General features: G+C 36.0%; 2 protein-coding genes, 1 long non-coding RNA gene and 3 other non-coding genes across 6 annotated transcripts in view; 3 read left to right on the forward strand and 3 right to left on the reverse strand.

Moving 5' to 3' along the window:
* Positions 1–30,890: 30,890 nt before the first annotated feature.
* LOC123659666 (kelch-like protein 3) lies at positions 30,891–67,582 on the reverse strand. The gene is made up of 10 exons (XM_045594863.1): positions 67,407–67,582; positions 39,729–39,885; positions 39,483–39,645; positions 37,665–37,798; positions 34,791–34,950; positions 34,203–34,353; positions 33,891–33,968; positions 33,529–33,646; positions 33,087–33,256; positions 30,891–31,788 (listed from the first exon to the last, which is right to left on the reverse strand). The coding sequence occupies exons 1-10, from the start codon at positions 67,580–67,582 to the stop codon at positions 31,614–31,616; spliced, it is 1,482 nt and encodes a 493-aa protein (XP_045450819.1). The 3' UTR covers positions 30,891–31,613.
* LOC123659667 (probable small nuclear ribonucleoprotein E) lies at positions 38,141–38,692 on the reverse strand. Its single transcript, XM_045594864.1, has one exon. It carries the CDS (start codon positions 38,551–38,553, stop codon positions 38,266–38,268), a length of 288 nt encoding a protein of 95 aa, XP_045450820.1. The 5' UTR covers positions 38,554–38,692; the 3' UTR covers positions 38,141–38,265.
* Positions 39,356–39,427, reverse strand: Trnag-ucc. The gene has a single exon. It is a non-coding gene; the product is annotated as a tRNA-Gly (tRNA).
* A 661-nt stretch (positions 67,583–68,243) lies between the features above and the next one.
* Trnan-guu lies at positions 68,244–68,317 on the forward strand. The gene has a single exon. It is a non-coding gene; the product is annotated as a tRNA-Asn (tRNA).
* A 10,673-nt stretch (positions 68,318–78,990) lies between these two features.
* Positions 78,991–79,062, forward strand: Trnag-ucc. Its single transcript has one exon. It is a non-coding gene; the product is annotated as a tRNA-Gly (tRNA).
* A 61,231-nt stretch (positions 79,063–140,293) lies between these two features.
* The window catches only part of LOC123659784, a 14,387-nt gene continuing 10,501 nt past the window's right edge, over positions 140,294–144,179 (forward strand). The window contains exons 1-2 of the long non-coding RNA XR_006744087.1: positions 140,294–140,315; positions 142,063–142,068. This is a non-coding gene — a long non-coding RNA (uncharacterized LOC123659784). The remainder of the gene's footprint in view (positions 140,316–142,062; positions 142,069–144,179) is intronic.

Here is a 144,179-nt window from a genome sequence, read left to right on the forward strand (position 1 = left end):
CGTCAGTCGTGTGCGCTATAACTATTGTGTAATCGACGCTTATATTAACTATAGTAGCTAGTTCTTATCAAACATTGCGAGCTTGTTATAGTAATTCAGCGTATCTTAATCTTAACTTATTATAACTACGTAGGTGATATGTGCGTTGGTGATAAACAGATTCGAAACATTTTGCACCATCCACGTGTGAGCAGACCTCCGCCTAAGTGGGGCGAGATTGGGTCGCGTTAGCGAACATTTTGCACCAGTATATAGATGTCTACTACGCGCAATGTCTTAATAAGTTTTTGTAATCAATATTAACATTTAAAGTGAAGCATTTGTAGTGTGGTGTGTTCATCATCATCATCACTTCAGCCTATTGCAGTTCACTGCTGGACATGGCTTTCACAAGTTCGCGCCAAAAATGGCGTGAACTTGTTGTTGTCTATAGTCATCACGCTGGGCAGGCGGGCTCGTGACCGCAAGGCTGGCTTTGTCGAACCGAAGACGCTGCTGCCCGTCTCGGGCTTGTGTATTTCAAAGCCAGCAGTTAGATGGTTATCCCGCCATGGGTCGGCTTTTTAAGTTCTAAGGTGGTAGTGGAACTGTGTTATCTCTTAGTCGCCTCTTACGACAATACGTAAATAATTTGACTGCATAAATGTATTTTCTCGCAAATAAAAAAAATCAATTTCCATTACATCGACAAGTAATACAGCGTAGCTACACGAAAACATTGTCACGTTATCAAAGAGAGCTTTAGATTTGTATAAATATAAACGAGACTTAAAAATTAGATGGCCAAAGAATTTTACTTCTGACATGTGTACTTTGTACGCACGCACTTTTTTTATTCGAAAAAGTTGTTTTGCCTAACACTATGATCTCCTCAGCCTTCAAATTTACAAATAAATTGTTTTACTTTACGTCCTGAAGGATTTTCATTTATCCGTCATTGTTTTCTAATGTTTACGCGAATTTCACTTACTATATTGAAACACCTATACAATATAATTTTACTAGTGTAGATTTGAATCCCCGACTTTCATATATCTATAATAACAAATCTTACTGCTTAAGCGCAACCGACAGATTTAAGTGCTGTTCAAGACCCGGTGGAGAGACCCTCTAGAACTTACCTAGACTAAAAACAAGTATCTGTCAAAATAAGTATCCGCCTATAAAGGAATTGAACCCATGACTGTTGACTTGACGTTAATGTAACTATTTACAACCCCACACCAGAACGGTCGGTATAATGTCACTTATGTAAGTTCAAATAAATGTAACTTTTGAGTGAAGCTTTTATTCTAACTCCCAAAAATTATTCGTTCATCTATCGCATGTCGCATGTCGCATGTCGCAAGTGTTCCACGATATTTGTATGTTTTGGATCTGTGTATTAATGTAAATGTTTGTATTCACTAAAGTTTCATTTCACTCACTATAACTGAGGTAGGGCACAGCAGGAATTTCCTGCTCAAAATATGGAGCAGCCGGACTGGGGTAGTACCTCGACCTTACAGAAGGTTACAGCAAAATAATACTGTTTTCAAGCAGTATTGTGTTCCTGTTGGTGAGTAAGGTGACTAGAGCTCCTGGGGGGATTGGGGATTGGGTCGGCAACGCGCTTGCGATGCTTCTGGTGTTGCAGGTGTCTATAAGCTACGGTAATCGCTTACCATCAGGTGAGCAGTACGCTTGTTTGCCGACCTAGTAACACAAAAAAAAAAACTTGCATCATGGTCTCATAAAACCACACAATTTTTTATACAACAGATCTTAAGAGTTAGCATTTTAATTAAATATATTAAAGTTTGTTTGACTACGCGGAGATGACTAGATTTTTAAATATTTATCTGATATAGTCATAACGCAAGTAATACTAAATTATCATTCCAGGAACGACCAGACGTCATACTTACACATCACGCTTGAATAAACGAGGTACAAATGTTGAAAAGCCACTTTCATAGCAAGTGGCGTGGAAATGAAATTGTTACAGCAAACTCGATGGGGAAGTACGCCTGAGTCACTAGTGCAGCCTAGAGCTCTACAACCGGCAATCTGAGCTCTTCTGCTTGCACATAGAGCGCACGCTGCCAGCCGCTCCCGCCCTCATGCGTCAATGCCCCGCGGAATTACCGAACCTACGGTTTCACTTACTGTGAAAATAATGAGATAATATGTTTGAGTATCTTTTCGGAAAATTAATCCGTAGTCACCCGATTTTCAACCGACTCCCAAAAAGGAGAAGGTTCTCGATTCGACTGTATTTTTTTATGTACGTTACATCAGAGTTTTCGACTTTGTGGACCGATTGCAATGATTTTTGTTTTAATAGAAAGGTGGTGTTTCTCATTCGGTCCCATTTGAATTGAATTGAGATCAAGCAACTGCTTTTCGAGTTATATCTAATAATGTGGATTTACTTGATTTTTTTTGTCGATCTACGTTGTATTGTACCGCATAACTTTTCACTGGGTGTACCAATTATTGTTTACGTTTACGTTTCTGAATATTCAGTGGTTCGAGTTGCTTAGTTCTAAAATAGGGTTATTACGTAAATAATTTCTGAAACAAAAATCCATGTCTTTGAACCTTACCTTATATTAACGACATTATATTTAAACAATCTATCTAACTATATCGCTTATATTGTAGCTTTGCTTAAAATCATTCAATAATGATGGTCAAATATGTATCCGATATACAGACAGACAAAAAATCTCATTATAATAAGGAATGTAATCTTCCAGTTTAGTTAATATTTAGACTGTTAAATCGCGAGATGATATTGTTGACAGACGCAATTATCAACTGCAAAAACGAGAAATGTGCTGAGCAAACATGTTAAAAAGCATTTGACTGCTGCACATCATTACATTTTCTTCTAGAGATTTACAAACAAACAATTCTAAACAGAATTTTACGTTGGGTTTTCCGAAAAAATAAAAAACCAACGAATCATGCATCGACAATTACAATTAAAAACCAGTGAAATGGATCGAATCGCTTGAGATCTGTCATGTTAGCGGCAAGTACTAGTCTAAGATCCGAACTAGATGATTTTCACCCATCTGCTAATGGATAGAAATTATTTTGTATCTACTTTAGTATGTTTAAGTTAAATCGCGAAAGGTTTGGCTGGAAAATTCCCAACATTATTTCAATAAATTATTTATTATTAACATGTACATTACTGATATAGTAAAATGTTTTAACCACTTAAAGCCCTACTGATTTGCAGACGACCTTAGGGCGTCTTCAAATTAGAGGCGATTTTTTTTTTTTTTATGTCACTAGGTCGGCAAACAAGCGTACGGCTCACCTGATGGTAAGCGGTTACCGTAGCTTATAGACGCCTGCAACACCAGAAGCATCGCAAGCGCGTTGCCGACCCAATCCCCGATCCCCCCAGGTGCTCTGGTCACCTTACTCACCAACAGGAACACAATACTGTTTGAAAACAATATTATTTTGCTGTGATCTTCTGTAAGGTCGAGGTACTACCCCAGTCGGGCTGCTCCATATTTTGAGCAGGAAATTCCTGCTGTGCCCTACCTCAGTTAAAGCTAGTTGCTAGAGCTATTGGGTCACTCAATGACTCTTCTGCTGCAGGGTGATCTGGACCGAGTTGCCAGCTGGTGTGAAATAAATGGTATGAAACTAAATACAGAAAAGTGCTTACATATAAAATTCACTCGCAAGCATAACGTTCTTTCGACACAATAGAACTTTGTCACGAGAATCTGTCAGAAGTTGCTCAAGTTAAGGATCTGGGAATTGTTTTGGACCAAAAATTTATATTTGACATGCACATTGAAAACGTGATGATGAAAGCTACTATAATACTGGTTTTTGTCATAAGAAATTGCAGGACTTTTAAACATACACAAGTTTTTCATTGCCTAAACGTTTGTGTTTCTGTTGTGTCCGTAAATACCTAGACCTAAACGCGAGGTTTCGTCGTGGGGTTTTTTCTATAATATTTTTTTTTATATATTAAGTTACAAGAAATTTACTGGGTAAAAGAAAAAAAAAATGTTTTTCAGTTTGAATAAAAATTCAGTCGTTTTTTTTAATGAGATTTTACAGTTTGTAGTGTTTATATTTTCATGACATACTTCACTAGTATTTAATAATGTTTTTAATCTTATGATTTCTATACAACTTGTTGAAGTTAAAAAAATATATTAGTTTCTTGTTCTACTGTTATTTATGAATATATTCATAACATCGATACAATAACAATTCGCTAAAAGATAAAACTAATCTCTTCGTTAAAATTTTTAATAGAAGTCGTTAACGCAACGTTTAACAAGCCATTACAAAATATATGTGAAAATTTTGCGTTACGTTACGATCAATGAATAATAGCTTACAATATCTGACATTTCACACCCTCGCACTCGTAAGGATGACACCGACATGTCGCTCGGCCGGGATCTTAATATTCCGAAGCTGATATACCACCCAGCCTCGGTCTGAGAAACGCGACAGCGATCGCTCCTATCCCATGAGTCAATCCGGATCTCAGCACTCTTCATTGCTGATTCCCGCGGCGTATCTGGTGCGAGACCCCCCACCCGGTGACCGGCTAGCCTGACGCATGCACTTCGAAGGAATCCAGCGCTCGACGTAAAGGAGCCGACGTCGCTGCATCACTACGGATAAGGGCGTCCTACAGCCAGATTAATATCATATCATTTGTTTAAATCGAATTTTACGCCACTTTGTTTTTCTTGAGTTAATGGTTTCTACGAAGAAAACTAACCAAGACTTTATAATATCTGTTTAAAATTATTTTAAATATTCGAATTACATTTTAACCATATTGTCAAACGTTCCGGTACTCGTATTGCTGGTTATTTTGCATTGATTATTTTTATAAAAAACAATCTTCATTTTATTTAAATATACTCTTGATTAAGTTAAATAATTATTGGAGTATTGACGTGAACTGGCTGCTAATTTGAATAAGCTTTATTATAAAGGTTTACTTACACGCTTCAGCCTGTAATATCCCACTGCTGGGCATAGGACTCTATCCCAATATAGGAGAAGGGTCAGAGCTTAATCCACCACGCTGCTCCAATGCGAGTTGTCGTAAGAGTTAAAGGTTTGCTTACTGAAAGACAAATCGACGATAGTGTGATAAGTTCTTTCAGAAAGTAATAGTTTCATGTCCTATGTCTGAAGTCTGCAGTCGGACTTATATATCGCGAATGTGCATACAGTGTGGATGGGAGCGCGCGCGGTCCGCTTGCGAACCGGAACCCTCTGAATAGTATTGCGGTGCATCACTACGATATCGATTAACTCGATTGGCAGATGAACTTTAATGCCTGGAGCGCTTGCTCAATGAAAAACTTGCTTTGAATATATAATTAAGTGGGTGAAAAATAATGATCTTAAACTTTTCAGACTATACATAATTTGTGGCCTCAAGCGTTTTGCCTTTCCGAGATTTTTTGACATGTAAATTAGATAAAATAGGTTTTCGAACAAATTCCCCAAGTTTTTTATTCAGTTCACTTTTCAATTCAGATATTTATTAAATGCCTTTTTCACTTCTCATAATCTATACATTAAATAAATATTAAATCGTAAATAATGTCAATAGGCTAGTCGCATTAGGTTTTAGGTTATAGAATAAAGGCGTTGGCGTTGAAGTACAAGCGTAAAGACAAAACATGATGTATGACAGATTTTCGTAAATTAACCTTAATAAAAAATAATTGTCAGGTATTAAATAACATACACTGAAAAAGAAAAGTAAATACATAAAAAAATATTTAAAAATAAGACGAATCTTTTTATTTTATTTGAAGTAATATTTAATAAACTTCTGTTGAATACTGACGTTGTCCTGCCCGGAAAACAGCTACAAAATTTAATAGCTTACATACCGATAGCAGCGCCACCTACCGGGTCCAATTGAGATAAAAACTACCATATCTTCTAATTCAGATAAAATTACAGATGCTTAAAAAATTTGATAAAAATTGGCTCATATTGTTTTCTAATGTTTACGCGAATTTTACTCATTTAATGAAACAACTTTTTTCGGATTTTATCGCGGTTTATTATTAACTTTTGATTCCCGACGTTTCGGATACTTTACAGCAACCATGGTCACGGGAGGACTGAGGTGTCAGACGTCCCAACGTTACAAAGTTATTCGAAACTACCCGACATACATCAATATCTTATTTAGTCCTATCTACGCAGAATGTGCTAATTGAGTCTTTAATCTGTGGTGAATTATGCTTGGTTTTTGATTTAATTATATTAATAATGGGGTCCCAAGCAGGTGGTAATTGCCAGCCATCTTCTCTATTGAAATTTGGATGTTTTTTAATTTCAATAGCCTCACGGATCATCCTTGGTTGGAATCGGTGTTCTTTTGCGAGGATCTGTGGTTTATCGAATCTAATATAATGGCTAGCTGTGTCTAGACTGTGTTCACAGATTGCGGACTTAGTATAGCGACGATGTTTTAAGTCAGCTATATGTTCCTTAACGCGAGTTTTGATCGATCGTTTTGTTTGTCCTATATAAGAGAGACCACAGTCACAATCAAGCTTGTATACTCCTGCATCTTGTAAGGGTATATGACACTTGACAGATGGTAAAAATTGACTTATCGTTTTTGGCGGCTTGAAAAAAGTTTTTATAGAAGCTCGCTGTAAGATGAAGCCAATCTTGTCAGTGACCCTTTTCATAAAAGGTAGCACAGCAGGTACTCGTTCGACGGTGGCTGGTTTCACACGTTCACTGCGATGAGGACGCGGTACCCGAAGCTTGTTGTCTCGCAGTACTTGCTTGACATGTTGAAGTTCGGTCTCCAGGTGTCGCTCATCGCAGATCCCTCGTGCTCTCTGAAACAAAGATTTACCCACGGTAGCTAACTGTGTTGGATGATGGTGTGATTCACCGTTTAAGTACCTATCCGTATGGGTATGCTTTCTATACACTGTATGGCTTAAGGTATTGTTGGGATTACGGATGACTAATACATCTAAGAAAGCTAAAGATTTATTTGCCTCTAACTTCATTGTGAATTGAATTTTGGAATTTATGGAGTTAAGATGGTGTAAGAATATGGATACTTTATCAGATGGTAATATTGTGAAAGTATCATCTACATACCGTTTGTAGAACCTGGGTGTTATGGGCGAGGTACGCAGAGCAGTCTCCTCGAAGTCCTCCATAAATATGTCGCCAACAACGGGGGATACTGGTGAACCCATCGCTACGCCATCTACTTGCTTGTAGAACTGATTATTCCACAACATGTAGCCAGATGTAAGGCAATGCTTGAGAAGGTCAGCATATTCTATCGGCATGTCATTTTCCTTCAGCTTTCTTGACACAATACTAATGCAATCTTCAACCGGTAAGCATGTAAAGAGTGATTGCACATCAAAACTAACCATAGTTTCATTGTCACTGAGATGTAGATGTTTGATCTCATTAACAAAGTGGTACGAATCCCGTGTATGTGCTCTGGTTTGTCCACGCAGTGGCGAAAGTACATGGGCAACATGTTTAGCCAGTCTGTAGGTTGGTGAGTCGATCTGGCTTACAATTGGACGGAGTGGAGCATTAGCCTTGTGTATTTTTGGCAAACCATACAAAGGTTCACCCAGGTTCTACAAACGGTATGTAGATGATACTTTCACAATATTACCATCTGATAAAGTATCCATATTCTTACACCATCTTAACTCCATAAATTCCAAAATTCAATTCACAATGGAGTTGGAGGCAAATAAATCTTTAGCTTTCTTAGATGTATTAGTCATCCGTAATCCCAACAATACCTTAAGCCATACAGTGTATAGAAAGCATACCCATACGGATAGGTACTTAAACGGTGAATCACACCATCATCCAACACAGTTAGCTACCGTGGGTAAATCTTTGTTTCAGAGAGCACGAGGGATCTGCGATGAGCGACACCTGGAGACCGAACTTCAACATGTCAAGCAAGTACTGCGAGACAACAAGCTTCGGGTACCGCGTCCTCATCGCAGTGAACGTGTGAAACCAGCCACCGTCGAACGAGTACCTGCTGTGCTACCTTTTATGAAAAGGGTCACTGACAAGATTGGCTTCATCTTACAGCGAGCTTCTATAAAAACTTTTTTCAAGCCGCCAAAAACGATAAGTCAATTTTTACCATCTGTCAAGTGTCATATACCCTTACAAGATGCAGGAGTATACAAGCTTGATTGTGACTGTGGTCTCTCTTATATAGGACAAACAAAACGATCGATCAAAACTCGCGTTAAGGAACATATAGCTGACTTAAAACATCGTCGCTATACTAAGTCCGCAATCTGTGAACACAGTCTAGACACAGCTAGCCATTATATTAGATTCGATAAACCACAGATCCTCGCAAAAGAACACCGATTCCAACCAAGGATGATCCGTGAGGCTATTGAAATTAAAAAACATCCAAATTTCAATAGAGAAGATGGCTGGCAATTACCACCTGCTTGGGACCCCATTATTAATATAATTAAATCAAAAACCAAGCATAATTCACCACAGATTAAAGACTCAATTAGCACATTCTGCGTAGATAGGACTAAATAATATATTGATGTATGTCGGGTAGTTTCGAATAACTTTGTAACGTTGGGACGTCTGACACCTCAGTCCTCCCGTGACCATGGTTGCTGTAAAGTATCCGAAACGTCGGGAATCAAAAGTTAATAATAAACCGCGATAAAATCCGAAAAAAGTTGTTTCATTAAAAATTGGCTCAATAGTTTCGGAGTTACATACAGATAGCAGCGCCACCTACCGGATCCAATTGAAATAAAAACTTCTTCCAAGTTGGACCAAATTACCGATACTTACAAAATTTGATAAAAATTGGTTCTGTAGTTTCGGAGCTACATACATTAAAAATTTTCATTGTTAGCGCCCACTCCCGTAATCCTTATTGGGCATAAGTTATCCTTAAATCCGCTCATCAATCATTTTTACATCACATATAGGAGATTCGTACCAAATTTGGAGTCGATAGTTTAAAAACAGGAATTTTCCATTGTTAACGCCCCCGCAACAATATAATAAGTAATGTGAAATAGCTAGGTAATACCATTTTTACTGTATGTAAATTAAATTAAAATGCGGTCTACGAATAAGATCAATTTAATCATTAATAACTTACGTAAAATGCGCCCTAATATATTATTTAACATGAACTTTATTGCTATTCAACCATTATTAACTCTACATTTTAGTTAGAAATCGTTTGTATGGGTAAAAGAAAAGGGTTGTGTTTAGGGTTTTCACGGAAATTATTCGAATTTTTCTCGCCGTAAAAACCATCCTTGGACTTCAACGAACATTTGAAAGAAAGGATTAGTAAAATTGGTCCAGGCTTTGTTGAGATATACGCTTACTAACACATTTTACGATTCATTTTTATATATAAAGATTTAACGTAAGCCTTTGCAGACGAAGTGGAAGCACATTCCGATACTGCGCTGTACTTTCAATTGGCTAATAGACATACTTCAAACTTTCAAAATTAAATTTTATCCACAGGCTTCCATAAAGAAAACTTAAAACTATAAATATATAAAAGGGCAGCATCGAATATATATGTATCATTGAAGTAAATAAACACACAAGCGTTTCATGCATGTTCATGCGGGTATGCACAACTCGCTATGTGAATGAAACTCGATGTTATTAGGACGGCACGATTCGGGAAATACTTACAATAGCTACAACAACTTTATTTAATATTTATCAATATACTGTACGAGTTAGAAACTTTAATTTTTGCTTATATAAACGTACTTTGTATCACATCATCGATATTATTATCTTCATGACTTTTTAGTAGAAATGTCGGGAATCGAACCCGCAACCCGCGGCACAGAGAGCAGGGCCACTACAAATTGCGTCAACGGGCTAGTCGATAATTTCTAACTATATTTTTTATTGTCTGACTTTTCTTATTGTTTTCGATATTAGGATGAAATCCGTTTTGATGAAACATTTAATGTAACAAAAATAACGTAATATATATTGTTTGAATTTTTTTTTAAATTTCAATCATGTTAGTTTCATGCAAATTATTCGAATCAAACAGTAATTGTTGTCAAATAAGTTTTCTTCAAAATTCAACAAAGAACAAGAAAATTTAACAAGTAACAAGTAACAGATATATTTCTGTATATTGAAGATATTTCAAACATTTTTTTAAAGGGACATAATTGATATTAAAACTATAATCTAATTTGTTTGTCTATGATCACACATTACACTGTACCTATAAAATAGACCTAATGAAATTTTTACATGATTTTGGTTCAAAATAAGCGCTAGAAAAATTGGATATTCTGTGTTCTCGAAATTCAGAGAGGTTCCCTTGAGAAGGGATTTAAAAATCGAAATGAGAAATCACGAGTGCTAGAGTACTGTAAACACAGAGAATGACATATGTACGCCAGACAACTACACGAATCGAAATTTATTTGTCGTAACCACAAAGACAGACACAAACGTCGCCGTACAAATAAAAAATACAAACCGATTTTCCATAAAACGTAAAACTAACAAGAGTATAATGGAGATTATCGCTTTATACAATGAAAAGTTGAAGTGTTAAACGTATTTCCCTCCTATTTCACGGTCGGGCGCAGGCATCGACCATTGTTCCCGCGGCGCTACCGCGGCCGCCATCATTAGCCGCACAATGAGATCGACTTTAATTGAAAACTTTACACGGGTTATTCCTAAGACACCTAGCCTGATCGACTAAAGTAACGGCGCTGATGCGGCGACGGGACACCTGGGAAAACCGTTCATGCTACCTCACGTTTGACAGATTTCGAAGTAATTATCGCCTATTTCGCTGCTACTTATCGCGTTTACATGACAAACAATTGTCACCCACTTTTATACTTAACACAAAATCATTTACGTCCGCGGTCCAGGTACGAACGTAAGAGGATGACCGCTTGCGTATGAAAACCGTATCTCCTTAAACATACTTATTTTTTTCATAACACAAATATCGAAGCATGTCATACGTTCTATTTAACTTACAAATAGTCAAGAACGTCTTTTAACGTTAATTTGCTGATTAAATCCAATATATAGACAAGCGCATACATGAGTCAGCTTATTTGAAATTACAGTACATAACGGCTTAGAATTCACATTCTCGATTACTTGTAACGATGGTATTCCGTCGCATCGTATGGGGTCATCTAGAAACGTTTAATTGGCGGAAATAAAATTTAAACATACAAATTTACAAACTGAAAAGCACCGATACATAAAAAAAAATACATAGAATAAAAATCGTCAACGATCAATCGTTTACATTCGATGCATCGTTCAAAGACATCGAGTGTTTTTTATTTTTAACCGAGGTAGTTAGAGAGGAAGTTCTTAAATCTACTTTACTTTTATATGTTTTACATCATAACTTTACTGGGTGTGTCGATTTTAATCTTTTATTTAATCTACATGTCCTGTAGTTCTATTCCTTCCGAGGCCTTTGTAAGTTATCCCTAATATTAATTCGTATTTAATTGATAAAATTTTCGTCTAACTACGTTGTATTACTTGTCGCTGTAAATAAAAATAAAAATAAAAATAAAAATAAAAAATAAAATAGTTTTTATTTTGCTCAAATTATGTAGTTTACATTATCTAGAAGCCCTACGAACCGTGCTAGCTTTAAAAAAACTGTGTTACAGGCCACAGTGTCTTCCCCAAAAATTAGTTTATTGTTACATAATCAGACTTTGCGTTCAGATAGCGAAAACGTAAGTGAAACTGTAGACAAAGATGAAAATAACACAATAATAAAACAAAAACTATAAATACAAAATTTAAAAACAAAACAGGTTGACAATTATTAAAGTATGGAAAAATGGAAGTCGTTTTTTTGTTTGTAAACAAACACAATTTCATCAAAATATATCGTCCATCCCTACTGAGCGCTGTGCTCGAGGAATGCAACCGCATCGCCGCATTATACGAGCGCGGCGTTCGTGGGAACTGTGGGTGATTCACGGACATCTATTGATTTGCGATTAAATGGCTATATTTGAATATATTATATGACGTAATGATAATACCAGACAGTAAGGGACATTGATTTTTTCCTAACATAGCGAAAGTAGAACAATGAATTTTAAGCGTATGTAAATATGTAAGGATTGCGACAATAGTTTATCCTAAACTTTCAGTAAATGAAACGTGGGCGCAGTGATCAAACCAAAAGGATATTATACTTTCGACTTCAGGTGCTAATTTAGGTCATACGGATCTTGGCCATCGTTTGGACGTTTGTTAATAATGCTGTGTGAGTTTTTAGACTCAAAATGAAGGGTTCATAACGCGTCAGCCTGTATAATATCCCGCTGCTGTGCATAGGCCTCTTTTCCCGCGTAGGAGAAGGATCAGAGATTCCATACTATGAGTTACGATCGCTATCAGGTGTACATGATAACAACGGGACCGACGGGGCACGGTGGGGAGACCCACAAGGACTGACAAGCAGAGTGGAAATAAATATTTGTATAAACACAAATATCCACTCCGAGCGGGAATCGAACCCGAGACCGTCGGTGTTTAGGCGCCGTTAACACGCCACCGCACCATTACACCAAAGCGGTCGTCAGATTTCAGTCTACTGGTGACATATTAAAATTCAACCAAATGCCAAATATGTTAATTTAACTATTTAGTTTTTTTTTATAATATGACAGTTTACCGATTTTTATAATTCTTGTTTTTTAATCGAAAGCAAGCGCTTGGCACGTGGTCTTATTTTAATTTTATAAAGATCTGACGAGTAATTTTTGAGTTATTTCGAACATTATATATTTACTTGACTATTTCTTCAGCAGTAGAGTGGTGGATTAAGCTTTGATCCATTTTCTACATCGGGAAAAAGGCCTATGCCCAGCAGTGGGATATTACAGGCTGAAGCTAGACTGGAATCTATTTAAAGAAGTGTTTTTATTTATGATGATACATCATCATTATGAGGCGTCAGCGATATGTCTTCCCAGAATACAACGAGTGAAGATGACATCAATTATTTCCATATAATAGTGACTTGTAAAATATAAGTCCTAAGTTAGAATTTACACTAATAAAAAAATAAGCACTGCAATAAATAAATCGATATTTTATATTAAATACTAGCTGACTCGGCAAACGTTGTCTTGCCGCTAAACGCTATTTAAAAATAGGAGTTGATCGTAGAGGGTTGAAAATTTAGGGTTGTATCTATTTTTTTAATGTTGTATCAAAAATAATAAAAAATAAATAATTTATCTAAAAATTAAAAAAAATTACGGGTGGACTACCCTTAACATTTAGGGGGATAAAAAATAGATGTTGTTCGATTTTCAAATCTACCCAATATACACACAAAATTTCATGAGAATCGGTCAAGCCGTTTCGGAGGAGTTTAACTACAAACACCGCGACACGAGAATTTTATTTATTAGATTTTCGACTAGCTGTTCCCGCGACTTCGTCCGCGTGGAATTAAAAAAAAAAAGTATTGTTCAGTTCGCAGAGTTATAAAATAAATAAATTTTTAAAATAAAAGTAGCCAAAGTTACTCCTTATTACATCAGCTATTTGCCAGTTAAAGTCCCGTCGAAATCAGCCCAGCCGTTTCAGAGATTAGTCGGAACAAACAGATAGACAGGCAGACAGACAAAAATAAAAAATATTATTTTGGTATACGTACTGTGTATACACCTGTATATACAGTATGCATTTAGTAAAAAGCACTTATTTTAATATTACAAACAGACACCCCAATTTTATTTATATTGTATAGACTAGCGGACCTAGTGAACTTCGTACCGCCATATTTTTTCCATGAATATATCGAGGTTTTTTTTTTAATTTTCTCTTATAAAAAAATTGTCGTGGTAATAAAAAAAAACAATTTTACAACCGTCTAGTGATTGTCTCCTACTTGCAATGGAATGTTTATAAGTAAGAAATAAGGATTAAATGATATTTCACATTTACATTTAAATTAGTTAATTTAAATAAAAAAAATGAATCAAGTCAAGGTCAAGACTCAATAAGACTGGCCCAATTAGACTTAAAACTTTAGAAAAAAAAAGTTGGCATAGCCGTATTTTTTTTTTACTTTTCTTACAGTATTTGTTATAAACGGATATGTTAAGATTTGTTCTGAGGATTTGAAAATTTCAGAAAACTACGATTAAATAAATAAATAAATAAAGCATGTTTTTTTTGTGCGTCTAACAAAGCGTGAAGTGTGTGTTGTGTGTGTAGTGTGTAATTAACAGTTAGCGTTCGACGAATAACAACGAACAAACGAACGAGCGTTAGTCAACAGCGACGTTATTTAATTAATTATCTGCTACAATTACTCAACGCACTGATCATGTATCTTGATTGCTTGAGTCGTAATTACAACACGGTGTGAACAAACTTATATATAAATCATCATTATGTATTAGATGACCCGGCAGATGTTGTCTTGTACTTTGAACTTGTGAATACGAAAAGTCAAGGTCACTTTTTAAGTTTTATTATTTTGTGGAAAGTCAACACATGTGGAAGATATTCACGCCAGGCACGATAGTGCGAAATAACAAATAAATTTGAGTATTTAATAAAAAACATCGCTACACGTGTTGTCAAGCGTCACACTCTGGGCTGGAGCGGTTCGGCTGACACACAAAATTGAAAATTTTCAGAATATGTAAGGATTGTTGTAATTCCACACGTTTGGCAGTTTGCAATGTCGGGATAGCTAAATAAATGCAGCCAATTCAACTCTATAGTAGAATGAAATTCTGTATCTGGTGTCGAGAAACATAATAGCACAAATACAAACGCCCTGAAAACACCAAAAACATTTGTCATGAGCGGGGATCAAACCTGTGCCTGCTAGCAAATCAGGTAGCTGTTGCTAATGCGTAACACATAACTCTTCCACACATACTCGTAAAAAGCATAAATATACTGTATGTGTAATAAAAGTTGCAATAGGTTGTTTTCTATTCCTGGGACTTGCTATGACGTAAAAAAAGCGTCTCCCATTTTTTCGCTCGCTGGGTCCGACATTGCATAATAGAATGATTCAGTAATTACGGAGGACGTCAGATAAAAACTCGCGTCCCGGCTCCAGACTCCCGGAGAACGTGACTCACGCGAAATCCCGGAATCGAGTGCCATAGGAGCGATGCCTGACGCCAACTCATAGTCGATTAATTACCGTCTGCTGCTTCCAATTACATCTGAGTCGCTTCAAGATGTGGGTTTTTAATTTAGGACGTATACAACTTATCGTGAAACGTTCCTGACGCTGGTGCACTGTATCAACACATCTGACTCTCAAAACTGTTTTTTATGATTGTTGATTACAATTATTTGCGTCAACGAACTGATGACAGAATATGTTTATGACGTCGATACACTAAATATTAATATTGAGTTAGAAGTTGTTTTTCTATGAGAAATGGAATTTTTATTATTGACGAAAATTATAATTTAGTAACTACGTAAATATATTTGTTAGAATTGATAGATTGTTATTAATTTTAGTGTGTAGAAAGATAGACCTAGGATAAAATAAATTACACTTGTCTTCAAATTTCTTTACATTTGGAAGTTATGCTGGGGAAAATCCGAGGCGCAACCATTTAGGTAAAATTATACATAATTATACTACCAAAATCATTGTAAATAGAATTTTTAAGAGAAACAAATTGTCCATTATCGTTTTCGTAAGTATGTTGCCAACTCTACCCCACCACCACAAGAACACAACACTGCTTAAAAGCAGTATTATATTAGCAGTCGCTTCACGCTTCAGCCTGTAATCTCCCACTACTGGGCATAAGCCTCTTTCTCCATGTAGGAGAAGGATCAGAGCTTAATCCACCACGCTGCTCCAATACGGGTTGGCGGATATATTCCCTTCTATGAGTAACGATCGCTATCAGGTGTACATGATAACAACCGGGACCGACGGCTTAACGTGCTCTCCGAGGCACGGTGAGGAGCCCACTAGGACTGCACAAACACCCAGACCACGGCAAACACCTGTATGGCCAATACAAATGTTTGTCATGTGCTGGGATCGAACCCGCAACCGCCAGCGCAACAGGTACGATCCATGGCTGTGACGTCTGCGCCAACGCGGCATTTATTAGCAGTGATCTTCTGTAAGGTCAAGGTCGCCATTCAGGCTACTCAGGTTTTAGAGAACGATATTAACTTTTGTGAACTATCTCCGTTATTGTTAGTGATAATCTTACTTTGTAGATAGCATCGTTGCTAAATCGAAAGCGTCAAGAATGGTCTGTGCTGGCCAAGGTGCTTAATCCTTCTTTCGTGGGTGTTCAGGCTGAAATGTAATCTTCTCACTCAAGGTCGTGGTTCTTACCCATGTGGGCTGTTCCAGATTTTGAGCAGGATGTTTCCTGCTGTGCTCTACCCGAGTTACAGTCAGCCTTAACTATTAGGTAAACTCTCCATACATTGCAATTAAGAAATCAGACTTTTAGTTTTTATCAGACCAACATTCCGTTACCAATAGAGCTGACATATTCATTTTGTGAATATTAAACGACAATTCGTAATTTTATACTTATTATAGAAACTCCACGATTCTAAAGAATCCAGGGGTCATACGTCATTCTGTAGTGTGCAAAATATTCTCGGAGTCGGCTGTAAATCTTACTCGATTGTAAAGTAATATTGGCTATACGTATAGGAAAAGGAAGTGGGTGTCTTTAAGAGAGCATTATAAGGAAGACACTCATGTCTGTAACAGAGCAATAAAAGCCTTTTTTTTTAATTTTGTTTATATTTTCATCTTTATTCTAATATAATGCAAAATCTGATACATTAATTTGGGTGACGTTTAACTTAAAATCAGGCATACGGATGTTTAATATACTTACCATGCACAAATCATCACATAGAGATATAAATAGGTAGTTGCTACGCATTATTGGAACTCAATTTACTAACTGATAACCCCGTTTGACTATAACTTTCGAAAATAATTTTTAAGAATATTTTCTATGTTTATCTGACGCTCACACTATACATTAGTTCAGCTATGTTGTCCTTCAAAATAGTTTAACAGTATATCACAACGGCGAAAACTTTCTTGCTTGCTTAATCTCTTGCTTACTTAATCAACGAACCCTTTCTACATAAATTTAAATAATTTATAGGTCTTTGTGTCTATTGTAGGCTGTTAGGTTTGGTATTTTTTTTCTATCCTGTAGGTTTTATCTAACAAACTAAATCACGTGGTAAATTGAAAAAAAAACATAAAAAAACAATATTTAATAAATCCAATTCCAAGTTACAAATTAAATGAATTGAAGCTATACGCACGATTTAGGGTTTAAATCTATTTCCGTGGCCGTCTACGAGTATTATACCTGACTTATTTTAAAACAATGAACGAAGTTGCAAAAAAAATTGTGGTTACATTATCCTCCAAGGCAAGCACAGCTTTAAATTTTCAATGAACTACTAAAAACCCCTACGACGCCACAACACCTTCAAAGTTTCTATGCTCAAAATAAGATTTATCTATTTGTAAGAATGATAAAGGTCATTAAGTCTGAACAAACGATTTACTATGAATTTTTTGACTAACTGTAGTCGCAATTTCATTGATGACTGTGTTGTTTTTATCTGTATCAGCAGCTAACAATTAACTGTACATGTAAAGATTTATGTACTTTCGGAGTGTTAAATTATTATTTTTTAAATTAGGAATTATCGATTTTTGTTTTAATAATTCAACTAGATGTATCCCGCGCTTCGACCGCGTTAATTGGAGAAAAAAACTTACTAAAATGCTATGTAGCGTTTTAGGCATCCTCGTAAATGGTCTATCGAAAACAAAAAGATAAAAAGACGAAATATCCGGACCAGCAGCTCCTGAGATAAGTGCACTTAAACAAACTTCTCAGCAACTCTTCAGCTTTGTAATATTAGTATAGATCTATTGTGTTGTCACAGTAAACTTACGAGGGGGCGGGCATATAACAAACTAAGAAACTAAAATTATAGTAGTTTTAGTAAATTTACCTTATGATATAATTGTAGTATCAACTTTTGAATGTGATTTATTAAAATATAAATACGCACATCAAATAGTGAATGAGTCAATATCAATGATGTATGAAAAATCGATTGTAATTGATATGAGATGACCATTCTTTCTACGTTACTGCGTGCGTGTTGCGGTTTTCGGCGACCATTTACAAGCCAGACACGAACTGCGAGGGAACCTGGCTCGCTTACGAATTGACTAACTTCGCGTCATATAAATTAGTGTGGAACTATTTTTTTTTCTTCGAATGAAATATACATTACCCACGGCCCCTAAATTTCCCGAGTCTTTTTTGACAAATCATGCAATACCATGCTTATTTAACCGAGTGACTACATAACTGACATAGCACACACATAACGTTTGGATGTGGTCCGACACTTACAGTGTTTATTTGTTACTGACAGTTTAAAGTAATACCTAATATCTAGGTTGATAAGTATATTACAATGGCAGCCTCTGTGCCACAATTATTGATAAATAAATGATTCATATAATAGGTAGCTTACAATAGCCGCTTCGCGTCTCTTTGCTTCGCTTCAGCCTGTAATATCCCACTACTGGGCATAGGCCTCTTTCTTTGGATGGAGCTTAATCCACCGCGCTGCTCCAATGCGGGTTGGTGGGTATATTCCCTACTATGAGTAACGATCGCTATCGGGTGTACATGAAAATAACCGGGACCGACGGCTTAACGTGCTCTCCGAAGCATGGTGGGAAGACCCACAAGGACTGCACAAACAATCAGATTACAGCAAACATCTGTATGGCCAATACAAATGTTTGTCTTGTGCGAGATCGAATCCGCAACCGCCAGCGCAACAGCCACAAACCATTGCCGCGACGTTACGCCAACGTAGCACAATACAATAGCCAAATATTATCAAAATAATTGCTGTAAAATTGTCCACAAATCCAAGTATATTTTTTTTTGAAACAACATTTATATGATGTAGATAATTTCGTGAAATATTCGGTACGGTTAGACTTCGAAAAGCGATTAATTCTTAGCTCCCACTACGTTAAAATGCAAGACTACGCCATTATATAAGTTCTATGAATTGTATTTTGATGTACTCTTTTGTAGTTTCTATGTCATAAATATTTTGAATGGTTTTAGTCTCAAAATTATGTGCATTTGAAGAAATAAAGTAAAAAATCCTTATAGCTCTTACAGATCCTTGTTAAAAATAAGATCTGACGTGAAACATGAACTTACGAGTCTAGCTTTGAAAATCCATGAAGCTGAAAACGCATACAACCGTCTATAGTCCGTATAAGTCTACTAACTAAAATAAATAATGAGAACATCAATAGTAACTCGTTAAATATTTCAACATAACCGCTTTTATCATCCTGCCTTGAATACTAAAATTCCTCGCCGCGATATCAAGTATCTCATGGGATTGTATACAAAAACCATAAGGTGCGTCGCGTGAGACGCGTCACGTAGGGCCCTCAAGACGAGTTGCAGGGCACGTAACCGACGCGGCGCGAATGGAGGCGTGTCCGACAGACCTCTTTGTCACGGCGATGTCACGGTCCAGACCATTACAGATTGTTTGGAAAACGAGCCAAGCCCTTCTAAAATAATATCGTTTGCCCATTGTCTCCGGCGTTGAACTAGTTCTGCGGTTTACTCTGTGACATTATTTGCTGCGTTAGTAACGAATCCTACTATCATATCTGTTTGTTGTTACAGCCTGCGTAATGGTGGTCTAATTGTAAGTAAAAAGGCGTAAAAGGTCTTTGCAAGTATTTGATGATGTTATAGGTTATTAAGATTCCTTGAATCCATTTTTTACCCTCTAAGCTTTTTATGTAAATAAAATAATTTTTCATGATTATATATATGCATTCACGTATTCAGCTTGTAACATCCCACTACTGGGTATAGGTCTCTTTCTTTTGATTGGAGCTTAATCCACCATAATTATATCCATGATTATATAAGTATAACATTGCTTAAAATTACTGAAAGTGATAATATTTAAAGTATTAGTAAGGTACTGCATAAGGTTGATAAATACACAAGTATGTAACTGAGTAAAAGCTATACATACACGAAATACTATGTTATACATTTTATGAAGGGTATATCTGTGGTGTAGAACACGTTTATGGTCATTAACCGCTTAAATTCGGTTATTAATATACACCTCGTGGTTGTGAGCAGTAAAAGTATAATAGATCAAAGTTTCAAAAATGTCTCTTATAATTTTTTATACAATGATAGGCTTGCGTTTGACCACTATTTGACCTGATGGTAAGTGAAAATGCGGTCTAAGATGGAGCACGCTTACCTAGAAGTAGCCTATTCACTCGCGACTTAAAGATGCCCAGGTTATAGTTTTCGGGAAACACAGACGCTGGTAGAGAGTTCCCCTCTTTGGCCGTACGGATCAAGAATGTACTAGCGAATCACTTAGTGCGTATAGGGGGAATGTCAATATAAGGGTGGCGTAATGCAGAGCGTCTGGTTGTACGATGATGGAAGGGGGAGGGGGGAATCAGGTCATGGAGTTCCTGCGCACACTCTCCGAAGTGTATCCGATAAAAAACCGACAGGCCGGCCACCCCTCGCCGATGATGCAAGCTTTGCAGCTTTACGGCGACCAGTGCATCATCAGCGATGAGCCTCCTGGCTCGTCTCTCAATTGACTCAAGAAGCTCCAGCTGGTATTTGGCTCAGCCATCCCAAAGAGCAGTAATCCATGCATGGTCGAACTTGCGCTTGATATAAATTTAGTAGCTGTTCCGGAGTGAAGTACTGTCTCACCTTCGAGAGAACGCCCAGTCTTTTGGCAGCTTTTGAGCCTTTGCCTCTATGTATGATCCAATTACAAATTATAAATCTCAGTTGCTACTAATTACAAATTATAATTAATAATTACAAATTATAATTAGTAACAAGTGAGAGTGTGAATCATGCTCTATAATTCTATATATTCTTGTCAATTATTGTCTTCATGTGTTTTTTTATATCTGCTGTAAAACGCCATCTTGTCGTCTGCTTGAGTCTGTGGACAAGCGTCGATACATAATGTCTAAAGATGAAATGGTTACAGTCTAAAAAATCAATCCGGGAAGTGCGAGGTCTGTAAGTATAAGTATAATGTAATAACATTAATATACCTAGGAATAAATATGTCTATTTTAGTAATAAAGGAACAGTCCTTAAGTGGATGTAATTAATAAATGAATAAAAAAGTCTTTAAAATATTGTGGTTAAGTATAAGTTTTAATTAGAATTTAGAACTGGTTCAAAGACGTCATATTCTCTATGACTCAAACGACCTGATCGCGGCACGTGTAATTATATCGTTCAAAAACGACAATTAACTTCCTTTTATACATTACTGTAATTAAATATATATAATAATGAACAAATGAAAGCTCAGTCAAGCCCAGTTTCAGCTAAAAAACTTTGTTTCAGCTACCAAAAACTTTTTGCTGCACCGAAATTTCCATTTATTTTTTAGGCTGATATTCCCCCTTTTTTTTACATGGGGAAAATCCATTATGGACACCCTCCGGCGCGGGGGCGCCAGAGGGCTATGTCAGGCTCCTACTGACTAAAAAAACCACCATGTGTGAGCAGTCGTCCGCCTGGGTGGGGCGAGATGGGGTCGCGCTAGCATTCGCCACCTCGCCCCGGAAGGTTGATCTTCCCCCTGACCCTGCTTTCTGCTACTGAAAACATTTATTCCTGCATTAAAAACTATTAAGTAGTCTACTACCTAAGTATTATAACTTAGGTTTTATTTTCGGTTTAAAATTCACATGTAAAAAAAACAAAACAAAAAAACATCTTAGCTCCCGACAACACTCTTTATTAAGAATATTAAAATTACTAAATTAATTAGAAATTTAATATTATTTCGGTTTTTTTTTCTTCGTTTGCTATAATCGCTGCCTTTTTTTGTTTTAATAAGTGTCACATAATTGTTGTACAAATTATTGTAAATTATCTCTATTAAGGCTGTAGTAATTAATATACCGAGACTGACTGTGGTAAAAATATATAAACACCAAATGCTAGATAAAAGATATTAAGATACTATATTAATCTAAAATATGGGTATGAAATTAATGCAGGTACCTACTACCATCCCTTTTCAAAGGCATGGATTCACTACTTTGTTTCACTGCGAGTCGGTTGCTAAACTATAAAGAGTAATGATCATTATTAGGTTCTTAGGACCTTAAATGGGGTAAATGCCTTTATAAGCATGATGGCAAATGCGCGAGATAAAAGTTTAACTTTATTATGTAATGCTATTAATATTAAAGATTTTTGTAGTCATAAAATAAATCATTTCTTATTCTAAAAAATAAATATTAGTAACGGTAAAAAGAAGAAAAAAATGTCCTGAAGATACATCGTAACTTGTTCTAACTTATGTCAGTTCCAATTATATTTTATGATTTGAATTTATTTAAATATCAAAGAGCTAATTGTTTACAAACACTTTAGGTCAAGGAACCTATTATATTACATAGTCGCTGCGGCGGGTTAGCTCATTCGCGAGACATTCTCGTCGGCCTTATATACGTAAAGGGCGTCGCCAGCGCAGGCATGCGTCTGCCTTCCGGTGCGTCACGGCAACTTTAAGATCGTAACCTTTCAAACGACATCCATCACCACTTTACAGCTAACACACGACTTAATATCCAAAATAAATCAGCAATGTATACTGGCGCACCTATGTATGGTATGTCCGGAGCGGCTCATGTTTGGGAACGGCGTTTTGGGAACGAGTTCAAATTGCAGTGTAATTTAAGTGCATAGGTCCGTTATATAAGATGTTATCTCAAGATAAAATGTCAATACGCAATGCACATGATAGGAGATTTATGACTTCTAGGTAAAGTTTTAACGTAAAGACATGTTTGAGGCATATGGCCTGGCATACATCAAATGGTTGCATGAAAAATTCTCAGTCATTTTACAGCGTTTTTTTTTATTTCTTGGTAGTGGTGATCGAAATTTTATCTTGAGGTTTCATAATCGGAAATGTTTCGACGCAAATATGTAACTGTTGTGTCGTTGAAGTCTTCCATTCTCACGGACTTGTAGCGAGTCGCATTGTGGTTTTATTGCGTAGTAAATAATAATAATAATAATACTCTTTATCGTACACCATTAAAAGAAACAACAGAGAAAAAAACATAATATGCAAGATGTACAAAGGCGGTCTTATCGCTGAAAGAGCGGTCTCTTCCAGACAACCTTTGGGTATAGGACACGAAATAGAAACTGTAGTTAGGAAGAGAATAATGTAGTAATTAGAATAATGTATTATATATTTGTTTTTACAATATTTCTTTTCGGTCTGGTTGTCTGTCCTTGTTGGTTTCCCCGCCGTGCCTCGGAGAGCACGTTAAGCCATCGATATCGGTCGGTCGAATCGGTCCCGATTGTTATCACGTACACCTGATAGCGATCGTTGCTCATAGTAGGGAACATATCCGCCAACTCGCATTGAAACAGCGTGGTAGATTAGACCGATCCTTCGCCTGCATGAAGAAAGAGACCCATACCCTATAGTGGAATATTACATGCTGAATTATTATTTCTATTATCACTACTATCGTCCTTTCGTGCCAGTTTTTTCGGCAGAAATTACTCAATCGATGGTAGCGAAGGATTAAAAATTGAAAATCACAAGTTAAAAATAATTTTGGCTAATACACTTATTTCCGTATGTATCAAAGGAAGAAATGATTTTAACGCCGAGTTAGATAAAAGTATGTACACTTTGAACTTGGTTCAATATCAGCTAACTAAATATAATGAAAACAATGTACTGCATAGTGCTCCGTCGTGCATACGAGGTTACTGCACCGAATCAAAGTAGTTTCGATTTTTTTTTATTTAAGTGATATATCCACAGGCTTATTATGCCCGTACTTTTGTTACTCCATATATAAAGGTATATTTTTTTTAAACATGCATCGGTATAATCACCGCATTTTAGAATCCTAGAAGCCCTAATAACTAGTCTTAAAATTTGTAAAACTCGACACGAGTCCATTGATCAAGACTATTCTATATATTGCTTTTTTATATTTTTATATAGTAATTATTTTTATTATATTTACACTTATTTTCTAGCTACAATATATGTACACTTATTTGCTACTTACAATGTACACTTAACCTATGTTATTGTTAGTAGTTAGGTACTTTTTTTTGTGTGCTTAGATATCGTTTTATCCATTTAACTTTCTTTTTTTTAATTTTTATTAATATATTATATGACTAATCCTATCTTATTAAGTACTTTATAAAGCCTTATCATTACAATTACATTATCCTATTCCTATACGATTACATTTAATTTTATTATTTATATTACATACATTACACTTTGATCTATGCACAATTTATAATTACAATACAATGATGTCTTCACACCACTGCATTTTCTAACATTTTGAGCACATTCTCAATGACGGCTGCATCTCTATGGTGAACGGCCATCTTGAGACTATGCTCAAGGATTTCCTTGTCCGTAGTCCTTTCTTGTCAGTAGTTTCGAATTTTGTAAATTCTTTAATTTACTGTATTATAAAGAAATTAATAGCTAAAGCTCATATTTAGGTGCAGATAGCAGTGCACGTGATACATGATAAAGATGTCTGAACTTATAGTAAGTAATTAGAATTTTAATTTGTGTGACGACGAATCGAAGGCGCTTTTGCGGCCTATTTGCATAAAGCTATTTTGATTTTGATTCAATAAACTTATTTTATTAAATAACAGTTATATTCACGTCTTTTTATACTTGACAATTATTTTTATGTATGCCCAAGTAAAATGTTACTAATCATATAATTTTCAACCGGAAAACATCGATTTACAAAATAAATATTGAATTATTTTATTACGATTATACTTTATGCGATTGTTTTTTGTTATCAAATTAGTGACTACTAGCACAACAGCAAGTTGCCGTGACAGCTTCACCAATGAGTTTACAACTGGGAATTATTCATTACTAGCTGACCCGCAGACGTTGTCCTGTCTAAACGATGAATATTGAATTCGAATTGGTATAATTAATAAAAAATATTTTAAAAAAATGTTATAACCAATCTTATGTCAATTCTATGTCAAACGTTACATTAAAAAAGTTTTTATTCTCCACAGCGTTAAGGTCAGATTAGATTCATTTTATATGGTGGTTAATTATTTTTAAATTTTCTTATTTTTCGTTAATTTTCTTAATTTTTTCTTTCATAAGAACTTTCTCATGACAATAACAAATACAAGAAAAAATAATAAGCGCAATCGATCCAGCCGTTCACGAGTGATGGCGTGACCAAGAGAAATAGGGATTCATTTTATAAATAACTAGCAGCTGCCCGCGACGTCGTCTGCGTGAACGCTATACAGCACCAAAAATACCTACGATTATACCTTTTAAAATAACATTCATTTACCCGTTTCTTCTTTACATTTCATATCTACAGAAAAATCTCATAGATATCGCTGATTTAAAATTGTCTTGTCTAATTATATTCATTTAATTATGTTTATCGGCTTAGTTACTTATATTGCGTGATTTTTATAGTGTGAAGCTAGCTTATATAGCATAGTTATTAACATAATAACAGCAACATTCAAATATGCGTCGTTAGATTACACGTTGTTACAGAATCCCTTGAGGAATATGTAGCCTATATGTTGACCAGACTTTAATAGTATTCGTGCCATATTTGAAGTAAATCCATGCGGTACTTTTTGAGTTTATCCCGGACATACATACAGACAAACAGACAAAAATTATAAAAACTATACTTTTGGCTTCGGTGTCGATTGTAGATCACACCCCAAGTATTCTTTTAATGTACAGTTTTGACTTTCCTACCATTTTATTATATGTATAGATAATAATATATAATAAAGTTGCCAATGCAACAGCCTCACTATCTGCATAACACAACGCTCCTACGAGTACGTGTTTTTGTCGCCTGACACTCAATCCCTCTACTTCATGTGGTGTTGTACTTTTCTACGATGCTCTACGGCTGATTGTTTTTGATAAATTAACGTGAATCACTACGAAGCTTAAATACCTTTCCGTAGGCAAATGCTGTGTGGCTACGGTACTAAAGAATTTAGCCACCCCTCTCTTCCCGTGGGTGTCGTAAGAGGCGACTAAGGGATAACACAGTTCCGCTACCACCTTGGAACTTATAAAGCCGACCGATGGCGGGATAACCATCCAACTGCTGGCATTGCAATACACAGGTCGAAGACGGGCAGCAGCGTCTTCGGTGCGACAAAGCCAGCCCTGCGGTCACCAACCCGCCTGCCCAGCGTGGTGACTATGGGTAAAACACATGAGTTCACGCTATTTTTGGCGTAAACTTGTGGAGGCCTATGTCCAGCAGTGGACTGTGATAGGCTGTAATGAGGCAAATCCGTCTTGTGTCCGGTTAGCAATTGAAAAATTATAATTATAAATACTAATAACAATGTCAACATTTTTAAATCATAAGTAAGTCATAAATTAGGTATTAAAATAATCGCTCCATAATCTATACTTATTATTATAAAGAGAAAAGATGTGATTGTTGTTTGTTTCCATTGAATAGGCTTCGAAACTACTGAACCGATTTGTAAAATCTTTCACTGTACTCATACACTGTCCACGGGTGACACAGGCTATGTTATATTTTCAAAAAAATTAGAAATCATTACTAAAGTTCCAATTGTGTAACCAAATATGAAAAAAATTAGCTAAAACATTCTTTACAAAAATAATAAATCTTTGCACATAGATAGTTGCAAGTAGAATAATTGTTACATTTAGTATATCAAGCAATGTATTAAAACTTTTAATTTGAAATTTTTATGAAATACTCGAGCAAAGCCGGGGCAGGTTAATCCGGGGCGAGGGGGCGAATGCTAGCGCGACCCATCTCGCCCCACACAGGGGGACGACTGCTCACACGTGGTGGTTTTTTAGTCTGACATAACTGACCGCGTCGAAGGGTATCCATGATGGATTTGCCCCACGTAAAAAATAGGCTGTTAGTTAACAATAAAACTTTTAAGTATATCTTTTAATATATAAGCAGCCTTTTTTTTCAATTTTGGTACCATTAGGATATACGTAACGATTCCTTCCGACTTTACATAGATGGTATTAACTATTACTTCTCATTAAAATGTTATTGAAATTGTGAACTTAAGATTTGTCATAGAGGCCGCTGTACCTACACATTAATTTAACTAAACTAATAGACCGAGAGCCCAGGATGGCCAGACTTTCGTCATTTCAGCTGAAAATTTCTCAGTGCATGTTCCCAATACCGATAGAAACAATGGCCAAATATAAAGTTTAACTCATAGTTACTTTGGCAGATATCACATGCGTATAAAATTACTTCGCACTCGCAGCGACGGCCAACCTAAATGTTTGTCTAGGTCAGGATTAGAGCTATCGAAATTGACCTGCTACTGAAGAAAATCTTCTAATACGTACCCAAGTGACACGTATGAAATTCAGTTTTATACTATGACGTAAGCTTAGTTACCACTTTTTACTCCTTTGATATCTGGTACCTACCGAAGTAACCATGACTTGAACTTCATATTTGGCCATTACTTCAACCTGTGTTCGAGCATGCGCTGAGAAACTTTCAGCTTTTATAAAATGACGAAGATCTGGCCCTCTCGGGCTCTTGGGTTATAAAATACCCTGTAGGGGGTAACGTGCCATTGCTGAAGTTTTTTTTTATGTCACTAGGTCGGCAAACAAGCGTACGGCTCACCTGATGGTAGGCGATTACCGTAGCTTATAGACACCTGCAACACCAGAAGCATCGCAAGCGCGTTGCCGACCCAATCCCCAATCCCCCCAGGAGCTCTGGTCACCTTACTCACCAACAGGAACACAATACTGCTTGAAAACAGTATTATTTTGCTGTGATCTTCTGTAAGGTCGAGGTACTACCCCAGTCGGCCTGCTCCATATTTTGAGCAGGACATTCCTGCTGTGCCCTTTGTCTGTTCTCGTATGTTCGAGAAAAACAATATAAGAAGCAAACTTATTTTGCATTAAATATGACAGTGAAGATTTATTAACATCTTACACCAACATTCTTAATCCAAAATGGCGGACTTCCACAACTAGTGGCAATTTGTTTGTTTTTTAATCAGCACGCATCGCGACAATCGGAACGCTCGTATCGTTCGTGAATGCGGGCACTGTGTTTGAATTTGTTAAATAATATCACATGCAACTAGATCATAATTCATTTATTGTTGGGGAAATGAGTCGAAAAATGTTTTGGGTATTTCAAATGACCCTATTTCCCGCGGAAAAATAGCGCTATTTTTTCGTAATTCTATGCTTTGTATCCATGCTCTACATTCGTATTAATTATGTCGTCATATTGTCTATTCTATCTATATATCCCTAATATAATATTATAAAATAATGTGATTATAAGTTTGTTTGTTACAATTTCCCGCGAAAACCACTTAGCCGATCATCATGAAACTTTGTACACATATTCTGGGAGGTATTAAAAGTAACATAGGATACGTTATTAAAAAAAAAAAAACATTGCGAGCGAAGCCGCGGGTACAAGCTTGTATTATATATATATATATATATATATATATATATATATATATATATATATATACTTAGTTAAAAGTATTTTTATAATATATATACCTAGGTCGGCATACAAGCTAACGGCTCACCTGAAGCATCGCAAGCACGTTGCCGACCCTACCCCCAATCCCCCCAGGAGCGATGGTCACCTTACTCACCAACAGGGACAAAACACTGCATGAAAATAGTATTATTTAGCTGTGATAAGGTAGGAGGTACTTCCCCAGTCGGTCTGCTTCGTATTTTGAGCAGGAAATTTCCTACTGTGGCCTACCTCACTAAAAAAGTCAGTAAATGGATTTTTATAAAACCCTGTAAGGTAAGGAAAATTTTGAAAACTTATAAATACTTAAAATCTTTCAATAAATGGATACAACCACTCGCGCGCCCTCTACTCTCATTATGTTTAGCCCTGTTATTATACGGCTTGACTTATATTAAAATAAATATTAATATGAAGTTCAACAAGTGTCCTAGGTATATTAATTATATGTTTTCCAATAACCAGACTTTATAACGCAAAGTTACTTTGACCTACTAGGATCTGACATTCTGAGAATAGCGGATCCAAACAAAGTCATTAAGATATTTATATTGTTTTGTCTATATGAACAAATATACACATATAATTGGAGCTTTAAGTTAAATGAAATACTCCTGGCTGGTATGTTCCGGGAGTACCTTAGTCCTTAAGTGATTAACAATTATTTAGAGTATATTACGAATGTCCTAATTAAGAATCTAAAATTGTTTTACAATTATTGAAGTTAATCTTCAATAATAATGGTTACAGCACTGGTTTGTGGCTATTGTCTCAAAAGGACTGCACAAACACCCAAACCAACGACAAATACCTGTGGCAGCATCATTGAATTACTATCACTACCTAAGTAATAATAGTCCGATGTGGTTACATATATGGCCAATACAAATGTCTATCGTGAGCGGGGATTGTACCCACAACCGCCAGCGCAACAGCTAGTGCTGTGACCGCTGCGCCAACGCGTCGTCGTAACAAATATTCACTGTTTTTACAACTGTAAATAATAATTATTTTAACTTTTATTATCAAGAATTCTACTTTTTTATTTCAATATAATAAGGAAGTCTGTTATAAATATGCACAAACACCACATGATACCATAACAAAAGAAAAAAATTAATTTTCAGGTGCAAAAAAAAGTCAAATATGTCGCAGACAAATACAAAAATCATACATCAGCTAATACAAAAATCTTATACAATGACTACAGTCCTTTTAGCGACATCTATAAGTTGATACAGGTAAATGGTAAACTTATTTTTAAATCTGACGACTATATTTATTCTAGTATCTAACTTTATTTGTAGATGGCGCTGTTACGCATTTGTTAATAATGTTTCCTTTGCTGTTTTAAATAATGAAAATGTTGTGTACTAAATATTTTGATTGATTACAGTTTTATATTTAATAAATGTTTTATTTACTTACTAAATAAATTTTAATAATAATAAGTGTGTCTTTGCAACTCACACACGGCAAAAGTAAAACTTCTGAAAAGTAGGCTATAAGAATTTGGTCGTGAGTGGATATCGAGCCCAAGATTGTTAGATCGACTTCAGTTGCGTATTTTAAGAATCAGGGCCACGGGCCATTTGAATTTGCTGTCCCATAAATTAAGATAAAAAGTTAATAACGTTTGTGGTTTGTCCTAAGGACGTGACAATTAAAAAAAATCAATATCGATTATTTTCTTTGTAAAATAAATCGTTTTATTAGAATCGACTTTCTTTTAACAATGCATGTAATACTCTATGTAACTATGTAATAATACTCAATATAATTCGGCCGACCTATTTTTAGGCACCGTTGTAAACGGATGAGAGTTTATTAAAATTGATTATAGCTAAAAAAATAATGATTCTTGTACAAATCGATTATTTTTTTCAGTACGTATGCTCGGCTTGTACCGCCCCTTACTGTGAGCCGCCTCGAGGCCATGGCCCTTTTGGCCCTATGGTAAATACGCCCATAATCGACTTCAAGATAACGCGACAAACGCCTACGCAAATAAAGGTCTCTCTTCAATGTTGTAATTTAGGAATATCACTTATTAAACTAGGATAGGGATTAAAAAATAAAAATAAGATTTTAAGAATAATAATTATAATTTTCTTTCGTAATACTTTTATTGTACTAATAGATTTGCCTATTTGAATATACGGTACACACAAATGTCTTTAGGTTAATATTGCTATTTTAGAGTTAGAACGAGTAAACCGTATAGGTTAATGCATTTATAAGTCATTAACTCTTCTCAATTATTCATTATATTGACACAATTTAATAAACGACTTATTATATGATTAGCTATTTGCCTTTTGCTATTAAAAGAAAAAATAAGAGCTAGGAGTAAATAAATTATATAACAATACTGAAGTATATAAGAACATATTTATTTCTAAATAATAGGAGTAGCAGTCAGTAGTGGTAGTTATCTGTAGGTAGCAGATAGTTTTGATTGTATATAGGTGTTAATAGTCAGAAATTATAACAATTTGTATAGCAGATAGTATAAGGGAAGGTAGTGGCAAAGTCTAGAGGAGGAGAGGGGTCAATATGACAGTATGTAGAAGTGTTACTAGACTCAAATAATAATAGATAATATTTACCTTTGGAAAGGTTGACTATGTTTTCCTTCATTCATATAGTTTTTTGATGTAAAATATCCCTTTTTTGGTGTACAATTTTGTATTTTATTATATTTATATTTTATAGCAGAGGGTGTTAGAGAAGGGTATATATAGTGACCGAAGACGCGATGAGATCAGATAGAGGTATTAAGAAAGGGTAGTGGTTGTAACGAGTGGGGTTAGTTAGCGTGTGTAAAAAGTTCATAGTCGCGGACAGTAAAGTTGTAGTCAGGTGTAAGCGAGGCGGGCGTCGGGGAGTCCCCGTACGAGTGAAGGTTGCTGTAGCTGTCGCTGTTGGCGTGGCAGTTGCTGGACACCAGCAAGTCCGCGCCCGCACCGAAGATAGGACCACAACTGAGGACGATCAACGAGTTACTTCAGTCAGTACTTGGGGGCAGTGTTGATAGTATATACATAATACAATACGCGTTGGCGCAACGATCACAGCACTGGTTTGTGGCTGTTGCACTGGCGGTTGCGGGTTCGATCCCCGCACATGACAAACATTTGTATTGGCCATACAGATGTTTGCCGTGGTTTGGGTGTTTGTGCAGTCCTTGTGGGTCTTCCCACCGTGCCTCGGAGAGCACGTTAAGCCATCGGTCCCAGTTGTTATTAATGTATAACTGATAGCGGTCGTTACTCATAGCAGGGAATACATCCGCCAACTCATATTAGAGCAGTGTGGTGGATTAAGCTCTGATCCTTCTCCTACATGGGGAAAAAGGAGTATATCCAGCAGTGGGATATTACAGGCTGAAGCGACATAATACAGCGCGAACAGACAGGCGCGCTCGGCGGGCACGTAGCTAGTGTGACATGTGACCTAGTGTTGCCATGTGAGTACGACACGAGCCCAGCACTCACTCGGGGTGGTAGCAGAGCGCGAAGGCCTTCTTAGCCAGCGGGTAGACGGCGGGCGGGTCGGACAGCGCGAACAGACAGGCGCGCTCGGCGGGCACGTAGCTAGTGTGACATGTGACCTAGTGTTGCCATGTGAGTACGACACGAGCCCAGCACTCACTCGGGGTGGTAGCAGAGCGCGAAGGCCTTCTTAGCCAGCGGGTAGACGGCGGGCGGGTCGGACAGCGCGAACAGACAGGCGCGCTCGGCGGGCACGTAGCTAGTGTGACATGTGACCTAGTGTTGCCATGTGAGTACGACACGAGCCCAGCACTCACTCGGGGTGGTAGCAGAGCGCGAAGGCCTTCTTAGCCAGCGGGTAGACGGCGGGCGGGTCGGACAGCGCGAACAGACAGGCGCGCTCGGCGGGCACGTAGCTAGTGTGACATGTGACCTAGTGTTGCCATGTGAGTACGACACGAGCCCAGCACTCACTCGGGGTGGTAGCAGAGCGCGAAGGCCTTCTTAGCCAGCGGGTAGACGGCGGGCGGGTCGGACAGCGCGAACAGGCAGGCGCGCTCGGCGGGCACGTAGCTAGTGTGACATGTGACCTAGTGTTGCCATGTGAGTACGACACGAGCCCAGCACTCACTCGGGGTGGTAGCAGAGCGCGAAGGCCTTCTTAGCCAGCGGGTAGACGGCGGGCGGGTCGGACAGCGCGAACAGGCAGGCGCGCTCGGCGGGCACGTAGCTAGTGTGACATGTGACCTAGTGTTGCCATGTGAGTACGACACGAGCCCAGCACTCACTCGGGGTGGTAGCAGAGCGCGAAGGCCTTCTTAGCCAGCGGGTAGACGGCGGGCGGGTCGGACAGCGCGAACAGGCAGGCGCGCTCGGCGGGCACGTAGCCGCCCGCCCCCGCCGCGCCCGCCCCCCAGCCCGCGCTGCTGAACCCGCCCAGCGGGGGGCCGCGCGCCGGCTGTCGCACACAGGCAGAGGGGGTGTTACTATGACGTCATACTTGGTTATTTAAATGTTCGAATGTGTAGTTTTAATTGCAGAGGATGTTCGATAGTCAAAATATACAAATGTACACTCTTCGGCTTGTAGCCGTACACAGTATAGACTGTGACTTCAACGAAATCAATTTTGCCTTCCGTTGAAAACAACGACATAAATTAGTTGGTATAAGAATATGAGTGTTCGGTGCGTGGACGTCCACAGTGACGTCACGTGGCACAGAGGCGGCACCTGCAGCAGCAATAGCACGGGCGCAACGCCGTCGCAGTGCGAGTGGAAGGCCTGCGCGGAGAAGCCATGCGTGGATGCGCGGAACACTAGTCGCCACGACTGCTTCGGACTACCGCACCTGAGAACAACACACAATCAACCTATCAGATAGATGTGTCTGGGAACATAAGCCTGAGACATTTTTTACTGAAATCATTACAAAATTATCTGCTGCCAATGACGTTTAACTTAAGCTTTAAATATAGAATTCGATGTTGTACTGCCGCAAGTAGAGTAGATTGAATCTATCAATTTATTCATCTCTCCTTCATTAAAAATATATGCCATTTATAATATTAGTTGGATATTAAACAATACTTTACCAGCTGTTAATAAGAGACTGGAATGCACTCTTATCTTGTTGCAGGATCACAGAGCCAGCGAACATGTTCACTGCCAACCTGAAATTATAATTGATACAAAATTGATTTCGTAATGTTGGTCTGTAAATATGCCTAATGTATAACGCAACGTGTCATGTTCTGTGTAGTATTATGTGTAACGTGTGTAAGTGGGTAGTATTATATTGTGTGTTGTGATGGTGGTTAGACGTAGTGTAGTGTGGCATGGTCTGTAGTATGATGCGTGGGAGCAGTATGTAGTGTTCAGTGGTACTTAGTTTATAATATATATACCGCGGCTGTGTGCGCTTGTCGGGCTCAATACGAGGTTCGTGTCGCTCGGGTCGCGGCGCGGCGTGCAGTGCTGCTCGTCTGTAGCGCTCTAGCGAGAGTTCCATGGGAACAGCACCAGTCGGCTCCACCTCCTCCGCGAAAACCGTACTATCTGCACCACATAGTCTTATCTATTTATTTAAACTTTATTACACAACTAAAAAAAAAACAACATAACAACACACCGAGATAACAGGTTGCGCAAAAGGCGGACTTAAGGCCGTACAGCCTTATCTACCAGTCAACCTTAAGGCGTAAAATGGTAAAAATAGTAAAAGGTAAGTGTTAAGGTAGAACTATAAAACAGTACAAGCAAATTAAACATACGCATATAAATACAGAGATATACTTATATATATACTACTTATATAATATATACATACTACAAACAAATTAAAAAAAAAAATACGTCCATACAAAAGTAAACACACGAAGAAATGTCATAATAGTAACGATGTAAATCGAGTGGGCGAACATTAAGAATGAGGCCTGAAAGTGAACACAAGTCGGTCCAGTGACACAGTAGTCAGAGATCAGGGCCGCACTCACCGATGAGCAGCAGGCGCACGTGCGCCATGAGCGGCGCGAGGTGCGCGCAGACGCGCGCGCGCTCCTCCTCGGTCCAGTGCGCGGTGGGCTGCGTGACGCCGGCGCGCTGCTTGGCCCAAGCCAGTGCGCAGCGCCACACCTCTTCTTCTTCCAGGCACAACTGCCACCACCACCCATATTATACTCATAGAATTTTTACATATTTTTAGGCACCCATAAATGCTTTACAATATTACAAAACAGCCATCCATAAAATAAGCCACACAAAACTTTACCATTTCCGACTATTTTCTCCCCCCTATGTCAAGCTGTCACACTTTCAGCGATACCCCATATTATTACCTCAGTTCTGTGGCGTATTTTAAGATTCGGCGAAGAAGCGCGCCGGGCCAATATAGTTTTCCCCTCATGAATGAAAAAAGGCAAAAGCAGTATGTATTAAAACATTTCGGATAAAATCGGTTATTCAAATTTTTCGGCTGACCTCTTTTTTTAGGCCAACCATTGCGTAAAATAATCTAGCAAAGGGAAAATATCCGTAATTTATTTCGGCTGATCTTTTTTGACGTATCTTTGTTTACATTGGTGAGATTTTATTTTTAAAAATCGATTAAAACAAAAAACTATCGATTCTTGTAAAAATGGATTATCCCTAGTACGTAAGTATAGTCGGCTTACAGCGCTCCTCGGGCTCGGTTTGTGCCGCCCTGGGCCACGACCCTTTTGGCCCTAGGGTACGCAAGCCCTTGCAACAGCTTAAACCTTCTTCCTTTATGTTTTGTTTTAATTTCGAAAATATAAACTGATATATGTATATAAATACTCGTATATGTTTTTAGGAGAAAATAGGCTTCTATATATATGATGACATTCTATTTTTAATATGTATGATTTTTTTTTTGTGTTACCCACACGTTGAATTCCTAATGTGTGGGTAACACAAAAATAAAATCGTACATATTATAATAATCTTTTTGTGTTTAGTAGCAGAAGTACCTAGTCTACTGAGTATAATACAAAGTAATAATTTCATTTACTGCCAGATGGCGCTGTAACTAGATTTCGGGCTTTTATGAAAAACAAACTACTTTTCTACCATATATACGTAGGCAGTACATTAAGGCCCTATTTCACAGATTGCTTTTAATTTGCCGAAAGCAATTTGACACATGAGGGTCTTTTTCACCATCAAAATCCGTTATAAGATATTTCTATTTACATTTTTGAAAATAAAAGTTGTAGGTATTTTGGTGAAATAGGTACTGTCCTGTTTTAGCTCCTGCTGTTAGTCAGGATAAACTTACATAACTATACACAACAGGTGAAACTGGCCCTTAGAGTACAACTAAAATTTATGAATATAGTTGTTAAAATGAGTTTAACATTCTGAGTTATAATCGGAACAATAATTAAAAATAAACATAGGAACTGTTAAATAAATCATCCTTTTTACTTGTGAGAGTTTTCCTACTGGTATTCTTTTCTTTAACTATTTCTAACCAGAACTATCGATTAAATCACTTAGGACAACAGAGCAAAAATTAACAGATGATTATATTGAATAACTTTCTTATAAGTTTATGTGAGACCAGATAAAATAAATCTATTCGACTTAACTCGGAAACATGGCACACAATCGTTCAGAGAAGTATTGTACAAATCTGTATATAGAAACAATTGCACAATGCAATTGCAAACACAAATTAGGTTTATTCAAGGATTGGACTAATACAACTGAATTTTACACATTAATGAACACCAAAATTCACTTCACAAGGTAAAAAGAAGGAAAATTAAAATTAACAGAATAAATTGTTAACTTTTACTTTAAGAAAAGCGGTTGTGCCAAATCTATACTAGTGTGTATTTAGTATTGTTTAGATCTAGTAATAATTTAGTTTTATAATGTAGTTTATTTAAAAATGTTAAACTTGTTAGTTTTAGTATAGAATAATAATAGTATAGAACTGACATGTACATATATATAAAAGTCCCTAATAAAGATATTTAAAAAAGTAGTCCTCAATCAACTGAATTCTTTTTGTGTGTTTTTTTCCAAATCCGGTGATTGAAATGTGGACGAGTAGTTATTGAGTTATCCCTAATAATGCATATTTCAATTGGGTATCTTCTAACTACCTACATTATTATCACTTCAGCCTAATACAGTTCACTACTGGACATAGGATTCCACAAGTTCGCGCCAAAAACGTCGTAAACTCGTGTATTTTCCCCATAGTCACCACACTGGGCAGGCAGGTTGGTGACCGCAGGGCTGGCTTAGTCGCACCGAAGATGCTGCTGCCCATCTTCGGCCTGTGTATTTCAAAGCCATTGATGGTTATCCCGCCATCAGTTCGCTTTTTAGTTCCAAGGTGGTAGTGGAACTGTGTTATACCTTATTTGCCTCTTACGACACCCACGGGGAGAGAGGGGGTGACTATATTGTTACTGCGGTAACCACAACAGCTTACCTACATTAATGATGGTCTCATTTTATTACTAACAATGTAAATTGAAGTCACGTTTTTTGTTGAAACAAACACAACTACTTAATTGGTCTGTAAAAGTGGTTCAAAAGTATATTTCAATTAAATAAATTTCAATTGCAGAGATTGGTACTCTTGTAAATTGTCTTTAGTTTTCGGAAATTTTGCAAAATTTGAAGCAATCTTTTAATTTTTCGTTACATGAGATTCTTCGATACTGTTCTGTCATTTCAAGTAACGGCATGAATAAGAGATATAGTGATTCATCTATATAGATCTCAGTCAAAGTTAGGTAAATAATATTCACTCAAGGACCTTTACAGCGGTCTGTTGAGAAAATAATAAGCTTGGATAATTCAGTATTCATTACTGATTAGATACTAACAAAGTCTGAAGATATGAGCTTGATGAGAGCATCTTTCGGCAGATTTAGGAAAGAGTTTGTCTTCACGCAGTCCGCTGCATTGTCCCCTATAAACGCTATGCAGCGTTCCATGAAAGACGATGCACTTTTGCCTCCTGGAATGTATTCATTTTTAAAAATTAAAGAATATTAATTACATTTTTAATAAATCACATATTCTTCAAGTTTTTTCTATATTTACAATTTGACCTGTATTTGGTATATTATGAACAGATAATTTGAAATTAACATATTATAAATATCCTGAACAGATCTAGATTTGAAACAAATATTTTGTTAATTACTGATTAATAGTTATAATATTATTGTTGAAACACAAAACTGCTACAATTTTAACGGTTTTTTTACTACAATAAAGGTATATTCGTTTTAGATTTTTAATATTCAGAAATAGTTATTCAAAACGTTAACGTTATAGGTTAGAAAATAAAAGTCGATTTGTATCTTAAATTTAATGAAAAAAAGTATGTGTGGAAATCTATAAAACACTTTCACATTTCACAGACAGTAACCATCACACTTATCAGCTAGAATTGTCCATTTGCTTCTCATAACCCCTAGCTTATACTGTAGCGTTCGGATTGACATTTTGAATCAACGTTATGTTGTCGCCTTTCATCATTATACGACCGATTTGCTTCCGATTTTTCGTTTTCGTGTGCACTTCCTCAGCTTCATCCAATACAATATTCATATATTCGTCGAATCCCACGATGTGGCCTTCGATCCTCAAATTCAAGTTCTCGTATAACCAGATTTGTACGCGGCTTCTGTTTTGTAAATATCTAAATATAAGGTTGATGGGCTGTACCATCACCTTTTGCACTTTTGGTGGGCCCTTGTAAGCCATCTTTACGTGTTATAATTTGATTTGAAACAATAATTTACTAAAAGCAAAAGACCGCCAAGCCGGCGTCGTTTTTTATACGTCAATGGAGTTTATTGGAAGCCACAGACAACGATCAAAATGGCTGCTATTGTAGATTATACAAAATACCAGTGTTCCCAACTCTTGAAATAATTTTCACTAAATGTTATAACAAATATCCCTAAATTAAAAAACAAAACCCAAACCTAAAATTTAAATTATTAAAAAAATCCGATTTTTTTTTATTGGTTTTTATTTTTTAAAGGGTTTTAAAATAGAAAATAACTGATTTTGTATACTTTGCTTTAGTATTTGAACATGTTCTTTTAAAAATTAATAATTGAGGAATTATTATTTTTTATTCGTTTTTCATATTAAAATATATTACGTTCTGATGAACCAAAATTCCCAAAAAATTGCCATTAAAAATTTATCCTTCTATGACTTTTCCGCTATTTGCAAAATATTCCTAAATTTAGGGGAAAATCCCCCAAGTTGGCAGCACTGCAAAATAAGCTTGTAATTTATTGTAGGGACTGATAGGGACAAACGCGAATTTTTTATATAAAAATGTTCTTTTAATGAATATATTAATGATGGTGTTTTTATTTTTTATTAAATTTTTATATTCTTTTATTTACATAATTTTCATGTAGTTTCCATATTAATTTTTTTCGTTTTAGATACTTTGTTTTTATAAAAGATTACATTTACGAAAGTAAAAATAAAAACTATACAGCTTTATTATTATGTGCTATAAAATAAATTATAAAAACAAAAAGTGTGCGATGGCCGGGAATCGAACCCGGATCAACTGCTTGGAAGGCAACTATGCTGACCATTACACCACCATCGCCACAAGCTGTTTTGACGAAAAGAAGAATTAATAACTTAGCAACTTTATAACATACCTGGTCTATCTTGAATTTCCATAGCAGCAGCTAACAAAGTACAAGCACTCTCAACACTTAAGGTGGATGTAACGTGGTCTTCACAAGCTGCTCGGAGATCTTCCACTCCTAGATCTGCTGCTAATGTCATCATTTCAAATACACCAGAATCTTGAAGTAACAGCTAAATAAAAAATATAATATATAAAAAGATTCATTTAATAAAATTAATATATATATATAAAAAGTTATAAAAATTAAATTTACTTTTCCCGTGTACACATATTGTATGAAAAGTCGAAAGGTTTCTGGTTGCACGTGTGGCATGCGTATCGGTGTCGGTTGTGATCCGGCAGATGGCGACACAGTGCAGCCAGGGATTCGGCATATTTCACCTCGTTTCGTGTTTTGAAAGCTTTTACATCTGTTGAAAAACAAAAATATTATTTTGAGTAATTTTAATTTTACTTATGTTCATTGCTCATTCGAGAATTGTAATATTTCTTTTATGAACTACTTGTCAAAAGATGGCGACACAGTCCGCAAAATCTAACGAGATCATAATATAATAATTACTAGCATGACTTTATATACCATTTTATTATTAATTAAATAGATCCATGAAATCTTAAAATGTTTATTATTGTTAACATAACTATGTTTATTAATTCTATCTAATTCGTTACTATTGTCGTGCAAGCGTAACTTTTTTTTCAGCATTATAAAATTAGCGGTACGAAATAGTACAACAACGCTTTAAGGACAAAGTTATAACCAAGCGAAATAACAAAATTCTTTAGGACTGTGAAACTTTTTAAGTAGTTAAAGCGCACTGTCTTTGAGTATCATCTCGTAATTAAAAACCGATAATCTTTCAGAAGATGCAGTTGTAAAGTTGGAACGAAGTGTTCGAAAACTCGAACCATATAACTAACAATACGACTTCGCCTTTTGCTGAAATAATAAATTTCATTAACTCGCTGTTTAAATAAAAAAAATCACACTTGTTAATATTACTTATAAGAATTCTGTACCGGAGGTTCAAAAATACATGCAATATACCCACCACTCCTACCATAGTAGTCGGTGTTGTGACACTGCGACATCTTTACAATTTTTGAAGTAAAACTTCTTTTCACACGCTTGACTTGGGTAGTAAGCTGGCGAATGCGTGGCCAGGGCGTTACGAAAAGTGTGATCAACCGAGGCGAACGGAAGTTGAGAGGAAGATATAAGTTGGTGAAGATAGAAAGAGACAGGGTTACATTTCGTATATTACTGTAGGGGCTAAAGAAGTTTTACTTCAGTCGTGTGGTCTAAAGCACACTTATTTTTATTATTTTTGACAGATAAAAATGTATTATAAGAAATTCTTCGTGTCAATTATAGAAAAAAAAAAACTATTTTGTCATTATTCATTAACATTCAATAGGCTGTATGGATTATAGTCCTTTGCCTTTCCCTATTGGGGATAAATTTTAAAACAAGCATAACATTCAATATAAATATGATAAGCATTTAAAATCTTTTTCGATAGTACGGAACACATTTTGTGGAATTGTAAATATCTCTTGGCTGTGTTCAGTACTGCACTACTTTATGTTTTGAACCCTTTGTTGGAGTTATTTTACAATCTAACAAGAATTTCCTTTGCGCTTACGTATTATGTTACCGTCTTTGCGGTACATTTATTTATTTCTAATAAAAAGTACAAAGCACGTACCAGTAAACCGAGAATTGTATAAAATACAGTACTGTAAAGAAATTTTAAGATAACCTTTTTGTACGCAGTTCGCAATACTTTAATGATTACATGTTTTTATTTGAATTCGGTTAATTAAAATTTTGAGCTTAGTAGTGTTTGACTATTTTATTGACACTAAAGAAGCATTATATACTAGATATATATTATATATAAATGTAAAATTTACTAGATACTACTACACTAGACTACTACATATAATATTCTAAAATTTGATAGCGCACTTCAAAAAATTTCGCGGCACGGCGCGGCAGGCTGCGATGGTGGTATGCGAGACGGTGGTTGAGAGTTGAGAATCACTGAAATACATTATCGTCAAGTAGATGAACCAATTTACGAGTATGTACATTCTGTGTAATTAGCAAAATTACTAATACAAAAAAAAAGAAGTGATAGTAAAACCGCTTCTTTCCGCCTGCACTAGGGACATTACTTTTTTTTAAATTGTACACTTCAGCCTGTAATATCCCACTACTGGGCATAGGCCTCTTTCCCCATGTAGGAGAAGGATCAGAGCTTATTATAATCCACCACGCTACTCTAATGCGGGTTGGCGGATATATTCTCTACTATGAGTAACGATCGCTATCAGGTGTACATGATAACAACCGGGACCGACGGCTTATCGTGCTCTCCGAGGCACGGTGTTTACACGAGGCACGGTTTAAATTGTAATATTTTATAAAGTCGAGGATATAATAAGAAGGTAATGTCTACGGAGACATGAAGATTTAATGTTAACTAAATATTGTAACTAAGTTAACGTTGCTGGATAACAAAGACCAGGTACATTAGGGTAGAGCGGGGCTTAAAGGTCCGCGGGTATAAAGGTCCACCATAAGTATCTAAAAAACTAGTGACATATCGTTCTTTCCGACTATACAAGTTGTGAGAGGGGTGCGCGGGAGACGTAACAAGGTCAGTGTTGCCGTTTTAGCCATTTTGTGGCTAGATCTAGCAGATTTTCAACGGTTTTAGCCTAAAAACAATCCATTTTAGCCACCAAAATAAATCTAGCTACTTCTGGCTGCTTTTTAGATTGTTACTACATACATATTTTTATTACTATAAAAAGTCTACCGCCTAATACATACCACCATACGGTACCAATACTACCAAACTAAAATACATAGTTAATTTTAGGCAACACCAATAATGTCTGCATTATGGCAGGGGGTTCCCGAATGAATGTTTATCTTTAAGTTGATTTAGGTTCGATTGAATGAAAATGGACCGTATTGCTATTACTGTTGAGCCTAGTTTGTTTTGCATAAGGTCAATACTACTCATGTCAAAATGTCAAAGCGCAAGAGCAATATTGTTATTGTATAAGGGAAGACGCTCGCAAGCAGTTTCTTTTTTTTTTTAACTTTATAAGTGAATACTTGTGTGAATTATGGACATTCCTTTAAAGAAATGATATATTCAAAACTGATGTATTTCAAAACTAATTTAAGTTCCAATTAAGCATCAGCACAATTTAGCATTGTGCTCCACTGAGTCACATTATGCTCTGTAACAACTGTACTTATATACTCTTTGCTCTGTAATCGGAAAACGCACACTTTAGCCACTTCTAGCGGAATTTCGAAAGTGATTTATTTACAAAACTGGCAACTTTTTTCTTTGATGTAGCCACAAACTAGATTGTCCTAACGGCAACACTGAACAAGGTATTGCCGGCAGTCGAGCGACATCGCTAGCAGGAGATATACGACCACGTCTCGAAATTTTAACGTAAGTAAATTTTTTCATTATTATTCTTTTTAGTTTCGAGCACTGTTATTTCGTTGACCATGCTTAAACGAAGTTTATTCGTATACGTAATTTATTTGTTTATCACGATTTATTATCATTTTTTAGCTAGTTTGAACGGTAATTTTTTTTATAACCTGTTAATACACTTACACATGGTTGGGGTAAAAAGGTCCACTATGGACCTTTTAGCCCATCGTTAATATATTGGCAAAATAAGATAAAAAATATTTTTTCTTTCAGTATGCGAAACTATAAAAGAAAAACTGATCGGGGCACAAAATCTGTGGAGTTAATGCAACCTCCTGTTCTGTTGGTTTTAGACAACCATTCTTCACATTTATCTGTACCAACTTTAGATTTGGCTAAAGAAAACGGAGTGGTCATGCTCTCTTGTCCTCCACATTGTTCCCACAAGTTACAGCCACTCGACGTGTCGGTATATGGACCTTTTAAAAGATATCTTTCTTCAGCTCAAGATGTATGGATGCGAAATAATGCTGGTAAAACAATGACTATCTACAATATCCCTGGAATCGTCCGCACGTCTTTACCTTTAGCCTTAACACCGAGTAACATAATGAGTGGATTCGAAAAAACTGGTATATTCCCTTTCAACCAAGATAAATTTAACGACGATGATTTTGCATCAACTTATGTAACGGATCGCCCTAAGATATCTGAAAATTAACCACAGCCTTCAACGTCGTCTATTCCTTTACCAACAGTATTGTCTGATCTGAGAAATGAACCACAGCCTTCAACGTCATCTACTCCCTTGCCAACAGTATTGTCTGATCCACGACCTACAACGTCGTTGGACCCGCAGCCATCAACATCATATGGTGCACCGATATCAACATTAGTTGATCCATACGAAAGTTATTCGCCCGATATTGTACGACCGCTACCTAAAGCCGGACCACGAAAGTCAACTATTGTTAGAAAACGCCGCAAAACTGCTATTTTGACGGATACACCAGAAAAAGAAAGTCTACGTCAAGAACAAGAAATCTTGAATAAGAAAAAGGCTAAAGGAGTAAAGCAGAAAAGCAAACCAAATAAAGAAGTTGAGAAAGTAAAAAAAGCAATTTTACAAGAGATTGACAGTGATTCTAACTCTGATGATGAATACTTTTGTTTGATTTGCTGCGAGAAGTTCAGTGACAGTGTTGCAGGTGAAGGTTGGATTCAATGTAATCTTTGCAAACAATGGGCCCATGAAAAATGTATTTCAAATAGAAATCGCATTTACTTTGTTTGTAATAATTGTGATTCAGGAAACGATGACTCTGATTAAGATGAAATATAGATACCAAAAACGTTAATTATGTTATAGTTATTATTAGAAGAATTTTATTTTTTTTTAACTTTAAAAAAAAACATATTTTGATTTTTTTATCTTATAAGACTAAATAATAAAGTAAAATAAGTATGGCAAAATTCACAAGGATAAGTGTTATCTTTTTTTAACTATGTTGTATTGAGACTGAGTAGTGGTTAAAACTCAACGGTTAGAAATTATTCATATGTAATGTTTCAATTATTGTGATATGATAGGAAATCTAGAAGAAAATAGTTTTTGTTTGTTAAAAAATACTATTTTTGTTATAAAAGACTGCTTAAATATCATGAAACTTAATCTAAGTATGAAAAAGATTTTTTTTAGGTGAAAATAATAGTTGTTTTTTACTTTTGGTTTTTGGAATAAAAATAAACTATCGAATTTTATTGAATCAAATATTGTTATTATTTCATAAAAACTTTTAAAAATACAAACTAAATAGTGGACCTTTTTGCCTCCTGGCTGTCCCTTTTTACCCCAACTATGGGGTAAAAAGAGACAGACGACAAGATCTAGAAAAATTGGAAAATTGAGTTAAACATAGTCAGATAACTGTTTGTTTGAATAGCATTATATATTTTGATATAGCAGGCTCGGTTTTCACGGTATAATGCAAAATAGTCAAATTGGACCTTTAAGCCCCGCTCTACCCTACCTAAGTTAGTAAGCTTGTTTCTTGTCGCTGTCTTTTTTTGTTAATGATATTTTTTTTGAGGTTCGTCAAGTGTGTGGTGAAATAAATATTTTACTTTGATTTCATTTCTCTATCTTTATTTATTGATTGCAAGAATCGGATGGAAATCTACAACACTCAAAATTCCTTGCATAATGCAGTTCAAGGATATAGTTACAAGGATTAGATAACGTACAAATTAGTCAGATGTTGGTCTGTGGCACTTTGAGTGCATTTGACTAAGTATACTTGTGTGTTCACGAAGGCTTAGAGGCTGTGTTAATTCGCATTGAGAGGATTTTGAGAGTGACGAAATTTCAAGTGAAGTCTTCATTACAAAATATAGTTTTATAAATTAGGAATTTAATTCCACTGATTCACCGCAGCCTAATACAGTCCACAGCTGGACATAGGCCTCCAAAAGTTCGCGCCAAAAATAGCTTGAACTCATGTGTTTTGCCCATGGTCACCAACGTTGGGCAGGCGGGTTAGTGAACGCAGGAATTTAATGAATATTAATATAATAAGTAAGTACATTTAAGTTCTATTTTTTCTTTTTTCACACTGGTGACTTACCACCCCATTTAATAGTAAAAAATGTTTAAATAATTAATATTTGTAAACATGTAGTTTGTATTAGTGTTTTCACACGACAGCACTTGATGAAAACGTTATGATCTAGTTTTATGCGTGTATATTTAGATTATTAAATCAAAACAGCAGTTTAATTATTTTACGGATAAAAAGTAAAGTTAAAGTCATTCTCAAATTATATAAATTGATTGTTGCGATATGGAATTTTGTTGATGTAGGTACATACATGACTTAAAACTATGGTCTAAATAATTACATAGCTTGATAAAATTTTAGAATGACTGCGACTTTAGATTAACAAAATTTCTAAAGATTGCTAAGCTTGTACGTAGAATACTCTTGATACTAGTGATCTATCGCCAGACGAGCAGTAATGGAGCTAGGCGGTTTTAGATAATTAATCGAGCGCGGTGTAATCACGAGCACAGTTTGACAGCGACATTAATCATTAGAGATTTTATCCCAGCCTGTGATTAATTTTGTCACACTGTAGGAACAACGGTGGCTATTGTTTTTGTTTACAATCTTTATATACTTTTTAACGATCTAACAAATACATTAATAAATATTTATATTTGATCAGAACAAAGAAAACAAGTCATTTATTTAGAAAAAAAATATTGTCTTTGTTTCAAACAATTGAATTACCTACGATTGTTTGAAGTCATGAGGTATATACATATTATCTGTATTAAGGTCAAACTAATAAATATAATAGTTTGTGATTCTTTAAGCGTGTTGGTATTTAAGAGCCATTTCACAATTTTACGCTCTGCAAGTTTAGGTAAATTTGGTCGCATCGCGTGAGTCGTACGAGCCGCGCGATCTTTGTGCTAGTAAGTATAGTGTGACAACCAAAACACCATCTTGATCATTTTCTAATGTATAATAAAAATAAATAACTATGGCATAAAATGTTTTTTACATAATTATATTGTTAAAAATATCAAGTATGTTACCTATATAACAACAGTCAATAAATTTAAAAAAGAGATTTTAGATTGATTTGAGAGATTTTATAAAAAAAACAAGTTTTTTAAAATTGATTTAGTTTTTTCAGTTTACGAATGAATCTAATATTTACGATATGAATAAAATAGCATTTTATTATGCCTCAGAAAGTCTGTCTGTGAATGTGAGTTGTATAGTTTTGGATGAAAGTAGAACATCAAATTTTAGCGGTTTTAATTTTTTTATACACTCAATGATACCGACAAACATATTATTTAACAAATAACAAGACAAACAGATTGAAATGCCTATTCGTATTTGATAATGTGAGAAAAGAAAATTAAATTATACATTTGTTTACAGAAATTATCATTATATTATTTTACAGTCATTTTCGTAATATGTTTATTTTTTTGAAAGTATCAAATGCGGTTTATCCGCTATAACAACAGGCGCTTGGCGCGTGTGAGCGAAAGAAACGGCTGCGCAGAATTTGGCATGGACCTTACCTCTAAGAGCGCTGGCGCTCGACTGATTTACTGGGCTTGATGCGTGGTAATATATACATCTTTTTATTATTTAATATAAAATGTATTAAAAATAAATACATCTTTTAATTATTATTTTTTGTATTCCTTAATGATGTAAGTTTACTTTGATGAAGATAGTTCGTTAAAATTTCTTAGTTTTCTAAGAAAAATATCGCTTTTAAAATTGTATTTATTTGGAAAATATTCGTAACTTTAAATATTTTCATCGATTAATAGAGATACAAATGTAATAATAAACATTTATTCTAGTATTCAACAACATTATATTCCACATATTACGATATTTTTTTTAAACGATTTCAACGTAGTGGTTATTGAAAAGTAGGACTTCAAAGTATACATTGCGACCGTTTAACCAGGGAGGAGGCTGATGAAAAGGTTAATAATCTTATACACGTAATATAAATTAAAATTGTTTCCCTCTATATTACTACAACACGGGTTGCTCTATTAAATTTCAATAATAGAAATTATATTATTACATCCAATACTGAGATTAACGACGTCAAAATGTTTCAATTCCGCGGATTTTTACCAATTTTTGTGAAATGTCTCTTAAACGTCATTGATTTAAGTTATAAAAGTATATGTATGTATACACTCGTCAGAAGCAGTTATCTATGTGGTAAGTAAAACCGTCTTATTTAATACTCGTCATTCGACGCCATTTTCCAAAACATTTGTAGTTGGCTGGGAAAACGTTTGCTACGTCTTATAATTCAAGAGTTAGGTTATTAAGTTTCAATCATGTAAGTAAGGCATGTTACATGGGAGTCACAAAGTTTGTGCTCAAAACAGATTTATAATGATGCGGCTTCCCGCCATTGCAGCTGACGGCGGCAACGGCAACTTTTAATAGTGTTGCCATTCCGTGTCGAATATCCAATTATTTATTATTTATTTTAGTTTATGTTATATATTTTTTATATGACAAGAAATGTGTATCAAATTATGTGAGTTTAACATTATTGTATTCAATTACACCGTGGCCGTGTGCTGCCGGCAGAGTAGAATAGCACCACCCCCTTTCTTCCCGTGGGGGTCGTAAAAGGCGACCGAGGGATTAACCTGGCTCAAAATTATCAGGGTCCTGGAGAAGGAAAACTTCATTTGAAACCCGGAACGGGGTCTCCGTCAGGCATTCGTGGCATAGCTCTAAATGCGAAAGACCCCTGCAGCCAAACTGGCTCCACACGTATCGACTCGTCGTTCCTGTGGGCCTCGCCAGTGAGGTCGAGAGGGTGGCGCAGAGCTTAGGCAACTCTGCGTTTTCCTTAAGAATGTCCTAGGCGACACAGTGTCTGTCTGTGGAGAGGATACTCCACCCACGTCAGCTCGGCTTCGTGGAAAATAACACGGGGAGTGGCAGTTACCAGTTTTAAGTCCGCGCGTATGGACGTAAGCGCGGGCGCTAGGGGTCGCTCTCGTCAGTGGGAGGGTCCATCGAAGGCCCACTGATTGGTTACCGCCCGCTTCAAGCTGGGCAGCCCCCGGCCAGTAGGGTACCGATCCGTCTCGGTGCTGGTTTGTTCCTTTAGGGTGTAGGGAGCATCAGACTATATCTGGATAATTGGCGCCGTTATCTAGCACACCTGCGGATGAAGGTCAAAATAATAATAAAAAAACAAAGAACCAACATAACACTGCCATGCGCATTTCGACATGGAATGTCCGTACTATGAGGACAGGTCTCCCGAACACCTGCGGAGATTTACAGAACGTACAAGATCCGCGTAAAACCGCAGTGATTGATATGGAGCTCTGTCGGCTGGGTGTATCATTATGTGCCTTGCAAGAAACGAGACTGCCTGGTGAGGGATCCATTCGTGAAAAAAATTATACGTTTTTCTGGAAAGGTAAAGACACTGAAGCCGTTCGCGAGCATGGTGTTGGCTTTGCGGTAAGAAACGACCTCCTGTCATCCATAGAAACACCACACGGTGTGTCGGAACGTGTTATGGTGTTGCGTCTAAATACCAAGTGCGGTTTTATTACAATCATCTCCGCCTACGCTCCAACGTTGATGGCAACCGATGAAGCCAAAAGTCAGTTCTACGACCAACTTGAATCTGTGATACAGAAAGTAAAACCCCGAGACCGCCTTGACATCTTGGGTGATTTAAATGCTCGCGTCGGCCAAAATCACAGTGCGTGGCCAGAATGTATTGGCACCCATGGCATTGGTAAGATCAACGAGAACGGGCAACGCTTGCTCGAATTCTCTTCAAGACACTCACTTTGCGTTACCAATACCTACTTCAAGGGAAAGCCATCAAGTAAGGTTTCCTGGAGACATCCACGCTCTGGTCATTGGCATCAACTTGACCTAATACTCACTAGAAAGAGCGACCTGGGCGAAACACTTCACACACGTACCTTTCACAGCGCCGAATGCGAAACAGACCACTCCCTCCTCGTGGCGTGTATTGCCGTCGTAAAAAAAAGATCCACTCATCCAGGCCGTTCGGTAGAAGACGAATTGCTCTTCAAAATACCAGAGACGATGAGATGGTCCAAAAATATGAGACTTCGGTTCGCAGCGAAACCGCTTCCTGGGATGCTTCTATGTCTGTGGATGAAGAGTGGAGTAAAGTCAAACGACTCCTAACAACAACAGCTTGTGAAGTGTTTGGCCACCAGGATACTAAATCACAGGACTGGTTTATTGACAACATCCAGCAACTTCAACCTCTGCTGGATTCCAAACGTAAGGCAGCTCTAAACTACCGAAAAAACCCCTGTCCGAAATCATCCGATGAGCTTAGAATTGCTAAAGCAAATTTGCAACGTAGTACGCGACACTTTGTTAACGCTTACTGGAACGACCTCTGTATGAGCATTCAATCTTGCGCAGACACGGGTAATTTTGGCGGCGTTTACTCAGGAATCAGAACCGCTTTAGGGCCAGTTATTAAGAAGACAGCTCCACTAAAAGAAGCTGATGGCACTATTATATCAGATAGCCTGAGGCAAATGTCGAGATGGGTGGAATATTACACCGGTCTATATTCACAACCAGTGGACGTTCAGCGGGAGGCTGTGCATAACATGCCGAAACTGGTCACCTGGGAGGAGCTAGACGATCCGCCTACTGTAGAGGAATTGCTCAAAGCTGTCAAGCAGCTAAAATGCGGCAAAAGCCCCGGCAGCGATGGCACCCATGCCGAAATAATCAGACTCAAGTGTATATTACCTGTTCTGCACAATCTATTGTGAAAATGCTGGGAAAAAGGATACATACCGCAAGATATGCGCGACGCTAACAACATAACTTTATATAAGGGTAAAGGCGACCGCGGCGATTGTAACTGCTACCGTGGGATATCCTTACTAAGCATAGTAGGCAAGCTTTTTGGACGAGTGGTTCTTGGGCGAATCCAGAAACAAGCTAATCGTGTGTATCCGGAATCACAGTACGGGTTTCGTGCACAGCGTCCCGCAATCGATGTGGTGTTTACGCTCCGACAACTACAGGAGAAGAGTAGGGAGCAGAACATACCTCTGTTTGTGGCGTTCGTTGACCTGAATAAGGCTTTCGATACGGTTAGCAGAGATGGACTATATAACGGACTTGAAAGCATTGGGTGTCCATCAAAACTTCTGAGCCTGACGAAATGCTTCCATAAAGATATGAAAGGTTCTGTCATATTCAACGGAAACACATCCGGTCCGTTCGAGATGCGTAGAGGTGTACGACAGGGCTGCGTATTGGCCCCTACCCTGTTTGGTATATTCCTTTCATTACTCTTAAGAGAAGCGTTCGGCAATGACCAACAGGGTATCCATTTTTATACGAGGACGGATGGGAAGCTCTATAACATCACAAAACTTCTCAAATCCAAGCGTAATCGCGAGGACATTTTTGTAGACAGCCTCTTATTTGCCGATGACGCAGCTTTTGTCGCTGACTCCGCTCTCGAGCTTCAGACCATATTGGACAGGTTCGCCCGGGCGTGTGCACTGTTCTCAATGACGATAAATGCCAAAAAAACCGTTGTGATGGTGCAGGGAAGCACGAAAATACCGAAAATTACGTTGGATGGCGTGCCCCTGGCTGTCGTAAACAAGTTTGCGTATCTAGGGTCTACTGTGTCGAACAATCTCTCGCTTGATGCGGAGATCGATATTCGTATCGGCAAAGCGGCGACCACCTTCGGGCAGCTTAATACGAGAGTATGGAAAAACAAACATCTTACCACGCGTACCAAGATGATCGTCTATCAGGCATGCATCTTGAGTATTCTCTCTTACGGAGCTGAAACCTGGACGACGTACGCGAAACAAGAACGTCGACTAAACGCCTTCCATATGCGCTGTCTTCGTAACATCTTGGGCATATCCTGGGAGGACAGAGTTACCAACGAGCGGGTTCTTAATATTGCACAGCTGCCTAGCTTCACAGCGTTACTCAAGCAGAAGCGGTTGCGTTGGCTAGGGCATGTGCATCGAATGGAGCCCTCGCGCCTGCCTCGGCGGATCTTGCTTGGTGCTGTAGCAAACGCAAAACGTAACTTGGGGAGGCCCATGCTACGGTTTAAGGATTGCGCTAAACGAGATATGCACGCCTTTGGTATCGACCACCAAAACTGGGAAGCAGTTGCCGAGAGTCGTGACGGATGGCGTAAAGTTGTTGTGGACGGACGCAAGATACACGATCAAGCTTGGTTTGAGACTTTAGCGGCAAGAAGAACGCGACAACAACAAGCTTCTTCCGTCGCTGACACCACCCGGTTTACCTGCAGGGCGTGTGGCAAAGGTTGTCGCTCACGTATCGGCTTATTTAGTCACGAAAAGAGCTGTGTAATTAACTCAAGCTGACACTGTTTAAATCGTCTGCAACAGACGGATTGAGGCCAATGATGATTCAATTCATCATCATTACAGCCTATACAGTCCACTGCTGGACATAGGCCTCCACAAGTTTACGCCAAAAATAACGTGAAGTGTTTTGCCCATAGTCACCACGCTGGGCAGGCGGGTTGGTGACCGCAGTACTGGCTTTGTCGCACCGAAGACGCTGCTGCCCGTCTTCGGCCTGTGTATTTCAAAGCCAGCAGTTGGATGGTTATCCCGCCATCGGTCGGCTTCTTAAGTTCCAAGGTGGTTGTGGAACCTTGTTATCCCTTAGTCGCCTCTTACGACACCCACGGGAAGAGAGGGGGTGGCTAAATTCTTTAGTGCCGTAGCCACACAGCACTCAATTCAACTGATTCAATTACAAATGTTGATTGTTGCAATTTTTAGCTAAGTTGACCTATATTTTCTTGTTAAGTCTTTACATACCTACTAAAAGTATTTTTACTGTCGGTGAAATTGTTACTAATAGATAGATAAAATTGAGATAGATTTCATAACAAATTCGATTACACAAGAGTAAATCAACAGGTAATCAGTCAAGGATGGTAAACATAATTACAGCGGTCGCGGAGGCCATGATTGATGAAACGACAGCCGCACGGCGCTGTCGCGGTCTAGCCGCGGCACGCAATCTGCATCGCCGCGATTAATGACCGTCTGCGGCAGAGCTGTGACAACGATTTATCGTCTTCGGCTTTTTACGATATTTAGATTATTGTTGGTATTAATGTTATAGCTTGAATTATAATCGTAGTTAACTTTATTTAAATAAGGATTAATTGAGGTTGGGAGAGTTGGGGAATGCGCTTGTGATGCTTCAAGTGTTGCAGTCGTCTATAGGCTATGGTAACCGCTTGCCATCAGGAGGGCTGTACGATTTTTTTCGACCTATAGAAGATAGAATATAGAGTATAGAAATTAGACTTAAAAAAAAACTTTTGAATTTTTTCAACCAAATAACTATAAATTATTAAAAATCCAAATTATGTTTGGCGTAATTCAATCATTCGGAATGGATTTGAGGAGAACCGGCAAGAAACTTGGCAATTATTTTAATCGACCATTGGTGCGTTTACGGTTTACGCTTAGTCCGGCTAATGCAGTGTAATTGGCGACACCTAATAATGTCCTCTTAATCCTTTATAGGAGATTCAGTTAATTGATTAACTTAATTAGTTTTTAATCCATATGCATATAATTAAAAATACTAAACAAATTAGGAAACATTGAGATGAGCGTAACAAAATCTCACTGTGACCACTGTTCAATTACAAAGACTAAATGAAGGGCCGGAGGGAAAAAGAGGGTAGATAATTCTATGCAATTAAAAAAATCGACTGTATGTTTTCCCGTGGTTCTTCAAACACTAACAAGTGCAGGAGTAAAAAATACGTTCCAAATATATATTTATTATCAAATCTACTACGATTAATCTATTCAAAATATTGTAAATACACGCATATTGCAAATTACAAAGTACCCGCAATTTTTATGTTTATAATAGAAAGTATAGAATTCAAAGCCACCACTCCTATTAATTTAATAAATATTCATACAGTTAATATTATCTCAATACTGGCTTATCCACTGGCAACATGCTCGCCAATCAAGTGACTGGCGCCACGAATTACTGCTATTTATAAAGCCCTACATTTTCATCTTCTCATAACTCTTTACCGACGCACAGATTGCTGTAATCTGAAATCGTAAATGAATGTATTGGATTTTTTCGAAATGAATAACAGTTTACTTTGTATTAAAAATATAGTTACAGTTTTGTTCTCATAAAAAATGTTATGATTATGAAGTGGATAATAGGTCGGTAAACAAGCGTAAGGCTATCCTCATAATAAGCGATTGCCGTCGATAGCTATACGTCTGCAAACAATTGAAAAATCTATTATTTGAATCACAATTACATTTAAATACTTTAGAAAAGGTACAAAATTATGTTGCTCGCTCCTATATTTTTTTAATATATAACTAGGTCGGCAAACAAGCGTACGGCTCACTTGATGGTAAGCGATTACTGTAACTTATAGACGTCTGCAACACCAAAAGCATCGCAAGCGCCTTGCCGAACCTATCCCCAATTCCCCCTCAGAAGCTCTCGTCACCTTACTCATCAACAGGGACAAAACACTGTTTGAAATCAGTATTATTTAGCTATGATGTTCTATAAGGTCGAGGTACTTCCCCAGTCGGACTGCTCCTTATTTAGAGCAGGACATTTCCTGCTGTGCCCTACCTCAGTAATAATACAAGTATACGAGTCTACCCCTATATATAAATAAAAATGAAGTAATGTCTAAATATTTACTCGCATAACTTTTGAACGACTTCAGAAAATTATATATTTTTTTGTGTCACATTGTCGGATGAGAGATAGCGGACGCGTTATAACCACGAGCTATATATACCAAATGTACGATGAGCCAAACGTAATTAAGACCATAAAGATCGGGCACCTGCGTTGGGCAGGGCACGTGTTGCGGATGAACGAGGCCAGAGTACCCAAACGCCTTTTAGAAGGCCGACCGGAGGGCCGCAGAAGTCGAGGCAGGCCCAAGCTCAGATGCTTGGACGGCGTCGAACAAGATATCAAGATCTTGGGAGTAACAAGTTGGAGAAGGAAAGCCTCTAACAGATAGGACTGGAGAGCTTTGCTGGTCCAGACCTAAGGCCCACCCGCGGCTGTAATGTCTCAGATGATGATGATGACATTGTCGAAAGCGAGACGTGACTATAAAAAAATATTTCTTGAAAAAATGTGCGGTACGAAGTTTCCAACGTCAACTAGTTTTATATAAAGATAATAAATGTTATGAAAGTTCTAGAACGGTTTCCTTTAGAGTAAACCTAACGCGAACGTTTAATAAGACGTCGCACGCAGGCGAGTGTGGATCCAATTTGCGGTTCTTAACAAAGGAAGCTCGACCGAAGGTTTTCTAAAAATATTTCCTTTCTTAAGAACCCTAAACGTTTCATGTCGCTGCGGAATTTCAATTTCTTAGTTTCTATTTCTATTAACGTACTTTTACGATTGAACGAATGAGTTAATTGTATAATAATTGTATTGTCGGACAATTATACTTAATATAAGGTAAATTGATTTTGAGGTATGAAAATTGCATCTATAATGGAAAATAAATTGATTATTTATTATAATTGTATCGTATTAATATTTTGTTGATATTGTATTTGTTGGTATCAATTTATAACTTTTAAAATTAATTGAGATCGATGTCAAAATTACAGACTCTCTGAGCTTCGTATGTTTTATTTTGTATCGTATTTGTTTTCATTTATTATTTTATTGTATGTAAATCCGTACTAATATTATAAATGTGAATGTATGTTTGTTTGTTATGCTTTCACGCGAAAACTACTTAATCGATCTTCACAAAATTTTGTACACATATTCTTAGAGGTATTAGAAGTAACATAGGATACTTTTTATTATAAAAAAAAAATCAATGCGGGCGAAGTCGCCGGTAAAAGCTAGTATTAAATAAGTGTCTAATTAATTTGACTTTCAGAAACTACCTATAATATCTACTAAGTATTTATAATTTGTTTTAAGACTATTTAACAACTGAAATAAAAATTAATTATTTTATTTTCATAAGGTTTATGTCATACACAATACTACAAAGGCTTTTTTATTTTAAGTTTAGAATATCGAAAAGATGAATTACATTCAAATTCAAATTTATATTGTAAATTTCAAAACAAAAATTTAAAAGCAGAAACCAGACATTGCAAAATAGTTATACTTTAGTACAAATATATATACGAGTAGTTAGTTACGTGGAGACGACTTTATCTTTGAAGGAGATATCTAATACGAACGGACCGCCGATATTGCTCCGAGTCGCTTTATTTTGAGGAGACGAGGACAGATTTATGAAACCTGTATTAATGTAGAATTTATAAATTCGTCTTGGTAGCAAACCTACTTTATGATCAACAATAACTACTTATTAAATCCGTAACTACCGCCGGTCGGGCCTCATCCTACCACCGGAGCAATACTATTTTCGTTATTTTTTTTTTTATAAATAGGTCTATTTAAAAGTGATAAGTGATAATAATTTTAATATATTTATTTTCACGAACTCAATATTATAATGTCAATATAACAACAATTTCAGTGAAAGTAATCAGATTAGAGTCTGTAGCCGAACTAGCCTTAGGTATTTTGATTAAAAGAAATAAATACATCATTACATATATTTTTTTACAATGCAGTATTAAATCAAAACAAGTAGACATTATACTTGTTTATTTAAAGTAACCGAAATATGTTAAAAATATAAATAAAATAGGAGAAATACTTAAGTTAAAATATTCACAGAAAGAGATGTTATTATTATCTGATTGCATCAATTTCGATCGTAAACAAATGGAAACACTAAAATCATGTTTCAGAAATTGAAAACGCAACTTGAATTTCTTGCAAACGTGAAATAATCCATTTTCGTCGAGCAGCTGTTGCGAGCTAGTGGTTTCGGCATGCAAATCGCCAGCTCCGGTAGACTTATCAAGAAATATTTATGCAAATCGACCGAAATGTGCTTCAAATAGCTCGCTTTTTGTTGTTCGTCAAACGTTCAAGAACTTCGGTTATTGTTTGTGGATCGTGATTGCATGATCGCTTTTTGCTGTTAATATTAAATGCGAGGTACTTACATTATAGCTGGTTGCATGTATTAAATATTTTTACTGTTTTATTGTACAGCGTAATTAAGACGTTTTGTGTATTACTGCTAATACGTAATTTACTTTTATATGACAAGAAAAAATTAGTAAATATTACTTATTTTTTTCTAATGTTTACGCGAATTTCACTCATTATAATGTAACAACTTTATAATGAATATTAGATATTATATATTAGAAGGCTCTGCGGAAGGCTCGATTTGACCACATTGGCAGAATTGGGACTAGACTTGCGTCATACCCACCTGGTAGTAAAGCCTTTTGGTCCCTGGCTAAATCGGTCGAATCGAACTTCTGTCGCCCCTCACTACCTCCACTGATAAAACCCGATGGATCACTAGCCCACACCGCTGAGGAGAAGGCAAACTTGTTTGCAAATCTCTTTGCGGAATCCTCGCGTCTTGACTTAGGAAGCGCCACACCTCCAACTTCTTCGATTCGATGCGAGACGTCTATGTCTGAAGTCCGAATCCGTCAAAAAGAGGTCCTTAAAACCTTGCGCAATCTGGACGTAAATAAAGCTAGTGGTCCTGACGGAATACCTGCCATAGTACTTACTAGATCGTTCAATAAGTCCCGAGACTAACCTGGAAATGGCGCATATATTAAAAACTCTTTTGATTTTTAAAAAGTACTGGCTATCAATACAAGAATATGTGTCAAATTTTTAAAAATGGAACAATAAAATTATTGATTTTGAAACATTTAAGTGACGCTACGGTTGTGATTTCGATACAATGGAAAAAAACGAGTTTCGCGTGTTGATAAAACATTGTTTTTTAATGGGAAAAAATACCGTTGAAGCACAGCAATGGCTTATAAAATGTTATGCAGAATCAGTTCCCTCTAAAGCAACCATTTGTCGGTGGTATGCCGACTTCAAACGCGGTCGCATGGACACCAATGATGGGGAACGCTCAGGTCATCCAAATGAAGCAGTGACTCAACAAAATATTAACCAAGTCCTCAAAATCGTATTGGAAGATCGGAAGGTAAAAGTGCGAGAGATAGCCGAGATAGTGAAGATTTTGGCTGGTAGTGATTTCACTATTTTACATAAAAATTTGGCCATGAGAAAGCTTTTTTCTAAGTGGGTGCCGCGTTTGCTTACAACTAATCAAAAGGAACAACGTATCAATGATTCAGAGCGATGTTTGGCGCTGATGAATCATAATAAAAAGGATTTTTTACATCGGTATGTAACAATGGATGAAACCTGGATATACCATTTCACTCCGGAATCCAATCGGCAGGCAGCGGAGTGGAGAGCGGCTGGTGAAAGCCGCCCGAAGCGTCCAAAGACTCAGAAATCGGCCGGTAAGGTTATGGCGTCTATATTTTGGGATGCGCATGGAATACTTTTCATCGACTACCTTGAAAAGGGGCAAAATATAAATAGTGAGTATTACATGTGCTTATTGGAGCGATTGAAGTACGAAATTGCGGATAAACGGCCTCACATGAACAAAAAGAAAGTGGTGTTTCACCAGGACAACGCGCCTTGTCACAAGTCCGTGAGAACGATGGTCAAAATTAATGAATTGGGCTTTGAATTGCTTCCTCATCCCCCTTATTCGCCAGACTTGGCCCCCAGCGATTACTGGCTGTTTGCAGACCTCAAAAAAATGCTTCAGGGTAAGAAATTTGACTCAAATAGTGAAGTTATCGCAGCAACGGAGGCTTATTTTGAAACCAAAGACAAATCGTTCTACACACATGGGATAGAAAAGTTAGAAAAGCGTTGGAGGGACTGTATCGCTCTTGGAGGAGACTATGTTGATGAATAAAAATTAATTTTATAAAAAAGACCTTTTTTTAATACTTAGTCTCGGGACTTATTGAACCACGTGTTAAAACTTGTGCGCCTGAGTTGTCTCCAATCCTGACACGTCTGTTTCGTCTCTCTCTAGCGACAGGACAAGTGCCGAAAGCCTGGAAGCAAGCTAACGTGCAGCCTGTGCCCAAAAAGGGCAGTCGAGCTGACCCTGTCAATTACAGACCTATTTCCATAACGTCCATACTCTGTAAGAGTATGGAGCGTATACTGAATAACCGGCTCCTGGCACACCTTGAGAAGAACGATCTCCTTAGCGACCGACAGTTTGGTTTTCGCCGTAATCGGTCCACGGGTGATCTTCTGGCGTATGCCACTCACATTTGGAGTGAGGCTATCGAGAAACACGGGGAAGCCATTGCGGTCTCGCTCGATATTTCGAAGGCATTTGACAGGGTCTGGCATGACGGCCTTATTAGCAAACTTCTTTCATACGGCCTACCCGCTTCTCTCTGTGTTTGGATATCTGACTTCCTGAGGGATCGATCGATCCGCGTAGTCATAGACGGTTGCGATTCCGATCGTTTGGCCATCAATGCCGGGGTTCCTCAGGGGTCTGTACTCTCGGCAACGCTATTCTTGCTGCATATCAACGACCTGCTCAAACCCGGAACCTTTGGGTATGCAGATGACAGCACCGTTGTCGAACGTTACGTGTCCAACGCACGAGCGAGTGGGTCTGAGATCCAATCGCTGAGGGAAGCTATGATTCAGCGTCTGAACTTGTCCCTTAAAGCTATCTCCGATTGGGGTGACGCAAACCTGGTCAAGTTCAACGCCTCTAAGACCCAGGCGTGTCTTTTTTCGGCAAAGCGGAGTCCTTTCCATCTGACTCCCTCTTTCCGAGGTGTACCCATGCCCATAACCGGCCGCCTGGAGCTTCTTGGCGTTACTTTGTCATCCACCCTCAATTTCGGCTCAAACATAGAGACAAAGGCTCAAACAGCTGCCAGAAAACTGGGCGTCCTCTCGAAGGTGAGACAGTACTTCACTCCGGAACAGCTTCTAAATTTATATCAAGCGCAAGTTCGATCATGCATGGAGTACTGCTCTCATCTTTGGGATGGCTCAGCCAAGTACCAGCTGGAGCTTCTCGAGTCGATTGAGAGACGAGCCAGGAGGCTCATCGGTGATGATGCACTGGTCGCTGCAAAGCTGCAAAGCTTGCATCATCGACGGAGGGTGGCCGGCCTGTCGGTATTTTATCGGATACACTTCGGAGAGTGTGCGCAGGAACTCCATAACCTGATTCCCCCTACCCCCTTCCATCATCGTACAACCAGACGCTCTGCATTACGCCACCCTTATATGGTTGACATTCCCCTTGTACGCACTAAGCGATTCGCTAATACATTCTTGATCCGTACAGCCAAAGAATGGAACTCTCTACCAGCGTCTGTGTTTCCGGAAAATTATAACCTGGGGATCTTTAAGTCGCGAGTGAATAGGTTACTTCTAGGTAAGCGTGCTCCATCTTAGACCGCATTTTCACTTATCATCAGGTGAAATAGTGGTCAAACGCAAGCCTATCATTGTATAAAAAAAAAAAAAAAACTTTTTTTCGGATTTTATCGCGAGACCCGACGTTTCGGATATTTCACAGCAACCATAGTCACGAGAGGACTCAGTGCTGTTAAGTGGTTGCTGTAAAGTTTCATTTTAAAGAAATAAGTAGGTAATTTTATTTTAAAGCTTTATTCATATTTATTCCATTTTTAACTGACTTCAAAAAAGAAGGAGATTCTTAGTTCGAGTGTATTTTTATGAGACACTTTTTACTGGGTTCATTCTGGGTTTATTCTTGTCGCGTGCTCTCATTTAAATTCGATCGATATTTGACGAATAGTTTTTGAATGTGTATTTTACTATAATTGTCGTGTCGTGACTGTCGTGTTTTAGTCGTTTCTTTGTTTGAGAAGAAATAGACAAATTTTTGGTTGTGATATAGATTAAAAAAACTTAATGATAAAAACCAACACGTTTTATACAATTTAGTTATAATTTTTTTATGAACATTTGTAAAATGTACTTAATTTAATAACATTACACAATAACAGACATTTTGTTAACATTCTCTACGTATAGATAGATACATTCGGTGTATTCTTATAAAATTAAATTGATGAAATAAAAATCGTTATTATGCAAATTATATAGATCTTATATTAGTTTTTCTATTAAGTCAAACGAGTAACAGTTTTACAACGGTTAGGCTCTGTTTAAAAACTAAACATAAAGTGTTCACATGCTGGCGTATAATATGCTTAAAAGAATATTTAATACAAACACAGCGTGGTCACCCCAGAGGAGGTGTTCGCGTACGTAAAGTTGTAATTACACATGAGTCTGTTTTGAACCCGCGGCGCAGCGCAGCGCAGCGCCTCACGCATTGTTTTTGCACGCTCCAACTTTTCTCATTTAACCCGACAATTGTACAACTTGCTTCGGTAATCCGACGTGTTATTTGTATTGTAAATTGTTGTCAATGACGTCGGCTGCGAGATTTAAAAATAAAACTCGCTAGACTGTTACATTTGTCGTCACAATGACGCGGGCGCGTCACTGTGCGTGAATGCTTTTTATTTTACCTTCGTAATGCAGTTTTCTTTATTTCGAGTTAGTTAGAATAAGAATTCAGTGGACGGGTTCAATGATTTGTTTTCAGACGCACTAACCTTACAAAATTCTTAGATAGTCAAAGTATTATAAATAGGAATATTACGTGTATTTTCTGTTATTTATTATGGATGTATAATTTTGATGAATATTCTTATCAAAGGTCTCCCAAACATTTCTATCCGACGAAATCCGTAGCTGAACAAGTTGATTCATGTCTACAGAACAGACACGATAGTATCTTCTCAATGGGCTCAGTCTATTTACAATTTGCAGCCGATTCAAAGAGATCCGCTGATGACACTCATGATTATGAACTAATTAGCAACTTCATAATGTTCCCTGTAAACCTGCGTCGTATATACTCCGCTATAGCAGATAATACGAAACTTAATTACAGGAGTAGGGGTGGCGCAGGGGGGGGGGGGTTGATTGATGGTATCGCGATCAACGCACGGGCGCTTAGCGAATTTATAACCTCCACTTTAGTAAGTTTAGACGCGAAATTATGTAGTTTCAGGATCAAGGAAAATTACTTGCTATTAATGAATTTTCAGAGGAGCACCGTGCGATACTTCGTAATACGAGTTTTTGTTATGATTATAGTATGAGGGCTTGTTTTACCTCTAGGCTTAGTTATAAGTAGTCGTGATTATATAATTATCGTTTATAAATTAAGATGACTGGCAGCAAATATGTATATACTTATATATATTTAAAAAAAAAACTTAAATAAATTAAGGGTAAAAATAATCTAATAATAGTTAAAAAAAAAAACAAAAACTCACGCTTTTATAAATAAACCAACCTAAAGAGAAAACTCATTTAATCCTGACGATCCTAATTAGGATAATGGTATAATCTTATCAAATAAGTGTACCTATTGTCATCGGTTCACTTAGTTCAAATGAAATCTGAACCTTTGAAATGGGTCAAAATGAAGTGCAAAGGAGTCGGTTACAAACATACAAATGAAGCTAATAAAAAGCGTGTAAAAATGATTACAAGTTTTAAGTGCACATGAAAACGCAAATTAAAACACGGAAGCTTGGCGGCAAATCGACGTAATTTTAATAGTAATAAAAACCGCTTATCACGATGATTGATAGCTGGTAGGCGGAAACTTTATAAATTTATCATCTCGAAAGAGCGGCCGCAGCTGCTGTTTCCCGCACGCTGTTGCGGTTACGCTGTTACACACATTATGTACTTTGTGCACCTGTGTTTCAGTAAATAATGCAAATATGTACTTTGTATATGGCAATGTTTTTAAATAACGATAGTTTCGACTAAGTTTAACGATTTATGAGGATTGGTCTTCTGTGGTATATTGGTGGCAGAATTTTTAAAACCGATCCAGTATAATATTCAACAGATAAGTTCGCGCCATAATCGCTTCAGCCTGTAATATCCCACTGTTGTGCATAGGCCTCTTTCCCCACGTAGGAGAAGGATCAGAGCTTAATCTACCACGCAGTTCCAATGCGGGTTGGCGGATATATTCCCTACTATGAGTAACGATCGCTATCAGGTGTACATGATAACAACCGGGACCGACGGCTTAACGTGCTCTCCGAGGCACGGTGGGGAGACCCACAACGACTGCACAAACACCCAGACGATGGCAAACACCTTTATGGCCAATACAAAAGTATGCGGGGATCATGTGCGGGGATCGAACTCGCAACCGCCAGCGCAACCGGCACAATCCATAGCTTTGACCGTTGTGCCAACGCGGCGCCATAATGCCTGGCGCGAGCTTGGGGAGGCCTATGTCCAACAGTCGACTGCGATAGGCTGAAGTGTCCAGTATACTAGCATCGTTATAATATACGTAGATAAAAGTAACGGTATTAATTTTAATAGTGTTTTAGATGGAATATTTCGTTTAACAAAAATATTAGAAATATATATGTATATATATATATATATATATATATATATATATATATATATATATATATATACATATATATATATATATATATATATATATATATATATATATATATATATATATATACATATACATATATATATACACGATACAAACACGGTCGTCTGCTCCTAAAGTAAGCAAGTTAATGTTTGTGTTATAGGTAACAAGCGACTGGTATAGCTGCATATATGTATTTAGATAAACATACTTATAAATAATACACATATAAATAAATACTTATATTACACCTAGACTCGGGGTGGGAATGGAACCCACAACCCTCGGAGCAGAAAGCAGGGTCACTACAAACTGCGCCACCGGGCTAGTCAATATATATAGTTATATATGTACGTATTTTCCGTACGTATTGTACGTGTTTTTTTTAGGAAAATACGTACAAATTGAGCTAAGATTTTATCTAATTCAATACATTTATCATAGGCAATTAATCAAATGAATATAATAGTGTTTGAACAATAAGAAACATTTACTACAAGATATATTCAGTAACTCTAGACAGACTTAAATAGACCTAAATAAGTAAGTTTTCCCGAAATCCATTAAGAAAAAGATTTATAGTCCCACAAAGTACAAGTAAATAGGATGTATGTAGCTTAACAAAATACCACACAAATCACAAGTAGCGTATAATAAAAACTACGATCATACATCACGGGTAAGACGGCAAGGGATACGGAGTTACTTTTCCGATATCTCTTTACAAATAAAATCTTGTCTAAGTTCCTGCATAACTTTATTTAGTTGCCGGATTATATGTACATTTTTCTGCCCTTACTCGTAGGGTTACCAGGTTAAAAGGACGATTTCACTTTAGCTACACACAAACTCTTAATTGTAACAGTTAAATGCAATTATTAAAATGTTAATATTTATAATACCCAATAAGCGTTTACTTTGTATAATTTATTATATTTTGTTGACAGTTGACAGTTGAAATACCACTATTCTTATGTCAATTATTATTCCGAGTACCAGAATCTAATCGCTCGAATTAGAAAAATTTTGTGTTAGATATCTGTCCCGTTTATCGAGGTAGCATAAAGCCATTTGATAGCAAAGTACAAACGTGAAAATTTCTATTCAAACGTAGTCGCGAAAAACAGTTAAAAATTAAATATTATAAATCTAGTATTAGGTGAAAGTTTACTAGAATTGCCTCGTACGGAAATGAATTTGAAATAAGAAGAAAAAAAAAATATATATGAAAAGACAGTTTTTTTTTTTTATAATATGTAGTAACTGCGAAGTTTCTCTTCATTTATTCTCTGCAGAATTTACATTTCAAATTGCTGATAGCTTCATTTATGTGCAAATAAATAATTCATTTAAAACAAATATAATTTTAATTTGTTATAATTGTAATTTTAATTGCTTGAATAAAGTAATTTTTACTTATGATTTTGAACGGAAAAAAATGTCCTCAGAAAACACAAAACATTGTCCCACACAGAGCACATGTTTTGAAACGGAGCGGCCATTTTGATGCAAATCGCTTCGGAGCTTTTTGCGAACATCTTGGACAATAATATTTTCGTTACGGGCTGAATAATTTGCGGCGACCAGACTCGTATTAGCATACTGTTCTGTGAGACATAATTTCTTTTTTATCGTGTTTATGAGTTCTTTCTCTATTAATAGGCTTTGTGATAGCTTCACATTATTTTAAAAGTACTTTTATACGCTACTCGGATCTATGAGGCCATCCATAACTTACGTTACACGTTAAGTAGGGGACGAATTGTGACAAGGGGTTTGTGACAATTGTTAATTAAATGAAAATATAAATAATATTGTAATTGATATTATACTTCAATATATAAAAATATATAGGGTGTAACATTGCAAAGTATGTGACGTAACGCTAGGAAGGGGGAAAGTAAAGAAATTGACCGTGATGATCAAAAAATCCTGAAACGTCCTGACGTCACACGAACGTAATTTATGAAGGGAATATTGAGTTTTGATACGATTAGATTGTTAAGAAATATACTTATCTCAAAAATTGTCATTTTCTATTTTTAAAATTAATAAATAAAAAAAAATAAGTATTTTATGCGTGCGTTTTTTGGAAGAAATAAAAACTAGAAACATACGTACTGTCGTTTAAGACATTTTTAGTACTTTTTTTTTTTAAAGGTTCAGTCTATGATCGCCATTTTGACAACTCTTAAGAATTTCGAGAAATTAATAAAAATGTAATTTCTTTCATACAAAAAAAGTAGTATTTTTTTTACCAAGATATAGTCGTGAGATAATAATACCGTAAGGATAATAATATTTTTTGGTTTTATTAGTTATCCTAGTGTTGACCATCAGTAAAATTTTCGTGCCTCTAGCATCAATGTCCATATTTTATTAAATCGGGACCACTGTCCGTCGGTGCGTATAGTTACATCGCGAAATGCACAAATACGCAAATTTTAATTCATTCGGTGTTATTTTTAATAGGAAAGGTACCTGAGAGACTTTTGAAAAATAAGTATTTGGATAAAATGTTCCTGTCTCGCTGTATGCTACCGTCGCGCCCCGAGAAAGGAAAGGGACAACTGCAAATCAGACCGTTTTAGGCAGATAATTATTGACCAAAACAGCATTTCGTAGTCGACTATTTGCTCCCCAAAACATACCAATTTTTATAAGTTATTTTCTGTAACTAAAAAAAACCTTCAGCTATTCCCCTATGTTTCCGTTTTTTTGCTAGGCAATATTTCTAGTTTTTGAAGACTCCTACTTCCTATGATAATAAGAATATGAAAAAAAAAAAACCAAGACATAGGGGCATGGTCATGGCAGTTAAAGGTTTTATGTTACAAAAATATTTGATCTAGTGTCATTATCCGGGGAGAAAACAGTCGACTACGTTTGTATGGAGAAAGAGCCGCTATCCTTTCCTCTTAATATTAATAATAATTAATAATTAATTAATAAACGCTTCACACTCAACGGACTCCAGTAGGATTTTCTCCTGTGTTGGGGGTCCGGAAACACCCAGTACACAAGCACAACGCCCAGACCACGAGAAACATCTATATGGGCGATATAAATGCCTGCCGTGAGTGGGAATCGAACCCGCGACCGCGCAACTACTAGTGCTATGACCGCTGCGCCAACGCGTCAATATATTTTTAATTAACCTGTTATTGACTGGGCTTCAGCTTATTGCTGCTACATATATACATTACTTAAACGAGTTTTAGCTTTATTTATTATAAATAACTTTAAACCGGTTTCAACCGGAAAGGAAACTCGATTTAATTAATTTGATAAGACCATAATTTCTAAGAAAATACTTATATCATAGATTTATATCTAAACAACTTTTCCTTACAGTCGTTGAACTTTTAAAAAGTGACGCCATTATTGCTCCAGGGTTGTCGCATTGATTTCTATTTTTACTGTTGTAAATTACCGTACTATTTATTTGGTAATGCCTTCCTAGAGGACCGGGAGAATATTTAACATAGGTATATATTTACTAAGCCATATTTTTTAATACAAAAGGTACTTAAAAATAGAAAAAAAAAGTTAACTTATGATCAGTAAAAAACACGACTAAAATGAGGTCAAGGCGCCATCTATGAAAAATTCTAAAATTTAATAACTTGACAGTAGATGGCGCAATTTAACAAAAACATTGTTTATTTTTATGATTTTTCGAATGAAGGAAACTTAATGTTTATTAAATAGATTGAAGCCCACTTTTATAGTTTAAAAATATTATTTATATAATAAATGTTAGGTTTAAAAATAAATACTTAGTATGGCAAATGAAATTCTAAAGGAGTAGGTATAATATCGTATCGTCTACTCTCGACGATCGTATCACGAAACTGTACTCCTGATTCATTATCTGATTAAATTGGAGCTATTAATTAATTAATAAAATTACGTTATTATACTAACAAGAATATTTTGACGATATATTGTTATATCACACATTTTATGGTAATATAAAAAGGTTTGCATATTCCTAGATATATAACGACAAATCAAAAAAAGAAAAACAATATATAAAATAATTAAAATTAATATTGTCAACTATTCTTTACTATTTAACAAATATATTATTTTACACTTGTTAATAAAATTATATTAATTAATTTAATAAAATTATATTATTTTACACTTGTTAATAATGCTTCAAACAAAACTTTAATAATTGACAAGCGTTTTTCTCATGTTTCTAATAACGAACAAAACATGAACAAAACCTAATGACATTTATATTACTTGACAGTTGACCAATAAAATACAAAAGAAAGTCTACTATAAGTACTTTAAGAAATGAAACAAACTAATATACACGCGTAATTACAAAAGATTACCTGGCTATTAATATAATCTTGTGGGCATAGACCTTTTCCTCAGCAGTTCCGAGTATGAACACGATGTCAGCAGAGTCCTGGTCTTCAGAGAGACGCTGCAGGTCTCGCAAAAGACCGGGCAGACCAGCACGCTCCACGGACGCCGTACAGCAGGTACCGGTAACTCTACTAGCCATAGTCTCAATACTTCGTTCAAACAAGAGAATTTTTGAACTGTTGTATAGATTTTTAATTTTTAATAACTTTGTGTTTATTTTAACTGTTTTAAGGTAAATATAAAAACTTATTCTTAAAAAAAAGTTTCAAGCAATCACAAATTTATCGCTTAAAGTTTATTATTAAATTTACATTATCACTCAAAAATATTTGTTATCACTGATATTACATCACTTGATTCAACTTCATAGTTTTTATACACAAGTTATAACACACGATATTTTTTTAAAAAATAATCAAGATTTTATACACTAGTTAACTTAAATAAGACACTAAGAACCGATTATTTATTATTAAACGGTAAATAATAGGCATTCTATACATTTTTCTCTCAAAATCTTGTAGCGTACTAACTTGTCAACATAACCTCAAATTAACGTAGTTCTATACAAAACTTCGACTAAGCCCACGCTATTCCAGCTACGCATTGTGTCTTGGTATTTTTTAGCAACATTCGTCTCAGTGTGCGATGGTTTCACCTGTGTTTCGACTTTGAGAGCGGTTGTAAAAGCTTAAAACAGGTTTATGTTTTGTCCAGGTAGATTAATTCAAAGATATTTCTATCTCTGTCTTATATTAGACAACACATAGTTATCATTATTTTCAATTCAACTGTCAGGAGCCTCCGTGGCGCAATCGGCTAGCGCGTTCGGCTGTTAACCGAAAGGTTGGTGGTTCGAGCCCACCCGGGGGCGTTTCTTTTTTTTTTTGTTTTTGTAGGTTGATTTTGATTTTATTTTATATTTAGCATTTTGTTTTCAACAGCAATTTTAATGTTCTCCTATCTGTGTAAATACCGTTTAATAAAGCTTGGTTAGTAAAATATTAATTTTATTTTCATTATTTTTAATATGTATGTATTATTTATGTCAACGCAGATTTTTTGTCATTGAGCTATATAACCTTTAGAGCCGATATAGACCCTGATGGAAATATTTGTTGCAAAAAAAATCTTAAATAAAATCTTCATGTCTTAATAGGACTTTTAAAAGAATAAGTTCGAAAGTTCCGAAATTTCAGAGAATATTATTTTGATCTTTTCAGAGTTATATAGAGCTATAAAGGCTCATTATATTAAAAGTTTTATTAAAATTATGAATATTTTTTTTTTTTTGCATAGTTATGAAGACTAAGATTTTTTAATACTTTATACAAATAAATATTTCCACCAGATGCATGTAATTTTTATAGAATGTTACTTACCATCTATAGGTACTACGCCGGATGATTACGACGGTTTTAAAAAATAATTAAATATAATAATTGTGTTTGCTCGCAAACGAAAAAAAAACCGACTTCAATTACATCGACAAGAAATACAACGTAGATCGACGAAAAAATAGTCAAGCAACTACGCGTTATTAAAGATTACTCAAAAAGTAGTTATCAGATCTCGATAAAATTTATATGTGACATGATAAACATCAGCTTTCGATTAAATTAAAAATTATCAAAATCGGTACACCCAGTAAAAAGTTATTACGGATTTTCGAGAGTTTCCCTCGATTCCTCTGGGATCCCATCATCAGATCCTAGTTTCCTTATCACGGTACCAAACTAGGGATATCCCCTTTCCAACAAAAAAAGAATTATCAAAATCGGTATATCCAGTAGAAAGTTATGCGGTATAATACAACGTAGGTCGACGAAAAAAGCGTCAAGTAAAAACACATTATTAGATATAACTCGAAAAGTAGTTGTTAGATCTCAAATAAATTTAAATGGGACCAATTGGCACACACCACCTTTCGATTAAAACAAAATTTGTCGAAATCGGTCCACACGGGCAAAAGTTCTGATGTAACATACATAAAAAAAAAAAAAAAAAAAAAAAAATACAGTCGAATTGAGAACCTCCTCCTTTTTTGGAAGTCGGTTAAAAAGTAGTCAAAAGGGACCCTTGTAAGTAGTAGTCCATAAAATGGATTATAATATAATATATACTATCTTAATATATATATAAATCTCGTGTCACAATGTTTGTCCTCAATGGACTCCTAAACTACTTAACCGATTTTAGTCAAATTTGCACACCGTGTGCAGTTTGATCCAACTTAAAAGATAGGCTATATTTTATTTTGATATATTATGTTATTATACCGAACAAAAAACCGAAAACCGACTTCAATTACATTGACGAGTAATACAACGTAGATCGATGAAAAAATACTCAAGTAACTGCGCGTTATCAAAGATTACTCAAAAAGTAGTTATCAGATCTCAATGAAATTTATATGTGACCACATGACAAACATCAGCTTTCGATTAAATTAAAAATTATTAAAATCGGTACACCCAGTAAAAAGTTATTGCGGATTTTCAAGACGTTCCCTCGATTTGTCTGGGATCCCATCATCAGATCCTGGTTTCCTTATCATGGTACTAAACTAAGGATATCTTCTTTCTAACAAAAAAAGAATTATCAAAATCGGTACACCCAGTAAAAAGTTATTGCGGATTTTCAAGAATTTCCATCAATTTCTCTGGGATCCCATCATCAGATCCTGGTTTCCTTATCATGATACCAAACTAGGGATATCTCCTTTCCAACAAAAAAAGAATTATCAAAATCGGTACATCCAGTAGAAAGTTATGCGATATCATACAACGTAGGTCGACGAAAAAAGCGTCAAGTAAAAACGCATTATTAGATATAGCTCGAAAAGTAGTTGTTAGATCTCAAATAAATTTAAATGGGACCAATTGGCACACACCACCTTTCGGTTAAAAGAAAATTTGTCGAAATCGCTCCACCCAGTCAAAAGCTCTGATGTAACATACATAAAAAAAAAACAAAAAAAAAATACAGTCGAATTGAGAACCTCCTCCTTTTTTGGAAGTCGGTTAAAAAGTAGTCAAACGGGCCCTTGTAAGTAGACAACTATACTATATTATATACTAGTTAGGTATCTACTACTAATGATTCTAAAAAAGTTTGTATGAAAGATAATTTAAAAAATCTGCACGAAATAAATAAATAGCTATTTTATTTTTATAATATTGATTATTATATCAAATTGTATAAAGAAATATAAGCTACTTCGTGTTAGATCAGTGATGGCGAGCGACCAGTGAGTGACAGTTCGGAAATTGCAGCCGCCGCAGCGGTGCGGCGTCGAAGCGAGTTTTCGCACGGCGGCCATGTTGCCCCGTCGTTGTACAGCATGGCGCGAATTAGTTAAACTTTAAATGTATTTAATTTAATTCATCTTTATTAATCGACTTAAGGGTGGTTCCAATTCGTGTGTATTTTTTTTTAAATAAATAACTCCACTATTGGACAGCTAATGAAGGAAAACCATAATGATTTTAATTAAAACTCTAATGGGTATTTGCTTCGACTACTAATCGGATTTATTATTTCTTAACCGACTTCCAAAAAAGTAGGTTTTTAATTTGACTGTATTTTTTTATCTATGCTTCATAACTTTTGCCTGGGTGGATCAATTTCGATGATTTTTTTTATTATTGAAAGGTGTTGCGTGTCATGTAGTCCCATTTAAAGTTAATTGAGACCTGACAAGTACTTTTCGAGCTATATCTAATATTTCGACGACCTTTGTTGTATTAAACTGCATAATTTTTCACTGGGTTTACCGATTTTGATGATTCTTACTTAAATCGAAAGCTGATGCGTTATGTAGTCTCTTTTAAATTTGTTCGAGATATAATATGTAATTTTTGAGTCATCTTTGATGACGCGTATTTTAAGTGACTGCGTGTACTTTGTCGAGACGCCATCTGTCGGAATCTAGTAAAACTACTTCGGTTCGGACTATCGACCAAATGATGTTACACGGCCAGATATACTATAACGTAGTGAGCTATATTATCCACTAGAGGGCAGTAGGAGTTTATCTTATTTATGAATAATTTTGCAAATTTAGATGATTTTTTTTTAAATCGAAAGCTGCTGCTTGTCTTGTGGTCCCATTTAAATTTGATCGAGATCTGTGAACTACTTTTTGAGTAATCTTTGATAACGCGGATTTCTTGACTATTTTGCGTCTACTTATGTTGTACTAGCTGTGCCCGCGACTTCGTCCGCATGGCATAGTGACTTTGGACAGCATTTTTTGGATGTATCTTTTGGTTTATTTTGGGCATCAAAATAGCTATAATATTTTGTATGTTGTCGCAAACTTATAAAAAAACACATTATCCTTATATATTTCCAAATAAACTTTCGTATCCTCTATTCCCTATTATTATTTTACACCCTTGAGTTTACTCTTAATTTCATTTTACAAACTTCGAATGTCATATTTATTCATACAGCCTAAAAAACAAGTTTCAAGCTTCTAGGTCTAAAAATGACGATACTTCCATACAAATTTTCATCCCCATCTTTCAACTTCTTACACCCCCTTTTTTAGCGTTAAAAAGTATTCTATGTCCTTTCTCAGTCCTTATGCATTTATAATATTAGTTAGGATTAGTAAGGATTACTCGTCGATGTAATTCAATTACAGTCGGTTTTTTTTCGTTTGCGAGCAAACACAATTATTAGCTACCCTAGTTGGATAAAATAGTGTGCAAAGTCAATGTCTTCCTTAGGCTTCAATAGGCGTTTGAAATATTTAAAGATTTTATTAAAAGGTTAATGCAGTTATATTTGAAATAATATAGTTTTACTAAACTGTCTTAGACAAATATAAAACTACGTGGGTGAGGTCGCGGGCAGAGGCTTGTAGTTTATGCCCCATTATGTGTGTTTTCTTTTTTATAATCAATTAAAAAATAAAATATTCCGACGCATTAGCCAGCTACGGCTCATGTTTTATGATTATTTTAAAAGGTGTTTTAATATTCTCCGAATTACATGTTAAATTTATTACCATAAAAATCGTTAATCAAATAAATTGCCGAAGAAACGTAACGTATTTGCGTAAAATAAATTGGTGTTAGAAGCAAACCAATGAGCGCCTAACTTAGGAGATTATAGACCGTAACCTGAGGCAATAGAGGCGTATTTAGTGTAACGGCGATGACACAGGCAATCATACTTTAGCGTGTTTGTTTGCTCAGATGCTCATTGCTCGGGAACGGGCTCGCTGACAGCATTACAGTCGCCGGTACGGTCTGGTTTTCGTGAACGTCACAGTACGTTATTGGCTTTCACTAAATAACGGCAAACAGTTTGGACAATAATTCCTTAGGTTTGTTATTACTGCGCCGGCGCAGCGCCGCTGACGCGCTAATGGTTCACTATCCTATTTGGTTTATGGTCCAAGGTTAATATCTATCGTTAATTTAATGTTTATTTTCCTATGTTGATATTTATATCGTTATATTATTCACTAATTTACACAACAGTCGTTTTGATCTCGAGACTTATTGGGTGTACTGTTTGTAATGAACATAGGGGGAGTATGTTAGATAGGTACAATACAAACAGGTACTGAACTATAGCCATTAGATTATGTTGGTGTTGAGACTCAAACGACTTTGTGGTAGTAAGTCATTAGTATTAAGGATACAGATTTACTTCCTGTAATGGCACATTACACTAAATAATCTTATAACATAGTAAATGATAAATATCCTATAACATACTCGTGCACACACGGTCGTCTGTTCCTACGGTAAGCAACTTAACGCTTGTTTTATAGGTAACAGTCGGCTCACGGCTGGTATAGCTAAACTGTTTTTATTTATTAATAAATACAAATAGAGATAACACATATAAATACAAGTATTACACCCAGACTCAGTCGGAAATCCCACATCCTGCGTAGCAGAAAGCATACAAACTGCGCCAACGGGCTAGTCAAAATAAGTAGTACTCGTAGGTATAGGTTTTTAAATTTTCATGGTCAATAATACTAAGATTGGGATTTTTTATTTAAAACACGATATTTTTATTACCAACATTAATTTTAAATAATTTGTTTAGCGCAAAAATCAAACTAGTAAAAATTAGTAAGTTGTATGTAATTTTTAAACTGCATTATAATTATTTAAAAATAATAAGACAAAAAATTCTATTGTTTTCTGATATTTACGCGAATTTCACTAATTATAATGAATCAACTTTTTCGGATTTTATCGCGGTTTATTAACTTTTTTAAATGTCTGTCCTCCACGTGACCATGGTTGCTGTATCCGAAACGTCGAAAAAAAAACTTCTATTTTCAAATATTACATTTTGGCTTAAGGTGTAATTAGAGGTAGTAACTTACGAAGCATTTGTTTAATCACCTATTGCAAGGTTCAATTTTAAATATATGTCTGAGTAAATTCCTAAAATAGTCGGCCAAATATTTATATTTATATATATATATATATATATATATAATATATATATATATATATATATATATATATATATAATAAAATAATTAACAAAATATATATATATATATATATTTTGTTAATTATTTTTTATTTTAGTTATAAACTAGATTCAAATATATATGGAAACATTCTTAGGTCCTCTTTGACATTTAAATACTTACAACAATTAAGTAACTTTAAAAATTCAAAATGTGAATATGGACTATGTTAGTGCTCCGAATCACATTTTATCACGTTATACAGAGGAAAGCCTACACAAATAAATAAAATGTGTTTCCATTTTTTTATACATTTTGATTTGTCGTCAAATATTGTCAATTGTCAAACATTTGTCTAGACGTCAAGAATTATTTTCGGTTGCAGCCGAGCGCGTTGGATGTTTCTACTTATATTTTTTAGCTTCTCACAAGGAGTTAACATATCATATTTATACAACAGATTTTTTTGTGTAAATAGTTCTGCGATTACATGTTTATCTATAATAAAAACATTAATACGATGCGTCTGTACAACTAACAATTTCATGAGAAAAGTCTGGCAACATTTAAAACAATAATTTGTTTCAATGTATATGTGGAAACAGTGGACGATTTACTGATATACAAAGTATTTTAAAACATGAAGCGTATGTTACAGGAAGAAAACATCGCAAAAAAAAAAACACAAAAGCAACATTGCACTTTCAACTAAGTTTAAGAATACTGTTGCTTTTCATGTGGTTCATTTAAATTTGATCGAAATTTGACGAATATTTTTTGAACTATCCGTAATAATGCGTATTTAATTCATTACTTTTTCGACTGGCTACATAAATTACTTTTCCATGTGAATTCAAGTCAGTTTTTATAAAATCGTTTCGCCCCATAAAAGTTTCTGATTGTCTATACTTTATATATAATTTATTATATTTGTGTGGATGTGAACTTGGGCGACCAACGTTGCGTTTATGGCTAGTATAATTCGATTCCAATATCAGAATTCAACAACAAACACACTTCTAATCAATCACTGTCACCGGTCCCGATAAAACTATTTACACTTGATAATCCAGACGGTTAATACAGGGATTATTTCCTTTTTAGGACGTGTTTGCTAACACGTGTATAAACGATAAATTGTAAAGCTATCTTCCTGTTACTTACCGGACGAATATTCGTAATTTTTTAATCGCTGTAATCCAGTGGTTCTTAACCCTTTAGCGACGAGGGACTATTTGTCGACATGTATGTTTTGCGACGGACCATCAATTATTTTGGGGTAAAATAAATAAATAAATACCTCACACTCGACGGTCCCCAATAGGTGTCATTCCTGTGTCGGTGGTCCGGAAATACACTGAATACAAGCTCAAACTCCCAAACCACGACAAATAAGCGAGAGCTATGACTATTGCACCAACGCATCGTCAAAAAATAAGTGTTTAGTAAGTACTAAATTTACTTATAACCTAGTAAGTCTCACTTCCTCTGGTCCGCGGACCACTGTTTAAGAACCACTGCCATAGTCAATAAGGTTATTGATATAGGTCATTTAATTTTTGTGTAGGGTTATGATTTTTAAGGGCGTTTAGCAAAGGCGTGTGTGTGCTCTTAGAAGGTTTTATAGCTCTATGTTTGATTTTAATAACGTGTGATGTCGTTACAAATTAAATGATGGGTGGTGGTAACTTGGTAAGTATTGCATATTAGTTTATTATTGCTTATGTTTATGAAGTTTATAGTTATAGATTTTAAATCGCAGCTTTACACGTTGTGTGAAAATTACGAATATTCGAAAAAAAATGTTTCGTTTTGAAGTGAAACTGCTTGAGAATCTTGTGATTCAAAACTCGATGAAATGAAAATGCTTCACGATGAATAAACAAACACATATCCATCTCACTCTCGTAGACTACTTTTCAGAAGTTTCTCTTCTCTCTCTTCTGCTGTGGGTGAATTGCAAATGCACACTTTTTTGTACAAAAATGTGGCAATCTTCATCATCAGTAATCCTTTTGTTGAAGTGAGGAGAAGAGAAATACTTTCACGGTACAATATTTTCAAATAAATATTTATACCTACTTATCTGTTTAGGAATCATTAAATGAAAAATGCGAAAAAAGTAATAGAACTATCGAATAAGTTATCGTGCTTAAGTCTGGTCTCATTTGATGAAAGCTGATGAAATTAAGATAAATTTAACTCCAAGTCCTTAATACGTTCGTCATTGAAAAAGGAAATGTAAAATCATAACCACATGATTAGCCAATCAGGGAAACAATAAGCAGACAACATGGCTTAACCCTTGAAGCGCGCGCGGTCGACATGACCGATGCGATCTGCCCGCGGTTACCCCACAAAGGAATCAATTACCCGCCGCGCCGTCGCGCAGCAGAAAGAAAACAATATTGCTCCCGCGTTCCGCCTCTTCACGGATTCTCTGTGCACCTTGCGACACAGCGCTTAATACGGATAGACATCGCACTTATTGTTCTACTGTAATATCGTATTTGAAAAATTAAATTAGTCGTTTATGGATAGTAATATTAAATGTAGTTTCTGAAATAGAAGGCAAGTAGATATAAGACACTTGAGCCTACTTATCTATAATGACGTATAACTAAAGATTTTTAACTAAGTATATGGTTTTCAAATGTTCTACTTCAATAACTTCTAATGGCTATGCATGTGAAATTTAATAAATAAAATGATCAAAACATAGTGTGTTTTTTCTATATTTTAAAACACAATGGTAACGCGAATTACATTTGATCAGTCTCGTTCATAAGCTTTTTATTAACACAAGTATTTAACGAAAAAAAATACAGCCCTATCGGTATAGCGCTCCTATTATTAGTACCGTATACGCTTTCACAAAAAACAATACAAGTGTTTATATATTTTTTTCTATGTATAAGTAGATTGATGAATATTGATCCTAAGAGTATTATAATATCTTTTTTAATTACTTTAGTTAAATTAAATCTAATTTAATTGTGAGCAACGTTGTGAAAGAGTCCTAAGTCAGGCAGTCCTATGCAGTAAGTCCTAACGACAAAATGCTTTGTTATACAAGTAGGTATAAATACTTATAAAGTAATTAAAAGTAACATAATTATGAAGGTGCCTTTTACGATTTCATAAGAAATAACTTGTACATTATTTTATTAACACATGTCAACTTATTAAGTAAGTTCTTAGGAACTTTTGAAGGTCTTCATCAGGATAACTTTATTAGCCTTAAATAAGTTGCCGTATAAATTAAAATATACCCAGTAATTTAACGGCAAGAAATTTATTTATGTGACTGTTTTGTGTCTTGTTTTAACTGTCGCAGTCTCTTTCACAGATAATTCGATCAGGACAACGAAATACCATCATGTAAATCTAAATTTCATTATACTTTTAATTTAGATAAAAAAAATGCACTATCGATGTGTTTGAATGATTATTATTATAAAGCCGTCTCTAACCGTTCTTGAGGTCGTCGGCGCCCTTTGAGCCGCAGATCAAAGCACACGAGCTTCTATTAGCCCTGATTACAGCGTCGCTGGAGGGTCTCTCTCACCCCGAACGCGTCGCGCGCATTGTCTCCGCGTATCCAACGGGTTAAGATGCGCTCTAGAGCTATTGCAAGTTTAATTAGCTCTGTGAGTTTTTTGAGGTTTTTAGCGCGGTATTGCAGGTAAGCTTTGAACTGAGGGCCGTTAGGATGAGTGCCTGTCGCATCTTATGAGCTAGCAAATACGCGAGTCTTCTGTGTTGCATATGCATAAGTATGATTAGTAACATGTTACATACATACATGCATTACGTAATTATGGTCTTTGCTTACAAACACTTTTTTTTTAAATAAAGTAGTTGTTGTAGTTTGTAAGTGTTTACGTACCTATATGATTTTATGTTTCGTATTATGCATTGGAAGCTTAGAGGATACTGGTAACTGGAGTCATATCATCATTGTCTATGAGGGTTTTTACTGAGCAAGGCGCGAATATGCTATTTTGAAATTATGGTCAGCTAATTTATGTCATGGACTGGATTTACCAATTTATCGGTATAAAAGTTCATTAGTTCATAAAGAGTATATAACTGACGTATTGCAGTCAAAATGGTCGCTAATACGTGGTTCAATGGAGTAGTTTGTGTTCTGAGTTCATGTTGCTTTCCGATTACAATGTCTCAAACAATAAATAGTTGACTACTGATCACCATGACTTTGTAATAGTGCAGTTCCCCCCACCAGTAGTTACAGGGTTAAAATGTAAAATGGGATAGGTAACGTGATAATTTTTTGTAGGTGAAATAATGTTAATTTTTAATAAACTTCGCCTGAGAATATATTAAAGCAATTTGCGCTATTCATTATACGTGATTTTAGGTAGGTGATTGTTTACAAATGACTTCTTGTCATAATCCATTTAGCATCCCAATACTTTATTTTATTAAAAAAAGTTCCATTGGAAGTACGTAACTTTATTCCGTTTCCTAGTACAGTCAATTTTTGTTGTTTTATACTCATTTCTATATCTATTTATTTTCTTAAATCTAATATTACAAGCATAACCCAATTCATTAGACATAGTAAAGGAGACAAAAAGAAAAAGAAGAAAAAAAGGTAAACTACAATATAAAAAAGAATTATCTGACATTAACAATAATACTAAATACAAAAACCAAGTAACATTAATAAATATAAAAACATTAAATTTACTTCTCATAACATACATACAAAGTAACTTTTGCGAATCTCTAAAAAAATGGGTTGTCTGGAAGAAATGGTTAATTAAGTACCCATAAGTCCGCCCATTGTACTTCACTGTCTGTAATTAACTTTATGCCTTGTTTGTAATATATTTGTGGTGTACAATAAAGTATAAAATAAAATAAAAGAAATAAAAAAATACATACCTATATCTCCTAATCTCATCTATAAAAAAATATACCACTATACCAGCTAGGACAGTTGCGGTCATTTTGAAAAGAAGAATAAAGTGATATACCTACATGATACATGTTACAAAATATGTATAGTTAAAATTATATTGAGTTAGATATAAAACAGACGAAAAATTTGAACCCAAGAGTCAGTTGCGTTGGTGGTGTAATGGTCAGCATAGTTGCCTTCCAAGCAGTTGATCCGGGTTCGATTCCCGGCCAACGCACACTTTTTGTTTTGCTTTTCCTTTTCTTAAACATTAAATCAATTTAAGTTTATATTATTCATTAACTTTACTTTGACTTATCGTAATCTGAAAATAATGTATGTTACTGATATTTATATTATTTAACTAGCTGATCGGAGAGACTTCGTTCTGTTAAAAGTTACTAGTGAAAATTATTATATTTTAAGTTATAAAACCTTACTGGCCTTAAGGAACATACAAAAAAATAAATTAGCCGAATTAGTCGAGCCATTCTCGAATTATGTGCTTAGCAACATTCATTTTTATTTAAATAGAATTACTTGTTTTCATCGACTCGACAATAGATGGCGCTGCTAGTACATTAATATTTTTTTTATATTCATCGCGAAGTAAAAGAAACACTTCAATACCAATTTCTAAACAGATTCCCAAACACAATATTTGCTGACGCGTCTAGAATGTATAACTGAGTTAATTTGATTATTACTGTCTCCTTTTCCAGTTTGAGTTTTTAATTGTACGTATCTTCATTCGATAAAAATTAAATCATTAACAAAGACCCTCATAATATTTTTGTATTATAATTTAATTACTTATGTAATTATACTGTTTTCGTCATATTTTTGCAAAAAAGGTAAAGATCAAAATTTGAATTGAAATATTTAAATTAAACGTTATAAGACTTACCTAAAACTGTTTATGTCCCAATGTAGGACATGAGCATCCTGTGTGAAATGACCGTCATTAGCCGAGCTGCTCCAATTCGGGTGTGTGTTTCTTTGCGTTAGGAGTAATATGCTACCACAAGGAAAATCGTTTTCAGGTGTAAATGGCATTATTACCAATGATTTTACGTAGGTACTATCTGATTTACGTTGGAATTACGCACAAGAAATACGATAGGATCAGAGACCGTCGAAGTTTATAATCTTGCACCATAAAACCTAAACGTTTAAGGGTAAACAAATTAATATTACTAATAAACATTTATTACGACATGTGACCACTTTATAAGCCACTGGGATTACAAAACGATAGCAATTAGAAGCAAATTGTTAAGAAGCGCTGTTTGCATCTCTGTTCCGCCGGAAATTGTGTTTTCTGTCAATATTACTAACCCAAACAAACCCTCAGTGAACCACAAACGTCCTTAATACGGACACTTAAGGGTTATAATAGCGTGTAATAAACCGTGTTAAAGTTAATAGTTGGGCGTGTAATTGTTATTATGATTAAAGATATATATCATCCAGCGTCTAAATGTTCTCATTTTCTGTTCATTAATCATTTTGTGGTGAGTGTGTATAGCGATATTTGTCGAATAATCTATATTTATTTGTGTATCTAAATTATTATAATAACCTGGAGGGCGTCGATGGATTTGTCAATTTTAGAGAAATTTGCTGAAAATAAAACCAATTAAACAGAAGAATTAGCGTGGCAATTTGTATAAAAAAACTGAAACAGAAGAATTTAGAATTAGAATTTGGTATTAAATGAAAAGAATACTGATTGGACAATAACGTGACTTGATAACAACAATATCTACAATCCCATTGATTCAGATTATCTTTAAGAGAGGACAATAACATCTAGATATAGTAAATTATTATACTCGCAGGAAAGTATTTCATATTTTTTTGCTAACGTACTTTTAGAATATTTTACTGGACATTGGACAGTTCTTAATTATAAATAAACAAACAAACGCTTCACACTCAACGGCCCCCAGTAGGATTTTCTCCTGTGTCGGGGGTCCGGAAACACTATACACAAGCACATAACTCCAACATAGTAGTTGCTTGTGTGCTTATGTATAATTCATTGAAGTTCTAACATCATGAATTTCAAAATTACCAACGTTTAATAGGAACAGGTGTACTCGTCATTTAGACCACGTTACATTGTACTTAATTTTACAAGCTTTATTTATATTGTCCGTATCATTTTGTTATTAATGATACTGTTTATTACTTATTTTTGAAAACTTCTGTACGCACGCTTGACTTGGGAAGTAAGCTGGCGAATGCGTCACGAGAGCGTTACGAAAAGTGTGATCGGACGATGCGAACGGAAGATGAGAGGGAGGGAGTTACGTTTCATAAGTTTTACTTCAGTCGTGTGGTCTAAGACACACTCGTTTAACTTAACATTTATTTTTCAAGTTTAATGCCCTAAATATGCTCTTATCTTTTTTTATTTTAATAACTTCGTGTTATATGAACCTATAGCAATGAACAGAGCAGGCAATCAGTCTTGCGACGTCCGAGTGTCCAACCCAATATTGGTGAAGGTAATACGAAGGGAACGGAAGTCAATATATCACATGTGGACACAGCTCCCTTATGATACGTCCCTTATTTGGAAAGATGAAGAATAGATCCTCTCCGATTTATTGAGATGATTGTTTATTGTGCTACTAGATGTTTCCCGGGGTTTCGCTTGTGTTATTAACCGGCTTCCAAGAAAGGAGGGGATTTTCAATGCGACTGTATTTTTTACCTCATAACTTTTTGTTTGTGTACCCAGCATTGCTGTTGATAATTATTTTTTATTTCATAATCTCATTTTTCTACTTCTCTTGATTTAATTCTGATTCTTTATTTTTTGTTGTGTATTTTATATAATTGTGTTTGCTCGCAAACGAAAAACCGACTTCAATTTACAATGACAAGTAACACAACGTAGGTAGACGAAAAAATAGTCAAGTAAATCGATTCAGTCTGTAATATCTCACTATTGAGCATAGGCCTCTTTCCCCATGCAGGAGAAGGATCAGAGCTTAATCCACCACGCTGCTCCAATGCGGGTTGGCAGATATATTCCCTACTATGATTACGGCAAACATCTGTATAGCCAATACAAATGTTTGTCATGTGCGGGGATCGAACCTGCAACCGCCAGCGCAGCAAGCACAATCCATGGCTGTGGGCGTTGCGCCAACGCGGCGTCACGCGTGAAAAGTACTTATCAGAGCTCAAATAAATTTAAATGGGAATTCTTCGGAGTGCCATCGTATCTGGGGAGGCTGCTGGAGGCGTACCTCTCCAATCGCAAAGTAGGCCTCGAGAATCGGTCGGGGTCCGTGGAGTGGTGGCGGGTCGGCTGCGGTGTCCCGCAGGGATCGGTGCTGGGCCCGATCCTGTGGGACATCGGGTACGACTGGGTCCTGCGAGGCCGTCTCCTCCCCGGGATGGGTGTCATCTGCTACGCGGATGACACCCTCGTTTACTCCCGGGGCCGAGACTACAAGCAGGCGGCGCGGCTGGCTGAGGTCGGACTCGACCTCGTGATCAGCCGCATAAAGAGTTCGGGGCTTCGTGTCAGAATTGACAAGACCGAAGCCCTCCTCTTCCGCGGGACCGGACGCAAGGGACCCCCACCGGGAGCTACTCTGCAGATCGGAGAGGGGAGGGTTAGGATGAGCCCCCAAATGAAGTATTTGGGGCTCATCCTTGACGGAGGGTGGACCTTCGGCCCACACTTCGCTATGGTGGGACCGAAGGTCGTGAAGGTGGCGAGTGCACTGGGCAGACTCCTCCCGAACCTCGGAAATCCCAGCGCCGCCTGCAGGCAGCTATATTCCGGAGTCTGCCGGAGTATGGCGACGTACGGTGCCCCGGTTTGGGCGGATCGCCTCACTGCGAGGAATAAGGCCGCACTGCGGTCGGTGCAGAAGATCATCGCGGTGAGGGTGATCGCGGGGGTATCGTACGGTATCGCGGGCTTCAGCTACTGCTCTAGCTGGCGACCCCCCGTGGGAGCTCGTGGCGGAGGTCCTTGCCGAGACCTACTCATACGTCTCGGGTAGGAGGGCTCTCGGTGAGAACCCTACGTTGGACGGGATCCTACGGGTGCGTCGGATGGGGCAAGAAGCATTAATGCGGAGGTGGGGGGAGGACCTGGCGGAGCAGCCGTATGGCACACGCGTAACGGCTGCCTTGCGCCCGGTCCTTGAGCGGTGGATGCGCCGTAAGCGCAAACCCCTCACCTTCCGTCTGAAGCAGGTTCTCACCGGGCACGGCTGCTTTGGTGAATACTTGTGTCGGATGGCCCAAAGGGAGCCGACGACTGAATGTCACGATTGTAGTTCGCGGCGGTGGATTCTGCCCAGCACACCCTCGAGGTGTGCCCGAGATGGGCGGCGCTACGTCGCGATCTGACGACAGTCCTCGGAGGGGACTTGTCACTGCCGAGCGTTATCACCGCGATGCTCGGTGATGACGAGTCCTGGAAGGCGATGGTCTCCTTCTGCGAGACAGTAATGTCCCAGAAGGAGAACGACGAGCGGATGAGAGAGGGGGCCGCCGATGAGGCCTCCGTTCGCAGGTGACGAACGGGGGTGCGTAGGAGGCGCTACTTAATGCGTTTCCAGTAACGCTCTTGTGCCCATATCGGGCCGGGATGGGAACCCGGTCCTGCTAGACATGGCGTCGTCGGGATTGTTCAGAGGTGAGCCGGACAGTCCCATGGAGGAGAAGTCTGGTCTTTTCGCCGAGGCCAGCCTGTTGCTGGAGGGATCCTGTTGCCTGCAGATCCGGGACCCTCCAATTAAAGCGGCTGAAGGCTCCCGCAGGGGTTTTGGTCGGTAGTGCACCCCCCAAGTGCTAAGCCGACATACGGTCTAGGAATGCCTACCCGGGCATCCTAGATATCACCCGTAAATGGGTTCCCCTGCGATAACAAAAAAAAAATAAAAAAAAATAAATGGGACATATGACACACAGCAACTTTCGATTAAAAAAAAATCATCGAAATCGGTCCACCCTGTCAAAAGTTGTGACGTAACATAACATATATAATAAAAATACAGTCGAATTGAGAACCTCCTCCTTTTTTGGAAGTCGGTTAAAAAATAATAAATTCAATTAGTACTCGGAGCAAATATTGGTACCTATTAGAGTTTTAATTAAAATCATTAAGGTCCTTCATTAAGTGTCTAGTAGTGCTAATATTATATAATAACTCCACTGCAGTATATTATTGGCCACTACTGTAGTGGAGTTATTACGCTAAAAACGATTGCAGAGAAATAGAAATTCTAAAAACATGATTTACAGACATTATATTTCTTTTTTTTACAGACGTACGTTGTGGACATAATCTATCTATTTATATCGACTGCCCCTATAAATTATGTGAATATAAAGACCTCATAGAAATTGAAAATAAAAAATTGTCTATTGATAGACATCTAAATCTATAAACAATACGCACCGTCGATAGTAATAAAATAAATCTTTCGTTATTTACTTTAGAAATGGTTTTTTCTTAAGTCAGCGACACACTGTGAACCTAAATATAAATAAAACCTGAATATTGTATACATGTAGGTATTTATGTATGTGTATGTGAATTGACCTGCATGAATTAAATGTCTTACATTTTTTTGTATAACGGTACATTTTATGCCTTGTGTTATGTGAACTCTGTCCCCATATATTACTTCATATTTCCTTTTGTGCTATATATAATTTTATGTTCCACGATGAAGTAGGTATTAATATATAAAGAATTATCCACGAATTTTAGTATTGAGTTAATTGAGCTAGTAGCTAATTGGCTGTGTGGCTACGGCATTAAAGAATATATCTTCCCGTGGGTGTCGTAAGAGGCGACTTAGGGATAACACAGTTCGACTACCACCTTGGAACTTATAAGGCCGACCGATGGCGGGATAACCATTCAACTACTGGCTTTGAAATACACAGGCCGAAGATGGGCAACAGCGTCTTTGGTGCGACAAAGCCAGCCTTTCGATCACCAACCCGCCTGCTCAGCGTGGTGACTATGGGCACAACACATTAGTTCGCGCCATTTTTGGTGCGAACTTGTTGAGGCCTATGTCTAGCTGTGGACTGTAATAGGCTGAAACGATGATGATGATGAGTTAATTGAGGTGGGGCACAGTAGGAAATATTCCGCTCGAAATCTGGAGCAGCCCGATTGTGGAAGCACCTCGCCCTTATAGAAGATCACAGCCACATAATACTGATTTTAAGTAGTTCCTGTGGAGAGTAGGCGTTTATAGGCTTGTTTTTCCGCCCCAGTTGTGTAAAAGTAATCAACTGTGTATTTTTATTGATTTTTTTTACTTCTTGAGTAAATTCTATACTACATTAAAATCGTAACAAATAAATATCTTATAATATACACACATGGTTACCTTAACTCGTAATAACAGTCTGTAAGGAGTTATGAAGGGTGCCGATTCACTTCAGGAATGACGCGGTTTCTTAAGACGCGGCGAGTCGGGATTGCGACGACAAACAGAGATAGTGCAAAACTGTAAATGCGCTGAAAGGATGTAGGTCGAGACCGCTGTGGGAGCGTATTCTGAACTGGGAATATTCGCTGATATATTTTTTTGGAAGATATATTGTTTCAACTTAATTGACTCATCTTCTGATGAATCACATATCATTACATAGTATAAAACAAAGACACTTCCCGCTGTCTGTATGCGTAGATATTTAAAACTACGCAACGGATTTTGATGCGGTTTTCTGTAGTAAATAGAGTGATTCCAGAGGAAGATATATGTATGATACATGCATAATATAGTAGAGGAACACTGATAGTTTTAGGGGTTTCTAATGTGATGTCGTAAATAAACACATTTTTCTACGCTTACATTGCAAATATTTATTTTATATTTTATATTTAGTAACACCATGGTAACTAGGCGAAGCCGGGGCAGGTCGCTAGTGTATATTAAGCGAAAGGCGGACTTAAACTACCAGAAAATATTAAATGAAACATTTTTAGGCAGACGGATAAAATGAAGTAAAATAAGGATAATGGTTATCGTTCAAATTATTTATTTAACATATGGGTTGCCAAATAGGGATGGTTGTTTCTATTTGTTCAAATATTTCTTTCCGGTATGAGTGTTTCTCCTTGTGAGTCTCCTAACCGTTAAGTTGTCGTCCCGGTTTTTATTATAGACACCTGTTAGCCATCGTTAATCGTATTAAGAAATATATCCGCCAACACGCAGTGGAGCAGCGTGGTGGATTAAGTTCTGATTTTTCTCGTACATGGAAAAAGAGGCCAGCCAGCAGTGATATGTTAAAACCGAATCTTTGGAACTTGGCGACGCCTTGACACAGACAGCACGATTTCAGTAACTTTATACGATAACGGTCACATATTTGATCTCGAATAAGAGGAAAGAGTCAATATTAATATTAGGTATATAATTAACAAATAAAATAATCTATATTTAACAGATAAATTACATTAAACTAAAAAAAAGAAAAAAAAAAAAAAAACCTTAAGTATATATATACACATAATATAATAACTAAAAAATATTATTAAAAGGAGTCCCTTTAGGCAAGGTTCCGAAGATACTGGCAGCGTTCCCCCTTTGAATAGCTAGACTAATTCTTTGTCCGAAGTAGCTGCCAGCTCTTCGGTCTCCTGTGACGTCGACTAACCTTTTTGCTATTTCCTTAAATAGTGTTATAGCACTAGGACCCCACGGACCAAGGGTCTCGACACCGAATGGGACAAAATCATATTCGGAGCCTAGACCCCTGTATTTGTCTACTTTTGTTTTTTCAGCCGCTTCACAAGCCGCACCAGCTCTGTTGTTTGTTCCATGTAGATGGGAAGGGGCTAGCGTGTCTGAACAGGTTGCATCCCATACCAGCACCCGACCCATCTTCCATGGAATCAAACTCATACCGTCCGGTCTCTTGCCATCGTCTCTTGCAATACCAGTCGGCTCAAGTAGACTTGGCACGTTTACGGTGGCAAGGGACCGGCGTATGATATCGTTAAGTGCGGCATGTCTCGAGAAGCGGCCTGCACTTTTTAGGCATGACAGACCGTGATGTCCTAGCTTATCGACATCACTGCCACAGGGACATTTATGAGGAGCGCAGACCGGAACCCCAAGCCGTAGACAGGTTGCGATTCGGAGCGTGTCAGGCTCAAGAAATGTTCCTGTATTTGTTGAAGGGTACGCGTGAAGCCAGTAGCCGGCCTCTTGCGTACCCACGGCCAAAAGCCTAGCACGCGCCGAGCCTGTACTACAGCTTAAAAGATTATAAGAGGAATATTTATATAAGTCATAGATATGTTTGTCACGGTCTGTTCGTTTATTTTTGTATTGGTGTCTCTGCAACAACACTGGATTCACAATATTCTGGGAGCCATTGAGTATTAAGCGTTTGTTTACTCAAACGTTAATGTTATTTGAACTTTTTATTCAGTATCTTGAAATGATAATGCTATAATTTGTAGGTACATATTAATAATTGTACAAAAATAACACGCATTTGAAAGGTCTTTTTTTAGTTATAATTATTGCACGGACAAACATTTTACGTTTCAGGGCTTAATGTATCATTACTATAGTTTACTTGCTCTAAGATTGTAAGCACGTATGAGTCGCGAGTGCCCTCAAGTTAGAAAACATTTGTTTTATTCATAAACAGTTTTATCAGAGCATAATTTAACATAAGAACTCCTTGTCTAACCTTTTTGTTTTCTTTTAATTATATATAACTGTTGTCGTATTTTTTTTAGTAATTGTATGCTCCAAGGATTTTGTTCGTCAAGTGTAGGACTTGTACTTAGTTTTTTGTTAGAAATATTTTAATGTATGTTTACTTGACTTGACTTTTTTGTAAAGATAGTTTTTGATGTTCAGTAAATAACATATAAACGTTGTTCTCATTTTTTTCGTTGCTTAATTCTGCGGATAAATGTAGGTGTGTGGTTGCAACTTTAAAACGTAAAAAATAAAATAAAGAATTATTGAAAAAAAAATCTATTAAAATACCATAAGAATTATTGAACAAAAATGATGATCTAATATATAAAATTCTCGTGTCACAGTTTTCGTTGCCATACTCCTCCGAAACGACTTGACCGATTTTGATGAAATTTTTTGTGCTTATCCGGTATCTATGAGAATCGGCCAACATCTATTTTTCATCCCCCTAAATGTTAGGGGTAGTCCACCCCAAATTTTTTTTTTTTTAGACAAAATTTTTAATTTCTATTTTCTTATGATACAACATTAAAAAATACATACAACCCTAAATTTTCACCCTTCTACCACCAACCCCTAATTCTTAATAGCGTTTAGCGGCAAGACAACGTTTGCCGGGTCAGCTAGTAAAGTATAATTCTATAGTATACTAGCTGACCCGGCGAACTTCGTATCGCCTAACACAAACTTTATCGTATGGTTTTAAAGTTCAAATCTCTCCCGCTTAAAAGTGACAGAACCTTTAAAGGCAAATTGAGATTGACACTCATATACGCAGTGAAATTAATTTCAGTTTATTTAACACGTCTGGTTGATGAGACATCAATCGTTGAAGACACTTAAACGACAAAATTCCGTCAGATGGTTCACAACTTCGTCATAATAATAAATAAAAGCCATCCAATTATAAATTCCGCCGAGGATATCGGCTCTCGACGGTAACACAGTTTTAATTGGAATTTGTCGATAAATTCTTTATGGACGGAATACGACGTAATTGTTTTCTACACTTCTGTTTAATAACTTTAAAATGTCCGTTACTAACCACACTGACACGGAGCCACGTCTATAAGCTGTTTTCGAGGGTTGTTGCGAATCGTCTCGCCACAAGACTCGATGAATCCTCAGCACCGGAGTAGACTGACACAGATTATACAAAATACAGAAAAATATAATCAGCCGCTGTGTATGGTATTGTGGACATCGAGAAAGCCTTCGACTCTGTCAAGACCTGGGTTGTCCTGGATTCTCCGTGGAGGTGTCATATCGACTAGCGATTTATCGAGATACTGAGGTGTATGTACGACGCGGCATCGATGACCGTCCATATCCAAGACCAGAAAACAAAACCCATTTGCTTTGACGCGGGGTATGACAGGTAGATGTAATATCACCGAAACTGTTTATCACTGCGCTGGAGGATGTCTTTTAGACCTTGAACTTGTGAGGACGAAGCGTCAATGGTGAATACATCTTTCAAATACGTTTCGACGACAATATCGTCATCTTTGCGGAGACGTTGGATGAGCTAGGCCGAACGTTCGGGTGGCCTAAACGAGTCTTCCTGACTATGACGGTCGCGGTATGAATTTAGACAAAACGAAAGTTATGTTTAACAACCAAGGCATACCGAGACCAGTATCGGTCGGCGGTACCCTTACCCTTATCTAGGTCACACAATTCAACTAAGCCGAAAAGAAGAAGCCGAGAAGGAAGCTGATAGGAGGATTTAGTTGGTCTGGGTGGCTTCGTTGAGTCTTGCCTTCGAAGATTCCGCAATGCTTGAAGACCAAAACCTTCGATCATTGCGACCTGCTTGTTCTAACATACGGTTTCGAGACGTGAACACTGACGAAAGGACTAGTCCACAAGTTTAAGTAACCCAGTTGTATAAAAAAAACTTTGTTTTCAGTCAATATTATATAAATTTTGACAAAGTAAATTATAGTTACAAAGTAAACTTCCAAAGGTATGAAAAGAAAAGTTTAATTTAGGACGACCCAGAACAGAAAGTCCGAATACAATAAGTACGGAAAATCCATCCATAATTAAATGGGATAAAGTCAAAAGAAACGTATTTCCTTACAGGTCCTTAAATATACCTAACATCCGGTCATCTACAAAAATGTTAAACAGGCCAGTTTTGTTAATATAATTGTATTATTACATAAAAAAATTTTGACATTTTCTGAGAGTACACATAATTCGCTACAGGACATAAGCGGGAATAAGTTTTGAAATACTTTAATAATATTTAAAGCACTTATCCTACAGTTTAAATTCAAAAAATTCCAACGTGATGAGCGGTAAACACAAAAAGTAAAACATGCATTTCGCACTTCAACCGCAACCACGGACCACAGTCAACGCTGAACACTTCAAGTCGAGGTTTCGAGCTCTTCCGAAATTACGCAACCTTCCGTTTAAGGAAAGAAAACTAAACGTTTCAGAAAAAAATTGCGATCGTCTTGAGGGATTTTCCAGAATAAGTACTGTTGGACTGAGCCCTTTGAGAGTATAATTTCTGCGGGCAAACAACCGGCAGGGAGCTCTGGAATCCGTCTCGTACTCGCCTCCTTTGATATTTTAAACTACCTGTGATAGCGACGCTCACATTAACCGCTTGTAATTTTTGAATTTTAAACTTGGGTTTTTAATAATTACTAAATTGCAATATTCTGTCGTTAATTTTTTTTTTTGAAAATACTTCTTTTAATATTTTGTTTACTACTACCAAAGATATGTGGTAGTATCGCTGTATTTCATGCATTTTATTAATATTATACAAATGGCCCAAGTTACTCCTTATTACTTCAATCACCGAAAGTCCCGTCAAAATCGGTCCAGCTGTTTCAGATATTAGCCGGAACAAACAGACAAAAATTGTAAATAATGTTATTTAGTATATATACATTTAGTAAAAACCAGTTTTTTTATTATTACAAACAGACACTCCAATTTTGTTTATTTGTATAGATAATAAAACAGATTTTATTTAAGAAGAGTAACTGCGAAGTTTGTTACCGTTTCTTCGTTGCAGAAGCTACATTCCGAATCGGTGTTGGCTTCACATTTAATAATAATTAATTATTTAAACGAACGCTTCAGCCTGTAATATCCCATTACTGGGCATAGGCCTCTTTTCCAATGTAGGAGAAGGATCAGAGCTTAATCCACCACGCTGGTCCAATGCGGGTTGGCGGATATATTCCTTACTAAGAGAAACGATCGCTATCAGGTGTACATGATAACAACCGGGACCGAACGCTTAACGTGCTCTTCGAGGCACGGTGGAAAGACCCACAAAGACTGCACAAACACCCAGACCACGGCCAACACCTGTATGGCCAATATAAATATTTGTGATGTGCGGGGATCGAACCCGCAACCACCAGCGCAACAGGCACAGTTCATGGCTGTGACCGTTGCGCCATATTAAACGAATATAATTTAATTTTTAAAATGAATGTCCATTATAACAGTAAATAAAATACCTTTCCTTAGTAATTAGTTAGCTATTACGTATAATATAATATCCACTACTACCTTGGAACTTAAAAAGCCGACCGATGGCGCGATAACAGGCCGAAGATGGGCAGCAGCGTCTTCGGTGCGATAAAGCCAGCCCTGCGGTCATCAACCCGCCTGCCCAGTGTGGTGACTATGGGCAACGCCCATGAGTTCACACCATTATTGGCGCGAACTTGTGGAGGCCTATGTTCAGCAGTGGACTGCGATAGGCTGAAGTGAAGTGAAGTGAAGTATAATACGCGTATAACTACTTTCCGTAATATAGTATTAAATGTACGTAAGTATATTCTTTGTTTGAACGCAATTGTTAGACAAACAAAAACAAAATTCAACTGTAAAATGTTTTAGTATTTTCAATAGTACTCAAACGAGACGCACATCAAATGATATTTATATAAAAAAAAAATTGCTCACCATTATACCTACACATCGGAATCCATTATAGAAACATTTGTGAGTTACAAATAGGGCTGTCAACTCTTAGATATGCTTGGACTCGCCTCAGTTTGGACGATGATCCGGGACTTTTTTGGGGTTTTAATATAGTCTAAGTAATATTTTTGTAACTTAAGTATTAAAGACTGTGTATCTAAATGAAAGACAAGTTATAAATAAACAAAGAAAGAGTAATAGGCAGTTTTCAGGCTAAATTAACTTGTAGAACTATGAAGTCGTACAAGAAGCACAACTTAATTCCTCAAAATAAAAAAAGCTGAACTTAACCAAACGACCGTGTCAAAATTTGTCCATCTATGTTTAAAAGAAAGCAGCCCTAGTTAAAAAGGAAATTAACGTGGCAGCGAGTACACTCGTGACATGAGTTCGACGTGGATGTCAAACGCTGTACCCTTCCTCATCGGCACTACAGACGAGTGACTTTCATTAGACAACAAGCCCCGAAACAAAAACGAGTGTATGCAACAATTCGCCCTAACTACTCCAAGTTTATCCCCCCCTTGCCCCGCTTGAAAGCCATTACGTCGGTCCTTTGATCTGCGCCGCTCTGCCTGCGTTTCGACTGGCCACTTAAAACTATTGCCATGCTCTTTGGGTATAGACATTTTTTTTTATTTCGTAGAATTTTCTAGTTCTATTTGACACGTCTTTTATTTTATTTTTGTCAGTAAGTATTTTCTTAGACGTTTTACGTCACTTTAGGTATAGAATTTTTTTTATTTCGTAGTTTCTAGTTCCATTTGATACGTCTTTTATTTCACGTTATTATTATTATTATATTACGTAATATTTAAGATTGTTAGCTAATAAGTTGATTATTGTTTTTTAATATTCCATGATTTTGTAATATTAAGTTATTATACAAAGCTGTTTTGAAGGATTAATTTTATAACAGCAATCTTGACTAAGGCGATATTCAATATTTATAAAAAAGGTACGTGCGTAAAAGCACACATGTCAAAAGTGAAACTTCTTTGGCAAACTAAGTTTTAAGTCTCGTTTACACACACACACACACACACACACACACACCAGCCTATCACAGTCCAGTGCTGGACATAGGCCTCCACAAGTTCGCGCCAAAAATGGCGTGAATTCATGTGTGTTGCCATAGTCACCACGCTGGGTAGGCGGGTTGATGACCGCAGGGCTAGCTTTGTAGCACCGAAGACGCTGCTGTCCGTCTTCGGCCTGTGTATTTCAAAGCCAGCAGTTGGATGGTTATATATACATGTATTCAACAAAATAAATTTTATTTAATTCTATAGACGTGTAACTTCAACTATATTCTGTCTCACGACATACTTATTTGTTTAGTCGAGAGTATCGTAACTGAAGGTTAATACTTCATTCATTATCGATAAGTGTAATTATTTATATGAAGTTTTCGTTGTAACTTTTTTGATTTCAGCGTACGAACTGTTTTGTCTATAAATAAATCAAAAATTTCATCTCAAATAGGCTTAGGCGTTTTTGAATCTTCATTTTATACGCTAGACTTATGTTATAAACAAGTGACAAATTGTAGCTAATTAAAGCTACCAAAGATTCGGAATATAGACTCTGCTGGTAAGAACCGGTAAGGAAAGTCTTTAAAACATTCTTAAACTATTGTAAATTAAGTCATATTGGCGTTGGGTTAATATTGGCGTTACTAATCCCATATAACTGTGTCGTTCATATAATCATGACCAAATAATAACAGAATATTTAAACTACGTATACAATATATTTTTCATTTAGTAGCAAATGAAAATCGATTCTGGGATTTTGTTATGCTAACTGCGAATACCTTGGCTTATATAACGCTTTGCGACGTAGGAAAATTAAAGATTCAAGAATATTATTACTTTTTACAAGTTTTTGACTATTATTGCTCCTATTAAGAAGTATAAGCTGGTAAATACCATTATGAACCTTTTGAACGAACACCGGTCTATCATTGAACAGTTTTGTGACACACAATAACAGAATACGGAATAACTCAATTGAATTCTTATTCTGCTTTTCACCGCAGTACATTAGGCAACACACCCTATATCACCTTTTGCACTACTCCCACTTATCGATACAACTAGCAAAAATAGTTCGGTTCTCGAATTTTCCATTCCAATGATAATGATGTACTGATGGCATCCTCAACAGGAACCATGTTAATTAGGTTCATGTTCGAATTTCACGTGATAATTAGCTGCTTTTGAGATCTGGCTTTGATAACTGTTGTGTCAGAATTCGCAGTTTGCTTGTAGGGTACCGCATCAAAAGTGCCACCAGAATCCTATTACTAAGGTTGATTATACAATCGCATATATAGCAATCTGACCGTCGACGTTGAGAAATCAAAGTGTCATTTGTCAGTTATTTAGGTTATTGCGAGAGGTTTTAGTTTAGCGCTGATCGAATCTCTTTTTTTTTTATGTCACTAGGTCGGCAAACAAGCGTACGGCTCACCTGACGGTAAGCGATTAGCGTAGCTTATAGACACCTGCAACACCAGAAGCATCGCAAGCGCGTTGCCGACCCAATCCCCAATCCCCCCAGGAGCTCTGGTCACCTTACTCACCAACAGGAACACAATACTGCTTGAAAACAGTATTATTTTGCTGTGATCTTCTGTAAGGTCGAGGTACTACCCCAGTCGGGCTGCTCCATATTTTGAGCAGGAAATTCCTGCTGTGCCCTACCTCAGTTAATCGAAATCGAAATCAATATACAAAAAATAAGGAGCGCATAAGATTAGCGGCGTGATTGACATTTAATTGCGCGGCGCCGCGCAGCCGTCAGTACCTACGTGTTATTCAGGAACGCTTCTGTTTCAGCGCCGACGGTCAGTGCGTTTAGCGCGACTCTAAAATCAGTATTTTTTACCAGTATTTGTTGTATTTAGTGTTCGTTGTTCATCACGAAATGAAATGGGGTAGGTTCAGCGAGAAACTGATGGTTTGCGCTGACGCCTACGGGACGCTGATTTATTATGATTTGGAATTATCCATATTATTATATTACATACCTGAATGTAAACGCCGATTGTCAAAAATAATATATAAATGAACATACGGAGCCACTTTGGTGGAAATCCAATTCGATCTGAGCAGATTTTTGAAATGTATATTTCTGTTTCTATTCATTGTGAAAGTATCACGCTGTTTCTCCTGCAGGTCAATAGCAGAGAGATGATGCTCGTGTGGGTGCAGATGTGTGAAGTAAAGAAAGGTCGATGACATGTACATATATTGCTAAAGGAACCCGCAACTGCTAGCGCAACAGCCACAAACTAGTGCTGTGATCGTTTCGCCAACGCGTCGTCATATAGTATAATACATATTATTTACTTAATACAATGTAATGATTTATGTCTATTTATCGTCTCATATTGATCAATTAACGTCTTCAAATAAACACTTAAAATCCAGCTTGAGCAGAATTCAGACAACATAAATATAAATATCTACACAATACACACACGGTCGTCTGCTCCTAAAGTAAGCAACTTAATGCTTGTGTTATAGGTAATAGAAACATAAAAGACTTAAAGATAGTGAAATTCACAAAGGAATGATATTCGAATGTAATTTTCGACAATCTTTTAAGGCGCGTGTCATCGGATGAGATCTTTCCGAACCAATGAGTCAATGCGATGTGTCAACGCGATCGCTGGAAGGCGCTGTCGAAGTGTCTTTTGTGAGTCGGAGTCCGGAAATGATAGAGGTGCGACGTCTGCGGGTATCTTAAGCATGTATGATGTCACTTTTTTTAGATGCTAATGTCATTGAGCAGAAGATTGAAATTGAGAATATTATATTCTTAACATATTTCTTGGTTCTTTGGTAGGATTAAGTCATTGTTATAGTGCCGTTAAAATATATATCTTGATGGGGACACCCATAAGGACATACACCGAGCCCAGCCCACTAAACCAGAATGGTTAGCAAGGAGTTTCATTTTTAAGGATTAGATGTGAATGATGGGAATATATGATTGAATGTTCTGATTTGACGAAATGAAAAATTAGTATTGTTTTTTTTTGGAAATTACACTCTAGAGAGCTTAACCTTCTGATACTCCCGTGTACAAGTTTATATGTTTGTCTATTTTTCAGTAAGTTGAATTCAAATTAAATGATTATTTAGAAATAATGTTCTTACAGTCGTGTAAATTACAACAAAATAGAATATTAGTATTATTTATACATATTTATGTTTATTCATAATGTGTATGTTAAAATTTTTATTGAGCATATGAAAAATGAGAAGCTACCCCATTATTACACCTAATTAGTTTAATTTTTAGTTAAATTAGAGCTATTCGTGATAATTTTTACACAAAAATTTATAAGTTTGGGCCCTTTTTACTTCTTTGCAGACAATTACAATCCCTAAACGAAAACAAGTCAAAACATAAAAAATCCGAAGCAAATAAGCAGATATGAGCTAAAGTCCATGTTTGCGTTCCGCTAGTGAATTTCAGTGAAAATGCGACTGCTTCATAAAGCATTCTCTTTGCCGCGTCTTTAGCATCGACTGCAGATGACTGCGGTCGCTTGACATCGAGGACTGTGATACATGTCTTAGATGTTCGAATTAAAAGATTTTTTCATTTGAGGAGGGAAAGGCGGTTAAGCGTTATCTTTTCACGTTTTACAAGAGCTTCTTTCATAGCCTTTTTTAATTTTGACTACCGATTTTGATGATTCTTTATATATTTGAAAGCTGATGTTTATCATGGTTCCGTTTAAATTTGAGCGAGATCTGATGATTGGTTTATGAGTTATATCTAATAATGCGTATTTTATTTGTTCGATTTCGTTGACGATGTCTTCATTTTTGAAATCCTGGTCGGAGGAGGTGCTAATATGTTGATGGCTTAAAGGGATTAAGGAGAGTGGGAAGCAGGAAATTACGAAAGATAGGTAGGTAGGTAGTTATATTTCTACTACGGGAGCTTTAGAGGTTAATATAGAAGACGTAGGGTTTCTTTTAAATAAAGATTGTTCGAACGATTTCGTGTAACCTTTGTCTTAAATTTTTGATATTTCAATTTTTATGTCATATATTTATAACCAAGTAGTATCATCTGTAGAAACGTGTCACTTTCTAAACGTTACTAAGCTTTTAATTTGTATTTTAAGAGAAAACAGGTTACACAAGCATTACATTATCAGTGGATGTTAAGTGACCCTCATCAACACTTACATGTTCAAATTTATTATCATCACCACTTCCCATTAAATCATTTATTATACTAAATAAATCGACACCCCCTCGCTTTTCTCACAGCCCTCAATATAACTTACAATGGTCACTAAAAACTATCAAACTACAATAAATTTTACAATAACTACTTCTACGAATTTTAGCGAACCGTCTTCAAGATCGATTCTTTATAGCTTCCCTGACGTTTCAGACGCGCAAATGCACCCCTAGCATTACCTTCCCTCGGGATACCCCCTCTCTTTTTCACACCCACAAAAATATACACCTATCTCTTTCTTTGGAAACGTCATTGCGTGGCGCATTGTCTGAACCCACACAAAATTATAATTTAAAATCTAAACACATATACCCAAAGTTGAGTTTTATTTGATCAGCGCTGTTTGAAAGGAAATTGGCATTTACATCGAGAGTAGAAAAGCCAGTTTTCCGCGGCAGAATATGAAAATGGAATTCAACTGAATACCAAAGCAACGTTACCTTTGCTCCCGTACCGTTTCCGTGTGTGTTTATCGTATTCGCCATAAGGGTCATATTTGTTGTTAGAATGTTTTTAATAGTGTAATTTGAAAGTGTTGCTTTGCACGCTTGGAACACAAGCCGCCGGCCGCATTCGTTGACATGTACCGGCACGCGAATGTTTTTGTTTCATTCTCTTTTTCGAATATTAGTTTTTTTAATGTGACGTTGACTTTTTGAACTGATAGAAATGGAATGGCCAGTGTTTTCCGTGTGACAATAGTGCAAAAAGGTTTTGTTTACAGTTTAAAAAACTATATTTATCGGTGGCCTGTTATTTGTATACGACATTAAAGTTTAGGAAACTTTAGTTAAGTTTTAAAGTAATTTAAGCTAGTTTTTATTTAAGTACGTATTTTTAAAATTGTCGAGAACTTTCAAAGAGGACAAATGGTCATATCAAAAGAAGAAATATCATTAGGTAAGTTGTGTCAGTATAAAATTTTTCATTGATAACATAAAGTGTTTACTATAAAAGTGATGTGCATTAGGTTCAGGTGGAGCGTGGGTCGTTGACCCCGTCGCCATGGTTACGGCGAATAGCGTAGAGGCCTCAGCCCTGAAATGGGCCTTATTTCTGCAATTACTTTAGGGAGCCTTAGTGAATACATCTACACTTATAGATAACAGCAGATCTGTTGGCAAACCTGTTGCAAACCCCTAAATTTAACAAAACGAATTTATAAATAAATTTTAAAATTTTATTTAAGTATAATAAAACAGATACTGTGAAGGTTGTTTAGAGAAATTAATTTACAAGGTTGGTTTTAATTTTCTAATTATTAATTAAGATTTAAGAAGAAGACATTTATTAATTATGATTAAGTATAAAGGAAAAATTAAATCTTTATAAATGTTACAACATAAAAGTTTTAACAAGTTAAATAAGAGTTTACAAAAAGGTAATTCTTTAGGCCACTTTGTGTTATTACCTAATATTCTTTTATAACTTTATTTCTAACCGATTTCAAAAAAGGAGGAGGTTACTAAATTCGACCGTATATATATATATATATATATACTAGCTGTGCCCGCGGCTTCGCCCGCGTTGAAATCAGTGTGTCACAAAGTTTTCCCGGCACACTTCCAGTTAAACTCTCATTATAATCGGCTTAGCCGTTCCGTAAACCTTCCTCTTGAACCGCATGAAAATCCGTTCAGTAGATTTTGAGGAAGTCGATCACATACACTTTTGGGGACTTTGTTTTATAATACACTAACTGTTGCCCGCGATTACATCCGCGTGGTTATGAACATATGCATTACTATTAAGATGTTTAACGCATTTTTTTTATTTCAGTCACTTGAAATGCTCATCACACTGAGTAATTTTTTAAAAGGCACAATTTAGTATAATTTAATACTTGTTTTTATAAAACCTCTCTATACACCACATTTTTAGTTTTATTTTCAGGCTGTATATGTTTCATACAAACTATCAACCCCAATTAAACCCCCTTAGCGGTGGAATATCGCTAAATCTCTCTACTCTACTACTATTATCTACTAACTATAATCTACCTCCCTGCCAAATTTCATCTTTATCCATCCTAGATGGATGGACCTTCCAGCTGTTTTTGGGTTCTCGTGATGAGTGAGTCAGTGACCTTTCTCTTTTATATATAGATTACGATGTATTATTTGGACACCTCCTCACCATCTATAGACCATATATTTTAAATTTCAAGTCTTTTACTTCAAAGACATAGAACTTTCATACAAATTTCCAACCCCCGTTTTATCCCCTTAGGGGTCGAGTTTCGTAAAATTTGTTCTTAGCGGATGTTTACGCTCTATAAGGAACCTACCTATCAAACGTTAAATTTGTAGCTGTTATAGTTTCGGGGATTTCGTGATGAATGAGTCAATGTACCATCCCCCGTTTTAACCCCGAAAGGGAGTTGATTTCTAAAGATACATTGTTTAGAGACCTCCTCACCATCTATAGAGCATACATTTTAAATTTCAAGTCTCTTACTTCAAAAACATAGAACTTTCATATATTTCATAGAAACTTGCGACCCCCGTTTTACTGGTCGAGTTTCGTAAAATCCGTTCTTAGCGGATGTTTACGTCCTATAAAGAGCCTACTTGTCAAATTTCAAGTTTATAGGCGGTATGGTTTCGGAGATTTCGTGATGAGTAAGTGACATTTCGCTTTTATATATATTATAGATTAAGATGCATTATTTGGACACCTCCTCACCATCTACAGAGCATACATTTTAAATTTCAAGTCTCTTACTTCAAAAACATAGGACTTTCATACCAACTTCCAACCCCCGTTTTATCCCCTTAAGTCCGTTCTTAGTGGATGCCTACGCCTTATAAGAAACCTACCTGACAAATTTTAAGTTTATAACTGTTATAGTTTCGGAGATTTCGTGATGAGTGAGTCAACCTACCATCCCCAGTTTTAACCCCAAAAAGGAGTTGATTTCTAAAGATACATTATTTGGATACCTTTTTACTATCTATACATACATTTTAAATTTCAAATCTCTTACTTCAAAAACATAGGACTTTCATACAAAGTTCCAACCCCCGTTTTACCCCTTTAAGGGTCGAGTTACGTTAAATCAGTTCTTAGAATATGACTACGCTTTATATGGAACCTACCTGCCAAATGTCAAATTTGTAGCTGTTATAGTTTCGGAGATTTCGTGATGAGTGGGTCAACGTAACATCCCCCGTTTTAACCCCAAAAAGGAGTTGATTTCTAAGAAACATTATTTGAGCACCTTGTTACCATCTATAGAGCATACATTTTAAATTTCAAGTCTCTTACTTCAAAAACATGGGACTTTCATACAAACTTCCAACCCCCGTTTTACCCCCTTAGGGGTCGATTTTCGTCAAATCCATTCTTAGCAATAGATTACGCTTTATAAGGAGCCTACCTGCAAAATTTCAAGTTTGTAAGCATTATAGTTTCGGATATTTCGTGATTAGTGAGTCAACGTAACATCCCCCGTTTTAACCCCAAAAGGGAGCTGATTTCTAAAGATACATTATTTGAACACCTTATTACCATCTATAGAGCATACATTTAAATTTCAAGTCTCTTACGTCAAAAACATGGGACTCTCATACAAACTTCCAACCCCCATTTTACCCCTTTAGGGGTTGAGTTTCGTAAAATCCGTTCTTAGCGGATGTCTACGTCCTATAAGGAGCCTACTTGCCAAATATCAAGTTTGTAGGTGTTATAGTTTCGGAGATTTCGTGATGAATGACCTTTCGCGTTTATATATATTATAGATATATATCATTGACCCGTTGCTTCGCGTGTGTATTAGCATTTATATATATATATATATATATATATATATATATATATATATATATATATATATATATATATATATATATATATATATATATATGTATATGTTCGGTAATAACTTCGTCGTTTATGAACCGATTTTGATAATTCTTTTTTTGTTGGAAAGGAGATATCCCTGGTGTAGTACCATGATAAGGAAATCAGGAAACTCAAAAATCTACATAACTTTATACTGGTCGTACCAATTTTGATAATTTTTAATTTAATCGAAAACCGGTGTTTATCATGTAGTCAATTAAATTTCATCGAGATCTGATTACAATTCTTGGAGTAATCTTTAATAATGCGTATTTAGTTGACTAATTTTTCGTCTCCCTACGTTGTATTACTTGTCGATATAATCGAAGTCGGTTTTTTTTTCGTTTGCCTGCAAACACAAGTATAGGTTGTCTGGAAGAAATCGCTTTTTACCAATAAGACTGCCTTTGTACATCTTCATTTAATTATACAACTTTTGTTTGTATCTTTGAATAGTGTACAATAAAGATTATTATTATATTTATTTCTGTGTAGTAATTTTTTTATTTAACTAGGTCCCGTAGGATTACCGTAGCTTATAGACGTCTGCAAAAGCAGAAGCATCTCAAGCGCATTGCTGAGCCTATGCCCGATTCCCGCCAGGAGCTCTGGTTTCTCACTAACAGGGACACAAACCTGCTTGAAAGCAGTATTATTTAGCTGTGATCTTCTGTAAGGTCGAGCTGCTTCATATTTTGAGCAAAAAATTTCGTGCTTTTCCCTACCTCAGTTAAATTACTTGATTGTCGAACTGCCCAGAGAACTGCAAGAAATGTATAAGAGTACCACGAAAAACAAATCACGTTTTAAAAAATATTTTTTACAAAAACAAACGGAATTAACTGAGTGACTCTCTGTACCCAGATAAACCCGCGAGGTTTTCGTGGTACTTAAATTGCAAATTAAAATGTATTTGTTATGTATTGGCCAATAAATTAAAAAAAAAAAAAATATCTTTCGTCACTCTAAAAACATGCGGATTTTAGATAAAAAAATTTAAATCAGTACTTTTAAATTATATATTTTCGAAGTGGTTTTTTTAAGTATCTACTAGTTGACAAAAAAAAAACTTTGTATATCCATATTACCATACATAATTATGTACTATTTTAAATTTATTTTTATATAAATATTAGCGATCTCTGTACGTCCATATTTTTTTACACGATAAGTAATCACCAACATATTACATATATTAAAACCTTCTCCGAAACTCGCCGCATCTTATGATATAAGTATTATTCCGATCGGTTCAGTAGTTTTGTAGTAACCGAACAAAAAACGGCTCTTCATTTATTAGAATAGATTGTCCCGAGATTAATATTCAAATCGTTGCAGTCGTTTTGAGTTGTGCGTATATCCATTTTGACGATTTATCTTTATTTACATAAAATTAGTAAAAGGTTAGGAGCCGCGGTAAAGAGTTAGTGTTGAAGGCTTTCACGGCATTTATAAGGTTTTCTTTACAATAACACATTTTAAAAATATTCACCCTCATATTAAAGTAGGAATTATGGTGCACGGGAGGGTTCGAGGCGCGGGTTTATTGAGACAGTGCTCCTCACAAACTCAAGCTTAAACTTTGTTATGTTACATTAAAATATTAAACAGTATATTTCTTAACATTTTTGAATATCATATCAAAAATTGACCGTTCCAGCGGGGATTGAACCTTCGATCGATTGTAATATGAAACTTTGAATAGTTACGGGTTTCTGTAAAGAACTCACTATGGTCGGCGCCACGGTTTGCTTAAACCGAAAATAAAATCATCTTATCAAAAGTTTCGATCTCGCGGGTACATCGTTCCATAGCTTAATTGGCTAGAGAGCGCCGACACAGTCAGTCGGAGACGCGGGTTCGATCCCCGCTGGAGCGGTCAATTTTTAATATGATATTCAAAAATGTTTAGAATTCCTAATGTGTGGGTAACACAAAAATGAAATCGTAAGTATATTTCTTTTATAAAAAATATATTATATAAATAATACTTCATTTTTATATTGGTAAAAGTAATTTTAATACAAAGTAATTTCCATTTAATTTTCCTTTTGGAAAAAAGATTGAAAAAGTATCTGTCTAATGTAAGTGTATAATAAATAACACTTGCAACTTGTGTATTATGTGATTAGTTGAATACTTGAAATTGACAGTTTACATTCGATACAAGAGAAAAGGTCAGTGTATGGAGCTTGTTGTAATAAAACTGAATGGATCTAATTACATAAAGACTGGTTTTCATCGGGAAATCCCCTCGTTAACGGGATGCAGTGTAAAGGTACCGCAATTAATACCAGTTAACAGTAATACTAAAATAAGTGATTTCGTAACTCCCTACGGATCACAAATATAAAAGATAAAGGAAATTTATCTCATCTCACCTATTATTATTATTATTATTTTAATGTCACTAGGTCGGCAAACAAGCGTACGGCTCACCTGATGGTAAGCGATTACCGTAGCTTCTAGACGTTTGCAACACCAGAAGTATCGCAAGCGCGTTGCCGACCCAATCCCCAATCCCCCCAGGAGTTCTGGTCACCTTATTCACCAACAGGAACACAATACTGCTTGAAAACAGTATTATTTAGCTGTGATCTTCTGTAAGGTCGAGATACTACCCCAGTCGGGCTGCTCCATATTTTGAGCAGGAAATTCCTGCTGTGCCCTACCTCAGTTACGTCCCTTCTCTTAGTTTGATTGTATTAAATATAATTTACAGTTGAATCATTTAAGTCACTTAAGCGACATAATCGACGACGCGTTGACGCAGCGGTCACAGTACTGACTGTTGTGCTGGCGGTCTCGGGTTCGATTCCCGCTCACGACAGATATTTGTGTTGGACATATAGATGTTTGTCGTGGTCTGGGCGTTTGTGCTTGTGTATGTGTGTGTTTCCGGACCCTCAAAACATGAGAAAATCCTACTGGGGGCCGTTGAGTGTGAAGCGTTTGTTTATTTATTTATTAATCATTTAATCACTCAAGGGAAATAATTGATTTTGATTATTAGATAGAATAGAATAGAATAGAATAAACATTATTGCACACCATTCAGAAAAAAAAATACATAAATAGTTATTTACACAGATAGTAATGTACAAAGGAGGTCTTATCGCTTAGTAGCGATTTCTTCCAGACAACCTTTACAAATAGGAAAATATGCATTGAAAAGGTAGGTGCAGCAGCGCAATTATCTGTATAATTTGTAAATAAAACATTATGCATGCAAACATGATGCATTTTCGTTCCCTACTCAAAAAAAAAAATTGAGTTTGATAGTTTTAACTGGTTATAGGCGAGCTGATTAATTTTTTACTCAAAAAATGTGTTTTTCATTTCATAATAAAAAAGAAAAATAAAACCTAATATTTCTAAAGGTCTACAACATGTAATCTGTCAAAATATTAGTTAAACTTCTGCAAGTCCTAACTTAAGCGTTGTAAAAATAATTGTAATTTTTATATAAAAAAAAAAAAAAAAAAAAAAAAAAAAAATAGCTGTACCCTGCGCGCGTTGCTATGCTTTTAATATTTTTTTTTTTGGCCATGACATGATGATCATGACATGATGGAATGTATAGTTTACGATTTTATAAAGGACATACAGACAAACATTCATTTATATACATATAGATAGATGTATATAACATTCATTTAAATTTGTATCATTTGTTAGCTTCAAAGTCCATGTATACTTTCAACTATAAGGTCTATGACATCTATGACAATTCATCATTCCTACAAACAACGGTGTCATTCTAGCACCTGTAATGAAATGATTTCAAAGACATGTCGGAGTCGATTCACTGACGATCAAGCCTCATCCCCCATTTTAAACATTTTTATTTAGCGAGGGTCGGCGCAATTGATCGGTAACCGGAGCCGTAGGGCGTAATGTGTCTATTGGTTCACACCTCGTGATTACCGACGCTCCTCTACTCGTATTACATTTAAAGAACGTCAAGTTATTGCAGCGATATTCTAACTTAAGAATTCTTTGGTTTGTATTATAAATGTTTATTATTGAGTTGCGAGTAAAATAAAAGTGAGTTGATAATGGTATTAAAGATTTTTATTTTACTTTTGCATTATATTTTGCTATAAAAATCAAGCTGTTTTTTTTTATTTGTTAGTTAATAAGAGGGTGTCTGGAATAGATCGCTCTTTAGCGATAAGACCGCCTTTTGTACAATTTTTTTTTGTTATTTTACTTGAGTATTTTATGTTACATGTATTGTTTCTGCTTGTACAATAAAGTATATTTATATTGTACAGTATTGTAAGAATAGGAAAGTATCCTTTGTTTTATTTTTAGACTAATGTCTAAGAAAAGCTGTTTTTTTTCGCATTAATGAATAAAATATTAGATAAATTTTGATTTAAAGTTTATAACCGAAAATATTTGACTTCAATTCGTAGCTATACTAATACTACAAATATAATAGACGATACAATGTATGATTTAATTCAAGTAAATATATTTTAGTAATTTTTACGCTTCACGCTTCAGCCTGTAATATCCCACTGCTGGGCATAGGCCTCTTTCCCCATGTAGGAGAAGGATCAGAGCTTAATCCACCACGTTGCTCCAATACGGGTTGGCGGATATATTCCCTAGCACGAGTAACGATCACTATCAGGTGTCATGTACACCAAATAACATAACAGCCGGGACCGACGGCTTAACGTGCTCTCCGAGGCACGGTGGGGAGACCCACAGGGACTGCACAAACACTCAGACCACGGTAAACACCCTTGTGCCAAATACAAATGTTTGTCATGTGCGGGGATCGAACCCACAACCACCAGCGCAACAGGCAAAATCCATAGCTGTGACCGTTGCGCCAACGTGGCGTAGTAATTTTTATAAGAAGTTATTTCTATATTTCGATTTTATGAAACGCCTGTTTTAAACAAATTCCTGAATATTACAATCATACAATCTAGTTAATTAAAGTTACAGTTGAATAGCTTCTATTTAAGAAATATTACATTTTTTACTACTCACCCCTATAAAACTCAAATATACTGCCATATAACTAGGCCTCTACAGCAGCATAGGGAGCAATATAGCATAAAATAGCGCTGAGTCAGCGCTGTGCTGTAAACGAGCTATAAATAAAGGCAAGGATGACCGCTAAGCCACAAGCGCTCAATAAATTATGTCTAGTTTTTGCAGCGCTTTATTTAAAGATAGCCCTCGCAATATTGTACGGAACATTTGTCTACTGATCCGATCTTTTTCGTTCAGTACTTCAATATTGTAAAAACTGGGTACAATGATTAATGTAATAAATCTCGGGCCTCAAAATATATCGGGACGTGAAACTTAAATACTTACTTGAAGTTTTAAATTATTTTTAATATTTAAAAAAGGTTCTATTTTATAAAATAGTCTTTAAAATTTTTTCTTAAAGAGCTGTAAATTAATCGTATTTTGCGCATAAAATGTAGTTTTTTTATTCTATTTAATTTGTAGGTTTAAAATAGCATAGCCAGTGATACTGCCACACACTTTAGTCCACACTACTCTTATCATAATATATTTTTTTAATATTAGTTATAAATATGTAAAATAAAACGCCAAAATATTGCCATATAACAAATCAATGAACTTTAAATATGTTTCGTCTGTCACGAACACATAAACAAGCAACAATTTTTTATTCATTTCTTTTAGTCTTCTGCAGTATAAGCCATCAAGTCTCGGTCAGTTATCAAGATAGAAGACGAAGCAGACTCATCTGTGACTGATTATAATGAAAATAACAATATATAACTTAAGTTACGGCTTAAGTGCTACATATTATATGTTGTATTGAAGCTTAAATAATAAATAAGATAAAAATAGAAATAGAAGCGACTCCCTAAAAAAAAAAAAAAACAAAAATTTGAATTGAGATAATCATTATATTGATCCTTTAAAACGCGTGTCGAGTATCCGCGCGACGCTACCGTCGCGAAGTACCCCATTGATCGTGGTCGAGGGTGGTAGGTAATGTATCGCTTCACACCTACCGTCCCGGATCGTGTTGCTTCTGCGAAATGCGAGTTCATTACATTAGGTGTTCTACACATCAAATATACCGTGTCGTGCGATTAGTGATCAGTATTACCGCAAGGCACTAAGAGGTCTTTCGTAATTATTGCTTCAATTGTATTTTATTATAATTATACAATGGACTGAATGTATGGTTATATATAAATATATTCATTACATTCGGTGTTCTTCACATCAAATATGTGCTATGCGATTAGGTAATTACGGCAGTACCCTGGTTACCCAATCAATCGTACGTAAGTATAATTGTGTTTGCTCGCAAACGAAAAAAAAACCGACTTCAATTACATCGACGAGTAATACAACGTAGATCGACGAAAAAATAGTCAAGCAACTACGCGTTATTAAAGATTACTCAATAAAATAATACTTAAAAAAAAAAAAAAAAACTGCATGTTATATACGACGTTGCATAAAGTTTCGGAGGACTACCGTATTAATATATTTTAAATGTACAGCACAAAATGTTTGATATTGTTTCTATTTATTTCGCTGACTTTGTGTGCATATTGAATTTTTATCTTGTTACAGCTTTTTCAGTTGATTTTCTATTAGTTGTTCTTCACGCAGGCGGGTTTTTTGTTTTTTTTTTTAAGTATTATTTTATTTATGTCTTTTTAGTCAGACAAATTACGTAATCGGTACAATTCATTAAAACAGTTTACATCATATGGTTGATTAAGTAATTTTTTAGGGTCAAGAGAACTGATAGCAAGCCCGGAGAAAGATCTCACTCTGCTCAAAGCAACATAAGCCTGACCTTTAGCAAATAGGTGACTGCTTAAGTCAACAACTATTAGTTTTAATATAATGAAATTTTTATTAAAATTATTTGTTTGTATTTGGTATTATGTATTTGTTATTGATTTTATTAATGTAATTGTAAATTGGTGTGACATTTATTAATTTTTATTTGTAATTTTAATTGTATGTTTTTTTTAATCATTGTATTTTATTAGAAAGGCTACACCCCGAAGTTGATCGTCGCCTAGGAGGCGAGTTTGGCATGGCATAGGCGTGGGAAAGAGCAAAGTCCACATTTTTTAAGCTTTAATATTGTATTTCTTTATTAGTATTGCAGTAATAATAATCATGATATACCTTTTTAAAATCCTTGTATTGTGCCCTTCAATTTGATACCCATATTGTAGTATTCGAGAAAAAAATTTTTTTTTCATTAACTACAATGGCTTCGCGCAGCCGCCATGTTTGATTTTTTTTTAATGTCACCTATCTAAGAACACTTGGGCAGCTAAGATGAACCTAACGATACCTCAATTATGTAAATCCGTTCAGTGGTTCTGGAAATATGAGGTAGTAAAGAATATTACATACAAATATACATACATACAAGATACGCGCGAAAAACATAACCCTTCCTTGGCAGTCGGGTAAAAAGTAGTTATCAGATCTCAATAAAATTTATATGTGACCACATGACAAACATCAGCTTTCGATTAAATTAAAAATTATTAAAATCGGTACACCCAGTAAAAAGTTATTGCGGATTTTCAAGAGCTTCCCTCGATTTCTCTAGGATCCCATCATCAGATCCTGGTTTCCTTATCATGGTACTAAACTAGGGATATTTTTTTTCCAACAAAAAAAGAATTATCAAAATCGGTACACCCAGTAAAAGTTATTGCGGATTTTCAAGAGTTTCGTAGGTCGACGAAAAAAGCGTCAAGTAAAAATGCATTATTAGATATAATTCGAAAAGTAGTTGTTAGATCTCAAATAAATTTAAATGGGACCAATTGACACACACCACCTTTCTATTAAAAAAAAATTGTCGAAATCGGTCCACACGATTAAAAGTTCTGATGTAACATACATAAAATAGTTGTGTTTGCTCGCAAACGAAAAAAAAACCGACTTCATTTACATCGACGAGTAATACAACGTAGATCAACGAAAAAATAGTCAAGTAACTACGCGTTATCAAAGATTACTCAAAAAGTAGTGATCAGATCTCAATAAAATTATATGTGACCACATGACAAACATCAGCTTTCGATTAAATTAAAAATTATCAAAATCGGTACACCCAGTAAAAAGTTATTGCGGATTTTCAAGAGTTTCCCTCGATTTCTCTGGGATCCCATCATCAGATCCTGGTTTCCTTATCATGGTACTAAACTAGGAATATCTTCTTTCCAACAAAAAAAGAATTATCAAAATCGGTACATCCAGTAGAAAGTTATTCGGTATAATACAACGTAGGTCGACGAAAAAAGCGTCAAGTAAAAACGCATTATTAGATATAACTCGAAAAGTAGTTGTTAGATCTCAAATAAATTTAAATGGGACCAATTGGCACACACCACCTTTCGATTAAAAAAACATTTGTCGAAATCGGTCCACACGGTCAAAAGTTCTGATGTAACATACATAAAAAAAATAAAAAATAAAATACAGTCGAATTGAGAACCTCCTCCTTTTTTCGAAGTCGGTTAAAAAAACAGTCGAATTGAGAAGCTCCTCCTTTTTTGGAAGTCGGATAAAAAAAGGGTGTTTTTGTTTACAACAAAATCTTACGCACTATTATTCCAAGTTTTTCCTCGTAACTCCTCACTCGGCGTTGTTCCGACGTTATCGCCGTGTCACTCACGCGATGTTGACACATCTCTCGACGTAGCGAACTTATCAGCTCGTATGTTCACCGCTTAATTCCCTCGAATTTACATTGACGAATTGAGTGCTCTAGGTGTTAAGATATTGGCGGGAATAGGACACTACAATAATTTTATTGGAGAATGGAAAGAAGAACTGCTAGGTGTACATATCCTAGATTAATTAAATACATGTTAATGAAGACTTTTCTATAACCTTGTGTCTTTAAACAGAGTCGAAACCAGAGACGGTGTTGTACAGACACTAGTCCATCGACTGTAAAAGACAGCGTTTAAGAGCCGTATATGATATTAAGATGCTATACAATAATATTTTACCTGCTCTGTGGTTACGGCAGTAAATAATATACCCACCTCCTCTCTTCCCGTGGAGGTGACTAAGGGATAACACAGTTCCACTACCACCTTGCAAAAAGCCGACAGATGGCGCGAGGCAAAGCAAATGAGTTTTGCCATTTTTGACGGGAACTTGGAGAGGCCTATGTCTGTGGACTGTGATAGGCTGAAGTGAAAGTGTGAGTGAATGTTTTACTTAGAAGTTAGGGATTCGTTGTGTTAACAGCGAGGGTCGGCATGTACCTAGTATGCAACTATACATGTATGTTACGACAAGCAGACATGTGTATACTTACTTTAAATGCTAACCATGAGGTTATCTGTGCTCTTGTTTTCCATATAAAAGAAATACATTTTCAACGTCGCTAGCGGAACCGTTTCTCGTCTTCCACTCCGCTCCCCGGCGATCTTATTAATTAGACGTAACTTCGTAACGATCAGGGTATTTTCTTTGTTTCAATCGCTCGCCGAGTGAAGTTGATGTTTATTCGACTCTTAAATTTTCCTTCTTTCACTTGTTTGTTTCGTTTCAAGATCTCAATTTTCTTCCGGAGACTACGACTCTTGTATTTTTCAAGTATTTATATTCTAATTAAAACGCTCAGTAAATCGTAAATGTTTAGCAGAAAATATTAGCTTATGTCATAAATATTCGTAAGATTCCTAAACAACTTTGATTGTAATTTCACCTGAATATATTAACGAATTTCGAGTTACTCTTGCCAAAAATTTTATATTCTTAAAAAATTACATACGCTTTTTCTTAGACTTTATAATGCAAGCACCATTTTATGAAAAACTAGCTTCTGTACGCGACTTCGTCCGCGTGGAATAGGAACAGTTCTGCCATACATGATGTTTGGAAAAAAAAAACCGATTTTGAAACATTCTTCATTAATGGTCCGGTTCTATTGTTCTTAGCGTGGTGATATATAGCCTTCCTTGATAAATGGGCTATCTAACACTGAAATAATTTTTCAAATCGGAGAGTTCCTGAGATTAGCGCGTGCAATCAATCAAACAAACAAACAAACTCTTCACCTTTCATCATTACAGCATGTTGCAGTCCACTGCTGGACATAGGCCTCCACAAGTTTACGCCAAAAATAGCGTGAACTCATGTGTTTTGCCCATAGTCACCACGCTGGGCAGGCGGGTTGGTGACCGCAGTACTGGCTTTGTCGCACCGAAGACGCTGCTGCCCGTTTCCGGCCTATGTATTTCAAAGCCAGCAGTTGGATGGTTATCCCGCCACCGGTCGGCTTTTTAAGTTCCAAGGCGGTAGTGGAACTGTGTTATCCCTTAGTCGCCTCTTACGACACCCACGGGAAGAGAGGGGGTGGCTATATTCTTTAGTACCGTAGTACACACAGTACCTTACAGTATAGTCACCTTTATAATATCAGTATAGATTATAAGCAATATAGTTATCAATAATACCTTATACTCAGCGGACGATAGATATATAACGTAAGAAAATAAAAATGTTCTCATATAAATTAGGTCTTAGAACTTTAAAGCGTTATTTTACTGAATAATGTTATAAATTAATTAATTATAGCTTATGTGGATTAAGCAGCTTCAAATATCGATTTGGTACGTAGAATCAGCTGAAAATTAAGATAAGAAATAAGTAGGTAAGAAACTCTTACTCCCTTAAAGATCGTTTCCACTATAGCTACACAATCACTAAAAGCCAAATCCAGTCATTAATACTCGTAATCTTGTCACATTTATTATTCTTTGGTTGAACAAGAGTAATGTGTGATTTCAATTGTTAATTTAAAAGTTTATTTTGTTTGCCTTTTGGAAAAAACCTAGTCGGTAAATATTGCTTCTTGACAAGTGTGTGTAGAAACGGAGTTGTGTGTCCGCGATTCCGCATTAGAGTGGCGTAGAGGTGTAAGTTAAAATGTGTCCAACAGGATGTTTAACAGGACAGTAACTAGAAATAATATCTAAAAAAGAAGAGTGTCATAATTATTTCAAATGTTTTCAATCCTGTGTCATTAGCCCATTTTAAATTTTGAAAAAAAGTTTAATAATAAATAAATGGGTATTATATTTCAATGTCTGTTACTGGGACATGCTGCATGTTTTCATGTATGTTTTTGTAAGACGTCTCGTTAGTTTATAGCAAAAAATAAAATAAAAGTGGAGTAAATCAAAATGATCGATTTGAATTACACCAATAACGTAAAATATATGTATATTAGCTTTGATTTGATAACTAATATTGCGAGCCTAAAATTATTGCTGTGTGGTTACGGATGCTGTGGGGTTACGGATGCTGTGTGGTTACGGCATTAAAGAATAAAGCCACCCCCTCTCTTCCCGTGGGTGTCGTAAAAGGCCACTAAGGGATAACACAGTTCCACTACTACCTTGGGACTTAAAAAAGCCAACCGATGGCGGGATAACCATCCAACTGCTGGCTTTGAAATACACAGGCCGAAGACGGGCAGCAGCGTCTTCGGTACGACAAAGCCAGCCCTGCGGTCACCAACCCGCCTGCCCAGCGTGGTGACTATGGGCAAAACACATGAGTTCACGCCATTTTTTGACTTTAGTAGGCTGAAATGATGATGATTGCTAGCAAAGATATAATTTAGTAATATATCCGATGTCGTGTAAACCACACAGGTTTCAACATGTAAAGCCTATTCAGTATTAATTAAATCAACGTTTCTTGCTTCAAAAAAAAAAAAAAAAAAAATTAAATTCTGTAGTAACGTTTACCGTTTGCGTGTTTTTTTTTTATTAAACTCATATTCGACGAAGTGTCGCGTTAATTTCTTGTAAGCCTAATTACACACGAGCTTATTTGCCGCCGCCTCGCCTCGCCTCTCCGCCTCGCCGCCTCACCTCTGCGCCTCGCCGCCTCGCCGCGTGTGAAGTGAGATGCACTACAAAAACCTTAACTCTTTCAAGAGTGAAATTCAGGTTTTCGTACGCTAAGGTTGCTAGTTTTTAATTTTTTAATTACTAATGCTTTTAATGTAATATACAAATTACGCGATATGGGCTCGTATGTGAATTTCAAATAGGCCTTTGCGCTGTGCGCTGTTTCGAATTAAATGTTTAGTACTTGTACTTTTGCAGTCTTACGTTTGACAGTCGTGTGTAGAAATGTGTTTATTTAAAAAAAAAATTAGACTAATGACTTAATTGAATTAATCGTTAGTTTCTCAAAAGCAAATTTTTTAATGTTTTAAAATCAATTAGCCTCTTTTGAATGGATGACATGACGTTTTCTGAAACTTTTTCGACGCGCTTGTTTAATTCCACGTATTCTGCAAGGATATTGACAGGAGCAACGGCCGTCAAAAAAGTTCCAATGACATCATATGAGTTGCGGTTTATACGTTACATTTTACCATTTGGAGTGAAAAAATTTAATCCAATACCAAGGTAGTATGTATATATAAACCAATATATCACAATGTTCGTTGAAAACAAAACAGCTGGCTACTACCCCGGGTAACTAATTAGCTGGAGCAGACAACTGAATAGCGTAAGAAGTATTTAAGAATTTTGCACTATGAAGTGTTGCTACATAATTTCGATGTAATTTGTTATATATAATAATAATAAGATAAAATAAATAATCTTTAATACTTGTAACATAGCGATATAGCTATATTATGATAAGGATCGGGAATATATCCGCCAACCCGCAGTGGAGCAGCGTGGTGGATTAAGCTCTGATCCTTCCCCTACATGGGGAAACAGGCCTACGCAGTGGGATATTACAGACTGAAGCGTATGTACAGCGATTACGCCGAGATTTCTAATGCAATTTACGTGATTTATTTTTTGTTCGACCATGTAGCTTTTATTTTATGATTATTTTTGTAACCGTTGACGATGTAAAAAAATAAAAAAAAAATTTTTTATCGTACTTTTTATCTTGTGTGACGAGAAGTGTATTTTTCCACGAACTTAGTTTATGAAGTGGGTATGACAACCAGAAGTAGGGTCGATGTCAACCCCTAACGTTACATAAACGTCCGTCATCTGTATTTGGTATGATAAATGTGAAAGCTACTCTCTCCGCGGGACGTGTTAGTACAAGACGGATCCCTTAGCATGAATATAACGTACGCATGGTAAGTAAATAAAGGAGTCCTAATTAAAATTCCATACATGTAAACTATTTATAAATTCAATAGATGTTAGTTTAATTCGCTAGCTACAAGTAAGAACAAGACGCGAGGCGTGAGTCCGAGGCCGCAAAGCGTCGTTCGCAATTAATTCACAACGACATTAATTAAAAGATCTCCCACCTCGCCGCACCTCACCTCTCCTCGCCTCTCCTCGCCTCGCCTCGCCTCTCCTCACTTCGCCGCCTCGAGAAACGTGGTCTAAACTAGCCCTTACAGCAGAAATTTGTTTTAATTAAGGCGTCTTCTATTTTTTGTTGTGGATTTCGAATTTTTAATGACTGTCCCTCAGACTGTAAACCTTTTGTATAGGAAAGGAACTTTAATGAATCCGTAAATCGTTTGTGGAATAGTTTTCTTGTGATTTTCATGTTTTTGAAACTTTTTTTTTCAAAGTTTTACCGTCACAATATGGGTTCATTAAAATGTGGATCACAACTGCGTTAAACAACTGTTAAGTAAAATTTGTTTTCGTCTATTGTCCTACCAAAAAGTCGGTATATATATAATAAAAATGGTGGTAAGTCCCGTAGATTAAAAAGTGTTCATGGTGACCGTTAAAGCCTAAAAACTTAAATAGTCATATACTTAAATGACCCTCACACGACGGATAATAGTTGGAAAAGGCTTAAGAAAAAACAGACGCTCGATTCATGTACTTTCGTTCCACCGGTACACCATAAGAATGTTAATGTCAATAGTTATGGTAGAAATTGATATGACCCATTCTCACGTTTCTGACTTCTTAATTTTATGGCACATTGGCAAAAATTTAATGCAGTTAGAAGTTCCAATGAAATAATTAATCGATCGATTCAGCCTGTAACATCCAGAAGGCTATAGGCTAGTTTTTCTTCAAATTAGCGTGTTTCAAACTACGGACACAGCCCTAGATGTACTGATAAAATTATGAGTGTTGAAAAGTTATTTATCACTCACCGATTTATTTCTGTGAGATAATAGAACAAGGCAGAACCGCGTCTCAGACCAGCAATAAAAGGGTAAAGTTACCAATAGGAGCCGCGCTGGCGCGTCGCCAGCCGCTCAATTGACTTTGCAATGATACACGAGGCTCACTCAAAATACCTTGAGGGCCCGTCTTTTACAAGATACCTTCATATGAATTGTATTTTCTATTTTTTCTGTCTCCTCTAAGACACTTGCCAGTTGTCAATGACTGTATTTTATTTTGTTTATTTCACACAAAATACACAGCTAGGAAAATAAACATTGAACTGATATATGTACATGTAATGGAATTTAAGCGGCTCTTGTGCGTAACGGTAATGAGAGATATTAAGGAAAAATCGTGTTATATGACAACTTTTGTACTATATATTTTTTTATATATTAGCTAACTACTGACAAACTAATTGACTACACGGTCACTAATTATAACTAAAGTCTGTTCAACGAGAAGAGATACCACATGTAAACAAAGCCCATCATTTTTTTGTAGCGACGACGGAACAAACAAAATATAGTCTATCTCTTTCTATCTTGTTTGTTTGCTATCTGCTGCTAAAGATTTTGATTTCTATCTCCTATCCCAAGAAAATAATTTTAAATTAAAAAAAAAAAAACATCCAGTTTACTTACTTAGTATGAATATACGCCCAGTTGCATTAGAACTCATAATTTTTGGCATGCCACACTTATGATACAAAAGTTGGTACATACAGTTTAAACTCCTGGCGAGAATTGGGGGGTAAGGTCCGCAACGCGCTTGCGATGCTTCTGGTGTACCTGACATAGATTACAGATAATATAGATTATGATTATAGACGCTTGCAGTTTATAGGCTACAGTAATCGCTTACTATCGGGTGAGCTGTATGCTTGTTTGGCGACCTAGTTGTATAACAAAAATTATTGAGTTTCTTCCAAAAAATTCTAAGTAACACCAGCGTATAGAATTGGATCGGTTAAAAATTGATTACAAGCAAAAATGTTAAACACAGCTTTAAAATTACATAATTTAATACCTCAACATTCTTATTTCCCATTCACATTAGCAGCTATTTGTATACAGTCGAGGAAAAAATGTCTCGGGAAGAAAAACAATATCCTTTGTCGAGATCTCGACGGTCGCTTAATTAAACAAGAGATTGGTATAACGAGCTCAGCGGACAATAAGCCATTATTGTTTAAAACTGACCTCGGGAAAGCGTTCGTCTTTTTGGCGATTTTTCTTTAAACCGTTTTAAATGCTTGTCTAGAGGGTTCGGTTGGGTCTCGTTTTATTTTACACTCTATACTTGAATGTATTTGACTGTTCTTATTATGTATATTTTATTGTTGTTCTGACAATTGTAATTAAGTATAACGATATTTTTTTTGTTTTACAAATGGGATGGCATAAGATTTTCTTTTAGATTTCATTTGCTATTGTTGAATAGGAGAGCAATTAGTAGACTTGACACTTCAATGGTATTTAGTAGCATGGTGTGTAGTTAGCTTATAACTATTCCTCGCTCGCTACAGCCTGTAATATCCCACTACTGGCCATAGGCCTCTTTCTCCATGTACGAGAAGGATCAGAGCTTAATCTACCACGCTGCTCCAATGCGGGTTGGCGGATATATTCCCTACTATGAGTAACGATCGCTATCAGGTGTACATGATAACAACCGGGACCGACGACGGCTTAACGTGCTCCCCGAGGCACGATGGGGAGACCCACAAGGACTGCACAAACACCCAGACCACGGCAAACACCTCTATGGCCAATACAAATATAACCATTCCAATTAATTATAATTATTTTTGACTGAGCATTGTTGCTGTTGGTCACACGGCATTAATTTGTCTAATTTTTAGGGGCAGGTTACGCGTATGTGTACATTAAACATAAAATAAATTCACTAACATTTTAAAATTAGCTTAACTCCAGCGTGTAACGTTAGAAATAGATAGGATACTCTTGGCTGTTAGTAATTAAATCAGTAGTATCATAAAATACTTAATTGTTTTGGTAATGATTTTTATAGTAGATATAATATATAAAAGCTTATTACTCGGTGCAGGATTACATAGTTGATAAAGATGTGTGGACTTAGTGACGCTGTATTTTATGCAAAATGTTACTAATTTTGTAATAAAACACAGTTTATACATTATTTTTCAAAAGAGTAACTGCGGAGTTTCTTGCCGACTCTTCTCTGCAGAATCTACATTCCGAATCGGTGGTAGCTTTACTTCTACAAATATAATAATTTATTTAAGTTTTAATTTGTAAAATGACGATTCGAAAGTACTCTTGGAGCCTATTTGAATAAAGCTGTTTTTGATTTTGATTTTGATTTTAAAATATGCTAATTACGATGGGTGCAGACGGAGGACCCAAAAAAATGCAAATTAAATTTAAAATTAATTTATCAAATGTATCAATTACAGTAGTGACAATTGGTCGATGTTTGTACCAAGAGTGACACTTCCACATTTGAGTCTTCGAATGAAAACTCCCATTGACGTCAATGATTGCGTCAATGCTGGCTTGCAATTGCTGAGCTTGTTTAACGTGCAGCCTATGTTGGTAGTAGGTGCCGTGTAATGATGAAAATGCAAGCATGCTGATGCAGCGCTCTACTGTGGTAGGCTATGTGTAACATGCTTTATATAAAATTTATTATGTATTGTTTCCATAAAAATAAATAAATAAAAATGGTCGTGATATGTGACATTAAGCAATCACGACAATCGCGCTGTTTTCGTACGATCTATTGAAAACTGAAAATTCACTGATTCTTTTTAGTCATGTATGTTGGCATGGTGTTTGTCAATACAAATGTATTTATTACATACGAACACTTCTGTATTCTATTAAGCTATTTATGTATATGTACACGGGCGTAGATTTAAGCCAACACTTTGTTCCGTCGTATCATCACAAACAGCTATCACCGAAATGATCGTTCGATGTTTCAAAGAGTTGTGAATAGCTCGCATTACTTGTTCAAACTTTATCATACTTTGACTGAATCGTTTTATGCCACTCAACCTCACGACTCTCGCCCCGCTACCAATAAAATATTACAACTCCAATTTTACTCATCTATTACGCATACATCGACTCCCTAACAAAGTGAATCACGAAATGTACTTTGAATAACAAGTAATGTATGCAGTCAATTGTGACAATGACGTCTCCTAGTAGTAAACGGTTGTGATTTTCCGTGGTTTTCTTAGATATATTATTAGTATTGTTGTTTTTATGATAGGAGCTATATACAAAATTACCTTTCAGATGAATCATTACGTCATCAACTCAATTTACATTTATGCTTTTATTGTTCGTATCTCGTTACAACTTAGATATTTTTACTGGTTTTTATAGATAAGCGTCGAAGAAATGCGACGCCACACGAATTAACACGAAAATATCAAAATGTTGCTTCTGTAATGACTTTTATGAGAATCGTATTTATTAAACTATAATTATATACGCGTCACTCTTATCATCCTCCATTACGATAACATCTTGATGTACTCCTGCTGTGCTGAATTTCACACAACTGAAGAAAAGATTAGCTGTAAAAACAGCTTGGAATTAGAATTTGGTTTATATAATAGCGCATTTGTACATAGTATGTAATAACGGTTCTATGTACTTATAAATAAATAAATATCTTATGACATACACACACGGTCGTCTGCTCCTATGGTAAGCAATTTAATGCTAGTGTTACAGGTAACAGCCGACTGTTATAGCTATTTTTTTTTGATAAATATACATAGATATAATACATATATTAATATATAAATTAAAATATTAAAATATTAATATATAAACACTTATTACACCCAGAGTCAGGCGGGAATCGAACTCGCAACCCGCGGAACGGAAAGCAGGGCCACTACAAACTGCGCCAACGGACTAGTCAAACTACTTACTTACCAAAAGGAAAGTTTTTCAATATACAAGTATATTATGTGTACCCCATACACTTATGTTATTTGCTATGTGGTATCAATATAAGAATATTTAAATGTCGTTAATTTATTTAAACATATCACGGTGTAAAGCTATGTGGAGTCATGCGCGGCTTTTTTCAATCAAAATGTGAAGTAACGGTATAATATATTTGTTTCAGGTTAAAGAGCGTGCTTCACTGCGAGCGACTTGTACGCGATATTTTGTAAGCAATAATTATTACTCAATTTATATTTTTACTGATACTATAAACTTATTAATATAATAATATATTTAGCATGATAAATATTTAAGTACTTATATAATTGTGTTAAATATGTATAGCTCTGTGGTTCTTGTCACACAACTTACGGTTGTTTTCAATAATCTATCTAATTTCTATAATCTAATAATCTATCTAAATTCTAATTTCTAAATAATAAGAATAATACGAATTTTTTTTCTACAAATTATTGCTAATGTTGCTTGCTTATTTTATTTGTATGGTGTACAATAAAGTGTTAAATAATAATAAAATAATAATAATAATACGCTTTATATATTATTATTTTTTAAATAAAAACTTTAATTTTATGTCGAGACAATTCGAAAAATGCAAATACCATAACCCTGAAAAGGAGACGTAACTGCCTATGAAAGAAAGAAAACTTGTACTCACGTTGGTTTTGCTTACTGGCGATAGTTTGCGTTATAGTTCTATATCAAGTAAGCAAATTCAGAGATGGATAGAGTATTGAAACTGGCCGCTAAACGATACCTGTGTACCCGCAACAGTAACTAAATCTATATTACTATAAAAAGTAACTTGTATTAAAGTAAATTGACTAGCCCGTTGGCGCAGTTTGTAGTGGGCCTGCTTTCTGTTCCGTGGGTTGCGAGTTCGATTCCCGCCTGACTCTGGGTGTAATATATATATTTATTTCTATATTTATATATGTATTATTTATAAGTATGTTTATCTAAATATATATGTAACTATATGCCAGTCGGCTTTTACCTATAACACAAGCATTAAGTTGCTTACTTTAGGAATAGATGACCGTGTGAGTATTGTGTAGATATTTATATTTAAACTTGTGTTAACAGAAGTTATGTCAACTGTATACATAGAGAACGCTTGAATCGTAACAAATGAAATGGTCATTCAAATGCCAATTCATAACATAAAAAACGTGCACGTTTCTCAAGGAGTGATAAGTTGTAAAAAATGTTTTTACAATGAAACTACATTTATTATTATTAATATTTTTATCTCAATTTTTCTCCTTTAAAGATTAACAAACCGTAATATATGCAATTTCATAAAATTTATATTATTGTCAGTATTTAACGTTTATTTTTATTGTTATTCCGTGACACTAGGCGGATAACTTCTTTATTTCGAAATTTATTAAAAATTTATACTATAGCCTAGCTCAATCTTCGCTTTTCCATTATGAAACCACCCTACCGGCTCAGGGGCGCGCAACCCCACTTCATTAGTCGTCACTCGAAATTGCAGCGCACGTGTGCAGCGTGCAGAGCGGTCACCCCTGCCGGATGCTCTGACGCTATAATCCACTCAGGGTTGGCCTCCCCCGGATTTCAGATTTCATTTCATTAGAATATAAGAAAGACAAATTTTACTGAACTTTATTTTAGTTTTATTGTAAGTTTCTACGTTGAACCTCACAAAAAATATAACTAACATTATAAATTCTAAACAGGGTTTACTAGTCAAAATATATATAGTACAAGGGTTACATAAATGACAAAGATGAATTTGTAATTGCAAATATTGTATATTTGTCAGAACTTTTATACTCAAATCGATTGTAGCTTTACATCCGTAGTTCACAGACTCAAAGTCGAGGTTGCTGATAACACTGTGTACATAACCTAAGTTTGTGATGTACCTAATGGTAAGATGTACATTTTTATTTTATCGATTGATATTTTTGCTAACTTAACTTTCTTTTATCGTTGTTGAGTATTTTTTTAATGTGTGTGTATGGCGAAATAAATGTTTTCATTTCATTTCACGGGTATTGTAGAATTAAGATTCAAGTATATGCAGTTATTTAAGCTCACTTGCGTATTTTGAAATTCGAATGGTGTACTACTAATCTTTTTTTTTTATTTAAGCAATTGTCAATACATGATAATTATAATATGGCTTGGGCTATCTAAAGAAACAAAAAAGTATTTTAAACTTAGGAGATAATTTCAAGATATACTTCTTTAATTCGAAAATTAAAACCTAAATTTGCTTATAGAACAGGCGCAGTCGTATATAACTGAAAATAAATTAAAATATTACGTGAATTGGAAGCGATAAAAAGAGTAAACAATCTCGCAGCGAATCAAAACCGACGCTGTTGAAAGTATGTAACATCATCATCATCATTACAGCCTATACAGTCCACTGCTGGACATAGGCCTCCACAAGTTTACGCCAAAAATAACGTGAACTCATGTGTTTTGCTCATAGTCACTACGCTGGGCAGGCGGGTTGATACTAATAATTAATCCTTACTAGAAATAAATAAGTAAGCGAGTAAATTAATAATAATTATATTTAACAAAACATAAACAAAACTGAATTACCCAAAATATTTCACTCTTGTTAATCTTTACTATATAACTTGTTTCACGGCATTTTATATGTGATTTATATTTAACTTATTATAACTGTTAATTCTATAAAATCTAAATTGTTATTTCTGAAAGAAAGGGCTTCTTAAGGTAAGAAAAAAAATCATGACGTTATAATTAAATATTAAACTTCTGTTTTGATTGTAGGACATTATTATGTTTATTTATTGCTAAGGAAGGCTGTAGGTAGGTGTGATCTGTCACAACGGCGTCGTAGTTCATCTTACAGTGGACGGATATAAGCAATAGGGTGACACTTGGCGCTAAATTACCAAAATTACTATGAGATTGACATCAAATATTACATCTTACATATTATTTAGGACTGCTTGAAAAACGTTTTTTTTTGACACCATTATCTAACATCGTTATTTGACAACCATTCTGCTAAAGTGGTGTCAGAGAAAATGACAAATTTATGATTACATATAAATTAGGTATCTATATAAATAAATCTACAGGTGTGGGTGTTTTTTTGTAATATGTCCCAAGTTTCGAAGTGCGTCAGAGAGGACGTTAGACGTATTATCATAAGCACTCTTCGTTGAGAAATTTTCCTTCGACCTGACATGCTACATTTAGCATTATTATCCAATCTTTTTCTTAAACGGACAGGATACCTTTGCCAAGCATGGAAACTTTGACAAATCGCACCTTTAATAAAACAAAGATGTAACTCAAAATTTGTGGATTTGGAGATTTTACAAGAAAACCCGTCTTCGTCGCGTAAAGAATAGGTAGACTTCGACTCCGGCGTTTTAACTATAAGATACAGAGAGATACGCGACTGTTGCTCTCTTTTCTATGAACTGGAACTGACAAGTCAGTTCTTATAAAGTGGCGTGATTCAGAGATGCACCGGCAGTGAACGGAGATTAAAGTGCTGCCGTTTTGAGTAACATCAAATAATTCGATATTAGATTAAAAGGGATTTAAAATAAAAAGATGATTTTTGTTATACTTCATTCTCTCAGAAAACGCATTTGATAATGATGTGTAACATTTGGATTTACTTCGGTTTTGTTTTAAAAATTGACAAATTTTACAAAGTTAACGCCTAACACTTCAGTTTTATATTGAAATATAAGCCTTAGTTGTTGGAGTAATTGGTTAAGTATCACTTTATTGTAATAAATAAGGCTATTTATAAAAGTCACTTTTGTTTACTTCTTTTTATTATTTAGAATGACGAAAGATAAGTAAAAACTTTCAACATTAATTCCCTTTTCGTGTAAAAGTTAAGAATAACTTGTAACTGTTGTGCTTATTTGTATAGGTTTTGAAAACGGAGTCGTCTTAGAGCTCACAATTTTTGTTAAGTTTCAGCGTATCGAGCGTAAAAGTTATAAGATAAACATAATAGTGTATCATTCATTACAACCTATACAGTCCACTGCTGGACATAGGCCTCCATAAGCTTTCGCCAAAAATAGCGTGAACTTATGTGTTTTGCCCATAGTCACCACGCTGGGCAGGCGGGTTGGTGACCGCAGGGCTGGCTTTGTCACTCCGAAGACGCTGCTGCCCGTCTTCGGCCTGTGTATTTCAAAGCCAGCAGTTGGATGGTTATCCCGCCACCGGTCGGCTTTTTAAGTAATATAATAATAGTGTAATAAGTTATAATTTTTTTTCATCTGATTACTGTAATTAATGTGAAAGTTTATGAGGATGACGTATGGATGGATGATTGTTACTCTTTTATGGCAAAACGACTGAATAGATCATTGTCATTCAACAATGCTGCTATTTTGACGTTAAATAATTATGATTATTATTCATCCTTAAAATATACTACAGTGTTATGAATTATTGTTATTTTAGACTAAAGAAGTTATGCAGGTTGAAGAGGAAAATCAACAAAATACATATATCTCCAGAGGCCAAAAATGTAACTGCAGAGCAAACTGCAATATTTTACTGTCACTTATGAGTTGACGAGAAAAATGACACCTAAATAATACTAGCCATTTACAGTCCTCTAGTTCGTCTTCAAGATCATCTTAATCTAGTTCCGATTCATCTAGCTCATCATCGTCAAGCTCTTCTAGCTCATCTTCATCCAGTTTTTCAAGCTCCAATAGTTCAATGCCTACCCAAAACCCTGCCCCACAAAACTTTACAACGGATTGTGAAGAAAAGACGTCTTACACCAATTCACCACAAAATACTGAGCAAAATATGAGCAAATTCAGCTGAGAGAGCGACGAAATTACAATAGTGTGGCCATTTACAATATTTCTCCAGTACAATACACAGATCTAAGTGACGTCGACCTGAGTGACGACGATGCACTGTAGATTTTAATACGTTGTTTAATAAGCCTGTCAACAGAAGAAATTTTATGTTTGAAAATCAAAGTTCTTCTGACTCTGACTGCAATAATAAACCAAATATTTGTCAGTCAGTTCAGCCTATTGCAATGCACTGCTGGACATAGGCCTCCCCAAGTTCGCGCTAGACATCCCGGTTTTCCGCAATCCTCATCCAGCTTACACCGGCAATCTTAGGTAGATCGTCGGTCCAACGGGCCAGAGGACGTCACACACTGTGTTTGCCAAGACGCGATCTCTTCTCCAGGACGCGTCTGCTCCAACAGCCACCGGTCCTGCGCCACAGATGACCAGCCCACTGCCACTTCAACTTGCTAATTCTGTGGGCTACATCGGTTACTTTCGTTCTCTCGCGGTAGTCTCGTTTCTAATCCTATCTTTGAGGGAAACCCCAAGCATGGCCAGTTCCATTGCACGTTGAGGGACTTTATGTTTGTGGACCAGTCCCTTCGTCAGTGTCCATGTCTCGGCTCGGTAATGTTAACACAGGCAGGACGTATTGCTCGAAGATTTTTGTCTTCAAGCATTGCGGAATCTTCGAAGTGAAGACTCGACGAAGCCTGCCAAATGCCGCCCAGCCCCACCGAATTCTCCTATCGGCCTCCTTCTCAAAGTTGTTGCGGCCTAGTTGGATAGTATGGCCTAAGTAAATATAATCCTGAACAACTTAGAGAAGGGTACCATCGACCGATACCTGTCTCGGTATGACTTGGTTGTTAGACATAACTTTCGTTTTGTCCAAGTTCATACAGAGAACGACACGTCGGGAGGACTCGTTTAGACCGGCTAGCATTTGGCCTAACTCATCTAACGTGTCCGCAAAGATGACGATATCGTCGGCGAAATGAAGGTGAGATGTATTCACCGTTGACATTGATGCCTTGTTCAAGGTCTTAAAGATATCCTCCAGCGCAGTGGTAAACAGTTTCGGTGATATTACATCTTGCTGTCTTACCCCACGCCGCAGAGAAATAGGTCTTGTTCTCTGGTCCTGGACATGAACGGTCATCGTCGTTGCGTCGTACATACATCTCAGTACCAGGATATATCGCCAGTCGATATGACATCTCTGCAGAAAGTCCAGGACAGCCCAGGTCTCGACACAGTTGAAGGCTTTCTCGCAGTTCACAAATTCCATACACAGCGGCTGATTATATGTCTCTGTCTTTTGAATAATCTGTCGAACAGTATGGATGTGGTCTACGGTGTTGTAGTCATTTCGAAACCCAACCTGCTCTAGTGGCTGGAATTCGTCGAGTCTTATGGCGAGACGATTCAAATGTGCAGAAAATATTGATTGCGACGGTATTTAACTTAGGGTTTCACCAACCAAAAAAAGGTCAGGGTGATATATGTGTATCATATGATAATTCAAACAATGAGCAAAAACAAGATGATAGACAATATAAGAAAGAAGAGACTGCTGATTTTCTATACTATTTACTAGCTGACCCCGCAAACGTTGTTTTGCCATATATGATAACTTAGGGGTATGAAAAATAGATGTTGTTCGATTCTCAGACCTACCCGATATGCACACAAAATTTCGTGTGAATCTGTCTATCCGTTTCGGAGGAGTTTAACTACAAACACCGCGACACGAGAATTTTATATATTAGATTATTTGTGGTTAGTAATTATTTGTGATTTTAGGAGATATTTACTAGAGACTCATCATCATCATTACAGCCTATACAGTCTACTGCTGGACATAGGCCTCCACAAGTTTACGCCAAAAATAGCGTGAACTCATGTGTTTTGCCCATAGTCACCACGCTGGGCAGGCGGGTTGGTGACCGCAGTACTGGCTTTGTCGCACCGAAGACGCTGCTGCCCGTCTTCGGCCTGTGTATTTCAAAGTCAGCAGTTGGGTGGTTATCCCGCCACCGGTCGGCTTTTTAAGTTCTAAGGTGGTAGTGGAACTGTGTTATCCCTTAGTCGCCTCTTACGACACCCACGGGAAGAGAGGGGGTGGCTATATTCTTTGGTACCGTAGCCACACAGTACCCGTAGCCACACAGTACTAGAGACTAATTGTACCTAATTCTTATAATAGTGTATAGTTTTTGTTTTGTTTAAAAAACAATATTTGTAGCCATAAAGAGATATATAAATATCGAAAGATTAATAAAAATTTGTTTAATTTAAAAAAAAGGTGATAAATTTCAGTTTTCGTTTTATAAAAAAATGATGCATTAGTACATACAGCATCATAATTACAATTAAATAATCATAAAACGAAACATTGTGATTTATTTTTAAAACTTTTTGTTATGTTTTAATACCAAAGAGAATTTTTTTGAAATACTACCTAAAATATTAAGTAATTTTTGGCATAAAGAGATTTAAGTCGGAACTTTTTTTTCATCTCCATTTTACAGCTATTATAGATTTTAACACAGTTGTTTTTCTATTATTCTATTAATCTCTGTACTTTAAACTACTGATATCAATAATAAAAGTCATTAAAAGCATTACAAATAATTGGTAATTTTTAATCAAACACAATGCGGAAAAAGTGCTAAACTTCAAACGCCAATTCCCACAAATTGCGATTTTTGAGTTACATCTTTGTTTTATTAAGGGTGCGAAATATGGAATGAAAACTTACTAGGTCGGGAGACCTATCATGTAGGTCGATTTGCATAAAATAGTTTTACACGTATTTACCATCGTAAATGTTCAGACGTTCCTAGATTTATGTGACTCGTTTGATTACGTACAATTACGTTATCCGAATAAACAGTGTTAGAATGGAGTGTAACGTTAATTGAATTGCTTTTTTAATGCTATCAGGGTCAATGAATACGCCCTGAATAGAAAACAATATTAAATTGTGCGCGATTGAACAAAAATAGTAAAATGTTTTTCTGAAGTGAGTATCTTAATTTTATAAGTCTCTAAATCCCATATTTGTCACTTTTCAAAAGTTAAACAAAACTCCGCAGTCAAATAAATAATTGGAAAATGAAAGAAACAAAGGAAGAGATCATTTCGTTTTAATTCGATGCGGAAAAAAGATAATTTTTAAGAAAATTGTCGGAGGAGTAATTAGTGAGAGCGTTTTTTTTGTACACCTTTGAAGTTATAATTGGCGCGATCCGAGTTACTGAGCCAAGTCGTTGAGTGTAATCCGATAACCGCGGCTCTGGGGAAGGGAAAATATTTTGGAAATTAAAATTACTTTTGTATAACTTTTGTTTATTACATTTGTAATGTAATACATAAGTACAGTACACGATTTAATTTTGGGCCTGTGGAAAAGTTACTTATTAGTGAATATCCCTAAAATTTTATTAATAATTGAAACTGTCGATTTATTCAATCAATGCTAATATTGTTATCATGAAATTAGTCTCTCTTTTTTTTCATATTTACTTGTGTAAATAAATGCTTAAGTTAAAGGAGATATAACGGGATTCTAAAAAGAAAACAATTACGACGCTTACCTTGAGGAAGAAATTAATTTGTTTATCAAGACTACTCATAATAGAGGCGTAGATTTGTGTAGTATTAGATATAAATATATAATTTGGGTCTAGAATTGGTACAGCTCGAAAATAAGAGAATATAAAAAAACAACAAAAAATATTAGCAAAAAAAACGAGCGTTTTTTAGACCACACGACTGAAGTAAAACTTCTTTAGCAATAGGCCTGCACCATGTCTTAGATATACGAAACGTAACTGGCTATGAGAGAAAGAGAGAAAGAAAATGTGTGCTCGCACCTCTCCCTTTTGCTCCGATCGCCACGCCCGATCACCCTTTCCGCAACGCTCTCGTCACGCATTCACCAGCTTCCTCTCTAATTCAAGCGTGTGTAAAGAAATTTTCACACAAACAAAACTCACATATAGCGATCCATTCCATTGATAAATACACCAATAGCGTCCAAAAGCGTCGTAATAAAAATAATTCATTTCATCATAAAATTAGCATAAATCTAACAAAAAATGTACAAAAGTATGAGTATTATGTACTAAAATTGTGATATATTCGCATAAAATTAACAAAATGCGAGGATCGTATTTAATATGTAAATATCTTAAGCAAAGTTACGCTGCGTTACGTTTCGCGCCCAAGTTGCAGCGGGAATTAGCACGAAGTTAGCAATCCGCGCCTCCGGCCGCGCCCGCGCGAAAAAACTGAGGCGACAATTTCACATAATATTTGCATTGTTTTCTATATTCCTTTATCTCTACGTTTCGTGGTCGGTTTCGTTTTTTTTACTTTACTCTGTTATGTTTTTTGTACACTTGACAATTTTACGTGAAATGGCTCTGCGCTCAGGTATAAAAACTGCATTTTACTTTTGATATTCAGAATTATTTACTATTCTATCTCACGTCATATTATATTATTGTCGTTGATGTTTTAAGTCTTATAAGTCTACGTATATTTTATTTTTTATTTATTAAAATGCTATATATGTTGAATTTGCCGACTTTTCAGATGAGCGAAATATTTAGATAATTATAGTTAGATTCATTGTTTGACGGGTTTTTATTTAATGTTGGTTCTTTTTAGATAAAAAACGTGTTTTTCGATAATCGAAATTTCAAAACCACTTCAAATTACTATCATGGTGTTAGAGCTTCAACAACGACATTTAAAATATATTTTGTTAAACGTTTGTGTCCTTCCATTCTTTCGCTAATTGAAGATATCGTTTTCAAGGTATCGTTAGGTAGTGTGTGATAATTATTTTGACTAAATTTAGTTCCACTTGTGTTTGGCTGAACAAAGTAATTTGCTAATTATGGGACAACATTTTTTATACTTTTGCTACAAAATATATATTTTTTAATATAACGTTATGTCCACAGGCTTATAATGCCCATGCTTTTGCTATTCCGATTTTTATTTTTGTTAGTGATCGTTTAGTTGGTACACTACCGCAACTTACATTAAGAGAACTAATTATTCTATCTTAGTATCCCTAATGCAGACGTGAGTCCACCGACCAAAATTATACTAACTTAATTGATATCTTATATTACAGGATATATTTTGATATTTAAAACTACTTTATTATGTACGTCATACTTAATACTAACTAAATATATGGCAAAAACTACTAGTTTTGAGATATTGTGATTAGTCAGTGAACGAAGAATGAAGAACGATTTGTCAATGACTGAATGAGTGAATGGGAATCTTTTATATGTAAAATAAGTTTACAGTAGGAATAACGAATAACATTATATAATAAGCAAGATAAAATCTACTTTAAAAATTCACCAAAACGACGTAATTCTCGTCCTTTTAATATAAATTTTACCGAGTCCAAAGCGTTTCAAAAGTATTTAAGTCAGGTGGCGTGCGAGGCATCTATCATGGTAATTCGCTAAGACAAGCGTGCGAGGTAATTGAAGCGAGCTTGCTTTCATCAAGGAACAGGTTATAAAGACGAATTTTGTCGCTTCTCCGTGCAAGTATGAGGGCTCTTTAAGCCCGCGTCATACGCTCCGGCACCTCGGGTAAGGCTGGTGTCGCACGTTTGATAGTTTTGCGATAACTTCTTATCGTGCTGTATCGCACGTATCGTAACATGAAATACAAAAAATATAGTATGTTAAGAAACTGAGGATTTCATTTTTTGGTATTTAGTGCCCTTAAGAAAATTAATAAATCAGATTATTATTGAGTATTGATCTAAAATTACACCTAAAGTGCAAGCGACATTGTCTCTTCACATGAAAAGGTATACCGAGTCAGCCATCAGAGTTTAGACAACCGATAAATTTATCGTATAGTTATTATTACTTCTGTGACTATGTTGCTTTCCATATTTTTAACCGACTTCCAAAAAAGGTGGATGTTCTCAATTCGACTGTATTTTTTTTTATGTATGTTACTTCAGAACTTTTGACTGGGTGGACCAAATTCGACAATTTTTTTTAATCGAAAAGTGGTGTGTGTCATTTCGTCCCACTTAAATTTATTTGAGATCTAACAACTACTTTTCGAGTTCTAATAATGCGTTTACTTGACTATTTTTTCGTCGACCTACGTTGTATTATACCGCATAACTTTTTACTGGGTGTACCGATTTTGATGATTTTTAATTTAATCGAAAGCTGATGTTTATTATGGGGTAACATTTAAATTTCATCGAGATCTGTTAACAAATTTTTGAGTAATCTTTGATAACGCGTATTTACTTCACTATAATTTCGTCTCCCTACGTTGTATTACTTGTCGATGTAATTGAAGTCGGTTTTATTTCGTTTGCGAGCAAACACAATAAACTTCTATAAATCGCTGTAACTAGCTCCTATATTCTGTATAACATTAATGCACAATTTATTACTATATTAATGCCCACTCACAAACACGTGTGCGAATGTTATTCGTGCGTGTTATTGAACAAAAAAACTGCTTGTCACTGATGTTTAATTTGTTCGGATATTAATTTTATATTTCATAACCTGCTGACAGATTGATCCTACGTAGGGTGTGTGGGTTAAGGATTATTTACATATTGAATATCATGATGGATTATATTGAAAATTAAGTACTTAAAAGTATTACTCATCTCCTAAAATTATAACATAGTATAAAACAAAGTCGCTTCCCGCTGTCTGTATGCTTCAGTCTTTAAAATTACGCAACGGATTTTTATGGTTTTTTTTTTCAATAGATTATGTAATTCAAGATGAAGGTTTGTATGTATAATACAATGATAGTATAGTAGAGAAAGACTGATAATTTTAGAGGTTCCTAATGTGTTGTCGTAAATAAACACATTTTTGCGCTTACATTACAAACGCTGGCTGAAACCTACGTGATAGATCAAAATAATGTTCTACAGTATTATACAACTTAAAAAGGTCTACAAAAAAGTTCGCGATAGTATATGTCTATTTCTTAGCTATAACCCACAATAACCACTTTTAGTCATTTACTTTTTACGAGAAATAATGTCTTATTTACGAAGCGATTTTAAGCAATACAGCATTAATCCTTATCCAACTACACTTACTTTAAAACTTACCTTAAAAATATTGTGCATATAACATATATGTATAAATATAAGTCTTTACGGCATGTAATTTATATGAATATTTACGAAGATATTACAGATTTAAAATGCTGGGACATAGCGCTTCCGGCGGTACCGGCCGGTTCCTGTGAACGTTGTACGTAAAAACATTCTGTAGTATATTTTGTATCAGCATTGCCCATGCTAAGCCGAGGTGGGTCGCCAGTATTATTTGTGCCGGGGCCCGGAAGTTTCGTCTGGGCCTACCGATCTGGCGAGGTGGCGAATGCTAGCGCGACCCAACTCGCCCCACACAGGCAGACGACTGCTCACATGTGGTGGTTTTTTTAGTCAGTAGGAGTCTGACATAACCCTCTGGCGCCTCCGCACCGGAGGATATCCATGATGGATTTTCCCCACTTAAAAAAGGGTCGCCAGTATTATATAAAATAAAGCAACTGATAAGTTTTAAAAAATAAAAAATAAATAAAAACGTAAGAATTAATGTTTGAAAATATGTATTGTAGAATTTTCCATAATTTTTTTAATTTTAATAGCTTGTTTGTAGAACAATGCTTTAAAATATCACCTTGTGACCGAGTTGAGTTATGATTAAAATTTGTAATCATAAACGTACAATAACAAAATAACAAATTATTGTTGCAATCATTTAAGTAAAAAATCTATATAAATAAAAATTCGAAGACGACCGGATCAATTTGGCTAATTCTTTTATTCTTTATTTTTTGATATTCTTATACTTTGTAGAAAGTTCTTGCGAACGAAAAATTAAGACAATCATACGGAAAATTCGAAAATTTCATAAAACGTAACGAGTATTCAACTTCACGTTTGATAGTTCACAGAATTCGTTTTGTGCTTTCTTCGAGCAATTTCCGTAGATAACAGAAGTGATTCTGTAACATAGGACTGTTTATTGTGGTACAAAGTTTCAGATAAAAAGTAAAAACTTGTACATTTTCTCACCTGTCTCCTATCTCGCATAATTTTCCGTATTACGTGTGAGAGTGATATCATATTTAGTCGATAAGAAACATCGCGATGCTATCACGTGAAGTGTAGTCGCGCGGGTTAAGGAAGTGAAGGCACTGCTCACGTGATAAGCACTCCATCATAGATATTGGTGCTACCGCTATCATCTACCGCTCATGTATGAAGATATTGGTACGGATGCGGTATATATTTCGACTTGAAATCTTTAGGTAGACCAAAATAAATTAAATTTGAAGAATTAGATTAAATATCGGCAGAGATGCGTTATAATCTAAATAGATTTTTTTGCATAAACAACATATGCGTTAAATTATCATCAGGAATTATAAACTTAAAATTCAAAAATAACATGTACAACTTATTTATTTATTTATTTAATAGACACACCATCGACACATCATAAAAACATTGCAAATAGAAATACAAATCTAGACATAGGTACAATACAGTATGATTTTTCTTTTAAGGTGTAAACAGCAATTAATTATTTTAATGAAATTAAGCCTATATTAGGAAAATAGTTACAAACAACCTGTATATGACAGGTTAAAAAAGAGAAAGAAGGCCACCCCTACTGGGCCACGTTTTCCATTTTTAAAATAAATTTACACCAAACAACAACTTCCCAGTTGTCAACAATTAAATGTCTGGTTTTAATAGTGTTAAAACTCATTAATTAGTACAGTATATTTAATTAGTTGATTAGCAGACGTTACGATACACTGACAATTATTATTTTTTTCGTAATAATGAAAATATAAAATACACACACAGTAAATTTTTTAAATCACATTTATCAGAAGAAATTACTTATCAGAAGGAGTAAACAATTGTCTAGTAATCAATCAATTATACGCAACAATACAAGATGACTCGCTTTAGATGTCCAATCCCTAGCTACCCTCCTCAAGTCGTTGGTCATCTTCTGGTTGCAGGGCGTCTAACGTTACATTTGACGAGCCATGCCCCATGGTCAAGGCTCTCAAATGGAAACTATGGCCAAGCTTTAGCCTATTGTAACCAAAATAATTATATTTTCTTTTATAAAAAATACTAAAACAGCGCTTATAGTTTTTACTAGTAATAAGAAAATATGACTTTTGAGGTATCCATAGTACTATAACTTCATGTGTCGTAGCGGCTCTACATGAAAGCCTACGCACCGGCGCTACGGCCCGAGGGAACGGCGCATTGAAATCATCGCGTGAAATACGACATGTACTTGTACATGTACACATGCACAAGTGTAGGAACCGCATGCAAAGTGTATTAAAGTGTTTCACTCGGCAAACATTTAATTTACGTTTGTAACAGCTTCGGATTATTAATTTGTAAAGTTTAACGAAACACGTTCAAGATTCCGCATCCATGTAAAGTTGACTCGTTTTAATTATAAGTTTAATGTGAATTGTACTGACTTGATCACAGTTTTTGACATTTTAATATAAGACCTTTTTATTATGGTAACTTTTGATGTCTTTTCATTACTCGCTGGTATTTATCTATTGTTTGCTATAGATTTCTTTTGATGTTGATTCAGCCTGTAACATCTCACTGCTGAGCATAGCTCTTTTTCTCCGTTTAGGAGAAGGATCGGAGCTTAATCCACCATGCTGCACCACTGCAGGTTGGTGGATATATTCCCTACTATGAATAACGATCCCTGTCTGATGTCTATGACAAAAACGAGACCAACAGCTTAACGTGCTCTCTGAGGCACGATGGGGAGACCACCAAGAACGGACAATCAAACCGGAAAGAAATATATACACATACAAATATCCATCGCGAGCGGGAATCAAACCCGCAATCGCCGATGTGTGAGCTCGTGCACGCATCATCACACCAGAGCGATGTCTTCTTAAGTGTATGTCTATGTACTTTGCGGTGTTATTGACCAGCTGTTTTTTTCGATTACATCTTTAACACCTACATTCTGTATACGTAAACAATCTAGATGCAGAGTTATTTAGTCGGTATCTTTGTGTAGAAAGGTTACTAATTTTTACTGATCTTCAAATTAGGTTTCGTATATTAATGGATGTCGTTGCCTAAATATTAAACATTTGTAGGCGATTACAGTGTATATTATAGATTTAAATACAACTAGTTGTATAAAAATTCATACCGACATGTTATAGATATTAAGAAATGTTTAACCAAAGTAAACATTCTCGCAGAAGTTTAAGACTTGTTTTCAAGAACTTAGGTTTTTTAATAATAAAAAAACAGTTAGGTGGTTTTAGGCTACACATATGCCTCACAAAAATTTAGACACATCTTTTAGAAGAAGAAGCAGAAGAAGAAATATACTTTATTGTGCATTGTCATCTCATTGGCCTTAGTCTGTCTATTGCAGACGGTATAGACAGTGTCAGACAGACACTGTGTCACCTAGATCACTCTTCAGGAAAACGCAGAGTTGCCTAAGCTCTGCGCCACCCTCTCGACCTCACTGGCTAGGCCTACAGGAACGACGCAATACGTGTGGAGCCAGTTCGGCTGCAGGAGTTTTTCTTATTTTAGTTATGCCACGAATGCTTGATAGAGACCCCATTCCAGGTTTCAAATGAAGTTTTCCTTCTCCAGGACCCTGATGATTTTGGGTCAGGTTCATCCTTCGGTCGCCTTTTACGACCCCCACGGGAAGAAAGGGGGTGGTGCTATTGTACTCGGCCGACACCACACGGCAAGCATATATATTGTGCATACAAGTGAACATATATAGGTATCTTAAAACATAGAACTTACAAAATAATATCATGCACAAAGGCGGTCTTATCGCTAGGTAAGCGATTTCTCCCAAACAACCTTGGGGTAGAGGACTTTTTAAATCAAAAAATTATCTTTTATTTTTACATTTCTAGGACTATTCCAAATTATCCTGAACTTTACGAAAAATTTCCATAAAATATAATAAAATTTTCCATATAAAATATATGTATAATAAATCATATATAAATGGAAGTAAAACAATCTCATTGTAACGGAAGTACATTAGACCGCTTCGTTTTCCGTATTTCTCTTCCAGACACACGTCACGTGATCCTTACCAAACGGGAATAAGGTCCTTTTCGAGAGAAACCGAATAAAGCGGTACATTTGAATTGTAAACTAGTTGCGTTCATTTTAAACGCTCCACAATATTATCGGTGTAAGTTCCGTTTATCTATTTGTATGAAGATAAGGTTGAATTTAGCGTGCTTATGTTTAAAATATCTTTGGTAGTTTATATAAAGCTGTGGCGGTCAGCAATAAGAGGAGAGGCGCCATCTGCCGGCTGCTTTCGCTTCCGACCGCTGGCTTCCGGCCTGGCTGAAAATTTGAATAGCATTACGACGAGGCCTATTTCTACCCTGCTTATGCCTTTTTGCTCATTATGCTTAGGATACTTATTGTATCAGGTTTATTTTATATTCGCAAAAGATGTGGCCTTTTATGAACCGTAAATATTTGAATTGTAATTGTCGTAAATACTTTTTTCATTTGCAGATTTAAAAATAACCTTATCTAATGCTTCTTTGGTGTATCTAGTGGTTTTAAAAAGTCACTATATTTGTTTTTGTTATAAGAGATATTTTTTCTTTTTTCAAAGTTTGATTAATTGTTTTATTTAAAAAACTAGGTCATGCAGAGGTGTGATAGCTGAGGGAAATGGTTCTCTTGAGACGGGGGTTTCATAGTAAAAATTTTACCTAACTTTTCCCAGGAACATCTGAACCTTGTTTATCTTGCCATACCCTTTTACAAATTGAAAATATTGTCCAGACCACTATTCAAGTATGATAAAAACGCATTACAAGACATATTTCCAACTGGTACAGTTCCAGATATTATCGAAATAGAAAATGTGCTATAAAATGTAAAAATGAACTTGTAAAACTGTAATCCGATTAAGTTAACTAGCAGGAAGTCCAGCGATTGCTGTCTTATTTAATTTCAACACTATGTAATTTTATTTAAGGTTGCATTTTGCTTAAATCGAAGCAATCAAAGGGGTGTGCATAATATTGTTGAGTGGTAATTGAATTATGAGCAGGTGAGTGCCTTTAATCTGAAAAGATAACTCAATTGTCTTTTCTTGCCTTCAGCTACGTTGCCCGAACTTCTGCATGCATTACTACGTTTCGTAAGTGTTATATACTAAATCAGGGTTGTCTAAACGAGGTATTTATATATTTTTAAGCTTTTAAGTTCGCAACATGATCTCAATCAATCTTATACTAAAAAAAGTATCAGCCCTACTATGTGGTTTGATGAGTCAATAGAAACGGCATTTAGAAATATATGCATCATTAAGATAAGGCACAGCAGAAGATCTTGCTTATAATCTTCAGCAGCTCGAGCGGGCAGTGCTCATCTTTACAGAGGATCATAGCGAAATGATACTGCTCCCAAGTGGCCAGAGCTCCTGGAGGGGTGGTTGGGGGTTGACAACGCACTTGTGATGCTTCTGGTGTTGCAGGTGTCTATAAGCTACGGTAATTGCTTACCATCAGGTGAGCTGTACGCTTGTTTGCCGACCCAGTTATATAAAAAGAGTATGTACTTTTGTTTGCGTGTGTTGTGGTATATAAAAAATATGACAATAGAATAAAACAGAAGTATATGGTTGAAATATTCAGCATATAGTACGTGAAGTTGTAAACAAACTTCGCAATAAACGAGCCGCGCCGCGGGCTGTCACATGATATGTTTGTAGGAAGTATTTGCACTCCCTCGTATAGAGGCCGGGCCGTGGCCGGCGTCGAGAACTACGGTGGCAAATACGATTTCTATTTGTTCCATAAGTCGTCTCTTTGCTGCCAATATTGCTTGAATGAAACACTTTTTTTTTTTTATTTACATTAATTTCGGGGTATTTTTGAAAATTTTTTATATATATAATAGTTCAATATCACCAAATGAGTATCGCGATGAAATAAATCTATTTTTCACAAAAAATTACGTTTATTAATTTTGTGTTTCTTATATGTATATCATTAAAATGTCTCTAAAATATTTTTTTTGTAATATTTAAGTGTTTCAATCACATAGTGTTCGTAACTACATACGTATGGGAGTTAATAGTGGGAGAATGCCCTGAATATAAAATTATCTTTCCTTGTGTATTATTCTCGTATATATTATAAGGCATTTTAGAACATTACAATAAACATACACACAAATATTAAAACGGAAACATTGCGATTGTTTTTTACATCTTCGATACGCCGGGCGAAGCCTTTGTTCCGTCTCACTTTTTGGGTCACTCTATATATCTGTCTTTGCTTCGTGGTTTTACCTGTGTATAGAAAAAACGACAATTAACTGACTTGTCATCTATATATTCATAAATAATTAAATAAGTAAATAACAATAAATGCATCACACGAAACGCCAAACCTACACAAATACTTATCACATATGCAAGTGTATCCACTTAAGTCACAGGTCCCGTAACTGCACTCTTTGCTAAACGTATACTAATATTATGAAGCTAAAAATATTGTTTGTTTAAACGAACTAATCCTAAGGAATACAGGATCGAATTAAAAAATTATTTTTATGTTGGATAGCCTATTTACCGAGGAAGGTTTGTTTATATATAAAAATTAATTACAATTTATTCAAAAACTCATAAAAGTAAAATTAAAGTTCACTTCCCACGAAAAGCTTTCCCTTGAATGAGATGGACCTCATTCAGGACATTATTTCGGTACACCGCATCGTAACCGAGTATCGAGTAAATACACAGATTCGGCTCCTTTGTGGACTCGAGACGTTTCAGAGCTTCTTTCAAGTTAAAACCGATCAGGAGTATTTGCGTCGGTAAAACAAGTATTATGTACCAACCAGTATATCGGGCTACTTTAGCTAGATATTTAAAAGGTACCAGTACACAGTTTCTAGTGGACTGTATAGGCTGTAATGATGAGTACACAGTTTCTTACTAGTTTCTGTGTAGTTTCTTTATCATCATCATCATCATAATCATCATTTCACCCTATCGCAGTCCACTGCTGGACATAGACATACAAGTTCACGCTTAAAATGGCGCGAACTCATGTGTTTTGCCCGTAGTCACCACTCTGGGCAGGCGGGTTGGTGACCGCAGGGCTGGCTTTGTCGCACCGAAGACGCTGCTTCCCGTCTGCGGTCTGTGTATTTCAAAGCCTGCAGTTGGATGGCTATCCCGCTATCGGTCGGCTTTTTAAGTTCCAAGGTGGTAGCGAAACTGTTTTATTCCTAAGTCGCATCTTACGACACCCACGGGAAGAGAGGGAGTGACTATATTCTTTAGTGCCGTAGCCACATAGTACATAGTTTCTTTATATCTGTGGTAAATTCGCTTTCAAGTCGAATTCAGTCACAAAATGAGTATCCCACAAGTACTCCGAATAAGGGAGCTCTTAAATTAAGATTATTTTCAAATTGATTTGATTTCTATGAAGACTTTATAAAACTAGTAAAAATATTTCTATTCACGGATAGCAATAATATTTACTGAAATTAAAATGTTTGTGTAAAGGTTATTAGTAAAATATCGAATATAATATAATTTATCGAAGTTTAAAATAATAAAAATTGTATAAATAAAACTCTTGCTTCAAGTTATTACGACTTGTAAGTTACGTGATTTAATTGTTATAAAAATGTAAGTAATGTAGTATAATAAAAATGTAACGGGTCGCTGTCTGTACATTTAAGATATAAGAGAAAAAATATTATTGGGACCTTTATCAACGCAGACAGCACCCAAAACAATGATTGTCAGAATTTTTGTCTGTCTGTTTGTCTGTGCGTTTGTGCACGCTAATCTCAGAAACGGCTTATCCCACTTACTAATATATTTTGGCAAGTTTTGCTTAAAATTTAGTGTTTGTTTCATGTTATTCGGTTCAGAAATAAAAAAAAATTATGATAATTTAAAGAGTCACGTTGAACATGTAAAGTCACTATTCCACGCGGAAGAAGTCTCGAGCACAGCTTACAAATAAATTAAAACTTAACTTAAATTGAAGTTTTAGATCACTATATGCCATGAAATATTAAATTGTTTCTTTATTTAAATAATGATAATGGTCAAGCATAAAAATTATCGTTATTAGTTTATTCATATAACTAGCTGTGCCCGCGACTTTCTCCGTGTGGAATTAAAAAAATTAGTTATTGTTCAGTTCGCAGAGTTACAAAATAAATTAATTTCTAAAATAAAGTAGCCTAAGTTACTCCTTATTACATCAGCTATCTGCCAGTTAAAGTCCCGTCAAAATCGGTCCTGCCGTTTCAGCGATTAGCTGGAACAAAACGAAAAACAGACATACAGATAGATAGACAAAAAAATCTAAAAAATTTTATTTTGGTATATGTACCGTGTCATCCATAGGCATTTAGTGAAAAGCGATTATTTTAATATTACAAACAGACACTCCAATTTTATTTATTTGTATAGTTTTATAATCTGTACAAATCACATTGCTACCTAGATGAAATATCGGTCCGAGACAAATTCTGTTAAATACTTTTTACAGCATTGTTGGAGATACGGGTTGTCCAATCTGGTCGCAGTCATGTTTCGAAATTTCGTTGTAGCTTTTTTTACTTCTATAAGAAAGTGTGATATTGAAAATCCCTCAACATCCTACATCATTTTATTCCAAATCTTTTACTGTGGAAGCTTGTCGTCTTTGGAACTCATTACCACTGTCTATTAAGAATGTTCCAACATTAGAGACATTTAAAAACTCACAATAGAAATATATTTATCGTTTTGTCTTTTATTTAAAATTTATCAATTTTTTATAGATATATATGTATTTTATATATGTGTATATTTATATGTATGTAAATGCAGTAAATGTATGTATATAAGTAAAATATTATTTACATGTTTATGTTAAACAACATTTTTGCGCCCCATCACACACTCCTTATTTAGCCTTCCAAAGGTTGCCTAGAAGAGATCTCTGTATTAGCGATATGGCCGCCTGTTGCAACTGATGCAAATTCTATTTTTATATATCATTTGTAACACTGTTAAAACCTTGTATTGGTGTGCGAAAGTGTAAATAAATAAATAAGTCGATAGTGAAGATCCGTCGGAGCGAAAGCTAGCGACGGAATTGTGGAATGCAGTGAGCGTGGGTAGTCAATATTAGTTATTTACAAAGCGAGACAACCGTCTTGGGTCCTTTCAGCGACGCGATTGGATTTACAGCTGTCTGTCAGCTGGAGTTGCGGCTGAAACCAATCTTCTGCATTACATCTATATTAACTGACAGAGTGCAGTGAATACATTCCGTGATCATTTTGTGGGAACGCCTGATTTACAACTTACTTGAACACGCTTAAACATAGAAGAAGAAGAAGAAGAAGAAGAAGAAGAAATATACTTGTGCATAAAAGTGAAAGTACATAAGTCTTAAAAAATAAAAACTTACAAAATAATAATATGCACAAAGGCACATAGGTATAATGCCGGTATAACGGCGGCCCCTAGGTTGCCTGGAAGAGATCGCTTTTCAGCGATAAGGCCGCCCTTTGTACCTGATGATACTCTGTTTAAGCCAATAATATGTATTATTTCTGTTTTGGTGTACAATAAAGTGTATTGTTACGAGTATGTTGTTATGTTATGTTATAATTATATGCTTATAAGTTCATTTTTTGCAGTGTTTAGGTAAACCTTTTTATGGTAAATTGTATGCAAATTACAAGAAATTAAAAAAGAAAAGAATATGACATATAAAGATTATATTTGAAGGTATATCATTGTGTAACAGCAATCGGCGTCATTGAAGCCACCTAACTATATGGTAATATAGATCGATATTTGCTTTTCTTAGTTTTGCTGATTACGGTGTCATGACAGATGCATTAATTGAGCCTATAGCATCCCATTGCTGATCATAAACCTCTTATTCCATGTAGGAGAAGAATTAGAGCTTAACCCACCACGCTGTTCCACTGCGGGTAGGCGGATATATTACCTACTTTGAATAACGATCGCTATCAGGTATTTATGATAACAACCGGGACCGACAGCGTAACATCCTCGCCGAGGCACGGTGTGAAGACGCACAAGGACAGACATCCAAACCGAAATGAAATACTTGTACAACTACAAATAGCCATCTTAGCGCAACGGTTACAGCCATGGATTGTACCTGTTGCGCTGGCGGTTGCGGGTTCGATCCCCGCACATGACAAACATTTGTATTGGCCATAGAGGTGTTTTCCGTGGTCTGGGTGTTCGTGCAGTCCTTTTGGGTCTCCCCATCGTGCCTCGAAGAGCACGTTAAGCCGTCGTTCCCGGTTGTTATCATGTACACCTGTTAGTGATCGTTACTCATAGTAGGGAATATATCCGCCAACCCGCATTGGAGCAGCGTGGTGGATTAAGCTCTGATCCTTCTCCTAATGGGGAAAGAGGCCTACGCCCAGTAGTGGGATATTACAGGCTAAAGCGTAAAAATAGCCATCCCGAGCGCGAATCGAACCTGTAAGCCGTCGGTGTTTTAGGCGCGTAGGCGCACCACTACACCAGAGCGATTGCTGCATATTACTTTAAATTAATAATGTAACTAAGCATATTACTTTAAATAAAATTAAATGAAATTGAAATCAAATGAGAATATTTATTTCGCCGTAAGGTGATTACCGACACTTAAAAAACGCCAAAAAAGGTTACATAAAAAAAAATCTAAACATTCGGTAGATTACTAACTGAAGTAATGTACCTGGTGTTATCCAGTAACCATAACTGAGTCATAATATTTATTTAACACTAAATCCTAATGTCTCGGTAGATGTTACCTTTAGATTAAATTACAGAGATTACAAGTAAGGATTATCGATGGCATCAAGTGAAAGCAATTTAAGCAACATTCGTAACGTTCCCCGACAAGGAATAAAAGTTGTGGACACAGCTCGCAACACCTCTCGATATTGGCGAAGGCAAACAGTCAAATATTGACAGGCGCTCGCTCTCAGCACAGCCTGGTTGCTGAAAATCGTGTGTTATACGGAATCCGTCTGGACTGTCTGTGTGTGGAAAAAGATTATACTATATATGTTTGAATGTCCATTACATAATTTATTGTATCAAACAATAAATGTATGTATTCTTTGTAGTTAAAACCAGAATATTAATAATAAAAATGAATAATTTGACTAGCCCGTTGGCGCAGTTTGTAGTGACCCTGCTTTCTGCTCCGAGGGTTGTGGGTTCGATTCCCACCCCGAGTCTGGGTGTAATATAAATATTTATTTATATATTTATATATGTATTACTTATAACTATGTTTATCGAAAAAAAAAATGTAGCTATATACCAGTCAGCTGTTACCTATAACACAAGCATTAAGTTGCTTACTTTAGGAACAGACGACCGTGTGTGTATTGTGTAGATATTTATTTATTTATTATTTATTTATTAAAAATAGGAAATTGATAACATAGAACTCCCTTTTTTACGTGGGGTAAATCCATCATGGATACCCTCCAACGTGGAGGCGCTAGAGGGTTATGTAAGACTCCAGCTGACTAAAAAACTACCACGTGTTAGCCTAGCATTCGCCACCTCGCCCCGGATAACATAGAACTCCTATTTCAACTCGCCGCTTTATTATCCTACTACTAGCGACCTCTGTCCATGCATATTTTTAACCAAGTAATCACCAACATATTATATATTAATACCTTCTCCGAAACACGCTGCATCTTATGATAAAAGTATTATTCTGGTCGGTTCTGTAGTTTTTGCAGTATAAACGAACGAAAAAACCGGCTTTCAATTTATTAGTATAGATATGTAGCTATAATAGTAACTTCACGGTAATTTAACAAGATTCATACTGAAATACCCGCTATGGCGCAGGGGAGCAGCGTTGATTATGCTATGATCTTTCTCCTACATGGAGAAAGAGGCCTATGCCCAGCTGTGGGATGTTATAATCAGAACGTGGTACGAAATAAAAACTGCACATTGCTTGTATAGGCCATACAGATGATGTTATGGTCTGAGCGTTTGAGTCTGTCTTTTTGGTACTTGACATAGAATACGCATTTGTATCAAGAAGACGAAATATGTTAATAATTCTACTTGATTATGGTCTTATGTTTTGGCCTTAAATTTTATTTTTAAGAATTTAATAATAAAGGATAAGGGGAGTATTCTGTAATGTAAATAATGTCCGACAAAATGGTATTATTCGAAAATGAAGCGCCTTTGTAAAATGTAGGCATATTTCATATCATTGTTGGCGGCGGACAAAGAACAGGGCTGATGTATGGATATTGCTTCCGGTGTTAAATAGTAGGAATTAATGGGATTAAATCATTCTTAACTGCTTTTCGGATCTTGTTTTAGTTGTTCATAGCCTATTGACCTACTACTAGAATCAATGAATTTAATTTTCGAAATTCGTTATTGCAAAATTTTTTAATATTTCCATTACACCGTTTTTAATTTGTAAAATGACGATTCGACGGTGCTCTTAGAGCCTACTTGAATGAAGAAATTTTTATTTAATAATATAGACTTAATTAATAGGCGACTAAGGGATAACACAGTTCCGCTACCACCTTGGAACATAAAAAGCCGACCGGTGGCGGGTTAACCATCCAACTGCTGGCTTTGAAATACACAGGCCCAAGATGGGCAGCAGCGTCTTCGTGGCGACAAAGACAGCCCTGCGGATACCAACCAGCCTGCCCAGCGTGGTGACTATGGGCAAAACACATGAGTTCACGTTATTTTTGGCGTAAGCTTGTGGAGGCCTATGTCCAGCAGTGTACTGTATAGGCTATAATGATGAATATATAGTTAATTAGCTTTTGCGAATGTTGCTTAGTCCATAAATACATATTAAAGTTTTTGTGCCGTGTCAGCGGTGCCTAAACGACCCCGCGGAAACCGACCGTCGGGTCGCGGGTTCGATTTTTGATAGGAGAGGAAATTCGTGTTTATACAAATATTTATTTCCGGTCTTGTTGTTAGTCCTTGTGGGTCTCCCCGCCGTGCCGTAGCCTGTAACATCCCACTGCTGGGCATAGGCATTTTTCTCCATGCAGGAGAAGGATAATAGATAGATAATAAAGGTAAAAGAATAATTAAAAAAAAGCGTCCATACATAAATATGTCATGAGTATATACGTAATAACATTTAAGCGTAAATTAATTAAGCTTTTGATAATAATATTTGCGTTTTACTCTACTACTTTCAGAATATCCATACGAAAGACACACATGCCACTAATAGGTAAACTAAAATATTTGCAGCGTTTATGTAAAGCCAAAATAATTATTTATTAATAGTTATTAAACAGTTAGGTGTTACACAAACAACACGTTCGACCGTAGCGCCTAAACATTCGTTCAATAGGCAGACGGCGACCGCAGTCACGTGACTAACAATGTTTAAATTGCAGCTACGTGACAGTCGATTAATTAGGTTTATTATGTGATTTGTTTTA

Source organism: Melitaea cinxia, chromosome 14 (genome assembly GCF_905220565.1).
Source record: "Melitaea cinxia chromosome 14, ilMelCinx1.1, whole genome shotgun sequence".
NCBI classification, from domain to species: Eukaryota; Metazoa; Arthropoda; class Insecta; order Lepidoptera; family Nymphalidae; genus Melitaea; species Melitaea cinxia.

Coding starts and splice junctions, on each gene's coding strand:
- LOC123659667 (XM_045594864.1), bottom strand. CDS start 38,553: ATGGCTTACAAGGGCCCACCAAAAGTGCAAAAGGTGATGGTACAGCCC.
- LOC123659666 (XM_045594863.1), bottom strand. CDS start 67,582: ATGGCTAGTAGAGTTACCGGTACCTGCTGTACGGCGTCCGTGGAGCGT. Junction 34,354..34,790: donor CGTGCGCCTGCTGCTCATCG/GTGAGTGCGGCC, acceptor TATGTGGTGCAG/ATAGTACGGTTTTCGCGGAG. Junction 33,257..33,528: donor CCGTGCTATTGCTGCTGCAG/GTGCCGCCTCTG, acceptor TGTGTGCGACAG/CCGGCGCGCGGCCCCCCGCT.